General features: G+C 33.5%; 11 protein-coding genes and 1 long non-coding RNA gene across 16 annotated transcripts; 6 read left to right on the top strand and 6 right to left on the bottom strand.

The window, feature by feature from the left end:
* Positions 1-6,547: 6,547 nt before the first annotated feature.
* On the top strand, positions 6,548-20,042 carry LOC108197691 (endonuclease III homolog 1, chloroplastic). Of its 2 annotated transcripts, XM_017365381.2 has the most exons (11): positions 6,550-6,751; positions 6,834-6,937; positions 8,040-8,103; positions 11,773-11,838; positions 12,633-12,751; positions 16,104-16,170; positions 17,531-17,622; positions 17,699-17,836; positions 17,931-18,035; positions 18,817-18,900; positions 19,641-20,042. In XM_017365381.2, the coding sequence occupies exons 1-11, from the start codon at positions 6,640-6,642 to the stop codon at positions 19,785-19,787; spliced, it is 1,098 nt and encodes a 365-aa protein (XP_017220870.1). In that variant the 5' UTR covers positions 6,550-6,639; the 3' UTR covers positions 19,788-20,042. The 2 variants fall into 2 exon arrangements, 1 of the variants encoding a protein (XP_017220870.1); XR_001802061.2 differs by lacking the exon at positions 19,641-20,042 and having other exon boundaries at positions 6,548-6,751; positions 17,944-18,035.
* A 5,592-nt stretch (positions 20,043-25,634) lies between these two features.
* Positions 25,635-26,962, top strand: LOC108198210 (galactolipase DONGLE, chloroplastic). Its single transcript, XM_017365975.2, has one exon. The coding sequence runs from the start codon at positions 25,652-25,654 to the stop codon at positions 26,960-26,962; it is 1,311 nt and encodes a 436-aa protein (XP_017221464.1). The 5' UTR covers positions 25,635-25,651.
* A 2,972-nt stretch (positions 26,963-29,934) lies between these two features.
* Positions 29,935-43,098, top strand: LOC108199986 (putative PAP-specific phosphatase, mitochondrial). Of its 2 annotated transcripts, XR_010286370.1 has the most exons (10): positions 29,960-30,153; positions 30,602-30,704; positions 31,276-31,378; positions 32,459-32,670; positions 34,643-34,702; positions 35,144-35,532; positions 36,413-36,491; positions 36,603-36,653; positions 40,692-40,823; positions 42,658-42,741. XR_010286370.1 is itself a non-coding variant. In XM_017368021.2 (9 exons), the coding sequence occupies exons 1-9, from the start codon at positions 30,080-30,082 to the stop codon at positions 42,805-42,807; spliced, it is 1,221 nt and encodes a 406-aa protein (XP_017223510.1). In that variant the 5' UTR covers positions 29,935-30,079; the 3' UTR covers positions 42,808-43,098. The 2 variants fall into 2 exon arrangements, 1 of the variants encoding a protein (XP_017223510.1); XM_017368021.2 differs by lacking the exon at positions 40,692-40,823 and having other exon boundaries at positions 29,935-30,153; positions 42,658-43,098.
* Positions 43,099-52,788: 9,690 nt separating this feature from the next.
* On the bottom strand, positions 52,789-54,289 carry LOC108198729 (transcription factor MYB41). Its single transcript, XM_017366505.2, has 3 exons — positions 54,044-54,289; positions 53,680-53,809; positions 52,789-53,508 (listed from the first exon to the last, which is right to left on the bottom strand). The coding sequence occupies exons 1-3, from the start codon at positions 54,174-54,176 to the stop codon at positions 52,866-52,868; spliced, it is 906 nt and encodes a 301-aa protein (XP_017221994.1). The 5' UTR covers positions 54,177-54,289; the 3' UTR covers positions 52,789-52,865.
* A 7,486-nt stretch (positions 54,290-61,775) lies between these two features.
* Positions 61,776-69,279, top strand: LOC108200073 (uncharacterized). The gene is made up of 5 exons (XM_017368133.2): positions 61,776-62,154; positions 63,064-64,396; positions 66,922-67,191; positions 67,963-68,118; positions 68,961-69,279. The coding sequence occupies exons 1-5, from the start codon at positions 62,147-62,149 to the stop codon at positions 69,078-69,080; spliced, it is 1,887 nt and encodes a 628-aa protein (XP_017223622.1). The 5' UTR covers positions 61,776-62,146; the 3' UTR covers positions 69,081-69,279.
* A 5,918-nt stretch (positions 69,280-75,197) lies between these two features.
* LOC108199761 (lysine-specific demethylase JMJ28) lies at positions 75,198-84,820 on the bottom strand. 2 transcript variants are annotated; one of them, XM_017367724.2, is made up of 14 exons: positions 84,053-84,820; positions 83,812-83,957; positions 83,072-83,174; positions 82,851-82,983; positions 82,539-82,596; positions 81,713-82,454; positions 81,090-81,419; positions 78,468-79,079; positions 78,313-78,385; positions 78,153-78,238; positions 76,794-76,913; positions 76,637-76,704; positions 75,850-75,923; positions 75,198-75,739 (listed from the first exon to the last, which is right to left on the bottom strand). In XM_017367724.2, exons 1-13 carry the CDS (start codon positions 84,638-84,640, stop codon positions 75,896-75,898), a joined length of 3,087 nt encoding a protein of 1,028 aa, XP_017223213.1. In that variant the 5' UTR covers positions 84,641-84,820; the 3' UTR covers positions 75,198-75,739; positions 75,850-75,895. The 2 variants fall into 2 exon arrangements, with proteins under 2 accessions (XP_017223213.1, XP_017223214.1); XM_017367725.2 differs by having other exon boundaries at positions 75,325-75,565; positions 84,053-84,779.
* A 3,846-nt stretch (positions 84,821-88,666) lies between these two features.
* On the bottom strand, positions 88,667-90,152 carry LOC108199195 (uncharacterized). Its single transcript, XR_001802325.2, has 3 exons — positions 89,955-90,152; positions 89,486-89,690; positions 88,667-88,848 (listed from the first exon to the last, which is right to left on the bottom strand). It is a non-coding gene; the product is annotated as an uncharacterized LOC108199195 (long non-coding RNA).
* Positions 90,153-109,943: 19,791 nt separating this feature from the next.
* On the bottom strand, positions 109,944-112,741 carry LOC108198209 (equilibrative nucleotide transporter 3). Its single transcript, XM_064083329.1, has 9 exons — positions 112,641-112,741; positions 112,458-112,562; positions 112,100-112,255; positions 111,880-112,023; positions 111,663-111,768; positions 111,415-111,584; positions 110,871-111,031; positions 110,366-110,624; positions 109,944-110,274 (listed from the first exon to the last, which is right to left on the bottom strand). Exons 1-9 carry the CDS (start codon positions 112,683-112,685, stop codon positions 110,176-110,178), a joined length of 1,245 nt encoding a protein of 414 aa, XP_063939399.1. The 5' UTR covers positions 112,686-112,741; the 3' UTR covers positions 109,944-110,175.
* Positions 112,742-114,173: 1,432 nt separating this feature from the next.
* LOC108197484 (protein HEAT-STRESS-ASSOCIATED 32) lies at positions 114,174-118,440 on the top strand. 2 transcript variants are annotated; one of them, XM_017365119.2, is made up of 5 exons: positions 114,174-114,512; positions 116,094-116,285; positions 116,410-116,620; positions 117,820-118,043; positions 118,131-118,440. In XM_017365119.2, the coding sequence occupies exons 1-5, from the start codon at positions 114,393-114,395 to the stop codon at positions 118,239-118,241; spliced, it is 858 nt and encodes a 285-aa protein (XP_017220608.1). In that variant the 5' UTR covers positions 114,174-114,392; the 3' UTR covers positions 118,242-118,440. The 2 variants fall into 2 exon arrangements, with proteins under 2 accessions (XP_017220608.1, XP_063939611.1); XM_064083541.1 differs by having other exon boundaries at positions 114,246-114,512; positions 116,079-116,285.
* A 2,637-nt stretch (positions 118,441-121,077) lies between these two features.
* LOC108200074 (cytochrome P450 CYP736A12) lies at positions 121,078-123,699 on the top strand. The gene is made up of 2 exons (XM_017368134.2): positions 121,078-121,859; positions 122,733-123,699. The coding sequence occupies exons 1-2, from the start codon at positions 121,176-121,178 to the stop codon at positions 123,573-123,575; spliced, it is 1,527 nt and encodes a 508-aa protein (XP_017223623.1). The 5' UTR covers positions 121,078-121,175; the 3' UTR covers positions 123,576-123,699.
* Positions 123,700-123,882: 183 nt separating this feature from the next.
* Positions 123,883-125,423, bottom strand: LOC108200075 (oxygen-evolving enhancer protein 3-2, chloroplastic). The gene is made up of 3 exons (XM_017368135.2): positions 124,980-125,423; positions 124,264-124,559; positions 123,883-124,130 (listed from the first exon to the last, which is right to left on the bottom strand). The coding sequence occupies exons 1-3, from the start codon at positions 125,278-125,280 to the stop codon at positions 124,032-124,034; spliced, it is 696 nt and encodes a 231-aa protein (XP_017223624.1). The 5' UTR covers positions 125,281-125,423; the 3' UTR covers positions 123,883-124,031.
* Positions 125,424-127,004: 1,581 nt separating this feature from the next.
* LOC108198933 (NDR1/HIN1-like protein 26) lies at positions 127,005-128,601 on the bottom strand. Its single transcript, XM_017366706.2, has one exon. The coding sequence runs from the start codon at positions 128,484-128,486 to the stop codon at positions 127,803-127,805; it is 684 nt and encodes a 227-aa protein (XP_017222195.1). The 5' UTR covers positions 128,487-128,601; the 3' UTR covers positions 127,005-127,802.
* Between the last annotated feature and the right edge of the window lie 15,578 nt (positions 128,602-144,179).

Below are 144,179 nucleotides of genomic sequence, written 5' to 3'. Positions count from 1 at the left end.
AATATAAATATTAAAGAATAAGGAAAGTAAAATAAAACTAATTTAAAATAAATCTTTAAAAATTTACACCAAAAAGATAGTGAGATCTCTTTGGTTAGATACCTAATAAAATAATACATAATAGAATTTAAATCTCAACAGATAAAATCAAAAAATATTAAAATTTTAATAAGAAAGTATCATTGAAAACTGAAAACATATCAAACCATATCTATTTGGATATAAGACAAAATTTTGGCAAACAAATGTATCCTGATAAATCATATAAAATACTAACTAAAAATGGATAACAAAAAAGAAAGGAGGAATAAATTGAGATAAATCAGCATTAAAACCACGATTTGTTACCCAATACATCAAATAACAATCAATTTTTATAAAACTGAAGCATAAATCATGCACAATATAAGTCAAAAATATTTTTCGGTCAATCTTGAAAACAACATGCATTAATGAATAATTAAAATTAATAAAGCTAAAACGTAAATCAAGCCTAAATATTATACAAAGATATCATGAGTTACCACCATCGAGTTACCACCACCGCTGACCGCCGTGAACCATCGTGGACTAGGTTTTGGAGAAGAAAAATATAATTTGGTATTCACCAACATATAATTTGATATTCACCAATAGCCATAGAGGTACAAAACCACAAAGGGTACATCAAACCATATCAAGGGCCCTGACAGAAATAATGGTGCAGCGGAAATAAACAGATGAAAGTAGTAGAAGAAGGAGGGAGAGAGAGAGAGAGAGAACGAGAGAATGGTGCTAAATTGCTATCATTGGAATAACATGTTAACTTGTTGTTTACACAGAGAATGCATATCAATATAAATACATCAGAATGGATTGTTCTGGAATGCTTAGTCACAACAAATTCTGTTATGCACCAGACTGCCAACTTGCATGGTTGTGCTCTTATGTTGCAGGGTCGCAGCTGTGCTTCTGTGGTCATGCACCATGATGTCATGCTTAGGCAACTTAATATCTGTAACATCCTCCCGCAAGTTGGAAGGCTGAAAAAGATTGAGGACTCCCAACTTGGAGCACAGAAGCTGGAGTGAAGCTGATGATAAAGCCTTGGTAAAGATATCAGCTGGTTGAGATGCAGTAGGGATATAGGAAGGTTGAATCATGCCCAACTTGAGCTTCTCACGGACGTAGTGGCAGTCAAGCTCAATGTGCTTGGTGCGTTCGTGGAAGACAGAGTTGTGAGCAATGTGAAGAGCAGACTTGCTGTCACATAGGAGAGGAATAGGAGTAAGCGTGTGAATGCCAAAGGCTTTAAAGAGGCCTAATAACCATGTTAGCTCACAGCAGGTGTCGGCCATGCTCCGATATTCGGCTTCAGCTGAAGATCGAGAGATAGTGTGTTGCTTTTTACATTTCCAGGAAATTAAGGAAGGGTCAAGCATGATGCCATAGCCAGTTAAGGAGAGCCTAGATTCCTTATCACCAGCCCAGTCCAAGTCACAATATGCAGTGAGCTTGAGGGATTTTCCTGAAGACATGAGGAGGCCCTGACCTGGTGATGCTTTTAGATATCGAACAACCTTATAAGCTGCAAGCAAGTGATCTTGTCTGGGAGATGCCAGGAACTGAGAGAGGACTTGAACAGAGTATGATATGTCAGGTCGAGTGACAGTGAGGTATATAAGTCTCCCAACTAATCGACGGTAGGATGAAGCATCTGAGTCACCCAATTGAGCACTGTGATTGTCCTGCAACGTATGGTTTTGTTCCATAGGGATTTTGGAGGGTTTGGCACGATCAAGACCAGTGTCTTTTAGGATATCCAGAGTATATTTTCTCTGGTGCATATAGATGCCTTGAGATGAACGTGCCACTTCTATGCCAAGAAAGTATTTCAAAGGACCCAGATCTTTGATTTGGAATTGAGTGGCCAAGTATGCTTTAATCTGTGAGATTAATGAAGGACTGTTTCCTGTGATGAGAATGTCGTCAACGTAGACCAGGACAGCCACAAACTGATTTTGCTGATTAAATGTGAACAAGCTGTTGTCAGAATGTGATTGAACAAATCCATATTTCAGCAGAGCAGTGGAGAATTTATCGAACCAACATCTGGGGGCTTGTCGCAGCCCATACAGTGATTTTCTCAGTCGACAGACGTACTGAGTAGGATCACAAATGGAGGTAATGGAGATACCAGAGCTGAGTTGTAAGTAGCCAGGAGGCAATTTCATATAAATTTCCTCATTGATGTCACCGTGCAGGAATGCATTGGTCACATCAAGTTGAGGGATCCCCCAATCTTGAGTGGCAGCTACAGCAATGAATACTCTCACTGTTGTCATCTTGGCCACAGGGGCAAAGGTGTCAAAGAAATCGAGCCCATAGGTTTGTGTAAACCCTTTTGCAACGAGACGAGCTTTGTATTGCTCAACAGTACCATCGGGATTATACTTAACTTGGAACAACCATCTGCAATCCACAATATGTTTGCCAGGCGGTCGTGGTACAATGTCTCATGTGTGATTGTTCTCGAGTGCATTGATTTCGAGTTTCATAGCATTGAGCCAATTGGTGTTGGTGGATGCTTGTTTATATGTGTAAGGAATAGGTATGGAGGCAGTGGCAGCTAAATAGCATTGATAGGAAGGAGAAAATTTATTATAGGACATGTAAGATTCAAGAGGATATGTGGGTATAGAGGTAGAAGTACCTGTAACTATGTTTGTACAGATTGATACTGGTTGAGTGGTCAGAGTTGTGGGAACCCCTGTGAAGTCCTTAAAGTGAGCTGGAACCTTCTTTGTTCTAACAGGTCTGGTGGTGACTCCAGTAGATGTATCTGCAGGTGTTGTCAATGGTGGTTGTGGTGTGGGTGGTGTCAGGGTGGCAAAGTCATCTGAAGGCACATCAAGCAGGGTTGGAGGAAACATTGGTGTATGCTCAGGATCTTGAGATTGATGAAACGGTAAGATATCTTCAACAAAGTGTACATGCCTTGTGGTATAGCACTTTCTGCTGCCAAGTTCCACCACTTTGTAACCTTTTTGATTAAAAGGGTAACCAATAAAGGCGCATTTGAGAGCCCGAGGGCCAAATTTATCATTACCAGCATCATCATTCGAAATGTAACAGAGGCACCCAAACGCTCTGAGGTTCTGATACTTGGGAGGCTTTTTGAATAGTATTTCAAATGGAGATTTGAAGCCAAGCAGTTTGGAGGGTAACAGGTTGATTAGATGAGCAGCTGTAAGTATGCAATCACCCCAATAAGTGATTGGGAGTTTGGATTGGAATTTAAGAGCACGAGCTACTTTGAGTAGGTGCTGATGTTTCCTTTCCACCAAGCCATTCTGTTGTGGTGTTCTGGGACAGCTGGTTTGATGAACAATGCCTAATGTAAGGAGGTGATTCTGTAACTCCTTGTTGACAAACTCCGTGCCATTGTCTGATCGCAGTACCTTGACTGATGTTTTGAATTGGTTTTGTACATAAGCCAAGTAGTGTTTTAGTATGGGAGTCACTTGAGTTTTGTCAGTCAAAAGAAAAACCCAAGTGCATCGAGAGTAATCTTCTACAATTGTCAAGAAATGATGGCACTTACCATGTGTGGGGTACTTGTAAGGTCCCCACACATCACAGTGTATAAGCTCAAATGCAGAAATACTACAAGTTTCTCTTTTATCAAAAGGAAGTTTCTGTTGTTTGGCTTGATGACAAATTTCACAATCAGCATTCAACTTAGGGATATGCTGTAAGTTTGTAATACTACTAAGAACAGTATGTGAAGGGTGTCCTAGTCTATAATGCCAAACAAGAGATTGATCTTTGTCATTGGGAGCTACTGCAGTATGAATGGTAACAGATTCTTGAAGCTTTAGAGTATTAAGTCTGTATAATCCATCTTGAAGATCACCAATCTGCCTCTTCCTCTGTGTAGCATGGTCCTGCAGAAGGCACTTTGTAGCAGTAAAATGCAGAACACAGGCATTATCAATATTGAACTGAGCAACTGAGATCAGGTTGCACTGAAAGTTAGGTACATAAAGCACCTGTTTCAGAGTAAGATTACAGGGCAACAGAATATCTCCCACATGTGTGACATTTGTGGTATTACCATTTGGTAGTTGCAGTTGTGAGGTTAAAGGTTTGATGTTGCACAGCAAGGAAAAATGAGCTGTAATGTGGTGCGTAGCACCTGAATCAATGATCCAGGTGGTGCTGGTAGAAGTGAATTCTGTGAAATTTATTAAAACAGCAGAGTAAGTAGTAAGGGCAGGAGTGACAGTGATACCTGCCGTCTGATTAGAGGGAGTAACATTGACAGCATTTGCTTGGATCCATGGAGCATTGGCTTGTGACTGGTCAGCATTGAAGTCAGATTTAGAGCCTTGAAGTCTGACTTGGAGCATGTTGAGCAGGTGATCATACTGTTGTTCAGTAAAGTTCATAGTGTTGCCAGAATTGTTTGGTGCAGGGGACTGGACAGTTGCAGCAGCTGGCTTCTTGTTGCTGTTGTTTCGAGGTTTGGGCTTTGGTTGTCCATGGAGCCTATGCCACTCAGGATAACCATGGATACAAAAACATTTGTCCTTTGAGTGTCCAGGGAGCTTGCAGTACTCACAGGTCATTTGCACATCCGGGGGTTTTTTGTTGGTCTTTGGTTTAGCAGAACTGTTCTGCTGAAACTTCACATTCATAGCAAGATTTTCAGTGGTAACTGGAGAGATTTGGTTAGCACTATCTCTCTGATTTTCTTCTTGAAGCAACATTTCATATGCATTAGCAAGATCAGGTAAGGGTTTCATTAATAGGATTTGACCTCTAGTATTAGTGAACTGGTCGTTAAGACCCATGAGAAACTGACTTAACTTCATGATATGCTCATAATGGTCAAGTTTTGCAGAGTTATTGCAGTTACAGTTTGAATTAGCACAGACACAGCGAGGTATAGGAGATAGGCTATCAAGTTCATCAATAAGACCTCTGAACTGAGTAAAATAAGCTGTGACAGATTTGGTACCTTGTGTGAGCGATGCCAGATCCTTTCGAAAGTGAAAGAGGCGAGGCACATTTGACTGCAAATATCGAGCAACCAAATCATCCCAGATCTGCTTTGCTGTGGACATATAAACCACACTTTTCCTGAGATCTGAAGAAATGGAGTTGAGAAGCCATGAGACCACCAGATCGTTGCTCCTCATCCATAGTACCAACATAGGTGAATTATTTGCAGGTTTCACCTGTGACCCATCAATAAAACCCAATTTGAGTTTAGCAGAGAGAGCGATCTTAATTGATCGACTCCAGGTACCGTAGTTTTGTTCAGTAAGAACTTCATTAACAAGTGTTATGCCAGGGTTATCTGAGGAACTTATGTAGTAGGGATGGTTAATATCGATGGCTGGTGATGTTGCCATAGAATTAGATCCAGATGCTCTGTTGGTTACAGCAGCAGCATATGAATGCATATAGTGTTTTTACTGATGGTGAGCTAGTTGTAATTACAACCTGGCTCTGATACAATGACAGATATAATGGTGCAGCGGAAATAAACAGATGAAAGTAGTAGAAGAAGGAGGGAGAGAGAGAGAGAGAGAGAGAACGAGAGAATGGTGCTAAATTGCTATCATTGGAATAACATGTTAACTTGTTGTTTACAGAGAGAATGCATATCAATATAAATACATCAGAATGGATTGTTCTGGAATGCTTAGTCACAACAAATTCTGTAAAGCACCAGACTGCCAACTTGCATGGTTGTGCTCTTATGTTGCAGGGTCGCAGCTGTGCTTCTGTGGTCATGCACCATGATGTCATGCTTAGGCAACTTAATATCTGTAACAGGCCCCATGAATATAATTTAGGTACATAACATCGAAATTGATCAAGAAACTAACATAACAAATTGCATATAACTGTAATACTTGTTTAAGGACGGGAGAGCCAAAAGAAGTCTGAACAATGAAACGAAATTGAGATTTCCATCAACCTCTGTAATACCTGTTTAATCGGGTCAGAATAAAAATTAATTGACAAAGAAAAGAGAAGATCACCTGGTATAACTCCAAGGAATTGAATGATGATTCACCGGGTACATAACAGAGAAAAGGGTTTGTTATACCCACTCTTCTAATTGTACTTTTTTCCGACTAAATCATTCTGACGTTCTGATTACTAATCCTAACTTCTTTTAACTTTTTATACAAATGATATAAATTTAGGGGTTTATCTCAAACCCCATAATATTTCTCATTTTTTTTGATTGATTGATTTATATTTATTTTTATTTTAAAAATATGTATTGAAATAGAAATACATACACACACAATAGCGCGTATGATTTGATAATTATCATATAACAACTAAGTGTGATTATTATTTATTTTATGATTTGTTATTCGGATAATGACGTAGGGTAGAGATAAGTTAATGACGAGTTTACTTCATTGCTATCTTTATTTTATTTTTGCATATAATATTTTATAAAAGTCATTTTTAATAAGTTGGTAACAAATACTTCTCTTAAAAATAGATCAAAAATCATTTGTTTTTCCTTTCAAATTCTTTACTGATACTTTTTCCTTTTCGGCATTTTACATCAAAATAATGTGAAAAACCCTTTCAAGTTCTCCTCGATCCCTGTGTCAGACACACAAAATGAGCATAACCTGGAAGTTGATCCCATTTGGTCCCACCCTGATGAAGAAAATGTATCAAGAGACAACTACAAGACTCCTCTCCTCCTCTTCCTCCAATCACCATCCTCCAGGTTGTATCTACACCCCCTGTCTTACCTTAATTTTTGATATGCATACGTATGTTGTGTATTAAGACTGACCCAGTTGCAACAGAGCCCCGTGTTTATGTTAGAAAGAAAAGGGTCAAGAAAAATCTTGAAATCTCAGCAGAGGAAGAGGAGAAGCTTCAACCCCAGCAACCCATTCGTCATCAAAAAGTATGTTTATGTTATCTATATATACACATATACAAGTCTTTTTACCCATATATAGCTTTGTAAATGTACTTTTTATTAACCTTGTAATGGAGAACTTGGTAAAAAAATTGCCACGTCAATATAAAATTTTGTCGGTCATTGTATATTTAACCTCGATAAATATATAAAATTCTTTGGTATTCATTTATGGAGGTTGAGACTATTTGTTGTGTATATGTATATAATGAAATGTGCAAGACTGTAATTCTAAAATTCTGTTGTTATGAATAGATAATAATATAATAGTGCTACAACTTAGATGATGTTTATATATATTAGTTTGTGAAGATGAAATTTTATTTGTGATTTTTTAAATAAGAAATAAGCAAAGTATATGAGAGGGGATATATGCTAACATGCCCACTATTATGAACTTGGAATTAGGGTGTTGGGATGGTAGAATGTTAATTTGCTTCAAAGAGTAGAGGTTTCCGAGAAGGTCCCTTTATAATTTAATTCTTGAACGTTGAAATGATCATGTAAATGTAGTAAGTGCTCAATGTAACTTTTATTTTAGAAGCTGCAAAGGGTGATCACTATTCAAATGAGGGTGTTCTGCACTTCTGCTTTTGTGAAAATTATTTGTTTTAATCTTTGGCATAGTAGATATTTTTTAGCGTCGTTGTTGTTGGCTTGTGATTATTCTATATTAAATTATAATTGAAAAGTAGAGTTCCTATTCTAGCAAAACAGATTTACTATATACGCTTGACGAAATTGTTAGTATATATACATTTATGAAGAATCTTATATTTTCATTAATAGTAATTTGCTGATTCGCAACATTCTAACCTAAGTCCTGTCAAGGAAAGGACATAAATTAGTGAAATTAACGTTTTTAGAGAAACAACTAATGGCCCTTTAATATAATTATGATCTTTGATATTTATGAAATTTAGCTAGTGGTGGGCTTTTTCCCATGATACTCGAGTCCATTGAAGGTATATGCCAATGATGGCCTATGATATCTATGTACATGATTTGTTTTTCATAGTTCTTTAACCTACATGAACTGGTATACCTGTCAGAGTTATATACATAGTAACCCATTTTCCAAATGCAGATCTCTGGTCTACCTGATATTGAAGACTTTGAATACAAAAAGACCAGTAAAATTTCCGAATTACGTAAGTACTTTAATGTTTAAGTGCATAGTCTCTGCATGTTCGACAGTTGACACATGTATGCATTTGGTCCCTGTAAAACTTTAAGCTGTAATCATTTTGTTTGTGTTGTTGGATAAGGGACTTTTTTTTTTTCAAATTTACCTTGGTTGATATATGCATCCTTAGACACACAGAGGTATCCTCTGCCTTTGTCAAATTAATATACAAGGGACTAAGGGAGTGCTTCATGGTTGGGGACTAAGTTATATTTTTACAGTTTGTATAGAAGTACTGAATTGAAAGAACAATACTGCAAAATTCAACTTTGGGGACTTCTTTCATATCTATTATTTATTGTTAGGAGTACCAACATACATATAATAAGTAATCAAGAGAAGTGCTGCTCTTAAACAAAGTGGAATCTGCTAGAAACTGTGGAGCCAGTTTTAGAACCTATGTCAATATGTTGATATTATTATAAACTTTCTAAATTGTGTTGAGAAGAATTAGACAAGTGACTAAGTGAGAAGCATAGATAGAGTACATAGAGATTAACTTACCATTCAACTTGGCTCTGCATTCCGTAGTTGTTCTGTCATAACATCTTCTTATCATCTGCTGTATGATGTAATATGTGATGAAAGGAAAAGCTTAAAGGTCAACAAGATTTTATTCACTTGTCACCCGGTGTGCTCCCAAACTCTTTAAGAGTTTTCTTAATTTCATTTATTTACCCTTAAAGTGCTTGTATGCTGTAGGATTAATCGACTTCTGAGCCAAATAGCCAACATGTAACAAAGAGGGTTGTGAACTACTGACTATTTATGTTTAACACCACCTTGTTTGAGTAAATATATCATAACAATTTAGGAAGTTAGATATTGAAAGTATTTACCATTCGACGTGCTTCTTCAGTATTCTATTGTTCAGTCAACATGAACTGTCCTTGCATCAACTAGCATTACCGCAAGTCTGACTGTACTCTTCTTAATCAATTATAACTAAGGGTGAGAATATGGATTTGAAACCAAGAAACCAAAGCAAAGCAAAGTTTTGGATTAGGTTCAACCTTATATCTCTTCTTTGAAAATGAATTCATTTTGTTTCTAATCATGCAAATATGGATTTGCAACTGTGATTGTAACACCCCAGTTCCACATCGAGAGGAGTAGAGACATTAGTCCAATTTAGAAGCATACGTACTACTGCACCAACAAATTATGATTTTCTGGGGCTTGTGGATTACCCATGTTTTTGTAATGTACTTTGACCTATTTTGGGTTCGGAATTTGTGCCTTGACATAATTTTCAAAAGAGACTCGGGACTTGACTAGGGTCGTCACATAGTTTATAATGACCCAAGCCAACAACTCGATTCACACCAAACCCAACAACCCACCACAACCGGTGATCATTCCAAAAGAGTTAGCAACTTTGATATACATTAGTTGTTGACTTGTGTCTATAAAAGCCTTAAAACACCCTCATTCTGAACGATGTAGGATGTTACAAACACTCCGCGTTGTAGGTTCAATGCTCTAGTCGATGGAACCTGAGCAGTGCATCTGCAGTTCTGACTGGGTAACGCTGTGATACCATTATTAAAGATCCAGTCTCAAGATCCCACAACTCCATACATACCAGTCACAACAACCCATCATAGGTCAGTGAAAAGAGCTAGCAACTTTGGTATACTTTAGTCCTTGACGCCTTAAACACCTTCATATGAACGACTTGGGATGTTACAATGATAACCATATCTGTGTCTATTTTTTATTACTCTTTATTCTCCATCTTTATCCTCTTGATTCACTCAAGTCTGCCATCTATTGCCTGATCTTAAATCAAAAATATGTGGGGAGTGGAGACTTAATAGAGATAACTACGTGGCTCACTGGCAGCCGTCCATCCACCACGCTTAGCTTGTTTTATTCTATATTGGTCGAGTGACTCAGCGAGGAAATGGAAATTATATGTAACTGGGGGCAAACTTACACGCATTTATAAGATATAAATGAAAAATAATATACTTTACCAATTATATTTATATTTCAGTTGTAGCCTTTATTAGTTTTTACCGTGTGGATCTTAACTTTACATCTATTCTTATGTTTGACTAATTCAAAAATAAATCTGATTTAAGCCTATTTTTGCAGTTAGTTAAACATATAGTTAAAAGATATATTGTTAAATAAACACCGTACTGTTTGATAACTGACTTATTATTTCAATAAGAATTTGTATGACCAACATTTTTCGCAATTCATTAGGATACATATCTAGTTATCTTAATGCAATTAATTTAGTTATTTCATTGCATTCAAAATTAATGTAATATGAAAATGTAATATATATATATATGTGTGATGAAGATTAGTTTTTTCAAATAATTAAAACTTGATACAAAATTTGTTTCAATTTATTTTAATTTATCGATCCATATATATATATATATATATATATATATATATATATATATATATATTACCATAATTAAACCAAATCAAATCACAACCAAATCTCATGTAATTTGGTTGTTAAAGTGGATTTGGTTTATAAACTAAACCATAACCACATTATTGGATCCAAAACAAACTTACTCCACATTTTGCCTCCCTTAACTATGATTCTCTAGACTGCTAGTAATAATGCCATTAAAGTTCATCTTAACCTATTCAGTATAAAATTTTCTTTCCAGCAGACTGATTATAAATCCTTTTACATTTTACACTCCTTTATTATAATACTGATATAATATTTTATTATATCTACTTTTGAAGAAAATATATTAAATGCTCATGAGATTTCATAATTAATTATACTTTCTATCGGATCAATGTTGAAAATGTTAACTGACTGTGCTGTTTATTTTTTGTATCATTTTTGTAGTTATGTATCAGCTAAAGATGTATACACATCCTTATATGCCACATAGTTTATGATGAATGTTATGCTCTACTTGATGGATATAGACCCTTAGGTGAGCATCCAGTCATTGACGCTTTATGTTGTAAAGCCACCTTGATGACATTGGATCAGTTTACAAGCTTTCTTTACATATTCTCCAAGTCTGAGATTTTTCAGTTGGAAACTGCCTATAGCTATGAAGTGTTTCATATCAGTAGTAATGTACCTAGTGCCGGAGGCCCGGAGCCATGTTATAACTCAGGGTGGGTCAAAATATTCGGGGGTAATTTCAGTAATCTAATAGTGTATTTATATATAAATTTAATTAAATTACGAAAAAAATAAATAAAGTACATACGATAAAGGGAAATACTATATCCACATATACAAATAACTAATATTTGAGAAAAAAATAATTAATAATGAATTAATTTAACTTTAATAAACATAAAATAGATATCTATATAATATCATAATCCATAGTTAGAGAAATAAAATAACTGATTTGTTATTTTATGCTAGATACTTCCTTCTGAACAATTTGTTTTTACACTTGTGTTATTTTTTGGCTCAACACTTTTTCAATGTTGATTAAGAACAAGGAACCTATGAATACTTTTCCTTGATAAGGAAGTCAGCAACATCTATTCTATGTTTCAGTTGTACAATGAGTTACCTATCATATGTTAATCTCTGTCACATGAAGAATCAGTGCTGCTCGCTTGAATTCTTTTAGCTGGTAGAATAAGCAATCTGACTTTTAACTTCTTTTTGGCATCTTAGGTAATTGTGAATCTACGTCAGGCTCTGACGTGCCTAATGCAGGAGTCTTTCCCATTCTGAGAACAGGTATTCTGACGGAAATGGATAAGAAATTATCTTCCTAACAATGTATTGCTTGATTTTAAATTTACAAAATTGCAGTTTTATACTACTCAAGTATCAATGTCCATGATTCCTTTATCTTATCTTCAAATCTTTTGTATTAGTAGGTTAATTTGATGGCACAAAATTGGAAATGTAAATTTAAACTCAAGGCATTGGGTACGTTTATACTACCTTAAAAGAATGGGATTCTTGTCGTGCAATAGTTGAGAATATTACTCTAGTTAGGAGTGTCTTTTTTCTACGATTTTTTTTTCTGAAACTGTAAACAAGTAAACAACACATGATAAATCTCAATAGAAAACTATGAAGTTTCTTGCATTTAACAATTATGATGGCGGTATCGGGCATAGACTCGTAGAAGCCATTTTAGTTGTGTTACGTACTCTTAATGTTATATACTGATTAAGAAGAAATAAATGTTATGTTGCACATTCACTTTCAAACTGTTTAAACTAGAAGTATTCAAGTTTTTTCTTACCGGCTTGTGATTATTAACAAATAGATATACATTGACTACTTCCTAAATCAAGCTCTGAACCTGATTATTTTATTTGTATATATAATGACTGGAAGCTCTATATGGAAGGGTGTGATTAGTCATTACCTGAACGAATATGTAGTAGTCGATCTGTCCCTTTCAGATCCCTTATGAATTAGGGACTTCTGAATCTCCTTTTACCACTTTGGGTATTCTTTGGTTATTTATGTCCTAACTTCCAGACTTGAATAATTTGTTGATGTATTAACATGAGAAGCCAAACCACCTGGAAATTGGGCAAAGGTCCTTGAAGGGATACGCAAAATGAGGTCTTTTGAAGATGCACCTGTAGATTCGATGGGATGTGAGAAAGCTGGCAGCTCATTACCTCCTAAGGTGATTTCTTTTAGTAATTAGTGATATCTGTGTTTGATATATAATCTAGAAAAGCTAATCGTAGTATACTTCAGACCTGGCAATTCATGTCATGTATGTGGAACCAAACACGAACACGACACAAAATAGGTTCATGTATTTGAAACCCAAACACGAAAGCGACATGAAAAAAACGAAACGACACGAAATTACATAATACGATATACGAAATACACGACATGAAAGTGCACGAAAATTATACGAAATGACACTAAATTAGAAATATATATACATAATTAAATATTGATAATAAATTAATTTATACATATTAATTAATATTATATCTATTTCATTTACAATATTTTAATATCAAACTATCTATTATAAGTATTATTATTAAAATGTATTAACATATTTTTTTAAAAGAAATATATATCAACATATGTTATAAATTATTATTTTGTTTAGTTAATTATGTTTTGTATTTGTGTGGTGTTCAAAGGGTTAAACCAAAAAATGACACTAAATCACGATTATGTACTTTCGTGTCGTGCACTCAAAATGAAAACACAAATATTAAATTTTCGTATTATTTTCAGTCGTGCATAGAATTGTTGGGTCTGGGATACTTGATTAATACATTTGTTTTCTTGGTAAAGAGTGTACATTCATGACCCTTCAGACACACACACACGCACACAAATATATGGGTCATGATCCTCTTAGAACCCTTAGCCTAAGAATTCTTAGAATCCTTAGCCTTATTTCTTGGTAGATGAATAGATTATATTTTATTCAATTTTGTACTCCAATACTCCAATGTTTTTGTGCACACCATAGAACTTAACCCAATAGAGTCATACTCTAATACAAACCAAATTAGCCTACAAACTAAAAGCCAAATTTTAATCACTATTTATAACAGCATAATTCACTATTTTGTACATCACATATCAATATTTTATATATAACATATCTCCCAAATATAAATATATACATACATATATATGCAATGTATATGACCATCATCGTCACCCGAACCGTTACAATGGACCTATTACCACCATTACCAGACGTTTCTATGACTTGCCACCATTGCCTACCATCACCAATACTCACATACACTTTCCATCATAACTTACCAAAACTAGCGATTACTTAACACCATCATACAACTTCTGTGGCGGCTTCCTACCGCGAAGAACCTTCCTACTACTGAAATTGATCATCTATAATCGATTATCAATAGTTTAGGTAAGTAGATTTCCTGAATTTTGATAATAAAAATCGCTATTTATATACTGTATAAAAACAGTGATTAGTGTAGTATAAATTAGTGATACCCGTAGTTATAAATAGTGGTAACTAGTTTTTAGTTTGTATTTAAGAGTTGGTTTGTATTTGATCACTTGCCTATATATATGTAGGGATAGGATCAAATAAAAACTTTTTTAAGTTACAAACTTACAAACTTTTTTTTATTCTCCCATCGTGTTAATCCTTAGTTATATAAATTATCCATGTTGAAAATTCTTCAAAAAACATCACAATTTTTAAAAATAACGCATAAATAAATCGCGTTTTCAACATATTTATAATTGGGGTTCAACATCGGGTGTTGAACACTAATTATCATTGTGTTGAATATATCTAAAAAGATGTTTAAACTATACCTCTGGGGTTTGGGTAGGGTCTAGAAACATAAATATTAGTTATATAACATGTTTACCTTAGTTTTTACATTTAAAAATTGGTTTATGTACTTCTCCACCACTATTTTAATCCATGTTCAACAAAATATGTTAAAAAAATGTTGAACTCAAGTTATATATGTGTTGAACAAAAAAAGTTTGTAAGTTTGTAAGCTTGTACCAGAACCCTCCCCTATATATGTATGTATGTATGTATGTATGTATGTATGTATGTATGTATGTATGTATATGTATATGTGTGTGTGTGTGTGTGTGTGTGTGTGTGTGTGTGTATATGGGCCATTACTCCATAGAGAACCATTTGGTTCTACTTTAAAATCTCATTAATAATTTTAAAATTGATGATAGTTATGCAAAAAAAAAATTGTTGTAGTGTAGAATACTTAAACTACATAACATACACAAACAATCTAACACTTACAACTTAAGCAAAAATATTGATTTTTAAATTTGATTCTATTGCAGAACCATTTTGGACAAAAATGATTCTACTGCAGAACCAGTTTGGATATTATGATTAATTTTCAACAATTTTTGGACTCAAATGGTGAAACTTTATTTTTTGATTTACTAATTTATTATTTAATGAATAATAAGATTGATACATGTATTTCGTGTGTGTATATATGTGTTCTATATTAGACTCCATATAAGGTGGTCCTCTTTCTCTAAATATGTATATATTTATATATATATTACTACCTCTGTCCCTCCCATTTCTTATCAAATGGGTTGGGCACGGAGGTTAAAAAATATGTATAAAGTAGTGGAAAAGAGAAAGAAAAGTGAGTGAAGTGGCGGGACCCATTGATCTTTAATGTATAAAAAGAAGATAGTGGAGTAAAAGTAGCGTGAAAAGGAAGAAAAAGTGGAGAAGTGGTGGGACCCATTGACTATTTTTGGTAAGTTTTGAAATGTAAAGAATTGGATGGGACATCCCAAAAAGGAAAGTGTAAAGAAATGGTTGGGACGGAGGGAGTATATATATATGAAGAATTTTTTTCTTATGACGAGTGTTCAACACATATATAATTTGAAGTTTGACATCTGTTTTAATAGTTAACTTGTGTTGAACAAGTACATAATCTAATTTTTCAATGGTTTGAGAATGGTGAATGTGTTACTTAATCAATTGTTTATATTTCTACCCCCTATTTAGGTATTAGTGAATATAGCTTTTTTTAACACAAAAATAACAATTATTTTAACACACAATGTTGAACCCACTTATAAATGTGTTGAAAATACGAATATTTTTTTTACGGGTTTTTAATGTAAGGGTGATGTTTTTTCTATCATTTCCAACCCAAATACTTCATGTAAGTAATGAACTAATGATTAACATGTAGGAAAATGTTAGTAAGTTTGTAACTTAAAAAACCTATATTTACCTATATGTAAATATGTGTGTGTCAGCTCCTCTAGTACTAAGAGCTCTCTATGTTTTAAATTACTTAAAACATTATGTTTTTTGTGTTCTTAAATTACTTAAAACGTTATGTTTTTTTTAGTCTAAAAATCATTTTACCATCACCCATTAGTGCAGATCTCATGATTTTCTGGTGCTAGCAGCATGCACCTTTCACCTATAACTAAAAAAAGGCAAAAGTTTGCCACTGGTGATTGATTATAATTATATTTGTTTTTATGGTTTACATCAGGAAAGGAGATTTGCTGTGTTGATATCTGCACTTTTGTCAAGCCAAACCAAGGATCATGTCAATCATGGCAAGTTTCAATGTTAAAACTTACTATATTCTTGGTGATATATTTATGTGCTATTCATGTAGTTTGTTCTCCTAGGGGCCAACAGCTAACAAAATCAGTATCTGGTTGGAGCATAGCTATGTTTTTAAGTTGAAGGAGAATAGAGATAAGAGATGTGTAAATATGTGTTTGGAGTTACAAATATGATTATGTAGTATTTAAACTTATACGATATGTCATAAATTATGTCCACAGATTGTTGGGAGACAATCTGCAAGGGCCTAGCGAATGCCCTTCCCATCCTGGTTATAAGAGTGTTCAAACCCAGTGTGGGCAGGCTGCTTGTGGAATTAAAATTATGTTTTTCCTTTACCAAAAAAAGACTTTTGGGAGCCATACTATCCATCCAGATGGACTTAATGGTACTTGACGTTCATTAGAGCTACTATCAATGATTAGCGTAAGCCGGAAGTATATATCTTAGAATTTTATACATCAATGTGGTAGAAAATACTTGTTCCATAATTGCAATTAGAAGAAGAGAAAGATGGGTCATGGGTGAGCTTGTGTACTTATTAGGTACTCAATGAGGCGCACAGTACATGGTATGTCAATCCGTTGTCCCGGTCAAAGGCAATTGAATCATTAATGTTTTGTGTATTAGTGTTTGGCTAAGGATTTTAATGTGTTAGGTATTTTGGAGACCTATTCTATTAACTGGGAACTCACTCCCACAGCCCCCCTTAATAATTCCAATATTTCCAGTTTGCTACATTTCTCATTCCCGTTAAAAACTTCAATGACCCATTAACATTAGTGGTTTTAAGTATGTAATGCGCCATTGGAAAGACAAAAGACAGAGTTCTTATGAATATGAAATCTACAATGTATCGAGCTTGTAATGTTGAACACTCTGATATCTTGATATTTCGGGCTGACTATAGCTACAAATTACTAGTATTCATAATCTTTAGCTGATACATGATGTTTTTTTAGCATCCAGTTCTTATCTACTACTTGGTTATTTAGACATTGTGGCAGACGTTTTAGTAATTAACATTCCTTAGTCCTTACACTTGACATGTTCCAGTTTTGTTAATTTAACTTCCTTCGCTCACTAGTATGTCCCTTCTGCACACAATTACTTTTATCTTTTTGGATCTCTTTAAGTAATGAACTCACTACTCACTAGTATCTTTCAATTATTGTAATAAATAGGGGCAGAAGTGGAACTGTATTATCAATGTTAAGAGTTTCTTAAACTATGTGACTTTTTGAAATTGGACATGTAATTTGAAACGGAGGGAATACTTATGATATTATAGTAGCTATAATACGATTTAGTGCGTGTTCTAACTTCCACTAAGTCTCTTCATTGCAGGGGCCATTCAGCGTCTCCTTGAGAATAATCTCCTTACTGCAGATGCTCTTGAGAAGGCCAATGAAGATACTATCAAGAGCATGATATACCCTGTAATTTTCTCTCAAATTAATGCATCTTTTAACATGATGTTCCTGCCGTTGTGTAACACTTGTACCTCTTCTGTAGGTGGGTTTCTATACAAGAAAGGCTAGCAACATGAAGAAAGTTGCTAATATATGTCTTTCGAAGTACGATGGTGACATTCCTAGTACACTTGAAGATTTGCTCCAACTTCCTGGAATTGGTCCTAAAATGGCTCATTTGGTGCGGGTTTGTTTTATCTGTACAATTTTTACTAATTTATTGTTGCTATCATGAATCGCCAGTTGTGCAAGTCTGTTTTTAATGATTGTTGCAGGTTATGAATGTAGGGTGGAACAATGTTCAAGGGATCTGTGTAGACACTCATGTGCACCGTATCTGTAATAGACTTGGTTGGGTTTCACGGAAGGGCACAAATCAGGTTCATGCTTCTTACTGATAGTTTTGAAAATGTTTGAACTTAAATGTTGATGGTTTCAATATTTCACTGTAAACTTCAGATTGTCCCCAAGATAGTTTCTTCTTATCACCATAAATCATTATAACATGAAGATCTTCTGTTAAACTTTGATATGTTTTTTTCTTCAAAAAGAAGTTTGTCTTATAACCCAATATTTGTCAGCAGTAAACCTGTACTTTAGTGGTTTCATAATTTCTGGTCTTGAAGTGTTTTTAGAATTGAATGAAGTTTTAGTTTCACTATATGTTTTCCACAGGTTGTTCACTTGTTCCTTACAATTTTTCAGATTATTTACTTTCAAAGATTAAACTGCTCGTGTATAATCTGTTGTCTTCCTTTGAAGCATATATATTTAAAAGATTTCAAATATGTCATCTTGTTGGTCCCTAAATAAAATTCTATTCTTCTTTTCTTTCTTACCCTGTCAAAAAGCTGTGCCCGTATTCATCTTCATGACAAAATTTGAAAGAACGGACATTATATTGGTGATAATAATCATTCATCTTGTGTAGTTGAAGGACAGTCCCTTGTAAGCTATTTGATATGTACATAGTATACTATTAATGCAAGTTAGTGTCTTGTCGTTCATCTTGTACCTCAGTTTAATGCTTCATTATACTTCAAATTTGACGTGAATACCGTATGCATCACCTCCTCAGACCCAGTGATTTTTCTAAAGCATCACTTGGTATGGGGTAGAAAATTGCTCTACTCAGTATCTTATATTTACTTTATTTGTTAGAAAACTAAATCGCCTGAGGAGACCAGGGAGTCCCTGGAAAGATGGCTTCCGAAGGAAGAATGGGTTCCAATCAATCCTCTTTTGGTATGTCATCTTGATTTATTTGACAGACATCTGTTGTTTTACTGGAGATCTTCAGCAGATTTTCTTGAAAGTTGGGACCATCAAACATTATTGTAGGATGCTAGTACATAGAGTGCTTGGTTTTAACTTTTTAGTGCCACACTGTCTACTACATGCTATGCTGGGGTGCTTAATGATGCTTCTGTGTGCCACCTTCTCATGGTGGCATCAGTTATTTTGTATAAATTATCTGGTATATTCATGACTACAAATAGTATAATATGCCCTTAATATTATGATGGTTTTCAACGATCGATAGTGTGTATGGGGCTATGGGAAACACAATATTTCAGAGCAAACGTATTAGCATTTAACTAATCATAATTTCACGCTTTGTGTATCTTGCATGAGTTAAATTTTGTTTCACTCAAATCTAGTAACAAGCATCTTATATATGTTTTAGCGGCGTCTTGATTATTATTGCTCATTCAGTGGCTCTAATATAACTACTTGGTCAGCTCTTAGGCTGGCATTTGAAGAGCAAAATTTGTTATGCTTAGGACTTTAGGTGTCTCAAGTTTTAAAATGTTGGTCTTAAGGACCAAAAATATAGTCCTAGCAATATTTTAGGATTCGGTGACTTGGTAACACTCTGCGAGCTAAACTTTAGCAGCTGCAATTGTGCTTGTGATATCCGTGTGTTGTTTTGGTGGTTCTTGTACTTTGATTCTGCTTTGGACTAAAAAATGTAGAGTGAACAGGTGGGCTTTGGGCAGACTATATGTACACCGCTTAGACCTCAATGTGGAAGATGTAGCATAGTTGATTTATGCCCGTCGGCATATAAAGAAGCTGCAAGTCCAAAATCAACAGCCAAAAAATCTCAGAAGAGGAATAACCTTTCATGAAACTAGATGCGATTATCTTTTTGTCCCAGGCTGTATTTGATGTTATGATTAGTTAGCAAGATCCTATTACACCCTTGCAACTTACAAGTGTAATGTAAATTTCGTGTAATGGAGATGTATTAATGGACAGCTTGATCAAAAACATATTTTGAAATTTGATTTTTTGCTGTAAAGTGAAGAGATACTATTAAATTGTTTATGAAGTTGAATCCTAGAGAACTATGTACTGTATATCTGTTAAAGCTTATTACTCTCTCAGCCCCTTGTCCATGTTAGTTGTGATTATTCAGCGGTCAAACCAACCAAAAATTAACAAGATTTATGTATCTGGTTATTATAGGCGGAATAATAAACATTTACAATTATTATATTGTCATATCCCAAAGTTTGTCCAATGTTGTCATCTCCATAGGACACTGATGTGCCAACTTTCCTTAAAAATTTTGACGGGAAAGTTTTATTTCTTGTTATGTGTCCAGAACATCCACTATCTGAGACTAGAACGCTCTTCTTGTTACCTAGAAATGCCAACTAGCTAGGATTTTTAAGAACCCACACTTGTTGGGTCTTTTTGTATTTATCATATTTTTAGCAGCAGAATTCTTTTTCATAAGGTAAATTCTGTCAAGATTTGATCCATCAGAATTAACCTGATTTTTATCCACTTAGATGTTAGATCCTTTCTCAAAAGTAGATATAGAATCAACATTTGCATTACACACAAATTTAATAGGAGTGATCTTGGATCATAGGTTCTTTATAACCTTTTCATATGAATTAGATTCATTTTTACCAGTTCCATAATCTAGACCTTCCATCTAGTTCTTGTGAGTAAGAATTTATTGGACTTTCCTTCTAGAGGTAGTCTATGTTTTAATCTTTTCTTTCTTAGATTTTAACTAAAGTTCAAGATTGGCACATCTTTTTTCTATCCGAGTCTCATGAGTTAGCACCTTCACAATCCTTTTTGATCTAATATAAGTACTAACTCAACTTCTAAGAAATCATTTTTCTTGTTCAAATCTGATATCTCACTTAAAAGTCTAGTGTTTTTAAGGTCTTGACCCGTAAAGCTAACTTGCAAAGACTTTAGGAAAGACTTCAACTTAGATATATTGTTAATATCAAAATCAAAGAGAGTATTGTGTACCTTATTAGTAGGTGTAGCAGCAAGTGTGACATTGTCCTCAGTAATAGTCATGAAAGCATAATTTACCTCCTCATTTTTAGAATTAGATGAATCCATCTAGTTCTTACTAGAGAAAATGAGTGCCTTGCTCTTGTCTTTGTCATTATTGGCATTTATACAATCAGTTGCAAAGTGACCCATCTTGTCATATTTGTAGCACTTGATCTTGGACAAATCAGTGTTGCCCTTTTTACCATCGTTGTTGTCCTTCATCTTGTACCTATCTTTACCAATATCTGATGTCCTATTTTGGGAGTTGCCTTGCTTCTGTGCTCTTCTGAATTTCTTTCTTTTGAAACCCTCAACAAGCTAGCAACCATCTCCTGTATTTCAAAGTCATCAGTATTCAGTATCTGCATCGATATCTACATCAGTATCTGGTAGCGAGTCATCGATATCTGACTCACTCTCAAAGCTTTCCTCCTAGAGGTTTCCACATTCTTGATTTTGACATCTTGCTTTCAATATTCAAGGCAAAATATTTTTCCTTCCTACTTTTCTTATTTTTCCTCTATTGCACCTCAAGATCATAAGTTCTAAGCATTCCATATACTTCATCCAGTGAACAATATAAAGATCATACTAATTTCTAGTGATATAGGATTGAGTATCTTGGTATTATAATATCCAAGATCATATTCTTTACCAGCTAAACACAAGTTATTGAGTAAATGAGGAAACCTGCCATATACATTAAGTAAGGCTTTCATCAGTTTTAGCCTCAAACTGTTCATACTCTTGAATCAGGAGAGACCTTCTATTCTTCTTGATTGACTCTGTTCCGTGACATTGAGTCTACAGTGAATTCCATATCTCTTTTGTTATTTTGCAAGCAATCACTCTATTTGACATAATCGTGTCAAGACTATTATGAAGAATGTTTTTCACCTTTATATCTTTCAGTAGTTCATTCTTCTCCTCAAGTGTCATTTTTCCCTTGATTTTCCTGACATAGTGCTCATGAATGGTATCAGTCTGTGGTACCAACTTCTTACTTCCTTGGGACATATGGACCATCAAATATCATGTCAAGATAATTAGGATATGATGCTTCAAGATACATCAGTATCTTAACCTTCCATGTGGAATAATCTCCCTTCTTTAGGATGGGAATTTCGATGCTTTTATATTTGTTAGTCGACATCTATATGAATAATTCAGCCTGCTCTGATATGAATTGTTGCCCGCGTAATGATCAACTATAGAAGGGCGGTTGAATACATTTGTATAAGATTCTCAACTTTTTAATAAAAAAGAAAACAAATATGAATAACTAATAGCTTTTATATATTTTGTATAAAAACTGTTATAATAATCTCTCAAGAAATATTGATGTTCTTGAGAGCTGCTGGGTTACAAAATACTCGACTATGAAGATACATTATGTATACCTATAACTGTGTTTCTATACTATACAACTGCTTTATCAATTACACAAGATATGTTCTATCAATCATTATCACATTCTACATATATATAAATTGATACTTACGATCCTATAAGTCAGCAATTGACAAATCAATCTTCTCTACCTTTCAGGATTAAAAGATATCTCAAGATTATCTTTTATTACTAACAAGCTTCAGATATTGATCGAATAGGGAATCTTGACCATCTTTTAGATTCTGATGAGTGTTAAGTACTGATGACGTCACTTATCAGATCCTGATCAGCTTCTTAGTATGATCCTGAAGCTCATTGAATCAATATTTGTATTAGAGCCTGTGAGTGTTTCTGCTTCACTATCATAAGTTTAAAAAAACAAATCTATTCTTCAAGAAGATGAACATTTGGTTGCTTCCAAATTTCAAAATCCCTAGTCTACCTATCAAATCATGGCAACATAGAGCAACACAAAAGTAGAAGAAACTCTGGGACTCATTCATACATCAACTTTGAAAAGAGCACAAGATGAGCATGTTGCTATTCCCAAAGAAATGCTAAATACAACTTGAGGTCACATCTATGAAGATAGCGAGTCTGAAGAGAACAATAAAAATGAAAAAATTATCGCTCAAGTACCAGATTGGGTCTATAATCGGGAATATGCCTCCAGAAAATGCTCAAAAAGAGATCATATCTCAATACTAAAAGGCCATGACCAGAGAGAATGATGATGATCCCATCAAAATGCAGCTGGTGTCATTTTACAAGGACAGTCTAGGAATTCATAAGATGAACTAGCTGAGGCAAGAGATGAGGGACGTGCACCAGAAAGTTGAGTCCAACAAAGCTGATAAGAAGAAAAATCTAGAGGACATAGTTCAAATAACTTCTATTGGAGGCTAGTATGAATCAAAAGAAGAAAAAATATGCTTAAAAAGGGGAAGAAGGAAAAGACAAGAGTAAAGTTGAATGTGGATGTTGAAGAAGAATCCAAAGAATTTGAGCCAAAGAGCTGGTCCAGTATACCCAAGGAAGAGCTAATCGACTTATCTTAACTTAATATTCCAAAATTCTTTGTTCCCAAAGAAGATTAAAGAAGAAGCGAAGGCAAAATTTTAAAGAGAAAAGAGGAGCACATTGATAAGGAGAAGAGACATGACAATTGGAAGATGCATGAAATGCAAGGGTTAGTTCAAGTTTACGCACCATCTAGACTTGTAAAAATTGCCACAGTACTTGATATTGTTAAGAAGTCTTTTTCTGATCTTATCTATGAGGTTCACTTATCTGATCAACCACTACAAAAAAACAAGGCAAAAGCGATCGCCGAAAACAGTCGGTTAAGCCACGAAACGGTCGTTTTAAGGCTTAAAACCGACCATATACGCTGGTCGGTTTTAACATGGTCGGTTTAGACTATTTGGTCGGGTTTAAGCGGTAAAACCGACCATATATACGATCGGTTTTATGCTTACCAGAAAGTCGTCGATTTGGGCCCCTCATATTTATATTAATTAAATATGAACTATATAACCGACTGCCGCCGGTCGGTTATGATCTTTATTAAAAAACGGTGTCGTAACCCCTTCTCTGACGAGTTTATGTAATCCATTTTCCAAATAAATAAAAATATTTATATGTATATAATAGGTTTAAAACCGACCGCCGTCGGTCGGATTTGTTTTCGGAGATAAAATGCCGTCGTTCAAACTCATAATTTATTTAAAAATTAATTAAATTTTCAAAATGACGTAACCGACCAAATATCCGGTCGGTTAAGAGGCGTACACGTCAGCCTTAGAACCGACCGTCGTGCACGTGGTCGGTTAAAATATGTCTGGATCTTGCCAGCAAGACAAAACGACGTCGTGTTGGATCATAACCGACCGAACGACGCCGGTCGGTTTTAAGTCGACACTTTTTTTAGCCGGTCGGTTTTAGGTGGTCGGTTTTGCGATATTTTTTTTAAATGAACCTAAGATAAATCTATTCTTAGATGAACTAGAAAAGATAAAAGGATTGGCAGCTAAAGAAAGGCTACCATAAAAGGATATTCTATTCATGGTAGGAAATTTAATACAATGGCCCTTGAAAAGAATTCTTGAGCAGCACTGCAATGTCCTCAAATCTGTCCATACTAAAATGAAAAGGAGTGGTGGTTTCAGCACAACTAGAATTAAAATTTGAAACAAAATCTCAGAAATCAAAAGAAGTTAAAAATAGTTAAAAATATATATTAAAAAAAAGGTAGAACAACCATGATCAACACACATATCGAAAACTATAAAAATGTATATTATTCCAGCAACCCGTTTACAATATAAAAAATATTATCAATCAGTTAATAACATTTAACAAATTTCCATACATATCATAAAAATTTTCATGAAACAAAATTGCGGGCATACACCAATATTAAATCATTAGTTTATATTGAAATCTTAATTATGAATAATATATTTTAAATTATATAATTGTATGTGATTCACATAAATTTAAGACTGATAATATTAAAAATAAAATCAACGTAGTTTCTTATCTTAATAAAATAAAAGAGAAGTTAGTTATTGATCTTAACCTAGAATAATACGCTATTTTGTCCGGGACATAAATAATGTTTAAATTTACTGATATGAAAGAGCAATTGAAATTTAATTAATAAATTAAGAATTATATATATTTCACCTATGCAATTAATTTTCAACGGGAAAAATAGTAATTTGCACGTTTCACGTGTAAACTTGTCTTCCATGTATATTGTTGAAATTAAGAGAACAGGACAAATGTATGTATGATTTATTTGCTTAAGTTGAAATTAAGAGGACAATCTCCGATTAATTTGCGTGAAAATTACTGCTACCAATTCAACCAACAAACACTGGTTTTTCCCCATCTCTTGTCTCTAAAATGTGGTGAAGACAATATTCTGAATCACTCACTGTTTAGAAAGCGCTTGAACTTTAATATCAAGTCAACCACGTTGGGGCGCAAGATTTGGATATAATGGAATAAATATAGACATTCCCTTTCTTTTCATAACAGCCGCAAGGACTTAAACCCTACCGACCACATTTTATATTGAATGTGACCACTCGGAATTAATATCATGAGAATTTTGAAGAGCGAGTCAATACTCGCCAAACATGGCTCTTTTTCTTATTGCTCCCCTCACGCGTCACAACATCAAACAAATATACTCTTGTCACTTGTTTTATATATACTCATATTTGGCCTTTCTTAGTCTTAAGAATAAAATCGAATCTTCCCGATTCTCATTTTCATCTTTGCCATGGCGGTACGAGGCTTGAGTTTGACAAACGCGAGCAATTTTGTCGCGTTTTCTGGCGATGGGACGGTGAAAAAAATTAATGAGAATTCGTGCAAGATGAGTAGGAAATTCTCGGTGGATGCTGGTTTTGCAGCGAGGAAGTCGGCAGCGAGGAAGGTTGTGGAGAGAAGCTCGTGCTTGGCTCGTTTGTGGAAAGAAGTGAGAGGTGTACACAACGGGAAAGATGTTGTGGAGCCTCTGGATCCGCTTTTGCAGCATGAAATACTGCGGTACGGAGAGTTTGTGGCTGCTTGTTACCAGGTTTTCGACTTGGATCCCGGGAGTAGCCGATACTTAAACTGCAAGTACGGTAAAAATAGCATGTTAAGTGAAGTTGGCTTGCTTGATTCGGGGTATGAGGTGACAAAGTACATATACGCCACTCCGGATATCACCATTCCCACGCAGAATGATCGTTGTTGTGGGCGTTGGATAGGCTACATTGCAGTGTCCTCCGATGAGCAAGTGAAGAGGCATGGAAGGAGGGATGTGATGGTCGTGTTTCGAGGCACGGTGACACATCACGAATGGCTGGCTAATTTCATGAGCTCATTGACTCCAGCGCGTCTTGATCCGCATACATCAAGGCCTAATGTGAAAGTGGGAGCTGGAGTCCTGAGCTTGTACACTTCCAATGAAAGTGGCAACAAGTTCGGGCTAGGAAGCTGCCGAGAGCAGCTACTTTGTGAGGTTACAAGGCTACTCAACATGTACAAAGGAGAGGAAACAGTGATAACTTTAGCAGGTCATAGTATGGGAAGCTCATTGGCCTTATTACTAGCTTACGATATCGCTGAGCTTCAACTCAATGTAAATGATAACACAAAAAACAAAATTCCTATCACCGTTGTCTCCTTCGGAGGGCCTCGAGTTGGAAACCAAGGATTTAAAGAAAGATGCGATGAACTAGGCGTAAACGTCTTGAGAGTAGTGAATGTCAACGATCCAATCACGAAGATGCCTGGAGTGGTATTCAATGAGAATTTTAGGGTTTTAGGTATGAATATGGGTTTTCCTTTGTTGTGCTGCTCGTGTTATGTCCATGTGGGGGTTGAAATAGCCCTTGACTTTCTCAAGATGAGAAATCCGTCCCGTGTTCATGATATAGAGACATATCTCAGCTTGTTGAAGCTTCCCAATAAAGCGGAAATAAAACAGAAAGGGTTGGATATTGTGGATAAAGTTAATTGGTTTTTGTCCAGGGCACAAAACATTAAAAGTTTGGAAACTGCTATGGACATGGTGAGCATGACCCAGTCTCAGAGAACATAATTTCAACCGAATGTGTAGTTCAATTCCTTGTAAATATATATCATTTCCAACGTTTTGAGCTCGAACAAACGTATTTAGGTCCAAAGACAATCATTCAGATTTAAATTTACCCAGTTTTTCTTGTAGTGGTACAAATGTATATAGTTTCCAACTTTCTAATTTTTAAATAAACCAGAAGGTGATTGGGAGATTGTTCTAGGGTTTTGATTTGCGAAATCCATGCACTAATTAGTCTAGCCGTAACATATATCTACAGACATGTAACATGTGATTCGTTTTCACAGCCTTTGATTGAGTAGCAGAATCAACCCTCGTAAGTCCTTGGCCGTTTGAGTGAGTTTAAAATAAGTGATTACTTGCTTAAAATAAATAAGTAAAATAGAAATTAGAAGCAAGACTTATAAGTGATTAAAGTGTTCGAGAAAGAAGTAGAACTTATGAAACAAAATCTAGTATTCTCAGCTTTTTATAAGTAATTCCTCACTTTTTACACAAACGTTACGAACAAATGCTTCTAACTTATAAATCGTTTTTAAGCTCAGCCAAACACCCACATGATGACGACCTAAGAAATGCTTATTTACCTTTTCTAGAGTATGCTATCATCCCTACGCTCAATAATGTAGGTTATTTCGTGAAAAGAAGACGTTAAAACAGGAGATTTATGAGTTGCTCCCACAGAACTCTTATATTAAAACTCAGAAAAAGAAATGGTGGAGATTGATTTATACTGGTACATGTAACTCTTCAAGATGATAAATTTCTGATGATAAATTGACTTTTAATATATTTAATTCCAAAATTTTCACAAACATATTCTCTATATTCTCTTAAAGTAAATTATAAATATGCAATTGCTTAATGCATTTTCTACTTATTCCATGTTGCTTCAGAAAACTAATATATATTTTGGTAGCGTCTTTGTAAACATATCAACTAAGATTATCACTTGCTGGACATAATTCTAGTTTTACTACTCTATATCCGGTTACTTCTCTATTGAAATGGTCATTTGATTACAATGTATAAATGAAGTTATCGCATAGGCATAGCATACTGGTGTGTGATTTGGCTCCCACGAGGCTCATACTTGGTGGATGGACAATTGCTGACCTCCCATTTATTTTTTTAATTTATTTTTCAACTTTTTTTATTCATATGTCACGTGGGTACTGAACTACTTATGGTTATGGAAACATACTCCCTCTGTCCCATTTAATTCTATACACTTTTTTTTTGATGTCCCACTCAATTCTATACATTTCAAAACTTTCCCAAAATAGTCAAGTTTTATAATATAAAAATCCCACTCACCCACTATTTTCAACTACTTTTCCAAATCAATCAATTATTTTACCCACTTTTCTTTCTCTTTCTTCCTATTTTACATTATTTTATACACTTTTCTTAGTCTCCGTGTCCAATCCATATGTATACAATTCCGAGGGACGGAGGGAGTAATACATAATACATCTTGACATACAACACAGTGAGATAGCTTTTTCTTCCCTCCGTCGAATATCAGACTTCCTCATCGACTTATTTAATTTTTTCACTCTAAATCTTCAAATTCATGATATGATTTATCCCCAAAATTCTCCTCTATTATACTCATAGTTTCAGATTTTTTAGAAATTAATGCAATTTGAAAAAGAAAAAACAGAGACTGCAAGGTGTTCGATAAAATATCACAGTGAATTTTTGTTGGATATATATAGTTTGATATTATCAGTTTGTGTAGCGTTATTAATTCCTACTTGGGTTTGCTTTGTTGTTGACGGAATGAAAAAGTCAGAGTACTCGTGATATCTCAAGTTTCTTTATCAAAAACCCAAGTACTAAGAATGCTTCTCAAGGTCAAGAAAGCGAAGAAAATCACATCCCAGAGACAGAAATCAATGCCAGACAGGCACCTCAACCAAGCCACCAGAATTCTTCTCCATCAATCACTATACCTCAGCTTGATTTTGACATTGTTAATCTTGCACAAGATCTGGGCAAAAGAAAAAAGTTGAGTGATTTTCATCTCAATGAGAGAGATTCAGTGAGGAGAGATTCAGTGAGGAGAACATACATACAAGGAGGCTCTTGCCAACCAGAAGATTATGAATCTCCTCAAAAATTATTCAGGACTAAGGAGCATCGGTTCAATGTGAAATGGTTTGATACTTGGCGGTCTTGGCTTGAATATAGCGTCTCCAAAGATGCCGTTTTCTGTTTTGTTTGTTATTTATTTAAGGCCGTATATACGGCTGGAGGTGACACACCATAATCTGCACCCTGTATCCGTCACTGCTCATATTAGAAGTTCTGTCTTATTCTTAGATCTATCCTATATAGCACATCTAACTTCATCGGCTTATTTTAGAATTTGTAAAAAATTATTATAGATTATTATGACCTCGCTCTATCAATATTACTTATTGCGTCTACTAAGACTTATTATGATATTGCCCAGATAGACCGAACCACATGAATTTGTGATGGCATGTTAAGTCGACACTCATTTTCACAAAACACTAAACTCACATGAAACTTGTATTATTAGTAACATATTTACTAAATTTATGTATATAGGATTGTTTTATATGTTACAATAATAATGATAACGTGAGTCCACCTAACTATACTCTCGCCTTGTAATGCCTAACTATGCTCTCGCTTTGTAATATCATTTTAAACTGAAAATTTAACAAATATACTAATTTTTGAATATTTTTTGCAAACATACTATCTTGTTTAAAATCTTGTAAATTTATTATTTTTTAAACATACAAGCAATTAAATTACAAAAATACCTTTCTACTTATTGAATCTACCAGAGCCATTCTCCTACCATCCTCATTCTTTTTCTGATAAAACACATTATAATTATAAAAATAAAAATACATATTCATATAATTATTTATATTTATATTGTTCATTTTTAAAACACAGAAAATTTTAAATTAAAATTGACAAAAACTATGTGATCACATAACTCTCCCAGAGATAACAATATCACAAAAGAAATGGAAAGCGAAAAGAAAAGGAAATGACAAATCCTTTCCAAAATTAATTAATCTTTATCGAGTATCCGTATCTGGAGTCCGGCGAGGCAGTGTCCGGCTGTCCGCCATGACTGTTTTACACTCCTCTCTGCCACTTGGCTTCCCAACTAGTCGTCTCTCTTATCCACGCTTCACTGTCACGTATGTTTACATATTTATTTTTTCAATTATTTTTACACTTTCTGTTTCTTCACTTTTGTGCTCTGTGTATCATCATTTTCTTTATATCCACATAGACTGCTAGTGATGTATTGTATGTGCGTGTAGAGAGAGGGAGGGAGAGAAAGTGTGTCTGTTGTGATTAGAGAGAGAGAGAATGTGTGTGTGTGCAGTAATTAGATAGAGATTGTGTGTGGTGATTAGAGAGTGTGTGTGTGTGTGTGTTGTGAAGAGAGAGAGAGAGAGAGAGAGAGCGTGTGTTGTGATTATGAGAGAGAGAGGGAGAGAGGGGGAGAGAGAGAGAGAGAGAGAGGGATTGTCTGTATGTGTTGTGATTAGAGTGAGAGAGTGTTTTCTTTCTCATTGCAATTTGTAAGTCACTGATATTATTGTAGAGATTGATTTGATTTTGTTGTGAACTATGAATCAGGGGAAGCATTCCTCTTCCATTTACAAAACAGAAAGCAAAGTATCATAAAGAGCTTCAAGCTGCTGTTGATGTTGTTGAGCGAGCTTGTCGTCTTTGTGTTGAGGTAACTCTCCATATGTTGGTTTATTTGGCAACTTGACATTGCACACTTTATTGAAGAGATTCGATGTGTTTTAAGCTTAATATCGAGTGAGATTTGTACTTCCTAATATGATATTTGCTGTTGATGTTTCTGTTTTCAGTTTATGCTATATATATTAATATGAGTATATGTTTTTAACTTGATTTGAACTGGACATGTATTGTCGCTAGAGAGAGATAAGTTATTAATACTACTTGATTCTGGGGACATTTCTATTTGGTTTGTGTTCCTTGAATTGCAAAAATAGGATTGTCACCTTTGTGTTGATAATGCTATCTGACATCAGTCCACAGAAGCTTATGTAAGCAGAATCCGGTTAATAATGAAGTTGGTGATGAGTGACTTAGGATTAAATTGACGAACTCAGTGGCAGATTCTCAATATTGAATTTGAAGGCATTTCTCAGGCAAAGATGAATTATCAGCTGAATTTGCATATATTGGGAGCTGAAAACAAAATGCTCTTTTTATTATTTTTCTGATTATCAGCAACATGCGGTGTATCTCACGTTCAGTGTGTTGATGAATAATAGGTGAAGAAGTCCTTATTCTCGACTGAGGGGAAGATACTGGAAAAAACTGATCAGACTCCTGTGACAATTGCGGATTTTGGAGTCCAGGCACTAGTCAGCTTGGGTATATCTCTTTTTTCCTTAAATACAAATTTAAGATGCTTCTTAATCTCTTATATGCTTCTCGGAGGCCCTTTACTTATATAAATGTTTAGTTATGTTAATGCTAACTCGTTCAACTCATATTCTGTGTTCATTGTGAGTAACAGAAATTATCTTTCAGATGTTTTTTACTATACGTGAAGACAAGTAAATAAACAATAATGGGTATATGAGCAAGAGGCCAGCTTAAGACTGCTTTTTTTTTATTTTTACTTAAATGTTATTGCATTTTGTGCATATTTTGAGTCTATAAGAAGAACAAATATGTAGTTTATATAATCTGGAAATTTGAACTGCAAAATAATATCAAGTATATTTAGAACTAGATTGGATACTATATAGACTAGATTGCAAGCTATTTTTTTATAAAGTTGTAACTTTTTCCAAGCAGCAATCTGTTTATAACTAATATGACATTGAATAAAATTGTCAGACTTGTTTGGAGGATAGAATAGAAGAAAAGTCCTCCGAGCATCTCATCATACATAGTTTATTGCAGTCTCACCCTATACTTCCACATCATGTTATTATCATGTGCTTTATATCTAAAATTTGTAGGATGAATCTGGTTGATTGGAATTGAATGCAAATATGCAATTATGCAAGGCAATTTGGTTAATATGCTAAGGTTTTCACTTGATTTCCTTCACTTACTTTGTTCAATACAAACTAACTTCTTTCTTAGAAATGCATATTCATTCGTTATTCTCTGTGATGTTCTTCACTACTTTTAGCGCCCCTAATCTGGTTTTTGCACTTGTCTCCTTTCATGTCCTTCGGTATAACCCTCATGCTCTAACTGTCTTTACACTTACCATTGATTAGACTCTTGCGTCCCTTGCTTCCCATTAATTGCTCTCTAAAGGCTTTTCACTTTTGCTGAATATTATGAACTCCATTTGACTAATTTACGTATTAGAACTTTATATATCACACAAATTTGTCACGAGTTCATTTTGCATTATGTCCCAAGTCGTAATGATGATCTTTATAATAATAACTGTGGTAATCTGGCAAATTCTTTTCTACGATCAATTTGCAGAGCTTGAAAAATTATTTCCTTCCATTCCTCTGGTGGCTGAAGAGGACTCAGCTTTTCTACGATCAAATAATCTGGCAAATTCTGTACTTGATGTGGTAACTGAGAAAGCAAAAATCAGTGGCAAACCTTTGACGGAAGCTGATGTATTAGAAGCAATTGACAGAGGTGGGAAAGATGCCTTTGTCTTTGGATCTAGTCCAGCTACTTATTGGGTAATTTTATGCAGGCTCTTGACTTTCCTTCAAATTATGTTAAGAGTGGTTGAAAAGTATCTTAATTATTAATCTTCTATCACTTCATTCAGTTACCTCATCATCTATTCAGTTGTCAGAAGTTGAAGTTGAATTTAACTGCATTAAAAGTATGTATTGTATGCTTTATGTGCCTTTAGATTGTTCATTTTGTGCTAAAGTCCAATCTTTATTCAGCCGAGTGTTCTTTTGCTATTAATGACAAATATTACAGATGCATAATCAGTGTTTAACTCGGATATTTAAAGTAATGGTCATTGGCATTTATGTGAGTATAAAATTTTGTAATCCACTAAACATTTTATTTAGACGTGTAATATTCAACTACTGTGTAATAAAATCAACCGACAGCTTAAATGCTAGTATATCACATAAAATCCACATGCTCATATTTTCTCGAGATATCTATATGTGAATACACTTCAAATTTAATTTTGGTTCTGACAACATGATCTATTAATGAAAACACATGTAAAGAACTTTGGTTATGTTGCTTTATGATGGCTTTGGCAGCAGTTGTTATAAAGTGCTGCATGAGGCTAGAGGATCTATCCAATATGTTTGCTGGAATTCTAAATAATCCCAAAAAGCGTTTTCATTGGTATTCTAGCAAAAGCAAGAATTTGAGTGTCAAATAAGTCGCTCTCTCCCAAACAATGTCTTGTGAATTGGAAGCATAAGTCTGGCTAACCAGATAAGCTTGATCTAGTTTGTAAAATTTGTGTAATATATTTGAATATTTTTGTTTGAATATAGTTATAGTTAGTATGTGATATCAAAACAGAGAAACTCTTTTAGGCTCACAACCCTACAGGACGAGTTATCTAAAGCTCGGACTTGGCTCGACAATGTACTTGAATATCTCAAGCTTGAGTGGCTCAATTATTATAGAGTCAAATTCGACTATTTTACGCGCCGAGCTCAAATAGCTCAGGAAAGCCCTATTGCTCACACCCCTCTCCCCCTGTATGCAATATGATCACTGATTGAGTTATTGTCTGTGCAATATGTTTATCTTGTATTACTGCTTACTTTCTACTTTCAGTACCTGTATAGATGTTACAGAAGTTGACGTTTGAAATTTTCCTCTACCCCCTGCAAGAAAAAGAAAGACATGTTAATTATGTATCGCTCTTGGTTTTGTGCTTGCGTTTCTTTACAAGAAAATCAGACTTGGTAATTGTTTTGATTTTTCTTGTTTATTAATTAGGGCTGTCATTTCAGGTTACGAGTCCTGTTTGTGTCGGGTCGTATTTTAAATATTCAAAAATAGGAGGTCGACCCAAACCCGACCCGCTAAATAACTAACCCGCAAAACCTTGACACTAACCCGACACAGTAACCTGTTTATCTAATAAGTTGTGTGGTTCGATTCATTTGCCAACAACTAAATTTCAAAATAATTGGTTTACTTAATTGTATATTATATATTTACTAAAATAATATAATTAACTTTATTTGCATTATGTTGTGTGATGCATAAAATATATGTACATCTTTAAATATTTAATTCATGTAACAAAATACACACACTATATCTACCATCTGATTTGAAATAAATTCGTGAATCTGTAAAAACAATGTTAATTACTTGTTAGGTTGAAAAATTATGTTCTTCATGCTTAAATGATTTATTATATTAGGAGATATACGAGATGTGCATATAGGTAAATATTATATCAGAAAGAAAAGCATTTGAAAGGATTAAGCGGGTCATTATTGGGTTGCACGGGTTGAACTGTAACGCGTCATTTTCTTCATCAGTTTCGGGATTGACCCATTTTCAAACCGACCCATGTAATAACAACCCTAACCCATAAAATTTGTGTTGGTTCTTGTCGTGTTTGGTTTTCACAACTCCATATTAATTCAGGGGAATGCATACCTTTTTTTGGGTAAACTAGTTTATTTAATTATCAAGAATTTGTTTCAGGTACTAGATCCAATTGATGGCACTAAAGGGTTTCTAAAAGGCACTGAAGCCTTGTATGTGGTAGGCTATACTCTTCTTTTTCATCTAAAATTTGTTTCTAATTATTTATTCTATGAATTAGCTGTTTCATATTTTTTGATATATAAATTCGGCTTAGAAAAATTGATAAGAGTTATAAGCATCTTCTGATGTACTACTTCATTGGAGCTGGAATAGAAAAGGTGGAATAAGTGATATGTTTCGCCTGACACTGAGTTTTGCATTTAAGCATCTAGGGTCGCGCTCAAGAGAGAACTAGTCAGGTTCTAAGGATTCTTAGGCTAATGGTTTTAAGAGGAACACGACCCTAAGCATCTAATATATTTATCAACTAAAAAAATGCTATCAAGTTGGTTTGATAATTATTTCCAACGCCATTTTTTTTGTGTCAGAGCAGTTTATAGTTTTTTATGTTTAGATTTATTATAGCCCTAATTATGTGGACATTCTTGAAGTTTTTAGGTAGGTCTCTCTCTTGTGGTTGAAGGAGATGTTGTGCTAGGAGTTATGGGCTGCCCTAATTGGCAAGAGGAGGATTGCAGCAAACTCATTAATGAAATTCAGGAGTACAAAGACGTCATAGCTCAATTAGGAGTTGTTATGGTTGCTCATGTTGGATGTGGAACATGGAAAATGAGATTGAACGATATTTCCAGTAACACAACAAATTTGGCTGATAGCTGGATCAGATGCTTTGTTGACAAGTACTCCATGATTAATGAGGCAAGATTTTGTATTTCAGATAGTCAGCTTTGGGAGTCTCTTCCGCTGTCAAATTCATTTGATGCGACGATTGACATGGAAAATGTTTCTGAAAATGAAATTCTTCTTTTGCCTCTATGTTGTGGAAGGTTTACGTCTAATCTATTATTTTTTTCATTTGCTATTTATTTTCATTTACTCTGTGCTGCTAATGCTCTGGATTAATATACAATGAGTATTATTTTAAAATTTGTGTGAAACTTGTAATTTAGCGAATATATAGTAATGTTCATATTGGAATGTCTATCAAGCTACGAATTTTACTAGTCCAAGCTTTTATAATCTTATCCAGCATCCGGTAGGGCCTTTATCACTCATTTTTTTTAATGGCATCATGTATTTTGTCGCCTAAACAAAGCATGTACTGCTTTCATCTACCTACACAATGCTTTATAGGTAGTATCCACACTCCAATTTTTATGTCAATATTAGAAACAGTATAGTAATTATTTGCACTGTGGTGCGGGAGGGAATAATGCAGGAGAAGAGGGGAATATCATGAAAACTGGGGTTTAGCATATAAGATTGATATCTTGCCACAATTATTTCTTAGATACAGTAATAACCATTTTCACTTTCATAATGTTACAAACTATAGATTAATTATCATAAGCACCCTCCCAAAATATAAAAAAGGTTGACTTTCTGAAAAAATGAATTTGGATACTATAGCTAGGAAGGCGAAGCCAGGAAATGGGTGATCTTCATATTTCTCTAATGATTTCCAGCAGGCTAGCAAGTCAAACATTGTGAACTAAGCATACTTTGGACTTGGATTGCTGCTGTGCAACACTAATGTACACTGCCTGGGATGCTAAAAATTGTTTTTAATTCCAGTGGCATTCAATGAATAAGGCAGATTTATAGGTCAATTTACGTATTCCAAGTAGCTTTAAATGCAGATTAACAAGAGTCTTGCAATTTGTATCGGGTTATAGTTAATATTAATAATTTAAGGAAACTGTGCAGCTTGTGCAAGTATTTGATGGTGGCATCTGGCAGGGCATCTGTTTTCATTCTCCGTTCAAGGGTTGATAGAATTATCAAGGTATGAACTAGTAATTAATTGCTGTCTTTTACAAATAGAGTACCAGACATTAATTTGGTTATATATATATTGCACGGATCAAATAGAAAATGAAACTGATTTGAAATATAGGTCTGGGACCATGCTGTTGGAATCATATGTGTGCAAGAGGCAGGCGGAATGGTATGCTTCCATAACTAGCTTCCACATTTTCTATTTTGTTTCTGGTTGAATAATGAATCTAGTAAATACTTACCTTACTGCTTGATATATTATATTGACAAGCGTTAGCAGTAATTAATGTGAAATTGTAGTTTAGCAGAAGAGTTTTTCTGATCAAAGGTTACATGTGCTTGGTTGTAAGACTAATAAAGTAGAATAGGTCAATTTTGTGTAGGAAATCTTTTCTGGTACATAAATATATTGATTTAGATTAGAGATCACTAAATTCAGATTCATTGGTTAGATCTTAAGTGGAAGCATTAATATAAGACAAACTTAAGACCATAAATTCTCCTTCAAAGTTCGTGATAGAGAATTTTCATTGGTAAAGATGCCTGAGATCTTTTAAATCTTTCTTGTGTTGATTCTTGAAAGGGATGGAAGAAGAGAGACATGAAAAAAGTGAGAAGGGCTGAATAGTAAATCTTAGTATTTAGTATAGTCTGCAAGTATACAGTTTATTTTGATTGTATGTAAACATTTGAAAGTCTAAGCATCTCTACCTAAATATATGTACAAGGAAGTGTATGTGCCTCACACACTGCACGCACCTAACTTTGGTGCAGGTAACTAGTGTTCATTGCCTTGGAAAAAGATGCAGCTCTATGCATAAAAACATAAGACACTCCTAGTAGTTAAATTCTACTGTTCCAAAAGTTTGCGCCTGTTCCATTAGTAACTGATAGGATACCCATTAGAAAGTTACTCACCAGTTAAGTATAAGTAATGACCTGTCTTTATATGGATGAAATGCAAGTCACACACAATGTGTGAATTGTAATAAGTTATGCTTCTAACCCCAAAAGTTCTAGTTATATAATTTATTAATCCAACCAAACCGATCCAAACCGAAGTACTACAAATTGGTCTGGGTTACAAATTTATATGGCTCGGGTTGGGTTGAAATTTTGAAAACCTGAATCAATTGGGTTGAGTTGATAAATTCTGTTAACCCGCCCAACCCGAACCGTGTACACCCCTAAATACACTCAATGTATAAGAATGTTAAATATTTGTATGATTTCAGTCGAGTATTCTTCATTTTCATCATAAAACTGAAAAAAATGCTCTATAGATAGATGCCGTATATACGAATGGAAGTGGCGATGAAAGAAAGATGTTTTTCGCGTAGATGGAATCGTTTTAACTGAATCATTCTTCCACCGTGCTAAAATACTCTAGCTGGTAGTGGTGAGGTACTCACATAAGCACAGGTATACACAAGACATCAATACACATATGCGCTATGGTGTGCCAAGTATGATAATACTGATAAGAAATTAAAGCAATTTTGTAGCGAATAATCAGAGCAAATTGAGTCACGAGGAGTAAGACAACCGAAACATGTTGTGTAGACAGATTCAGTATATATGAATGGAAGTGGCAGTGGAAGAAAGATGCATCTTGCGTAGCTAAAATCCTAATAATCGAATCATCCTTCCACCGTGCTAAAATATTTTTGGTGTATAGTGAAGTACTGGCATAAGCACAGGTACGCACAATACATCAATACAAATGCACAATTGGTTTGCCTGATAATATTGATAAGAAATCAACCCAGTTTTGTAGTGCATAACCAACACAAATTAAGTCGCGAGAAGTTAACACATATGACATAACAAAGGCGTTATCGTGTTCATGAGGACCATGATAATGCTAATATTTCGATATTTAAGCCGATTGTGTGATCACGTGAGTAGCAATCAAGATACTGCACAAGATCATGCCATCACACTGATTTTATTAATTATTTGATTTCAATCAGAATTTATTTTTATTAGTTTTAGGCTTTTATAGCCCTATATGAATAATGTTATGATGTGAGAATCGATTATCTTTTTTTTTGTATTACAACCCGAAGCAGTCAATATGATGGATTCCAAAGTTTATCACTTGCATTCATGCTTGCAAATCTAATCTCGTTCTTAAAAGGGTTGACGTTTGTTAATCCTATGCTTTCGTGCTGTGTATTTGGCATCAAAGCAGACTTTATCCTGTCTTTTTGTTACGCAATTCGTTACAGGATAATCAGTTACAAAAGGTCTTGCAGGGCTTTTACCACGGCCCTCAAGACTTTGATAGATCGTTGACAAACTAGTTGACCAACAAAACAAATGAAATCAATGTTTCGTTATGTAGATGCTGAAAATTATTTGGAAGATTATGAGATAATTAACGAATGGTGTGAGATAGTGAGTTGCTTAGATTGTGTGTGGGCCAAATTTGACCAAATTGATATGGGTAAACAAGAAGGCGAGGACAAGGATGCAGAAAACACAATGAAGAGAAATTTAGGGATGTCTATGTAAAGGAGAAAGGGAGACGAAGAACCCATGTTACCAATACAAGTTTATGGAGCACCGCCTAAAGATGGAATAGGACGAGTTATTAAGCTACATAAAGGTACTCGAAAAATATGTAACTCGATTAGAGCTGTCAAACGGATAAAACGGATACAGATTTTCCCATATCCGTATCCGAATCCGCCTACTAAAAACCGTATCCGGATCCGTATCCGCAAATTTTAGACTAAAAAGATCCGTATCCGCCGGATATTATCCGGATACGGATAATATCCAAATCCGTTTTTCAAACATCCAAAAATCAAATCTACACCCGAGGTATGCGCTAGCGCCCTTGAGAGGAACTCCAAAACCTGCCGACGCTCGTGAAAACCCGGCTCTGCCGGCCCTCCATTCGGCCGACCGGAGGTGTGAATAACGAGTGACTCACACTGCACTTGTAACAACCTATTGAACTAGGCATAGTTCAAGACTCTTGAACTATGTTTCCCCAAAACACCAGGAAGAAGAAGAGTTTCTAAGAACAATTGCAAGAACTAATCGAAGAAATTAGATCTGAGAGTGGGATTTAGATTTTAGGGTTAGAAAGAGGTTGTGCGGCGGCATCTGTATTTTGTTTGGTGGGTGAATGGGTCGACCGTGTACTCCGTGTCTTGTAGTCTGTAATCTGTATAATGTCCCTTCTATTTTCTTTTTGTTTTTAAGTTAATATTTCTTTTTCATTTTAAAATATTAATTCTTGTTCAAAATTTACATGATAAAATATAAAATATAAATATATAATAAATTTATATAAGTACTATTATATATATATGATATATTATTATATATATATAATTTATTTATTTATATAATTTCGGATACGGATATTTCTGGACACGGATACGCCTATATCCATATCCGTATCCGCAATCCTCGGATTCGAATACGGATAATATCCGTTTTATTTCGGATACGGATTATATCCGCTTTTTCTCGGATACGGTAACAGATTTTTCGGACGGATATCAGATTTTTCGGATTTTTTCGACAGCCCTAAACTCGATTTACTGTCGAGAAGTATAAAGATAATCTATTTAATTTATAAGATTGATATTAATGCACATCAACTAAATTCTGATAAATCGCATCTATTTGATTTTGACACGTCACAAAAGTAGGGAGGAGGCACTTGAATTTATAGAAGATAATATATACTCCCTCCGTTCCAAAAAGAGTGAGCTGGTTTGACTTTCACGGAGATTAAGAAAAAGGTAGTAAAAGAAACTAAATTTGGTTGAAAAGTGGGTAAAGTGGTGGGACCCATTAAAATTTAATAATAGATTTGAGATATTGGAGGAAAGTAGTGGGTGTAATAGTGTTTATATTATTATAGAATGAAGATAGTGAAAGAAAGTAGTGGGTGTAATAGTGAAAAGTAGTGTTCAAAAATAGTAAGTATAATAGGTTCATTCTTTTTGGGACGTCCCAAAAAGGAATAAGGGTCAACTAAAATGGGACGGAGGGAGTATATGATTTTTATACGCATTGCTGGATAAGGGCATCTTGAAACCATTGTCGAAATTCCTGGTGTCTGTTTCTACAACCAATGTGTTTGAAAGGGTTGGAGTTGATTTAATTTATGTGTGGACAGTCGTTGATCAAGGTTGTGTTGAATTAGTTGACTGATTATCGCCATCATGTACATACATTTCAGAGGATTTGAAGTATAAAATTAATGTAAAGCATGTACCTATAAAAATATCATCATGGAGAGAAGCGAGATAAGCACCGGGCAATGAAGTTGATGAAAACTCGAGGTCAAGTTCTTCAGAGAAAACTGATGCAGGTCAAGTTCTTTATCTTGTGGATTAAAAGTCTAGTGGTTCGTGGAGTTTATCAATTGAATTGTGCTTGCGGATTCAATCTTGTTCTTTAGATTAACATTGGTTGATCATACGCTCTGGTAATGTATCACCAGTTACACACATATTGCACCTTGATGTTCATTGTGGTTTTATGCTAAGAAGAATGAATGAAGACATTAATAATAATATATGCTTTTAGTTATGTAATATTTGTGTGTTATGTAGATTAAAAATGAAAGCATGTAGAAGTGTGTAGCAAAGTGAGCAATAATTGTAAATGGAGAATCTTATCTTTTATAGTCGATAGTGGCTATATAAATTCTTGCTATCAGTTGCTTCAACAATCTGAAGCTGAACTTTGAGATTGTTATAGATAAGAGGGTCATCAAGCCTCAAATTGAAGTTCGGAAAGAGCGTTACAAAAATTGTACCGGTATTTAAATTGTTCTGAACAATAGCAATAGCAATGCATGCATGAGCATATTGTTGAACACGTATGTCCAAAAGTGTCATTCTTGCTACTCTCGTAATCATTTCCTTCCATGGAGGTTTGAGCAATTCTAACTGCTCCAAAATGAATATGGGAGAAACCTTGCATTCGCCATTGAGCTGGTAAAGAATCTCCCAACTGTATAGGGATAATCTGCTCAGCTAGAAGGAATAGAGACTTGTTCATGCCTTTGTTAGAAGAGAAAACTTGTTTGACAAACACGTGAGATTGGATTGTGTTTTTTGGTAAAAGTTCGATATGGATTCACCAGAGAAAGTTCAATTTTAGGAATTTTACTATCTTCACTCTAATAATATACAGAGTGAAAAAAAAAAATCATTTATCTATTTAGATTAGTGTTTCTAGAAGAAGAAAGAGAAGAGGATGGATAATGTTTATCTGGACTAGCCATTGATTGATAATCCTTAATCCCCAAGAATCATTGTAGGTATTGTAGGTGATAATGTGTTTCACAAACACTAAGCGTTTAAACACTCATGAAATCCATATGATAGTCCGAGCATATACCTTAGGGACGCATCATCATAGCAGTCTATAGGGCTACGATTCATTATTATAACAAACATGTCATAGTATGCTTCTAGTCGTCAGATTTATGATGCGAGAGGAATCGATGATAGGGCAACTCACACAGCCTGTAAGCTACCTTAGCATGCCAATTCATGAGGAGAAATAAGGTAAAGAGTTTTAAGCTAGCATAACTTTGATATGAAGTTTACAACTCACGAAGGGAGTTACAATCACACATAAGTATAAGTATTACAAGAATAAGAATAATATTACATAAGAAAATACTAAAAGGAAGACTCACACAATATTCATAAGAAAGCATATAAGTTTATTACTTAGAAAATATGTCGGCTAGGTTGCCTTACTGCTGTTGCCTTGATCACTTACAGTGGATTTTATAGTGGTCCTGGAGGGACAATTTGATAGGGAGCGATAAAATACCACAATAATGTAATGACAATAAGATTTTTCATTTACAATTATTGCTCACTTTACTACACACTTCCACACAATTTTATAAACTTTTATTTTTATGTTACATAAGAGTCCAACATTACATAATCACAAACATATATTATTATTTAAGTCTTCGTTCAATTTTCTACAGTACGAAGCATGTTTGGTGGATGAGTTTGTTTTTTCTAGTTTCCTTCTCTGGTAGCATCAATATGACAGGATTCTTCCCCTGTTTAAAATATTGTGTATTCTGATAATTACTAATCTGTATCTTATGCATAGAGTTTTACTACAAACAATTTTTGTTACATGTTAATAGAAGTGACTCATTGTATCAGGTTACTGATTGGGAAGGGAGTAAAATTGACCTTGCAGCAGATCAAGATGATCGGAGGGCCCTATTTCCTTCTGGCGGTGTTCTTGTAACAAATAGAAGTGTACATGACCAGATACTGGGGCTAATTTCTTCCAGCAAGTCACTTGCTTGATGGTATGCTGTCTCACAAATTAGCATCTGCTTCATGTACCCCAACTATAAGGAAGATATTGCATTATTGTTTACCACATAGGCTCCTGTGATTGCCTATATTTGGTCAGTGGTTATACTCACACCAGTATCATAGATCCAATATTCTTTGCATATATTCATTGCCCACAGTCAAATTCGAGATGAGGTTGATTCCTCATTTTTTTTCTTTTTGTTATTGTTATAAGACACAAGTCAAGCATATACGTTTATCTCAATAATACTACATCATACCTGTCCATTTTTGCCCTTACATTTATGAATATCAGGACTTTTTTGTTGTTTTATCAGGTGAAACTCAGGACCTTTCCTTCTAGAAGTGGCAATTTCTTGAAATAGTTCAAGAACTGCTAATTTGAAACCCAGCTTTAGCTAGGCTTTGCTGATGACAATACAATAGCCCTTGTTAATAAGAGAACTTTTTTCAGGCTGTTCTCAAAACATACAAGTCAAACCCAGTAACAGAATATATCACCAAAAAGCTTAAAATTATTACAATACTAAGAGCATTCACATTTGAACCCTCAAATCCAACCCCATCCTCATAATTTAAGAAAATCTACTAACTTCTGTAAAAATATAGTCTACATCCGGAACCCTAAAATAGGGTTTGGTTTTGGGGACTAGAAATAAATCCCCATATTTTGGGTTTCACTATTCATCCCCCATACACTATTCATCCTCCATTTCATTATCATTTCATTATTATTTTATTAAATATCAAGTCTTATCTTATAGTTTTATGGGGATAGGGATTGAATATGGGGAATGGGATGGAAGAAACTTTTAAAAATTTGTAAAACATTTTGAGGGATTACTATTTTTAGTAAGTTTTTGGGGATTGGGGATTGGGGGCCGGATGTACTCCCTCCGTCCCAGTCATTTGTATACAAATGGCTGGGACACGGAGACCAAGAAAAAATGTAAAAAATGAGTAAAGTTAGATGAAAAGTGAGTATAGTGGTGGGATCCATTTATATTTAATAATAGATTTGAGATAGTGGAGGAAAGTAGTGGGTGTAATAGTGTTTATATTATTATAGAATGGAGATAGTGGAGGAAAGTAGTGGGTGTAATAGTGTTTATATTATTATAGAATGGAGATAGTGGAAGAAAGTAGTTGGTTTAATGTTATTTTATATTATAAAAATTACTACTTTTGGTATGTATACAATTGGTGGGACGTCCCAAAAAGGAAACTGTATACAATTCATTGGGACGGAGGGAGTACTGTATTATAGTTCGAATGCTTATTTACAATATGCTTCAATTTAATGATTGTCATCCAAGCTGCTGTGGTCCTGACAACCCTACGCAGTGGCTGACGCCTTGTGTATATATAACAAAATATCTCAGTTTCACAACGATGGACAATTATTTTGACATATAAGTTGACAATTACACTGCTTTGATCATGCAATAAGTGACAATTATTATATTTTGGTATGATAAAATGTGATAAATAAAATATTTTTTATGTAGTGACTTGTATAAGGATCAAACCCGTGCAGTTGAATAAATAAATTAGGAGCAACTATTCTATAGACGCTGATTAGTGATTAGTTTAGAAGTTTCTGTTATATTTTGGAGAACATGCTTTTAAAAAATCGCTATTATGCGTAAAAAATTAGTGAGTGATGATTGAATAATTACTTCAAATAATAAAAAATATATCTATTAATAATCCTTTAAACAAATGCAAGCCCTTCATATATTTTCTAACCACAACCTTTCTATTTTATCACTGATCTCTGATTATCTTCGTTACATAAAATAAAACTCCCATAACGTATTATATTTTCAGTTCAGCAAAAAAAATGATATATTAAGAGAACTCCTAACAATAACTTTTTGATAAGTAATTATTTTTAGTAAATAAGTAAAACACCGGAGTCAAACCAAACACAAGAATTTGAGATAAGGTAAGATTTAGGTTCTTGCCTACCTTTACTCCCGCAGCCTCATCAAAACAAACAAATCTATCATTAAAATATTTATATCAATATTCAATACCACTATTATGCATGACGAGGAGCCATTCTTTCACTGTCTAAACAATTTGCTACATAAAAAATGAGAAAAATGTAGCTTCAAGTTCACACCAACGGATGGATGATATAGAGTCAATATTACATCTGTCGTGCAAAATTGTGACAAGCTGTTGTGGGCGAGGAGCCGAAATATGAGAAAGCATGCATGAAAGTAACAGCACAATATAAAAAGACATAAATTCACTTTTGTTGAGGATTGCCAAGAGCTTTTTTCTTTGGGCGGTCGATGGAGAAAGTCTGAAAGAAACTTTGTGGCTCTTGGAAGTCAGCTTTCTTGTAGTCAAATTCTTGCATTACAGTGAATATAAACACATGTATATATATATATATATATATATATATATATGGAAGGGCTATTTGATTGGGCTATTTGATTGCTTAATCAATCACACTACTTTGATCTCTTTAAGTTCATTTAGAAGAGAGCTTCTTTATCTTTAACTCATCGACATAATTCTATAATATTTTTCGCTTTGCAAGTGTAGTGCAAAATCAACGTTAGCACAATTCAGTAATATTATGAAGATTACTACAGTTTTCGGTCAAATATTCACTTAATGTAATTTTTAGGTTGTTATAATATTTATGGACATTTCAAATATACTCTTAATTTTATTAAAAAAAAGAAACTCATTTATATTATATTATATCTCAAGTATTTTTATTAAAGTTTAAGATGTAGCTATTGTTATAGAGAAAAAAGGTTATTTTCTATGTAATATGCACGGTAATCGGGCTGAGTTTGATTTTTCGAATGATGTAATTTTTAATGTATATAAAATAAAATTTTCTCTTAACTGAGCGATAAATAGAAAAGAAAAATATAAAATCACGGGGTAATTGCTCTACCACAGAAAGTAAAGAATTGGATGTAACACTCGAAAAAAGAATTTAGTGAGATGGAGAGAGTAACTTATTGTCCATTTTTTACGATCAGTTTTGTCAAAAAAAGCTATTACAGTAGTATTTAGTCTTTACAAATCTGTGAAAATAATGATTTCGCTGTCAATCATTTCATACAGAGAACTTTTTGAATTTCAAAATTCTGGACGGTACTATATGAAAGAACAAAAAATTATAAAATTATATTTTATAATAATTTTAAAATATGTATTAAACAGCGGAAAAAATTGAAAAAAAATGAGATTGAGGTTGATATATCAAGTAAATTATGTAATATTGCGCTGCAAGTCCGAAACTGCAGAAGATGAAAATATGACGCATGAGTGAGGAAATGCTGACTTGAACACGCAGGAGATATACAAGTGACAAAGTGGGAGGTTTGACTAGAAACAATAAATGAGTACACTCTAAAGATAGCGAGAGAAGCTTCCAACCGTACGAGAAGAAAATAATTGTATAGCTAAAAGCTGGCGATCTATATTATTCACGTACTACTTCACAAATTGCTTTATTTTGTGGTTGCCTCTTTCTTTTATTTTGCTAATTCGTGTGGTCTATGTTCGATCCTAGACGTGTGATTGCACTCCATATCTGTGGATAAATATATTAGTAGACACAACTGGCGGCTTAAGATATCCTAAGATTTCAGATAATGTAAAATGACACAATTAGCTAGACATTTGTTATGTTTATGTAAACTATATTTGATGAGAATATGATATTGATTGAATACATAAAGCCGGTGAGATTCGAATTGTCTTAAATTTTCTCTTGATAATCGATTATATAAAATTTCACATCACTCAAGTTAGTTCGTATTTAAGGGTCTGTTTGGGGGTGCTGTTAAAAATTGCTGTGCTGTCAGAAAAAGTGCTGGTAAAATAAGTGCTGTTGTAGAAATCAGATAACTGTTTGGTAATTTTTTGATATTTACTTATTTTGAGTTATAATATAAAAAATAATAATGATTTTGGTGAGGTTTTATAATGAAATCTATAACAGCATTCTGCAAAAGCTGAAAAGCAGCTTGAGGACCTGCTTTTTCTAACAGCAGCTTTTCAGCTAAAAACTGCTGTTCGGGAAAGCTGCTTTTAGATTTACCAAACAGTTTTTCACCTGCTTTTCAGCAAAAAGCTGCTGTTGCTGTCTGCAACAGCAACCCCAAACAGTACCTAAGTTGACATGCAAAATATGCATCAACCAAAATTATTTAACCATCATTTCTTAGACGCCCATAAAAAGTTGTTTCAGTATATTGCACATTCCATCTAATAATTTTGGAAAATACACTTTGCAATCACAGACTTTTAACCCGTAGACACTTTGCACATTTTCCGTTAATTTCTGCCGTTACCGTTAATTTTTGCAGAGACATTTTAGGAAATTTAATTATATTTAATTAAAATCAGACTTTTATTTAAATTTTTTGACCATCTAAACGATATTTTTCGAAAAAACTTAAAGAACGTAACTTGTAAAGAATAAAAAAATCTTCTTAAAACTATAAGGTTCAAAATTTCGTAATTCTTTTTATAATTATTCTAAAAAAATTCAAAAATTAGCAATCTTGTAAAAATGAACAATCATTTTTAAATAATTATTGAAATTTTAAACCTAATTGTTCTAAAAAGATCTTTTTATTCTCTATAACTTTAGTTCTTTAAGTTTTTCTAAAAAATATCGTTTAGATGGTTAGAAAATTTAAATAAAAGTCTAATTTTAATTAAATATAATTAAATTTCTCAAAATGCCCCTGCAAAAGTTAACGGTAACAGCAGAAATTAACGGAAAGGGTGCAAAGTGTATACAGGTTAAAAGTATGAGGCTGCAAGGTGTATTTTTCAAAACTATTAGGTGCAATGTGCAATATGCTGAAATCAAAAGGGTCCCAATTGCAATTAACTCTAAAAAATATTTGCAACTTAATTTTCACCCCTAACATCGCTCATATCAGATTTTCTTTTTACTCTGTCAGTGGAGCTGTAATTCGACTGGGTGGGTCGCTAGCTCACCCGGCTCAAATTCGTTCTCGGCTCGACTCGATTAGTTAAACGAGTCGAATTCGGACAAAGTTCTAAATGAGCCGGCTCGACTCGACTCATAAAATTAGACGAGTCGAGTTCAGATAAAGGTTTAGGCTCGATTAAGTGTAAAATTATATAAGCTGACTCGCTCGACTCGTTAAAACCTGCTCGTTTAACTAAATGAGCCAGTTCAACTCGTTAAAACTTGCTCGTTTAGGTAAACGAGCCAGCTCGACTGGACCCGTGAAATTTTACGAGTCGAGTTCAGGTTTTAATTAACTAAACGAGTCGGCTCGGCTCGGCTCGATCTAACTTTACTCGAATTCAACTTAGCTCGAAACTCGACTTACCAAGACTCGAATTACAGCCCTATCTGTAATCTTATTTATGATGGATTTGTAATCGTATTCTCTGTTATGTTTATCTTACAAAATTATTATTCATATTCATTAAGTATGATATATTAAATTTTAATTTTTCAATTTATTTATGAGTAATATTATATTCAATAATTATCAACTTATTTAATATAATCAAATAAAAAATTTAATTACAAATAAAATAAGTTAGAACAACTTCGAGGTACCATTCAAATTTGTGAAGGGTGCTCTCCTCAAAAATGGTTAGTCCCACTTTTTTACTACTGACTTATGTTTAACGTTATTTAATCTAATAAATTAGGATTGAAAATATACCGAATAATTTTGATTTATCAAAAATTTATGAATTACTAAAATTATAATAATAAAAATAAAATTGATTTATGGATAACTTATGACTGAAGGTTATTTATATATATATATATATATATATATATATATATATATATATCAACTTCTGATTTATTATACAAACAAAAAATTTTCAGGTTAAAATCAAAAATAATTTAAAACCCGAATTTTAAACCGAGATAAAAAGACTTAATGGAGTTTTCCTAGATTTCAAATAGAGTTCAAGTATAAGAAACATATATTTAACATACTATCCCCGCAACATTTTAGTGATTTCCTAAATTACCACAACATCTTCAAATATATTTTTTTCGGTATTCACTAATCATCCCTAATTTCTTCTTTTGAAATAACAATTTATTTCCCCCTTTTCGATACTCTTACTTCCCACTATTTTATATTTTTTTACAATTTTTGTCCCTATTATCTCTCATTTACTAGTTTACATATATTTTATTTTATATCAATGAAAGAAAACGAACATAAAAACTGTTGTTGGAACTGACAAACAAATTAGTGAACCTAAATCACTAGGATTTCATATTTTATAATATACAGGAAATATACTAGAATAATAATGTAAATATTTAGAATATCTCTGACAGCGACTCGAAAAGAGATTGTCAATTCTTATATATGGCATGGCACTCTTGATTGTAATCGTATTGAAATTCTATGATTGCACAAGACGTTGTCTCTTAAAGTTGTCAAAACTTGGCAACTTTCTTAATTTGCTAAAAATAAATTATTATCCAAAAATTATATTCACATAACTCATTTATGTAGTTGAAATAAGTACATAATATTTATGTAGGAGATCATATTGACAAATTTTTGTAGTTGTCAATTATTGAAGTGTATTTTGCAAAGAGATTTTCTAAAATGATACAGACAAGATGACTAAAAAGTTGATGTATATAGTGAGTTGGCCAGATTTGGCAACTATGATACTCTAAATTATAATTTTAAGAAATTTGTTATAAAATTTCAGCAATATAGGTATTTACTAAATTTTTAGAATTCACTTTTCATTACACATAAATACGTTATGACTATTTCGATTATTAATGATTAAATATTCACTTACTGCATTTTGTATATTCTTTTTCATATATTTTTCATTATCTTTTTGTTAATGAAATTACGATTTAATATTATAATACTAATAGTCAACACAAATAGAGATTATTGTTTTTTTAAAACACTATATAGAGATTATTGTTAGAGTTGTTATTTTAATATAGAGTATATATTCGTCTTTTAGAAATTGAATTACTTATTATATATCTGGGGAACATGGCTAGAAGTCTATTTCGCAGAGAAAAAAAATTATGACCTACTCCAATGATTTAACGTGACTTGATCTAATAAGTTTGGAGTATAAAATGTGATTTATATATAGTTAACTTATGACTTATGATAAATTTTATCAAGGAAAAAGTTTTGAAAAATTAAGTCATTCAGAAAAATATGCCAAACTAACTTCTAACTCTATATTAGTTTTCGATTTATTCTAATTTTGAACAAATTTATGATTTATTATATAAATATACTCCTTCCGTCCCAATAGATAGTATACACTTGGTGTGGACACGGAGACCAAGAAAAAATGTAAAAAATGAGTAAAGTTAGATGAAAAGTGAGTAAAGTGATGGGACCCATTTGTATTTAATTATAGATGTGTGATAGTGTGGGAAAGTAGTGGGTGTAATAGTGTGTATATTATTATAAAATGAAGATAGTGAAAGAAAGTAGTTGGTGTAATAGTATTTTACATTATTAAAAGTTGCTATTTTAAGAATGTATAGAAATGATGGGACGTCACTGGGACGGAGGGAGTATATACTTTTTAAATTTAAAGTCCAAAATAATTTAAATTCCGGTTTCAAGCAGAGGTGGCCAGAGGGTATCATATATCTGTTGGAGATGTTAGGGCTGTTCATGAACAGAGCGGAGCTGAGTTTTGATCGAGCCGAGTTTAGCTTTAAATTTTTTTTTATCAAACCGAGCCAAGCTGAGCTTTCTTATCGAACCAAAAAAGTGTGTTCGAGCTCGAGCTCGTTAACTAACGAGCCGAACACGAACTTGTTCACAAACAAATACGAGCCGAGCCAGAAAAAAAATAAGATCAAACCGCTACTTGACTCTTGAAATAACAAGTCAAATAAAATTTTTAGTGTGTTTTGATGGTACTATATTATAGTTAATACTTAATATTCTCCCGATCGATTTGATATATTAAATGTTGAATTCGGCGTTCAATAACATGTATATATTACGAAATTATCCTAAAAATATTGCATTTTTTCGAGTTTTAACGAGCCGAGCTCGAGCCGAACACACTAAAAGCTTGGCTCAATCTCATTTTCTTAACAAACACATTTATGTGTTCGAGCTCGAGCTCGAGTTCTTAACGAACCGAGCTTTTATCGAGCTGCGTTCAAACTTGTTCGCGAACAGCTCAGCTGAGTTATAATATGCTCGCTAGTCACCTGGAGCCCACAGGCCCACAATATTGAAACTTAGCTTGACATAATCCTCTCCTTTGACATTGCCTTTTATATATTCGCACAATCCCCTTGCTGTGTCTCTGTCTAAAGCTATCACCAATTACAATTATACACCTTATCTCAACACCTCATTTATGGAAACTGGTCCCCACTCAGTTATACTATCTCTCGACACGCATGTACCCATCTTCTCTAGGTCAAACCTGCTTAGCATCATGCCAGTAAGCCATGCAGATTAATATGATAAAACAAAGCATTAGCAACAGTTATCATCATTAAGATTCGGACACGTTTCAGCTTTCATGTCCTAATCTCCGGCCACTTTTCCGGCATCATCGCCGGAGTGTGACTGTTGGGATTTGCGAAACATTTCGTCTTCTCACAGTTGCTTTATATTTACTTGATTGTCTGAATAGAATAATGTATGTACCATTGTAGTACCAACTTTAGTGTCAATATTTTACAATTAAAGGTAGTTCAATTGGGTAAGTAGATTATTGAAATAAGCACTTTTTTAGTTGAAAGATTGCATTTGGCTGAAATTAGTACTCCCCTCCGTCCCATCCATTTCTTTACACTTTCCTTTTTGAGGTGTCCCACTCAATTCTTTACATTTCAAAACTTACCAAAAATAGTCAATGGATCCCACCATTTCTCCACTTTTTATTCCTTTTCACACTACTTTTACTCCATTATCTTCTTTTTATACATTAAAAATCAATGGGTCCCACCACTTTACCCACTTTTCTTCCTCTTTCCACTACTTTATACATATTTCTTAACCTCCGTGCCAAACCCATTCGATAAGAAATGGGTGGGACGGAGGGAGTAATATGTTGATTGGTTGGTAGCATTACTATATTACGTTGATTTTAAGCTTTAAAATATTAGGCGGTTTAGAAAATAAAGGCGTTCATCAATCATTCTAGAAAGTCTTTCTTATTCTTCCCATTATTTATCCATGGAGTCTCATGTTTCCACAACATAAGAATTGCCATGGCATATTATATGAACAATTTTTTTGTAGATAAATGATGTTAATCTTGAATTTGTGAGGGGAGGGTCAGAAATCTAGTGTATTTTCAAGCTAAGAATGATCGATTCTGGATGATTTCTAGTTCCATCCAATTTTTTGATAGAATCTTAATATTAAAATATGTAACAGGCTTGTCTTATAAGTAATTATATTGTTTGACAAAAATTATTAAGGCGGTCTTATATGTACTTTTGACCTTTTACATAAACGAGTTAAGAAAAATAGAAACCGATTTTTTATTCAAAAAATCGAAGTCCTCCTGCCCAAACAGGCACAATAATATTATATCCCGGAATTGATATCATCTAGCGTTTTTCTTCTTCAATGCATGCTACTGACATGCTTACAGCTTACATATGAACTCAGTTGTTAGCTTTTACAGCCTCTGATCTGATTTAACTGCTGAGAATTTGAATTTCTTTGTCGAAAATAAAAAAAAAATTATTGACCTTCTGTCACCATTTTTTTCGAAATTTTTAAATATTTAAGTTGAGCACTTAACATCTTCCCTCTGAAGATTTAGTTAAGGAAATCTGAGTTTTGAAATAATCAAATTCATTTTATGTACGAAGCTAAATATTATGATAAAAATCAGTTGAAGATAATTCCTCGTTCTTGGCCTAAAGCCATGAGTTTTAGAAAAATAAACAAATGCAAACATGAATTTAAACCTGAGATCATCACCAGATAAAAGAATTACAAGTGGTCCGATTAATTATTCCGAGCAAATAATACATACAATGATCACATAAATCTACAATTTAATCAATACCGAATAAACACATCCTGAAAATTAAACATGTTCATTTCCCTCTCATCTTCAGTAGAATTCAAATTCAATGGACTCGCAGACTGAGGTGTTGACATCACCGATGTGTAGCTCATATTGTTGTGGCTGCTGTTGGATCCGAAACCCGAGTTCTCCTGACCCGACCCGTAGTACCCATAATTCACATTAGACCCCATTTCACTGCATTGCCACTCATTAAGCCCTGTTGTGCTGAAACTCGTGAACTGATCAGCATTAGGCTCGATCAATTCATTCGAAAACTGGACAAGTTCTTGTGCGGGGCTGGGCTGTAGTGACGCATTATCAAGATTACTAATGCGGTCCTCTGTGGATACAAAATTATCGAGGTTTTGGTAGGTTGAAGGGAGAAAATTGTCGGTGGTGAGAGGATTAGGGTTGGGGCCTAATGACCGCGAGGCCGATAGGAAATTCATGAATTGAGGTGAGTTGTATAGATTTGAGGTGAAGAAAGTGGAAAGATCAAGAAGATCGAGGCGGGGATTATGAGTCACCGGATCAATGCCGTTTCGGAGAAGTTTTTTTCTGATGCTTGTGTTCCAGTAGTTCTTGATTTCGTTGTCAGTTCTTCCTGGCAAACGAGCTGCAATTGTCGACCATCTGTAGTACAAAACATAAACTTCATTAGAACATGCAAAACAACATAAGTGGCATGTATACAGAAGTGTACACGACTTGAATTCGTGTCCCACTAAGGACACGAAAATACACAGACACATTTATACACGACACGAACGATTTGTTAGGTCTAGTTATAGATAATGAACATACTTGTTTCCAAGAACACTGTGCAGTTGAATGATTGCTTCTTCCTCTTCCAAAGAAAATTTGCCCCTTTTGATGTCCGGACGTAGATAATTTGTCCACCTTAGACGGCAGCTCTTTCCACACCTTTGTAGCCCTACAACATGAAAACTTTATCAATATGTAGAAACTTAAACAATAAACATGTATTTACGAGTGACGGAACCAGAGGAGCTAACTTTTGAAATAGTAGAGAGGTTTTCTAAACGCTTTTTTTTAATTAAAAATTACCGAAATTTTATTTCAAGTCATCTTCAAAAATTAACGATATATAATTATTTTGGGTCTCGGCTCTCTACGACTATCAATATACACAAATCATAAAGCATACCAGCATTCTTGGGAAGAGTTCTCCAATTGCCATACCCATTCTTCTGAATATAATCCATAAGCTTCTGATCTTCTTCCGGGGTCCAAGGCCCCTTTTTCAACCCATTCTTGTCACAACAGGGTGATCTTCCCATGTCGTACTTATTATGTATACAAAGTATATTAATTATAACTTATAAGTAAGCTTGAATAAAAAGAGGAGACAGAAAGTTAAATTTTGGAAGAGAAGCTACAAATGACAGAGAAGCTTAAGTGGTACGTTGATGTATATATAGGCCAAAGTGAACAAAAACAAGTCAAATCAAATCGGTGCCGTCCCGCTTATCATTATGGCTACGTGTCCATTACTATTGTGTCTTGTTGTAGTATATAAATTGTAAATCGACTTGCAATAATTGACACGCTTTAACTTTTATTGTGTGTTCCCACATGCGAATTCTCATGGTCGACGTTGCAAATGTATACCCAAACTTTTGCACTTTTACGTGTTTATATATGCATGTGTGTAAAATCATTTTGTTCTTCACCAGAAATTTGTAGACTGTACACCGTCAAAACAAATTAATAATAAAACGATAATATTATCAAAAATTATTTGTTATGAAAATTAAAATACTCAACATCATTTGAATGATATATCTACCATTTGCTTGTACGACTTATTATAAGTTCGAAATTAATAATCTAATAAAAAATGTTATACATATCTATTAAAATGTACATGATATACATATTTGTAAAGTGAAAATTTTCAAAAATTAAATAAAACCATCATGGAATTTAAAGTTTCGAATTTTCCATATTTGAGCTACATTTTAGTTTATCAATTTATCGAATAAACAACCCAAATAAGCTGATTTTGACGTCTGAGATAATAGAAAAACTGATTTTAAAATCTTCACTAATCCTAACCAAATATGTAGCTAGTATTAAATTATGTACAGTCGAAAGTATACTGAGAAATTGCATCATTGCTGAACTGATATTTTAATTTTAGTGAGCGTTCTCCGCTGGGGAGAAGAGGCCAAAACTAAACTTTCTTGGAATCATAGTTGAATGATTTCCCATGCTCGTGGGCTCATGGCAGCCACTCATGGGCGCACGATGTAAAAGGCCGGTGCGTGTACATTAGACTGCTTTCAATTGTAAATTTATTTCCAGAATATAAACGAGTCCATGACCGTGATCCAGTAATGATTGAGTTGATTATCAAGTGATTCTAACCGGGTTGGATATATTAAATTGGTCACTCAAAACGGTATTAAAAAAATTAATAAAATTAGTTATTATTATACATAACTAATTATTTTTGTCATGTTATTTAAAAATCATACACGAATGAGTATCATTCAGTTTAAAATGAGTAAAGTGCAGGGGGCGTACCTGCAGTTACACACTTATGCAATTTGTGTACCTTTATTTTTGTATCTAGCAAAGTGTGTACCTCTAGTTAGGGGTGTTCGCGGTGCGGACGGTGCGGATTTTTCCTAAAATCGCGAACCAACCCGCGCATGCGCTTTGAGAAAATTTGCAAACCGCAACCGCATCGCGTAATATAAAAACCGCGTAAGCCACACCACAAAATTGGGGTGCGGTGTGGTACAGTTCGTGCGGTTTGTATGATTTATACATTCAAAAAATTTGTACTTTTAAATGACGACATAACCATATTTTTAAACTATATATAATTAAAAATAATTTTTATAATATATATATATATATATATATATATATATATATATTTACGAATTTAGAGTTATGATACTCATCAAAAGAAATATAAACCTAAATATAAGCATGATAATGACAAAGATGAAAAGATTTTCAAACACTAACAAATTATTTTATAAAAAACAAATATATTTATAATATTTATTTTGTCATCTTCGAACTAACCTTAATTTATATCATAAAATTATTAAAATTAAGTTGAGTAACTTGAATACATATACACACACATAGGATATAACATCATAATAAACGATCTATTTATATAATATAAATATTTGTAATTATATAAAATATATTTTTATATATTAGAGAACAGCGGTGCGGTGCGGTTTGAACCGCGCTTATATAATGTCAAACCGCAACCCGCACTGCATCGCGCGGTTTGTTAAAATTTCAACCCGCAACCGCACCACGAAAAAGAAAAATCGCATTTTGCGATATGGTGCGGGCGGTTTGTACGGTGTGGGCGGTTTGATGAACACCCCTACCTCTAGTTTTACAACTCTAGCACTATGTGTAATTTCGTTCAAAACCAGTTAACACTTAACAAAGTTAGTGATGCTCTTGTTGTTCTTGTTTCAAGCGGATCCAAACTCTCCTCCGGGCTCTTTTTTATTTTCTGTCATAGGCTTATAGCACTCTTGATTTCTTTACGATTTTTTCATACTATTTGACACAGATTATAATATGTATATAGAATGTAATTTATATAATTTTTATATAGATATTTAAACATTAACCTTTTGTTTGAAAAAAAATTAAATTTTTCCCAAAACTATATTTTGTTTGAGTATTAAAATGTGTGTTATGTCCCCGTCCTCGAAGTAAAATACTTAGAGACTCCCTCCGTCTTCTGAGTTGTATACATTGACAGACGAGTACGCGACATATACTTTAGTGCTACTAAAAAGTACTCCCTCTGTCCCAAAAAGATTGATATGCTTTGACTTTCACGGAGATTAAGAAAAAGATAGTAAAAGAAATTAAATTAGTTGAAAAGTTGGTAAAGTGATGGGACCCATCAAAATTTTAATAATAGATTTGAGATAGTGGAAGAAAGTAGTGGGTGTAATAGTGTTTATAATATTATAGAATAGAGATAGTGGAAGAAGTAGTGGGTGTAATAGTGAAAAGTAGTGTTCAAAAATAGTAAGTGTAATAGGTTCATTCTTTTTGGGACGTCCCAAAAAGGAATAAGTGTCAATTAAAATGGGACGGAGGGAGTATAGTTTTACAATTTATTTTTAATTTTTTTTCTAAACAAAAATTTAATATTGACATTTTTATTCAGAAAAAAAAATCAAAAAATAAATTGTATAATTATATTTTATAGGAGTATTAAAGTATGTACCGAGTAGTGAATAAAAAATGTATAAAAAGAGTGGAATAGAGTGAGTATATTATATTTAAACAATAAAACGATGTATATTTATTTTAAAGATTTTTTTGACAATTTTGATTTTTTAGAGTTTTAAAAATAAAAAATCCAACAAATAATAATATAAAATCTATTTACTTATATCTTCCGCCACCTAACTTGACAAATAAATTATAAGTTATATATATATATATATTTTTTTTTATTATATACTCCCTCTGTCCCTTTGATTTGTATACGTTTGGATTGGACACGGAGACTAAGAAAAGTGTATAAAGTAATATAAAGTGAGAGGAAAGAGAAAGAAAAGAGGGTAAAGTGGTGGGATCCATCAATATATAATTGATAAATTTGTAAAAGTGGATGAAAGTAGTGGGTGGTTGTGATTTTTATATTATAAAAGGTTATCATTTTGAGAAAGTTTTGAAATGTATAGAATTGAGTGGGACATCCAAAAAAGGAAAGTTTATAGAAATCAAAGGGACGGAGGGAGTATATTTAATTAATAAATTATTGTAAAAATGACTAGATTTCATTATATTCTATGAGACTTTTTTTGCAATTGTCTCATAAATATAATAGATATTTATACGCAGGGTCACGCTCGAGAGAGGAGCGGTCCTTAAATAGAACCTGAGAACCACCAAGGTTCTGTTGCAGAACCCTAAATTTTAAATAGATTTTTGGAATCTAAATCTTAATATTTGTTTTTTTCATGTTTTTCATCGTTGTGTTTGTTTAAAAATAATTTTAAAATATAATACATAGATATTGACTTTTTTGCATGTGAAGTTCTGCTAATTATACATTTTACCGAAAAATTAATATTTGTAAATTTTTTATGAAATAAATATCTGTAATTATAAATTAGGATTTTTAAATATAAAATATATAATTGATGTGGCAAAGGAAAATTACTATTCCCTATGTCCCCATAATTATTTATTTTGGGAGACGAAGATTTAACACATATTTTAAAATCCTACAAAGAGTAAGTTCACAAGTAAGTTCACATATTTATATCGGGAGACAGATTCAGCACGCATTTTAAAATCTTTATAAAAATAATTTAACAAACCATGTTTAAAAAAAATGGAATAAAGGTTTAGTTTTTAAATATTTATAAAAAGAAACTCAGAAAGCTTTGATTTTGCTTTTCTTGGTTGCTCTGACAGAGAGATCCGGTACATCAGTACATGAGATAGCCGTTAGTCAAATAATTACCGCCGACGCCCCTCCTCACTAACTATGTTAAATGATTTTTAACGGGAGTACACCCAATGCAAGAATCTTGAAACTAGAAGTACACACTTTGCTAGATTCGAAATATGAGATATACAAAGTGCACAAAGGTGTAACCACAGGTACACACCCTTCAATTTACTCTTTTAAAATTTAGTCTTACATATAATCAAAATGTCGAAACAATTAGCGAAAAAAAACATTTTAACAAATCTGCTTTTCTCTCCCTTAAATGTTTAAGATAATTATCGCTGTGAATCTGTAGTTGACTTTAATGACTTCTTTGATATCATTTCAAATTAGTGATCAACTTGATACATCAGGCCCGGTTAAATGACTCGTTTGATAATTAACCCGATAATGATTGAATTACACTAAAGACTACGCAAAACTAGATTGATAATTTTTTATACGACACGAGTTTAGTTTGAGTTTTGAGTATACAAACATGAATACACGACCGAGATGTAATGTCGGTTTTATGTTTACTTCTCAGATATAATTATAATAAATATACACAAAAAGTACACGAACAAATTGCCTAAAAACTAATTCATTTGTTAGATTTATACGGAATTCGTACATATATAATGTTATTTTACACTAACTAGCTAAGATTGATTGTAGGTGCGTTGAATACAGTCTATAAATTTTCAAAACTTCTTTTGAAACAAAATCATAGCAACTTTTAAACTATCAAGTAAAACACAAGATATTTTAAAATTTCAGGTGGATTGTTTTTCCACCCGAGATAATTATATTCAGAAGAAATAATTTATGATATTCTTACAAATACACAGTTGCAGATTTTTCAGCACTTGAGCTCAGGAACAACTCTATTTTGCTAGTGTTTTCTCACACATCTAAAGTACGTGCTGGTACTACTTGGTTATATATCTGAATATTACAAAGCTGACTAGAATTCAAAACTTACACTCTATACTATGCCTTGTTTCTTCACTCTTTGTCTTATGCGAGTCTTCTGGATCATCTTCATTTTTGATTGAATTTCTTGTTTTAATCCAATTTGCTTGCATAGATTTAGAATGATTCTGCTTCTTTTTTATTTTTCTAAATAGGCTTCCATGTCAAGTCCAAGTTTGTGTAATCAATCAATATGATCAGTCAGAATACAAGACAAGTCATTTTCAAGATATGTTAATTTATCCGTCAAAGTATCTTTCATCCTTGAAATCTTTGTTATCCGTTGATTAAATTACAGCCTTTATTAGTTGTCACTTCATTCGTTGACATCTGCTAGCTTTTCATCCGATGATCATGCATCCATCACTTAAATAGAATTACATGACATACACACATAGTATATTTAAAATTGGACACCTTATTTTATATATCCGTTGATGAATAATAATAATAATAATAATAATAATAATAATAATAATAATAATAATAATAACAATAATTTATTAATAAGTTAGTAATTTGTGATTGTTTTTATTGATAATATTTTGATTTACTTAAAATCTAAAGAGGAGCATGCTGATCATTTAAGAATTTTTCTAGAGATTTTGTGGAAGGAGAAGTTATATGCTATGTTTTCGAGATGAACACAATTTACTATAAGCATATGAGATATCGACAATTAACTTTGCAGTAGAAGAATAACTAATTCTAAACGAATACGAAAGAAATTGTATCTCTTCAATTCTTTTTTCACTTTCTCTCAAATTTTACTAAGTGCAAAAATAGTTGTCTCCCCCTTTCAAAACCCTCAAACTTTCTCGAATTCACTTTCTCAAACTTTTTTACTAGCAAAAATGGCACCGGCTACAAGCAAATGTCTAGCGAAAATTTAGTTTATGAACTTTATCTCTTTGTAGCATTTATGGACACTACACAAATTCCTTCTTATCTCCACAACATAATGAAATTCATCGAGGACTGCAAGTTGTCATATGCTGTGCTTGAAGCTCCTTTGATCTACTATGAGGTAATAGAGGAGATGTGGTCCCCTACTAGGTATAATTCTGAGATTATAACTCTTGTTATTACTATTAAAGGTGTCATATGACATGCTTGGAACTCTTTTAATCTACTATGAGGTAATAGAGGAGATGTATTTTCCTCCTGGGTATAATTATGAGATTAGAACTCTTGTTGTTTACTATTACATTGGTCTCATATAGTATAATTAGTGAAGTAGTTAGAGAAGCACCACATATGCTTGTAAATAGTATAGATAAGGAGCCCAACGTAGCTAATAGTATCACAGATTTTGTGCCGGTATTTTCTCAAATTCCGCTTAATGTGAGTCCTGTGAATTTGGAGTTACAACACTCATGATCTTCCAATTGAAACACATATCCTACCCTCCCAAAATCAAGTTGAGGACATTGATTTGTGAATTTGGAGTTACAGCACTCCCGATCTTCCTATTGAAGTATTTATCCTACCCTTCCAAAATAAAGTTGGAGAATTGATTTAATGTTAATGATCCGTTGTCAAATTCTCCATCTCTTTAACTTATGAAAGAACTCCCCTCTTAAACTGGTAATAAGCTTTTATAAGATTTATTGGATCATCGGCCTTCATTTTCATGTTGTGGCTGAACTTGTGATCAAGATTATTAAAATTGAAATATATTAATGATTAATTAAAAATGATATCAAAGATTGTTTCTAAATGATAAACTATATATAAATATTTGTAATCAACCATATTATTTAAAAATTATGACTGATATTGCTAGATTTCGACTTAAATGTGGACTTTATAAAATCTAATTTTTATATAATATACATAATAATAATAAAAAAATAATATAAGAAATCAAGTTTGAAAAGTATTCGTGTCTCCATAATTAATAAATTAGAAATGATCTAATAAAATTTTATATATACAGGCGAGTCAATATTATCAGGTGCAGAAAACCCAGTCAAACCTAATTTCTAAATATTAAGACAAAACAAGCCCAGAAACATAACAAAATACTCCAGGATTATGAATTTTGGGCAGTGTTACAGAAATCGGGAATCGGACCTAATGCTACCGATTCAAGGATTAATCAGAAATCGGGGATTAATCGGAGTTAAAATCGGGTTTATTTTAATATTAAAATATTATTTAATATTTAGTTATTATTATATTAGCTATTTAGTAACTAATATATTTACTATATTCATAAACTCTATAATTATTCATATTTAAAGTAATATAATATTTTAATTTTAATAATTTATCACATATACTTCGATTATAAGATATATATAAGGATTAATCGGATTTCAAAAATCGGATCGGTGGCCGACCTTGCAGGAGATTAATCGGGGATTTATCGGTTAAATCGGGGATTTTTAGAACACTGATTTTGGGTAAGAATTAAGAAAAATAGACACGGGCTTTGTTGTTTTGTTAACTTTTTGAGCAAGATATTTATTTTTCTTACACTTTACAAAATATACAGCAGCTCCCCCAAACAAAGCCTCCACACCTCATCGCCGGCAAGATCCACCGCACCACCACCGTCTCTGTTTACGTTATTCTTCGACAACCCTTTTTTTATCTCTCTGAAACACGCCGACCCTTTTGGTCATTTTTTGTTTAGTTAGCTTTTTAGCCTTCTACATACACACACAGTAGAACACAGCTTTTGGGGCTGAATCTGAACAACCCATATTGTAAATTCGTTGAATTGGTGCTCTTAATGTGAAATTTGTGGAAAATGCGAGTTATTTATCTTCTGGGAGCTTTAATTCTACCAACCCATTTCACTAATTCAACACAATCTTCACTATGTCAAGGTATATATATACAAATTATAGGATTTGTTTTTGTATATGAAATTTGTTCGTTTGGTGTTTATTTTGTATGGGTTTTGTGTTTCTTGCATTTTTGTTTTGATGATTTGAATTAAGGGTTTAGTGTAAATGGTTTTGTTTTGTAGGGTATAATTTTAGGAGTTTTATTTTTTATACTTATAATATTAGGCTTTGGTTTTTATGTTCTGGAAAGTATGTTCTTTTGGTTGTTTGCTTGGTCTAAATGGAAAGAAGTAAGTAGTGAAGAGCAGGTGTTATCATGATGCTTAAACTCCAGTTTCTGTTTTCCTGAGCATATCCAACTACAGTCTACGGCTATTCTGCCTCATTCATATCACTTCCGTCTATGTATATAATGTAATAGACATCATTAGACGGTCCTAATTATAAAAGGGTTGCAACTTGCAAGTGTTGTTGTTTGTAGGAAAATTAAGCCGTACATTAGTAATGATGATAAATTTTCACAAAGTTATATCCCTTTGGAGTTATGAGGACTCTGTGTGATAATAACAAAGATTTTAATGTAGTATGTCATCGTAGGTAATAATGGCCAATTCATGTGGCTGGTGCATTGTACAGTTGACAGTTGTGGTCAAGTAAAATTTCTACCAAGTTGGATATCTATCGTGAAACTATTTAGATGATAAATCTGCCTGGATCAATGTTGATTCTGAACTTAGAACTTATGAACAACTTGTTTAACAGATAATGAAGATTAAACCTTTTACGAGCTTGTAGAGATAGCTTCCAAGGAAACAAATGTATTGAGTTGGTATTGTGATAGATTTTTCTGTGCTTTGCTCTAAGCGGTGTTTGCTGCATGAAAATTGAGCTGTAGAAATGTTTGACCGCAACCAGTCAGTTATAATTTGTTTTCGTACTAAATTGCAGATTCCTTATGATAAAAAATATTAGAAGAGTTGCAGAATCCATTTGCACTAGTCAAAGGAGTCTTCATTTGGAGGGAAGTACATATGGAGCAGTTGTTACATCTGGGCTACACTCCTCTCACTACAGATATTACTCAAAGTACATTTCCTCTAGTAGCAGATACTCATATTTGGCATACAAGCCGATATATGGATTTTGCAAAAGTAGTTGTCCCAAGAATTATCATGTAATATCAGCAAGTAACAGAATTACACACCGTGCCCAGGTTGCTTGGAAGAGGCTTTCGCAGGGACCATTTTGCAATGCACAAAATTGGACCCCTATTAGTAGACTTGCTCAAGCAACTAGCTTGGCTTTGAGTCGTTCATATCTGGTTGTTCCTGGTATTTTCGCCCTGACATGTGGGAATGTTACATGGGCTCAAGCATCGGCAAACTCTGAGAGCTTTCAGCAAAGTAATGCGCTTTATATGCATGCTCAAGATAGTCATGCTTTCTTGATCTCATTACTCCTTTCAGCATTTGAAGGTGTCGTCTTGTTGCTGAGAGCTATTTACTTGACGATTTTGTTCTCACCCAGCATAATGTTGGCTCCATTTGCGGATACTTTTGGACCGAGATATAGGAAAGTATGGCTTCAGGTGGTTCATCGTACTCTGGAAAAAGCAGGGCCAGCTTTTATAAAGTGGGGACAGTGGGCAGCTACTCGGCCTGATCTCTTCCCTAAAGATCTTTGTACCGAACTTTCGAAGCTTCACACAAAAGCTCCTGAACATAGTTTTGCCTACACTAAAAAGACCATTGAGAAAGCTTTTGGCCGTAAGCTTTCTGAAATTTTTGAAAATTTTGAGGAGGCACCTGTAGCGTCTGGAAGTATTGCCCAAATACATCGAGCATCTTTGAGGTATCGGTACCGCGGGCGTGTGAACAAACCTATTGTTGTTGCAGTTAAAGTTAGACATCCTGGAGTTGGTAATTCAATTAGAAGAGACTTTCAGATAATCAATCTAGTAGCAAAAACTTCAACTTTCATTCCTGCATTAAAATGGTTAAGATTGGACGAAAGTGTGCAGCAGTTTGCGGTTTTTATGATGTCTCAGGTAGACCTTGCAAGGGAAGCTGCCCAGTTGAGCCGTTTCAATTATAATTTTCGTAGGTGGAAGGATGTTTCTTTTCCGAAGCCTGTTTATCCACTTGTACATCCAGCTGTTTTGGTGGAAACATTCGAGCCAGGGGATAGCGTTGCTTACTACGTAGATGAACTTGACGGACATGAACGACTCAAAAGATCCCTTGCACACATTGGAACTCATGCACTTCTCAAAATGCTTCTGGTAAGTAGTATTTGTAGTTTGTTGTGTTTCTAATGGCTTAATTATTGTTCAGCATGTCGAGAATCCCCGTCTTTTGAATGCACAAACATTAGCATAGCCCTATGATATACTGTTTTGTTCAGCAACCTGCTACTACGCTAGCAATGGCTAGTGCTGCAGAAAGTGGCATAAACCTCTGTCCTGAATTTTGTTCTTTCCACCCCCTAAAATTTTGAATCATTACTTCTGTCCTCAAATGTTTTTCTTATAAGGTTGATCACCATAAGTTTGTAAACTTCTGTAAGTGTTTATTAAATTTTGGGTAGTACTCAAAGGGATATGTTTTAAAATCTCCATATTGATATTCTTAAATGTCATAGGGCTTACTAATCATTAAAATTAGTGTTACTTTTTATAGCCGTGATGAATAATATGCAAGTTAGAACAATTAAACATAGTTTTTTTTTTTCAATTTTTTAATTTTTAATGCGGCTTCTAACTTCCACAGTGGTCTTTCACGAGGATCTCCACTTGTAGCACTACTGATTCCTGCCATGTATTTTGCTAGATGGTTTCAAATTTATCGGGTAAACAAGATATTTAAACATAACCTGGCACAAACCATGCATTCAGTAGTTGTTACCACTCCTCTGATTCTTTTAAAGGGAAGAGAATGAAAAGAAACCATTATACTTGCACTAGCTGGTGAGATTAGTATGATTTGATTAGGTTGACATTTGTTAAAATTTGTTGGCTGAATGATTTTCCATAAGATATGTATGTATTTAAGATATAGGAGCATGTAAGAACAGGTTAATAGCTGTACATTCTAAGAACCTGAAGAGCTGATTTACCTGGCAAGATAAAAAAAAATCAGCAATTTTATCGTTCGGAGTTGTTTCCTGATAGAAGGTACCCAAATCATATGTTCAGTATAGATATATACAGACCAAGATATTTAAACTGTGTAGTTTTAGTTGTATGTATATCACAAAAAGAAATAAGAATTGCACATTGTTGCTGCAATGGCCAATTTCGAACAGATTGCACGTAAGTGCATTCTGGTGATTATTTTCAACCATTATGATAGAATGCAGCATTGGCGTTCTTTTATACTAAGCGCAAAGATATTAACTCACGTGAGGGAATTGGATTCCTGCTTTTTATTTTATGGTGAAATTATCTTGCCCATCAAAGTTAGTTACATTAAATATCCTCTGTTTTTCCTGAATTGCATTAAATTTCCTTGTCAAAAGATTTACGACCGTTACTTTGTTAGGCCGATAGTGTTAGGGTTACAATTTCATTTAGATGTTTCTTTTTCATGCTTCAGTTACAACTCACAACCACCTTCTGACCTGTCTATGTGTGAGAACTTAAGCATTCATGTTGTAATTTATTTCAGAGATGCATAATGATGTTTGGTCTGCCCACACCAGTTAAATAAATTAATAATTGTGGGATAAGTATAGTATTTATGTCTTATAAAATTCCGTAAGCGCGAGTAGACTATACAGTAACATCTTTACAGTTGGTTTGCTTGAGTTTGTTTCAAGCTGTTCCAAAATCTTCTTCGGGGCTGACTGAACTGAGGACCACAAATTAGCAATATAACAAAAAATACTGACTCTAGTTACAACTGCTAATTCTGTTTTTGAATTAAATTTAATTTTAAAAGTCGGTGCAGTTGCTGATGATAATATGGTAATCTCCGACTGTCGAATGATATGTTTGAGTACAGTTTTAGCAAGTAATATATATTAGACTATCTAGTAATCCAGAATTACTAAAATTGTTTACAAGCATTAATTTTACTAGGTAAGACTCATCTCATATATGGATTGATTTTTTCTCTATTAGAAGCTAACTTCTTCCCTACGCATACCTTGGCTGAAGGTGTTTTTTTTTTTTTTTTTTAAATTTAGAAATAATGTGAAGAATGAGTTGCACAATTTACAGCACAACATACTGAAAAGCAAGCTTGGTTCTTTTCGTTGCACACTAAATTTTTATTGATACAGCTGATATGAACTGGAACAGCCATGATTCAGTTACTAATTCAATGTCAATAATTTGAATTAAAAAAGAGAACTTTGAAATAAGGAAGCTTGTTCTATCACTTGGAAATTAATTTTGTAAATATGCTTTCAATAATGTAATTAGCAGTAGAGAGGATCAACAAGGAGATTATCTAAACTCACACTGCTATAGGGATTATAGTCAATGGCATGCATTTACTAAACATTGTGCATATAGCTAACTTGAGACCCTGGTACGATTTGGCAATTAGTGGCGTTAGCATGTATATAAACAATATACATGAAACACTGTGCACATAGCTAATTTGATGACCATGTTTCCATTTGGCGAGCCTGGCGTATACATGTATCAAGTTGAATTTAGTGGTGTAAACTTTTGTGTACTTCATTTCTCATATTAACTTAAATGGAAACTTTAGTGGAATAAGTAGTTTCGATCTCTTAGTTTGTCATCCAAAGTTGGTAATGATCAGTTGAGCTTAATGATAAGATTTATCGTTTTCTTAGGTGGACAACTTTATTCATGCGGACATGCATCCTGGAAATATCCTTGTCCGGGTAGCTCGAAGCAAATCTTCTCGGAAGAGGCTCTTTAAATCAAAGCCTCATGTCATTTTCCTTGATGTAGGCATGACTGCAGAACTGTCTGGAAGTGATAGGGTTAATTTGGTGGATTTTTTTAAGGCTGTTGCTCGCCGAGATGGTCGTACAGCAGCAGAGTGTACACTTCGATTGTCTAAGCAACAGAACTGCCCTAAGCCAGAGGCCTTCATAAAGGTATGATATTAACTATTAAGTACTTGAGCTTTATATATTATGAAGCACATTTTGGCCTTTTTTCGCTTTTACATGTGTATCGAACAATTTGATTATGGTTTATTGTACAAGCTAAGCTTTCTATATTGAGCATAAGGTGCAAAAAAAAAATTCATAGTATATTTCCTTTACTAAGTTGAAAATGTGTCCATTCATGCACCAAGTTGAAATTGTTTCCATCCTAAAAGCCTGAAGTTTAAGGGAGAGAATTGTAATTCATTCCCGCCTGCTGGGACTCTGCAACTTTTAGATTATGAAATATTAGTATGCAGCATTGTTATCAAGTCGACGACTAGTCATCTAGAGTGTAATACAAGATGTCCTCAACAATTTAAAGGGATAGTAATGGTCCTAGGACTACTATTCATTATTTCCTTTACATTGCTATCTTTGTAGTCTTTTGCATGTTTTTGTTAAAGAACTCACACTTTGGGAGTAGTTTTCTGCGGCACTAAAATTAACCGGTAACTGTAAAGGATTCAAAAATGACATCTTAGGTTGAGAGTCTAGACCATGTTTTTTGAATCAATCAACCATATAATTGCTTTTGGGGTCTGTCGGCGTTAATCCTGATGTCACCATGCTTTTTTTTCCCCCTAGTTTTTGATTGTGCTTTCAGCATGTTGTTTAGTGCAAGGTGTGATCCATCTTGGTATCATAGATGAGTTTAATTACTTGGAACTCCATCTGTCAATAAATTTCCTAGCTCAAATTGTAAAATGTTTTGTACAGGAAGTGACAGAGTCATTTGACTTCTGGGGTACTCCAGAAGGTGATGTAGTCCATCCTGCAGAGTGCATGGAGCAATTGCTTGAGAAAGTTCGCCGTCATAAAGTTAATATTGATGGGAATGTATGCACTGTGATGGTTACCTTTTTGGTTCTTGAGGTAATTCTATCATCACTTTGTTATTTAAAGTTTGAGCAACTACTTTTAATTAAAGAGAGGAATCTTTGTGACATTGCCTTCATGAACACAAAGTGTTCTAGTTGTTATTTTTATCATTCATTTATCTCTTTAAAATTGGTCTTCACTTTAGCCATTGTCATATCATATATATACTGCATTTCACACTCTGCGACATTCATTTGGGGAGATATAACTGCATGGTTATGGTTTTTGATATGAATGGGAGAATGAAGTTGCCTGGAACAATAGGTGTCTCTTTTGTTCCACCAGAATGTGAACTCCTGAAGTCAGTTTGTCTCTCAATGTTTTAAATAGACGCGGTTCATGAGTTTCGGATTATATTTTTATGGTGGGTGGTATTAAAAAGAAGATCAAATGTAATTCTTTTTAGTTTATAACTTCTAATTTGTTGAATTCATATTGAACTTCAAAACTGTAGCTGTGTGGGATAAAGGAACATAATAACTTTTGGTTTAGTCAGCAACTTGATGAATCTCAGAATCCTGCTGGTACTAGGTACTTAGGACTTGTTCTTAGAAATGTTTATGGACCATCCCTTCATCTGCATTTTTGTTGATAGGGAAAGTTTTCCCTTTATACTGAGGGTACAAACACCCTCAGACTCGACAGAAATTTGTGATATGCAATTACGTAGTAAACATGTTTAGTCTGCTTTTCCAGATGCATTATTAGCATGATTCCTAAATCATGTTGCAAAGAGATATCAACCTTGGATATTGTATTTGTGAGGGACTTGAAACATGTACTGTGAATCGCAGAAATCAAGATCCATTTATACTTTTCATATTGCATATTTGCAGGGTTGGCAGCGGAAGCTTGACCCAGACTATGATGTGATGCATACTCTACAGACTCTTCTACTTAAAGCTGATTGGGCCAAGTCACTTACCTACACCATTGAAGGACTCATGGCTCCATAGCAATATTCCGTCACAAATTTTTGAAAGCTAAACAAATAAATATACGTAAATCTCTGCAACTTAAGTAAAACAATTATGAGCTGTTAGTTCTTTACTTTCCCTCAGTTAGAAGAACCTGTGCGGGAATTTTTTATTTTTTATATTTTGGTGTTATATATAATGTTAAACAATTTTGTAATGCAAGTAACAAATTCTAGCATCTTTGCTTGGTCTTGCAAAGTTTCGATTACCATCACAAAAGATGTGATATAATTTACCTGTAAATAGACATGATTAGAGGAAACTGCAATTTCAAAAGGTTTGGGTTAATAAATCGTTTTTTGAGAATTCTTTATGTACTCCAGTAATACTATTTGCCAAATTAAATGAAGAGTTTGGGTTTTATGGACATCTAATTCAATCAAGAAGAAAACTCGTTCTGACAACCTAAAAAGAGGAAAGAAGAAAATTCTTCAATACATCTATGGTACTTTTAAATTATAATTTTAAGAAATATGTTATATCATGCTATCTTAAGAGTCATAATAATATGATATAAAATGTCATTTTTTTTAAATAAGCACGGATTTTATTATAACTTCAAACTCCAACAAGAGAATGAAGGGAAAGCAAGTAGAAGATAGTAATACATTTGAGTTTTTTTTGTCAGGACAGTATACATTGAGTTGTCATAATAATATGATATAAAATGTCATTTAAAATACAATTCTCTTATAATATTAAGAATTATGATATAACATGCCATATTAAGAGATTCATAATAATATGATACTCCTATAAAATATCATTTTTAAGAGGATCGTAATCAATCCCTGAAAAGTTAATATCTTTTTTTTATTCATCATTTTCTCAATTCATTTTCATCATTAAAGTATTTACAACTTATTTTTTTACGCTAGTTCCCGCTAATTGCTGATGATATTATGAAAATATTTGTAACAGGAAGAGAATGGTTGAAAAGATGGATTACCCAAAATAATGGGCTGTGGATAGTTTTAAAAAAGTTGCAGTTTTTAGAGTAATATTTAAATGGGATCTTTTTAAAAATACCCATCTGTAAAATTATTTTTTTAAAAATACTACCATCTTTTTCATTGTTTTTAAAAATACCTTTTCATAAATTTTTTTTCTTCAAAAATACGATTTGCAACTTTTGCAACCTCATTTGCAACCTTGGGCGGCGCAGCCGTAAAAGTTGCAGATGAGGTTGCAAAAGTTGCAAATGAGGTTGCAAAAGTTACAAATAAAAATGGAAAATTGCAACAGTTGCAACTGCAATTGCAACTAGTTCAACTGAAAACTGTAAGTTGCAAAAGTTGCAAATGAGGTTGCAAAAGTTGCAAATGAGGTTGCAAATGAAGTTGCAACTTTTGCAACTTCATTTGCAACCTCAGTTGCAACTTCATTTGCAACCTCAGTTGCAACTAAATGCAACTGAAAATTATATATAGTTGTAAATGAGGTTGCAAAAGTTGCAAATGAGGTTGCAATTGCAGTTGCAACTTTTGCAACTTCATTTGCAACCTCAGTTGCAACTAAATGCAACTGAAAACTGTAAGTAACAACAGATGTATGGTGTGCCCCTGGCGGGGCCATTAGATTACAATAGAATCAACTGAATGCAACCATATGCAACTGAATACAACCATATGCAACCATATATGCAATTACAAATCCTGATTTCAAGTTCCAGTTTTCAAATGTCATTTTCGACCTCATTTTCGGAATCGATATATATATATCGATTCCGAAAATGAGGTCGAAAATGACATTTGAAAACTAGAACTTGAAATCAGGAATTCAGCTGCATATGAAGTTGCAAAAGAGGTTGCAACACGGCTGGCGCCGCCTGTAGTTGCAAATGAGGTTGCAAAAGTTGCAAACAGTATTTTTTAAAAAAAGATTTTATGAAAAGGTATTTTTAAAAATAATTCTGGAAGGTAGTATTTTTGAAAATAATAAAAGAAAAGATAGGTAGTTTTGTAGATTTCCCTATTTAAAAATTGATAATAATATAAATGAGATAAAATGGAGTTATGAATGTAATCTAAAATTGAATTGGAAATAATTGGTAAATTATCTAAATAATTATTATGTTCTCCTCATTCTTATATATTCTTTTGTGAGCCTTCAGAATTTCTTAAGATGCTTATTCTTTTTCACTCGACATCCTTTTTGTTAAAATCAGTAGGATTTTATTTGCAAAAATAACCTTTCTTCTAAAATTCGTAATAAATTCAATTCTTGTCGAAATTTAATGATTCTTGATGTTTTGGAATACACTTTAAGTTCCATGCAACTTTCATTCATTTTTTTAGATTATGTCTTAAATTATTCTCAAAATTAAAAAACTTATTGAGATTACATTTTTATTTTGAATTTGGTGTCATTGGAGATTTTATTGAATTCCTGGTTCGTTATAACGTCGTTTTTGATGTCCTATATTTTTTTGAAAAGATTTTTTTATTTTCTACAACTTTAATTATGAAGTTTTGCTCAAAAACGTAATTTAGAAGTTTAAGCAGTGAATTACTGGTATGAGCGGAAATGAAATAATGGAGATGGTCAAACTTTAAGATGAGAATTTTTTTAGTTCTTTATTAATGATTGAATATATGATCTGGGATGAGGTGTATTATTGGATTTCAGTATTGATACAAATTTCCTATTGATCTTTCGAGTATTTTAAAATTTAAGTGTTATATGTTTATATTTAAATATTTGATCATATAGATTGGGTTGGTTGATTATATTCTGAATTGATATACATTCTCGTATATGTGCATATGGTGCGGGTAAACATTAGTTTTGGAACTCTGATTAATCTAATGGTTTTGTGAAAATAAGAATAAGGATCGAGTTATCGGGTTGTGACAATTTTCAGAGAAAATTTAGGACTGTTATCACTTATCACAGTATATTAGTGATCGTGGTATAAATTGTGAATTTTAGGTTATTTTTTTTTTGAAAGCAATGAATTTTAGGTTATTGTTTGTTGTATCATTTTGTACGAAATAAGAATCTGTAAAATATTTTAGAAGTATTTGTTTCATATATTATTAATTGTATTAAAAAGTATATTTCATCGTATAGGTATACATGTTATTTGTCATGACTCGTTGAATCGATGTGTTGCTTGATAGGTCTCACTATTTATAATTTTCGCATCCTCAACAGTTGTACACTACTCTTTCACATAATTTTATATAAAACGATCGATCGATCTTTCTTTATCACTCTATGTCGGCACATTTATATAATCTCATATTACACATTTTAATTTAAGTAAGCAACTTTTTTCCATAAAAAAAAATACGCAACTTCTCTTTTCTATACAAAGAGATAGATCTTTCTTTATCATTTCTATGTTGGACACACTTATATAATCTCATTTTATACATTTTAGGCAACTTCTCTATAGATTATACTGAAACAAAGTCTCGGATCCAAATATGAGAGTCTGGATCCTCAGAGAACAACCTCCGCTTAATAGTTTCCGAAAATTCCATCATACATATATAAAATTAATGTGTCTTAAACTTCCGATTTTCATACATTTAATTATCATCTTATTCGATTCATACTTCTTGATGATTAATTTCAAATCTGAAAAGGTGATTTATTCCTCTAATTGTATCTAAAGAGATTTGGTTTATTTCAAATAAAATTTAATATATTATTCATAAAATTTGTTACAGTGAATTGTTTAGGTAAATAATGATAACGTGATTTTCGCTTCTTATATGTGACTCGCTTCTTATATGTGACCTTATCTGCGTATAATTTTTGGCGTCTTGTTTCTCATTTTATTACTCTTTTGTTTCAGTAAAATTCATACAAGGACAATGATTCTCAAGATTTTAGCATTTTATCAACATTAAAACATGATTTAGCACATTAAAACATGATTTAGCGCTTTCGTCAAAAAAAAAAAAAACATGATTCAGCGCTTGTCGTTACTAAAACTTGCCAACTCACATAATTCTTGTGAAGTAGTTCATGTAGAACTTTTGACAATAATTTGGCAAGAGGAGCGCAACTTAATCACTGTGGAGGCTAATTTCAAAATGTTGTTTCATTGTTCAAAAACTACTGAAATACATGCATTGATTGGATTGTGTTTTGCTCTTTATTAATAGTAGGTTATATGCATGAGTCAAGTTTATCAAGAAAGCTAAATTAACTGGAATATTTTTAGCAAAGTTAAGAGTTAAGACTAGTGTTGCACGGAAAAGGAGGAAGTTCCCTTTAGTGCACAGCCAGCAGTTTCAGATTCTAGATCAGGATTTTGGCTCTGGATCAGGTCCGGTTTGGGTTGACAGACTTCCGGTGTGATGTGACTAAATACGCTGTGGCAATATTTGTACACGACAGGAAGTACACAACTGAGATATCGTGTCGGTTTTGTGTTTATCTTTCGGGTACACGACACGAAACGAGGTACACGAAATAAATATAATTTAATAGTTTAATATTAATGTTTAATTATAAATGGGAAAATAGATTTTTTTGTCACCCAACTTATTATGTTTTTAGAAACTTGCCACTGAACTAATTTTTTTTTTCCTTTTAGTCACTGATGTTAGGTTCGGAATTTTTTTTGCCACTAAAATTAGGTTCGGATTTGATTATTACCATTATATTAATTCTTTGTAGTATTATTAAAATATAGTGATAACCTGTAATATTTTGATGATTTGATATATGTCTATCTTTATATATAATATTTTTATGTACCTGAGATCGTTTATCTTCGGTGATAAGAGTTAAACACGCATTTTATGGTTTCTAAAAGTGTACTCTCATAAATTATTTTATTTTTTCTTCCGAATAAAAATTTAGTGTTTGATTTTTTATACGCAAAAAGAAAATCTCATAAATCATCGAAGATTAAATTTTCCTCTCTATTTATTTATCTTTATCTTGAAAATTATAATAAGATAAAGTTATTAAAAATTATGAGGATACATTTAAGAGAGATCTTAGGCTGAACTAGGTGATTGAAACTTTAATAGTGAAAGATGATGCATCATATCACTCAATTAGACTTTATTTTATCATGGAGAGCATAAATTATTTGAAGTCATTGATTCCATACTGATAATTTAATGAATTTCTAGAATTCTAATTACGATTTTTCCTGATTTTAATATTATATCACCTCATTTTATGTTATTATTGCTATATACAAAGATATAAACATACATCATATTATCAAAAAATTATATACTATCACTATGTATTAATGATGCTACAAAAAATTATCACAATGCTAATAATTATATCCGAACCTAAGTTAGTGACTAAAAACAAATCCAAACCTAACATCAGTGACTAAAAGGAAAAAAAATTTAATTGAGTGGCAAGTTTCTAAAAACATAATAAGTTCGGTGACAAAAAAATCTATTTTCCCATTATAAATATGTACATTTATAATAAATATATGTATATTTTCTTTTAAAATAATACATAGTTTATAATATTGTAAGTGTAAATGATTTAAATATATATATATATTTCATACTATTTTGTAAATTTTTTGTCTAGAATTCTAATATTTACATTAATTTATATATTTATTTAAATTTATATTTAAATTCGATTTTACACGAAACACGACACGAAAACGGAGGTACACGACACGAAAATACACGAACGCTAAACGGGTCGGTTTTGTGTTTGGTCTTTGAGTACACGACACGAAAGTACATGATCTACACGAATTGCCAGGTCTAAATGCAGGTTATGCTTACAATATCAAGAAAAACTCTTTTAATGTTGATCAAAGAAAAAAAGGAAGCTGAAAACAAAAATATGCCAACGCCTTTGTAAAATCAACACTTTATTGAATAATCAATGCAGTCTTATGAATGATAAGAGAAAGGTCTGTTGCCAAAGTCATATCCCTGCCCCGTCACATGACAAGGTCATGGCTATGAATTCAAGCGAACAGTCGACTGTTCTACCAATCATAAACTTCAGGAACCCTACTTAAAAAAGAGTACATGCTGACATACATATACACTACCCAAGGAAAAAATACCCAACATAGAACATATATACTGATGTGCCCACAAAACAAGAGTGCCAAGAGTCGAGAGAGAATGAGACCAGACATTGTCTAAACAAGGTGCTACTATAGAACATATGTGAAATCCGAGATGTATAGCATTGCTTTAACAAAGAACAGAGGCGCTACTTTCAAGCTTAACCTCTTTCATCCTTTGTCCAACACAGCAAAAAGTAAAAAATCCTATGAAAATAAACCAACAGACACATGTATCCAAACACATGTATCATATAAAATTAATTGAAACTGATAACCTCTGACCAACTGGCTAATCTCTGGTATCTATGTAACTATTCCATCATCGGTTTAGCCGTTATCTGTTATCTGATCATATACAATACATACATTGCTATAACTGACCCGCTGCTGATAGCTTGTAGCTTTCTGAGGACCATTGAACACCAACATCCTTAGCCTGTCAAGTACAGCAATGTAGCATCGATTAAATTTGGATCCAAGACGAGAGTTAAGGTGATTTTCTCTACAGCAAATACATGTGCCTAGTGTGGCTGATGTGGATATGATCTGATCCAAGTTTGTATGAATGCTTCATTGCATCAACTTGATGGAACAGTCAAATATTAACATTCTGCAGTCAATGATGCCATTTGTTACATGTATTCAAAATGAACTCCACAACACTGCTATTAATCTAAGTTCGTTAATTATAGAGAACTTTAGAAATGGAAAATAACTCACCACAGCAAAAATTGAAGGTAATTTGAAGCAGATGTTGGTTACACACTCAGTTATCCTTTCCACTTGATGCCATGCTGCAACAAGCATAGGAGATTTCAATATTTTCTATCATATGAAAAGAATATATTCATACCCCAAGGGCAGGATACATTAATAAAGAAAACTATCTAGTTAAGTAAGGTGACTGCAGGAAAAAGATGGACTCTATGTGTATACAACCCTAATCCTTCCCTACATGGAAAAGAAAAGGTAAAACCAAGAAGTAAAGAGTTGTCTTACTAAATTACATACAGAAGCACACTATTTTTTTAAATTTATGAATAAATGAGGCTCCACACAATACATATCTGTAAAAATGGCAGATACATGTATGGGTGCAAAAATATTACCTGTAGACAACATTATATTCAGTGCAGTACTGCACGGTGTATTTCTTGCTAAATTAACGATACATTTAGATCAATAAAAAATAGATCAATACAGTATAAAGTGCCAGAAGATTTGGAAACACGGAAAAATATTGGTCTTTTCTCCATTTTACCAAGTGACTAAATATCTCATACTGGACAGCATAGGAAGACAGAATCCATTCACACCAATCATATATAACCCAGATATATCAGTACAGCAGAACCTAATGAGATATCATAATATAATACCGCCACACAATCCCTAAACACTTGAGGGATTCTTCTTTTCCATTATTCTTTTTTTATTATTTCTGTATGATGACTCATTTAACCGAAGACGAAATAAGCCAAAGCATATAAGCAAAAGAACTACTAACCCCACAGTTGTAAGGTTCCGAACTTCACAAATAGCAGAACTTATCCCATGAAGTGTCATTTTTTCCACCTGCAGAAACCACTTTCATACTGGTTTAGATGCAATGCATTGACATGTAAACACGAGAAGAGATCAACTGCACGTAACTATGTAAGTACCTCTCGGAATTTCTGTCTGGCTTTGTGTTCAAGAGGTAATGAACGGATTTCATCAGCCAACCTTGTGCACTCGAGGGCATTTTCAGGAGATATAAATTCCATGATTACATTAACACTGGACTGCATGTTTATGGTAGAGCACATTGTCAGCTACCAACCAGAATATAACAATTATAGGAATTATCCCAAGACCACCAATACTCTAACAGCATATGCTCACTGGTCTGCAAGTCTGAATTGATGTACATAAATGTATGTAATGCAACACAAAGTTGACTGACAACCAGAGAACTCAGATAATATTCTACTTCAGAATGCCCCTACTACTAAGGATTTAAGATGTAAAATACATATCGTTTTTATCAGAGGACGATTGTGAACATGCATTCTGCTTTTACATAAACAAGTTTAACAGTTTGCATGATATTTTAAATGAAACTTATCAAGTGCTGATCAATCTAACATCAATGTGAAGAGAACATAGCTGATTATGGACATTTAGAGAATACTTGAAGCCTAGTGGTCTTAAAGAATAACCACACCATGCTGTATTAAGAAAGCAAACAAAATATGTGGTCTACGACGACATCCTGGATACCAATAGTTTATATGCTTCTAAAGAGCAAAGTCATCAAAACATGATTCTAAAATGTATCTGATTACATTTTATAAATCTCCTACTTGTAATAATTATTAACAAAATATGTATGATATTTCGAAGTATAAAAAACTATGATATTGACTCCTCAGGTATTATGCAAATGAGATTTCAAATAATCTAAATAAATAAATGCAGAGTCATAGAAGAAGAAAAATCTAGGTAAAGTAAAAAGATATGGGCATCAATAAGAGTCACTGACTCCAGACGTCCCTGTACTGTTTGTTATGTGTTTGGCAGAGCAGACAGAAATAGGAAAATTAACAGCATTAATAATAAATTTTATTAATCTGTTTAAAATTCTTGCAGACTTCAATTGGAAAAATATAATTTCAAAGCCTAATTATACACTGAACTGTGAAGTATCCACATACATACATATCAATAGAGTAGAAATTCATGCTGTCTCATAACTACTGTATTTTCATTTATTGGAATTATTGCAAGAAAGAAACAGGGATCGTACCAAGCCAGAAAAAGATTCAACGATTTGTTAAGTTTTCTAGTCTTATACACATTTATTATTCTGTTAAGTATTATTTACTTTTCATTTTTTAACTTTTGTACCACCAGGACTAAAATGGGGACATATAAAAAATAAAATTTATTTCATAATTTACTAAGATAGAGATATTCAAGAGTAAAATATATTTCTTGATTTGGGAAGATGTTTGCCCATAAATAGTATTAAAACAATCTACCTTCAATTTTCTAAATTGATATGGACACCCTGCAGGAATAATGACAGCTTCTCCAGTCTTTTGCTCAAAGGTCCAAGGTTCAATATCTGAAATCAACAAACAGGAGTTTCACATAACTAAACTAGTTGTAATGAGAGTTTTACCCAAATCTTAAGCTTACTGAATTCTTTCTTTAGCCGCATCTTCTGGAATGCATCAAAGTAGAAACTGTTATCGAAAATTGGATGTACCACCTGAACAAGAAAAACAAGTAAATCAAGTACTTGTATATTAAACTGGACAGTCATAACCTGCAGATGTCTCTATAAATCTTACATGCATTGGATTGTAGAATGCTGGTATAGACTCATCACAGTGCCTTCTGAGGTACTCTAAAAGTTGTGGAACATCTTGCCTGCGGAAAATATCCCACTGGGCACCACAAGAATCAGCCACCGGTTTTGCTTTGCTACAACTAGAGCCTTCTGTATTATTGTGAGCTAAACACTCATTTTCCAAGTCTTTAATTCTATAAGTGGTCCCAGAGCAAAATATTGTTAAATCAGAGTCAAGATCATAGTCTTTATCACTCGTGTCTGACTTTTTATTTGGTCGGGTACTCCGTGCATCACCTCTACTTGACACTTTAGAGAATGTAGATGCCTTAGCGATTTTATCAGGCTTATTCAAGTTTTTCACAGCCCTATCCTGCAGGATTGATTCTTCAGTAATTTCACTACGCAGTGATGACTTTCCAGTCACATCTTTAATATGTTCACTATGAAATGCTGAAGTTCTTTCTAACACTTTATTTACTGATGGCTGATCAGCAGCCTTGCTTGTAGATCTGCTATGATCTTGATCAGCATACAACTTCAGCAATCTTTTAAGTCTATTCAGTTCCTTTTTGGAAATCAGAATATCTGTTGCATGTACGAGAATATTTACCTGAGGGAACAAAACCAATATTGGAATAAATAATAATGCCAACAAAACCAATAATATAAGTAAGATTCTTTCCGCAAAAGATATTTTTATAAAACTCGGAGAAAATATGAACTTCCACATCACGTGTTTACTAATTACAGGAAATTAACGGTTAGCATGCACTAGTTTTGATGGATATTGGAGAACATGTTTAAAATGGGTCATGCAACACGCACCGAAAAAGAAAAAATAACTTACCATGCGCAATGCGCACAAAAAAGAATAGTAATTTACCTTGCGCAATGCGCTGAATAGTCATACAAGAAGAAAGGCGTGCATTAGGCACTCGCCTAACACACACAATTAACAATTACTGCTAATAAAGCTAAATTTAAAATAATATCGGACATCAAATATTTCTTACTATGCTTGCAAGCAGAATTTGATTATCCTGACAATTTTGACAAGACGCACCGAAAAAGAAAAAATAACTTACCATGCGCAATGCGCACAAAAAAGAATAGTAATTTACCTTGCGCCATGCGCTGAATAGTCATACAAGAAGAAAGGCATGCATTAGGCACTCGCCTAACACACACAATTATCAATGACTGCTAATAAAGCTAAATTTAAAATAATATCGGACATCAAATATTTCTTACTATGCTTGCAAGCAGAATTTGATCTATCCTGACAATTTTGACAAGGATCAAGGAGCTGTAAATTTATTAAATCCATATTTTGCATAAATATTGTGATACAATACTTTGCAAATAATTATTTGTTCAATCATATTACTACTAAAAATATCACAAGTGCAACTATCTATTAGTATCATATAATATATGTGGCATTTTGATACTTATATAGAGAATAAGAAATAACCAACTTGAAAAGAATAAAGCATACTCCCTCCGTCCCTCTGAATTGTATACATTGGGGGACGGGGACGCGGCACGGACTTTAATGCTCCTGTAAAATGTAGTTGTGTAATTTATTTTTAAAATTTTCTTTTTCTGAATTAAAGTTTGGATGTTATATTTTTATTCAGAAAAAGAAAATCTCAAAAATAAGTTACGGAACTATGTTTTATAAGAGTATTAAAATGCGTGTCGAACAGTTGAAAAGAAACGTATACAATTAAATGGGACAGAGGGAGTATTACTTTTATCCTATGTTATACTAGAAACCTAAATCTGTCTAAATTTTTTAAATTCCCACAACTGTCTAAATTTAAGTTTTTGCTTAATAAAATTTAAAAAATTGATATAATTGCGTCCTTGGAATAGCTAAAAATTTCACTCTAAAAGCTGATTCTTTCCAAAAATTTAGGCTACGGTCCCAATTTGATGCTGGATCAGAATATAATACAACTTTCATGTAACAAACAGTAAAACAGTTAGCTTGGGTGGTATAACCAAATTAAAAAACTACTTCAAGGATTTCTCAACCACACTAAAAGGAATTTGCATATTTCAAGTGACGAAGGAGAGAAAATAACAATATTCAATAATCAGATTTATCAGCATATTAATGTGGGAGCATTTGATACTTGTATGGGAAATAAAACATAACCCAGCCTGCGAATAAAAAAGTTATATACTTTACAATGTCCTATATCCTATATAATACAAATGATACTTTTCTAGATTCTCACAAATGTCCAGTATGAAGTCTTGCTTACAAGAATAATCCTAACCCATAAGTTTGAACTTCACTCTTAAAAGTGTTATCAGATACCTTCCCAGACTTTATCGATGTAGCCCCAAATATTTATTGATTACTTCACACAAATCATATCCAAAACAATTTTTATAGTACATATATGTGTATCTTCCTATGTTGTAATTATATACTAAATACATATATAACAGATACTGTAATATGTAGAAAAATAAGGGCTGCATGCACGAGTTGTAAGAAACATGAGTTGTTTTTTCAGAACTGCAGAATAAATAGAACATGTAGGAAACTAACTTAAACAAAGGACTCTAAAAGAAAATATCTTTATGTATAGATATGAAAATCTACCACATCATGGGAGTCGTAGCTTAGTCTTGTAACAAACTGGCCCTGCATAGATTCCTCAGGTTCCCCATATGCAATATGTACAGATGGACCAGCATTGGCCTTCGGCATGTTTTCCGGAAACTTGGCAGCTAGGTTTAAGAGACCAGACATCGGGTCCATGTACTCTTTCAGTGGCATTAACTGCATGACCTGAGCATAATGTTCCGGGAAATATTCTTGAAATATATTAGGAAGAAGGCAACCATTGATTTTCACTTTCTCCAGGTCCATAAATGCATTTGTTTGGCCCTCAAGAGAGCCCATAAAAATCTGACTTTCACTGAGTTCTACCTGCAAATTTTTTTTAGACAACAATATAAGACTACGTGGCAATGACATTTTGAGGAAACAAGGATACTTTTAGCAACATGCGAGTATAGTAGACAAATAGTATGAATGACACAAAGCTGAACTATGACTCCTGGAATTGGTGAACCTGCTCTTCAGTTCTCAAAGTATATTTCTTATCCTTGTAGCTAAGTAAAATGTGAAAACTACTTCAATTGTTCTCACAATTTTCTAGCTGCAGTATACATACATGAGTAGAACCACATACAAATAGATGCAAGGTATATATCACTAACCTCGAAGCAATCCAAGTAATTTCTCTCCGTACTAGCTACAGAGTCAACTTTTTTAGCAAGAACCTTTCCAAGATAAGTGCAGAACATGGTAACTGGATCCCAATTCCTATTTGCAGAAACTTGAATCACACTCTGAACTATAACTGGCTGACCTTTGCCCCAATGAGTCTGAAAGTGTCCAAGCCTTTCAACATGAAAGTCCTGAACATTTGGGTGATACAGAAAGTTTTCATTTGAATCATCTCTCTTAGCTGTTTCAAGCAATAGCTTGCTTCTGTTACCTTGATTAGATGTCTTCCTGCAAAGTGAGCAGCATGAACCAAAATTTGAAGCATTTCGACTGTCATGTTTGCTAATTATGTCTTTTACACTTGCTTCTAGCTCTTTGTCCCATCCAAATGGATACAGACATCTTAAATCAAGGCTGATATTACCACCACAGCCACCTAAATCCTTTGGTGGGCAACTTATTCTACCATCTTTATAAACATTCCAGTTTTGGGATAATGTTGAAGCAGCAACTGACTTGCTATCTTGCTTTACAGAGCTATTTTTCTTCCTATCTGATGGTAGCTTGTCATTAGAAGTACAGGCTCTCTTCCTGTATGGATACATGATTTTGTTTTCTTTGAGATCTCCACTTATCTTTCCTTGACGAAACTTATGACAACAACTTATACATAGTTTATATGAACACCTTGTACAGCTTCTGTGGTAATCTACTATGGAAGTATTACAGTTACTGCAGAATGTTAAACCACATACGATCAGAAACAGTAAGGCTATAAAACACCCACCCACATAACAACACTTTTTTTATACATACCAACAAATTAAGTTATCGCCGCCTAATATGACCTGCGGAATTTCATAGTTTCTTGCTCCTGTCATGTAGATGCAGATAAGATATAATGTGAGGAAATGGTGAGGAGAATATCAAATATATGACACATTGTTTGAGTAACTTTTTCTGGGAACGAAGTTTAACATTGATCCGAAGAATGCAACTTTGACTCTATGCAAGCAATAACTTAATAAAAACATATCTGACAGTTCCAAGTACATATACACAACAACCTTCAAAGATAGTTAAAAATTAGGGTTAAAACTCATTGCTTGGAAACTCAAGTCATACTACCTTTTATTTTAGCTTCTATTTCAAGCTCGATACTGTGGTCCAAGTTCATCTTTTTTAGTACAGGAAGTAGCATTTGTATTAGATACTTTAGCTGTTGGAGTTTCTCAATCTGTTCTGTATCCTTCATTGATTCCTGCAAGATAGTATATGAGTAAATATCGAAGCAGAAGAATCAATTTAAAGAAATCCCTGCCATGAATTCTATGCAACTATAGTACCACCTTGTGCTCTACGTCTTTAGGTTTGGAGCTTGAGCAGGCCTTGCACTTGCATGTTCCGCGACAAACTGGACAAGCAATCCTGACTTCCTCCTTGACAAAAGACCTGTTATAAAGCAGTTGGATGTGTATCAGTAAACTGTATGTCCTAAAGGTGACAAAGATCAAAGCTTACATTAAAGCTGGTGACACAAGTTATATATTACAGATAACAGCTAACAAGTTGCATCATGAACTTTGGCGTAAAAACCCAAATTCAAAATGCAGCATATAGCATATAGTTATATAATTAAAACTAAATGTAAAATGCTAATGATTAATTAAAACCTGCAAACGGAAACCCCGACTTTAAAAAAACACACACTTTACTGAGTATACTTTGTTCACTAATTTGACCATACTCTTTCATATAAATCCATGAATCATGAAGGTCTCCTGTACACAGCCATACCCTTTTTTCTTATAAAATGACTGTTTCGATGGACTCAAACCTTTGACCTTAACCAATAGCATGTAGACACTTGATCATTGCACCACGTAGATAGAATAATGTATTACAAAAAAATTAAACAAAACTAATGAAGTCTTTCAAAACTAGTACATACAAAAGTAACCAAACAAGTCCACATCACTTCAGATGCTAAAACTCGAAATTCAGGGCAATAAATCAACTTTTAAAGAAAAGCAATAAACAGCATACCAATTTCATGTAAACCAGTACTAAAAGGTAAATTCGAACAAACCTTTCTCCTATACAATCTTCACAAAACGATTCCTTCTGACAACCTTTACACCTTACAAGAATGCGATAACTACTCTTCCGACACCAATGGCATTTCCTCCTCTTCCCTTTTTTAAATTTCAAAGCCTCTTTAACACTAGGTAATATCTGCATAAAAACAACACAATCATCAAAATTAATCCAAAACAAAACAAATTCACATTATTAACACAGAAATGCACAATTCGAATAACTAAAACAACCTGCATTGTACAAACAGGAACCGGCTCCACATTCTTCGACCTGAAATGCCTTCGTTGGATAATCTTACAATTTGTCCCTATTTTAACATTATACGGACCTACATTATCGAATTCTCCCGGAGTTTCCGATGGAGGAGGAATTTCCATCCGTCCATTCGGAAAATCTTTAATTATATTCCGAACTCCACTCTCACTCTCTTCCTTCTTTTTTTCGACTTTCCGAATCAAATACTCCCTGATCAATTCCAGCTGGATATCTCCCCTCTTCAACTTCATGTTTCGTATCGTCTCGTCCAGCGCCTCGCTCGCCGATCGCTTCCTACTGCTCTCCCCTTTCGACACCTCTTTCGCCACATCCTTGCCTTTATCCTTCGATTTCTCCACAATTCTACTCCGATTCCGCGAGCTTTTCGACACCTTTGCCTCCAATTTGACTCTCTGCTTCTTCCTCTGAGCTTTCTCCTGGAACTGAACCAAGTGATCCTCACAGTACTTTTTCCCGGCCAACACGCCGCGCTTACACCGCCATCGCTTCCCGTCCGTCCTCGTGCAGCGGAGATTATCCGCTAAATCGGCGCCCTCCGCCATTGAATTCGAACTATCCGCGACAATTTCGGGAGATTTGGTCGAGAAATTGAGAGAGACCGCGAGAGAGAAAGAGAGAGAGAGAGAGAGAGGGTTTTATGATGTGGAGAGAGGGGGAGGGGGTTGTGTGTGTGTTTTTACACGTTTGGGAGCGTGTGCAAAAACACGTTTCGAAGTGTGTGTACAGGTGGCTTGTTCTAAGCAGATTTAGATAGATATAGAGAGTCGTGAGAGAGCTCTACTTTTCCACCAAAATTGAAATTCGACTCTTTTTTCACAACTCTACTAGGATTCGTATTTTCTGCAGAAGCTCTCAGGATCTTTTATAATGTGGTCACATTTCACGAATTTTACTTATAAGCTTCTCGTGATTTCTTGCCAAGTTAAGCGGCTTGCTCTGCATTAAAAATTCTGGTTGAATATGTAAGTGGTTAACGGCTTATACTCTGAGACGTATATCAGGTCCCGAGTTCGACTCTGGCTCACCCCGAGAGTTTCTTAGAATAAATACTCATTTGTAGGTATAAGCCATATTTGTCCAAAAAAAATAAAAAATTCTGGTTGAATTTGGGCCCAGAAAGAAAAAGGCCAGGGATCTGAAATTCACGAGAATATATGCTACTGCTCCGGTTGCATTTACCAGAGGCTTGGAATATGAATATTTTTACCTCTAATACAAAGTTTAATACTGAAATTTATATTGTCTATGAACATCGGAGAATCTAATTATTTTCTTTTTCTATGATCAGAAAATACAAAGTTTAATCCAGAAAGTTGTCACTATTTGAAGTATATCAGTAAGACTGTTAAAATGGATTCATAATAGATGTGTATATTTTGTATTAGTGTTTTAAGGTTCTATCTAAGATTCATGTCAAAAACTATACATGTTACACAAATTACAAAAAATGTTATTATAAAATGGAGTAAACCTCAAACTTGTGGTCAAAATTTATACCGTTTTTCAAAATGTTGGCCAGAGTTTCAAATCGTAGAAAGGTGGTCAAACTTTCACACCGTTTTTTAAAAATGTGGCTTCCGTTAAATGTTATTAATGGAGTGACGAACGTAAAGGTAAAAATGAGTTCCAAATTTTCAAAAAGGTGGACAAACTTTGGCTCTCTTTCTAAAAATGTGGCTCCTGTTAAGTGATATTTAAAGAGAGCCACAATTTTAAAAAACGGAGACAAAGTTTGACCATTTTTTTGAGAATTTGAAACTCAAGTCAACTTTTTGAAAATCGGTGTAAACTTTGATTACGACTCTCTCTTATAAAATGATAATTGTTTGGCTTTTTTTAATATTTATACATTATGAATTTAGTATAAAAATTAATGAGACCTGATAATAAAATATGTGATATAAAAATTCAAACATAATTTTTTTCTGAAGTTTTTATTAAAATCAGTTTTTGAATTAAAAACGGCTATTCTTCATGATCATATTCTTTCCAGCAAAAAGATTATCGTAGTAGCTGCAACAACAATGAGAAAAGGTACCAACCAGTAACAATTTTGCATTTGATTACTGAAACCATTCTGCCATTACAGCAAAATCAAAGCCCAATCAACTTCTATGTTGGTTTGTGTGTCTGCAATAAAAAATCAGTAGTTGCAGTGCAAAATATGTATTTTCAGAAGTGTTAATTATGATGTCAACCAATAGCTTCATAAAGTTAAAGTTTGTGTGACAAAAATTTACGAAAGTAATAATTTTCTGATTTTAAAGTTAATAATTTTATGAAAATAATAATTTTTGGGTGTCATAGTTATTTCTAAAAATTATATTACATAAAAATTAGAAAACTAAATTCGCATAATACAGAAAATTATAGAACATATTTGTGAAAATTCATTTAATAATTTAACGGTAGAAAATTGGGCAAAAATCACTACAAGAAATTCATTTTTAATGAAAGAAATTCCATTGGCATGATAAGGATTTCCTTTGATAAATGACCTTGCTAATTGGTTGGAATATAACCCGTCGGGAAGTTCATGCTAACGGAACGAATTCGTTGCTAAATTTACCGATGGAATACTGACAAACTAATAACAGATTTCTGACTTTTTACAACAATAATATTACAACGAGCATGCTAACAGATTATTTAATTGGTATTGTTAGCGATGTTTTCTCAACAAAATTATGTTGGTACATTTAATAACAAAATTTTGTTGGTACATTTGGTAAAAAAAGTGCTAACGAAATTCTATTGGTACATTTAATAAAATAAGTGATAACAGGCATTGTTACTAACATTTAGTACTAAATTCCAAATAGTACTTTACCAACACAATTCGAATTATTTCTAGTATAAACATCATAGATAGATTTTTTCCAAGAGCTGTGCATTTAAAGAGATTTACATAAAAAATATAAAGAAATAGCAACAACAAATTTATAAAAATCTCTGTCTAGATTGAACGGGTAGCCTCTGTTTAGATATATATTTCCAGCATTGTTCCTCAACCTTCTCATTATTGAAATACAAAAGATAATGGATTATCAGCATTTAGTTAAGAGAACACTAAAAATCAAAAAATTATCACGATACACTTAAATCAAATTTATTAGGACAATGTTTATCTTAATAAAAAAAATCACAATAGTTGCCGACTAATATGGTTAGAATAGTTGAATAAACACAGTGCAAATTAGTGTTACATATATAGATCAAAGAGAATTACTTGATATTAAAAATACATATCTAAGTCTATCATATTATTGGAATTTTTCTAAAACCCAAATCAATTTAATCAATTAAAGTTCATTGAGTTTTACACACATGTCAACTAAGAATAAGAGATTAGCATAGTACCGCGTATGTGCTCATGCTTAACATTTTCAACCCAGGTTTTAACAAAGTCTTCCCTCTTAATAACATTGGCTTCTCCATCCAACAGTTTATTAACAGCCATATTTTTATTCAGTTTGTTCCCAGATATTTAAATGATCAAGCTGATGAGTTGGCCAAGATGGGTATTGGCAGGTCTCAGATGAGGGAAGAGTGTCTGGGTCATGGCCTGCTACATTAATTTCTCATCATTTGATTTCAAGGAGCAAAGCCCAATTCATTTATGTCTCATCATTTGGCTTATTCTAAGGAGGGTTATTGTCCAGAGAGTTAATCAGAAGGTTATTGTCCAGAGTGGCGAGTAAGCTATGTTCAGAAGTCTGCAAAATTGGGATCTGTAGCGGAGGTGCTACCTAATCTGGGGTCTGCTAGGCCGGAGGTGTCTCGTTCCATTGATGAGGAGGTAGGAGATTTGTAGTAAGTGGATCAGGTTCTTTAGCTTGTGGGATATGATGAACCTGATTTCACGCAAAATCTGCATCTGAAGAAGGTGGTCCTGTATAATTTGTGTTCGTTAGTTGGTAGTTTAAGTTTCAGCTTTTGCCCTAGAATTATTATGGGTTTAGGAGGCAGGGTTTCTGATCTCAGTTCATTTTGCATGGTACTGGTAGTTTGCATGTGTGTGCTCTTGCCGTAGTGGTTTAGGTGCACTAGTACAAAAATGGATAAAGAGACCACCTAAAATTTTATTTAGAGACCACCTTATAAAGTGGTTTCTAGGTCACTGGTCTCTTATGATAAGAGACCTCTTAATTGAAGTGATTCCTAAAATTAGAAAAAGAGATCATCTATGTAAGATCAGTGGTGCCTTAAGTAGAATGAGAACTAATCACCTATCTAAATTAAGTGGTCTCTTTGATTTTATTAGAAAATCATATATTTGAAAAAGGTGATCTCTTAAGCTCTATTTGTAAAACCACATATATTTCATAAATGGTCTCCTTGATTCCATTTAACAAACCACTTGTATCTAAAAATTGATGTCTCTTCTAATTTTTAAAAGAAATCATTTATCTCTAAAATGTGATCTCTTTTCCTTTATTTATTATTATACATTATATGATTATTTTTGTTCACATACCAAACACAAACAGTATCATATGACTTTGACAAACTAATTTCATTCAATAAAACAAATCAATTACAAAATAATATCTTTGTTCTAAATGTGCACAAATATTTGAACATACATGCTTCCTAATATATTAAAGTTCCAAATAATTGAAATAAAAAGACGTTGACTACTAGCCTCCTTATCCGCTAACTTATATTCTTCCACAAATTTGATCCATGTGTCCTTCATCAACTCGTCAAACTTTATAAGAAACTAGGCCGTTGGAGCTCCACCAAAGTGCTACACATAAAAAATGCAAAAATTTACATGAATTACAATATGAAAAATTGATAACAAAAGACAAGTTAGCAAAGTTGTACAAACTAGAAATAATAAAAGGAGGAAACAATTAAAAAACTAAATTACAATTTCCGGCAAAAAAAAACTAAATTACAATTATTTTTAAATTTATTTTAGAAATATATTCTTACTACAAAATCTTGTAAAATTTTGCACTCAATATGTGCAGAATCTTGATATAATCTACAAACATTCTGCAAAATATTATAAATCAGTTTTCTCCTATTAAATCTAAATAAAATTATATATAAAATATCTGAATTTAAACAAACAATAGACCAACCAAAATCATTCTTGTAATTTCTTATTACATACCCTACTAGTAAACTCTCTTTCTCCTGCATTATATAAAAATTAGTAATAAACAAAGACAGGCACTACTATAATCAGAAACTAAAAAAAATGTCTGATTTATGCAAGAAGAATCATGTATATGCAATGACATATAAAACAAAATAACAACAGATATTAATATGCAGGATTTTCCTAACATATTTGATTCCACTCAATACAAAACAACATACATATAATAATTACACAATCACACAAACTACAGAGGCAGAGTTTCAAGCAATACCCTTAAGCTCCGTAAAGTGATTTTGCATAGACCCCCCAATCCTTTGGGGCATCCCCCATTGTCACCACTCACACCTCCTCCACCAACTCATCACTAATAAATAACACGTGAATACTACGAAAAATATGCAGAATAAATGTCACAAGTTTCATAAATTTACTTCCGGTGACTGTGAAGTAAGCATCTCGAGAAAAACAACTCCAATCTGCAACACATGAAGACACCATAATCAAAACACATCCTCAAAATCTCTCTACATACACATGACACAAACATGCCATCAATAGACTTGATATCATAAACAAATAAAACAACACCCAAATTAAAAACATATTGATCACTCATTGAGGATAGTATCAAACAATTGGGTTACATATATAAAAAAACACAAAATATTAAACCTGAAAGAATGAAGCACAAATTTCAATTGATTTTTCAGAAGCACAAAGAGAGAGGCAGAAATACAAACCCATTGATCTTTGAAGCTTTCAATTGAAAAAACACAAATTTACATTAAAATCCTAATTAATCTTTGAAAGCTTTGTTCCAATTAGAACAAGGGTATACTGAAATCCACCCTCTCTTTTGATGAGAGGGAAGAGGGAGGAGGGAGCAGGCGTTTTGAGCGGTGTTTGAGTGGGTGTAAAAGTGGGGATGTTAGTGGATTGTAAATATTTGGAACCCGCGTCTACTTTTGCTTAAAATTTCCAGTCCCGCCTTGCTTTGTATCCACGATTTACTTGAATTTGTAATTTTTTCAAACCTAGTTATTATAAATTCCAATAAAATATTTATTATTATTTTTAAAAATAAAAATGTCACTTATTTGATATATTCAATATTTTTAATGATGTTATCTAATTCAATAAAAATTAATTAATATTAAAATATATGACATATAACTATTAAGTTTAATCTTTTCATGTTAAAAATTAGAATTTGTCTATAAAGAATTTTTTTTATCTATAAAGAATTTTTAATAACTATATTTATGAAGTATATATATATATATATATATATATACACACACACACATAACATTATTTATTTATTTGACCATCATTATATTTATTTAAAATATGATACTCTTGTGTTGAAAACTAAAATTTGTATATTAAACTTTTTGCGAATATATTAATACTAAAAATCTTTGTATTATTCATTTATTTGATTTACTTCACATATTTACATTTTTTAAAATATATTTAATCAAAATAATTTATTGAAACTCAAATTATTATTAGAATTTAATGTTTGTGTCAAAAAAATACTTATTAAGTACAGTTTATATACTTTTAATTAATATTTCTAATTTTATGAAAATTGATTGTTTTTAATATGATATGTCTTAATTATTTAATATTTTGTGTTGTAAACATAAATTTGTATATTAGATCACTCACAATTACTTTAATATATATATTATTCATTTATTTGTTCGATCTTAAGTTTTACATAATTTTAAAATATTAATATCAAAATAATCAATTTCATAATCAAGTAATAATTGATACTTAATTGTAACATATCTTGACACTTATTGTGTTGACAAACACCTTTTTTTTACAAAGATCAACATATTAGTCTAACCGTAATAATTTAAAAAACAAATTCAACTATATATCTGAAAATATATGTTTATTCAATAAAATATTCATTTAAAATACTACTAATATTTTGAAAAAAAAATACATAAAAGATATAATAATAAAAATATATTCTTCAAACTTCTATTAAAATTTTTTTTTACTACAGATAGAAAATAAATTTATTTGAATAGTAAATATATAAAATAAAGTATATTTTTTATGTAGAATTAATTATTTGATATAAAATATTTTTACATGTAAATATAATTTAAAAATATTGTTTCTCAATTATATATTTGAAAATATATGTTTATCAATAAATATTAATTTACAATACTGTACTGATTAATTAACACCTCCCCCAAATTCTATTGATACAACCTATTCTTGTTATAAAATAAAATGAAATCATATAAGATATAATAAAAATATTTTCTTCAAACTCGGTATAATAAAATTGTTAACTCCAGATATAAAATAAATTTATTTGAATAGTAGATATATAAAATATAATTTTCTTATGTAGATCTTAATTGTTCAATAAAAAATAATATTATATGTAAAATATAAATTAAAATTTAATTCCCAAAATATATTTGAAAATATATGTTTATTCAATAAAATATTGATTTACTATACTTCAATGATTTATGAACATTTGCGCCACAATTCTATGAACATTTTCCCCACAATTGTAATGAAGCATAAAGACTGTTACTATTTTAAAATAATAAAAAACACAAAGATATAATAAAATTTGTTTTATACGAAATCAGTATAATAAAATTGTTAACTCAAGATTTAAAATCTATTTGGATAGTGTGTGGGTATATATATAATTTATTTTTTATTTCTATTTTATTATGTTTGATAGAAAATAATATTAAATGTAAAATATAATTTATAAATATTATTCTCATCCATATATATGAAAATATATGTTTATTCAATATAATATTAATATCCTACACTTCAATGATTGACTCAAATTAATATTTTCATAATTTTTAGTTGATAATTAAGATTTATATTAATGTAATAAAAACACTCATGCTAACTCTATTTTAAAATTTTAGAAATCACCAAGAAAAATTTATGAGTGACGGATTAATTTCTTACTTATAATTAAAGTTATCAAAATAATTATTATTTTATTTTAGATACTTTATATACATATTATATATATATATATATGTATATATATATATATGTGTGTGTGTGTGTGTGTGTGTGTGTATATCATATCCTTTTTATATTTAATACAATATACCTTAATATTTTATAATTTAGATTTGAATCTTAATTAATAATACTTTTGTCAAAATTTCAATATAAACAATTCTATTTAAATTATTTTATAGGTTTATACCCACATTTCGATCAACAAAGTACTAATAAATAAAAGAATTTTTTTTTAATAAAAGAGATTTTTTCTAGAATTTTTTTTTTTTTGAGAAGTGAAGCTAGTTTGAATAACTAATCTTATTATAAGAGATCTCTTTTGAACGAAAAGAGATACTGTTGAGAAAATAATCATTTATTCAGAAAAAGAGGTTTCTTTCTCTTACATAATAAGAGACCTTCTCTGAAGGAAAAGAGGTACGCTATGAAAAGGAATCATCTGTGTAAAAGAAGAAGTTTCTTACTCTTCTATTATAAGAGACCTCTTATGAACGAAAAGGGATAGCTTATGAAAAAGAATCATCTATCCAAAAAAAGAGGTTTCTTTTCTTCCATTATAAGAGACCATTCTTTAAAAAAATGAGCTTTCTTTGATTAAGAAACCACTTATTAAAATTAGAAGATTTCTTATTAGTGGTTTCTTTTCCTATATTTGTACTAGTGGTGCAGAGTCACCTATGTTGATTGTTGTAAGATCACCTGAGACTTATGAAATGAAATTTCTAGCTTTTCAAAAAAAATAAAAAATTTCCATCTAAAACTAATAACCAATTACTAACGTAACTATTAGTATTTACCAACGGAATATCAACGAATGTAACAACATATGCTTATGTTGCTAGTCTGTTGCTCATTTCTTGATCTTTTGTTATTATTCCATTGTGTGACTATATTCGTTGGTAAATAAGTGTGGGTATTTGACTGCGAATTGGTTGGCAGACTAGTCAAATCGTTACAAATCCGTTGGGAACTACCAGCAGACTAATTTTCTTTAACAATTTCTATTGGTAAAAGCGTTTTCTCTTGTAGTGAATTAAGCTAAAGAAATGACATTTATGATATGTACAAAAATTAAACTTATCTTGTTCCTGTGGGAACAATGAGAACAATTATTCTGCATCTTTCAAAAGTGCAAAACAATTATTTTGCAGTTATTTTATTTTTTAATGTTATATATATTGTTAAAAAACAATAGTGTTCTCGGGCTAAAATATGTTCTTCTCAACTAGAATATTGCACATTCCCTCATTTGGCCAAACTTAAAAAATGTGACTTCTTACTTAAAGTAAAAAATTAAATTACGAAAAGTAAAACAGTTTATAAAGTGTTTGTTTGAAAAAAAATAGAAGCTATGAGACAAACTATCATTTTCAAATTGTATTTACACGGGTCAACAAAAGTATAAGCCAAGCAGCTTCCGCTTTGTTCTCTAACATATATGTATGTACAAGCTACAACATGAAAAACTATAAGAAGTTCGTATGTACACTAGATTGGCATTGCAGACAAATTTCAGTGCATAGAGCATCAGCGTTGACTCATCTTCTGCGAAGAAAAGTTTTACCTTCTGCATCTTCATCAACAATCCGCAAAACCTCTCTAGGCGGAATGTTGTGCCACACTTGAGGGCTTTTCATATGATGCCCCATTTGAGCCAATTTGTCAGCAGCTCGATTTCCTTCCCGATAAACATGTGTGAGCACACAATTATTCAGCAGCGACATGACCAAATTTATGTCAGTGACAAGTTTTTGCACTTGTGCACATCGGACTGTTCGATTTTTCGCAATAATCTCAACCAGTGACTTGGAATCTCCCTCGAGCCATACATGGTGATCACTCCATCCATTTTCCAGAAGCAACTCAAGCCCTCTTTCGAGTGCTCTGAGTTCTGCAGTGCTGCTATCTGTTTTGCCAATGGATTCCGAGTATCCTAGCATGAATTCAGCCTTGTCATTCCTTAATATGCCTCCGATGCTTGCTTTACCTGTCTTACATTTGCAAGAGCCATCAAAATTCAGTTTAGTCCATCCGCTTTGAGGTTTTTCCCACGCGATTTTAATTGGTTCCTTGTGCCAATTTCTAGCTATGATCCGAACCGGAGTTTGTCTCAATGTCGAACATCTCACTAGTCCTTTAATACTCGTCGTCAACAACATTTCAAAGCGACGAATATATCTTATACGATAGACGATTCGACAGATACGAGAAAATCATTCGACAGATACGAGAAAATAACACACATTCGACAGACACGAGACGATGAAGAAAGAAAATTAAGAATGTCAAAATATCAACTTAGAATAATCATTGTGGAAGTGCAGAAATGTGGATAACTGTAGATAGAAGAGATGTATCTAATGGTGATCATGCTAATAACATCTTTATGTATTGTAAAATTCAAAACTGGAGTGGAATAAAAGCAAGGAGGTTTCGTAGTGCAATTCCACAAGGCAACAATATTTAAGTTAAGTTACTCATAAGTCTCGACCATATAGGAATTAAGAATGTTTTGCACGCATGCAAAGAGCTAGTGGACTTGTATACACATAATTTTGACCACCAGATATATTTTGCCGTTCTTATTCATGGGTTCTAGTTTCTGGCTAAAAATAACCTCTTTTATGCATGCAAGTAGCCACGTTGTTTTAGTACCAAAAATTAAAGGATATAAGAAGATCTACCGAAAACCAAGGAAGTCCACTCCAGCTGCGTTAAATTTAATTCTGCAGGTGAGAAATTTGGTAATTTTACAGTACAGCTTAATATGTACGGAGTATTATCCGACGGGATGTCTGCTTCTTTCTTAAAGTAAAGAAGTGAAGTAGAAGTTAGAATTAAGTTAAGAAGAATAAGTGATTAAAATGTTTGGGAAAAAAGTAGAAGCTATGAAACAAAAGCTAGTTTTCTCAACTTCTTTTTATAAGTACTTTTTGACATTTTACACATACAGTCTTCTAATTTAGAAAACCAGAAGCCAGGCTTTTAAGCCCGGCCAAACATCCACATCTTGTGCTCTTCAGTGATCAATAGGTCCTTCCGTTATCCGATCAATCTCCGGTTGCCGTTTATGTCCTTTAGTCTGATACTATGAAGACCTGTCATTGCCTTTTGGAAAAGAACAAGTTTATGAAAAATATTATCACACCAAAATTCATCAACAAGTTTACAAAGCGACATGAATTTTAGCACATAACAATGAAAATGTTTCTCAAGGTATCCGTTGTAGATATATATTTATTCAAACTGAGCCCGTAAATATTTCTAAATATCATTTTTCTGTCCTTTTAATTTATCACAAACTGATTATTTGTCCTAAGCCGGCCTAGTAAAGGAATCATGGTTATATGATAGATGATCCGGTTTCGGGTTCTGGTTAAAGGGAGGACGAGAACCAAATCATATAAACCTGGTTCTTAAAAATTTTAATCCACTCATCATAGGCCAACCAACATAGACCAAGCAGTCCGGTTTAATTTGATTTAGCAAATTTATCCATTTGTGACTACGACATACAAACATGATTTAGTTAATAAAATTTGAGGTGCACAACTTCACATCGCTAAATCTAATAACAAATTTTAGTCATCAAGAAAAAAGTTCAACAATAAGTTCCAAAACTTACTTCAAAAATTCTGAGGATCATCAGATTATTACAAAGTACTTTTTCTTTGACAAGAGTACCATTCCAAGAATCCGAGAGAAGGCCGTGGTAGACAGCTCAAGGCAGAAGTTGGCATCAAGGGTGCAATCGGTGGTAGGAATATTGGCGAAAGCAATTATCAATTTACATGTTGCAAACCCCATAAGCCCAAGAGAATTCTTGTTTGCTCAAACACCAAATTTGAGGGACAAAACAAATCCCCCACTGCGAAAAAATCAATGTGGAAACCTGTACCTGATTACCTCTGCTCAAATATCTGTCTCAGACGAAAGAGGGGTGGAATTTCAGAGTCTTGTTACTATGCTTTCCGCTTCTGTGAAAAAGGGCATAGAGAAATGCCAGAAGGTGCTGTCAAATGGAGAAGAGGGGCAAATGATTATAGCTAATAATCTGCATGATTTGAAAAACAATCTCACGAAGCCTGGGAAATTCTGTTATTGTTCTTTTAGTGACTTGTCCAAATTCCATTTTATGAAGCTGATTTTGGTTGGGGAAAGCCCATATGGGTCAGTATGGCCAATGTCCCAATCAGTAACACTTGTTTTTTAACAGCTGATGCATCAGGTGAAGGACTCGAAGCATGGCTAAGTATGACTGTGAAGGACATGTCTAAAGTTGAAAAGGAGGGCAACATTATGGAATTAACTACTGATCAAGGATAACGACTGAACTCATGAATTGTCCAATATGGCGCATGACAATTACTAGTAATTTGCAATATTATTAGAATAAACTAGCAATGTAGCGCGTGCGAGACACGGGCATGTTCTCGTATGCGTGGATAAATATTGCTATTCTTGTTATTATCCGACAATATCAATAATTAATAGAGGGTTTAAATTTTGGATCCTTGTTATTACAATACGGTGTAAATATATCTTGTATCTTTTGAGTATGCACTAACCGTTAATGTGAGATATAAACAATTGTTTTTAAAACAATATAAGCAAAATATCACAATGATATTCCTATACCAGTGAAGTATAACCTTCATATTCAACTATTTGTGATGTATCTTCCTGATACACGTTCGATACTGGAGTATTCTGTGGGTAGTTATGGCTCATTCTTACTGAATAGTCATATTTCGATTAAATGTTATTTAAAATTAGCTATTTCGGCTAGTAATTCCGCCAATATTTAATTTAATTAAACTTAAAAATATGTTGTTCCAATTTCAATAGAGTATCAAACTGATACTCCTCTACTCATGGAGTATCACCATGATACGTAACTGATTGTAATGTATCATCATGATAATCCTCTAAGAGTAAAAGTTTTATAGATATTTAGGGCCCTTCTTAAGAAAGCATCACAATGATATTCCTCTACGAGTGAAGTATCACCTTGATATTCAACTGGTTGTGGCGTCTCATCCTGATACTCCTCTGATATTGCAGTATCTTGTGGGTAGTATTTAAAGCCAGTGTTACAAAAATCGGGAATCAGATATAATCGGTTGATGTACCGATTTAGGATTAATTAAAATTGGGGATTAATCGAATTTATTTTAATATTTAAATATTATTTGCTTTTACACGGCCGTCGAGAAACCACCCCTTTTAAGAACTTTTTTTGGTAAGAATAAGAAAAATTAGATTATTATTAGATAGGCATGGTTGTTTACAAGAGCTAGCTTCTAGATGTTCTTCGCCTAAACATACATATAGAAGCCTCAAAAAGCGAAGGCCGAACTGCAGGTCACGTGACATGCACTTCTAGTTGAACTATTTTCCCCTCTTTATGGATATTTGGTTATTATTGTATTGGTAATTTATAATAAATATATCTTTGCTATATCATAAATTCTATAATTCCTCATATTTAAGTGATATAGTATTTTAATTTTAATAAATTATTATATATATTTTGACTAAAAATATTTATAATGATTAAATCAGATATCAAAAATCGAATCGGTCGGCAACATTGCAAGGGATTAATCGGGGATTAATCGGTTAAATAGGGGATTTTTAGAACACTGCTTAAAGCCTGTTCTAATTGAATATTCATATTTGATTAAATATTGTTGAAGATTGACTATTTCGACTGGGAATTTGCCCAATAATTTAATTAAGTTTATAAAATATGTTGCTCCACTTCCGGTGGGGAATACACTAATACTCCTCTACCTGTGGAGTATCACCTTGATACTCAACTGGTACGTATGACTCATTATTATAATCATGTTATAGTCAAAAATTTTGTGGGCATTATATTGTTGAGGTACATGCATGCTGGGTATTTATGGCACATCTTACTAAATATTCATATTTTGGTCAAATATTATTGTGAATTGGGTATTTTTGTCGGGCATTCACCCAAAACTTTAATTAAGCTTTAATAAATATATAGGCTTCTCCACTCCGAATGGAATATCACACTGATATTCCTCTACCATTGGAGTATCACCCTGATACTCAATTAGTTGGACATATCACCATGATAATCCTCTTAGTCAAATATTTTGTGAATATTTAAGACCATCCTTACTAAATATTCATATTTTGGTCAAATATTATTGAGATACAGGCATGTTCTCATACACGCGGATGGATGTTGCTATTCTTATTGTTATCCAACAATGTAGTCGATAGAAATATATTATCATATATACTAGAAGTCATAACCTTTTAGTTGGTTGTGGCAACATTTAAAAATGATGTGTAAAACTCTATATATAATGTTTTTATTGGTTGAACTCATATTTCAAGGTACTTGTTTGATATTTATGGTGACTTTAGTGACCATCTTGATACCATTTTAAGTTCAGTGACCAACTTGATACATAAGGCCCACTTCAGTGACCAACTAGATAGTTAACCCTTAATATGAATTAGAAAGAGATGTCCTTAAAACAATGCGAGCAAATTATCACACAAATTTCTGAGAGCTTTACTTGTGGAATGGGTCACTCAATTCATTTAGAAAATCAAATTTGATTTGTCAAAAGTCAAATGCTACAACTGTGATAAGATGAGGCACGTTGCTATTAATTGTAGAAATTAAGTTCAAGAATGATAAAGGTAATAGCAAGAAAATGTCACCCTTGATGCTACACCTATTGATGGATTCTTGTGTTTCTAAAAATGAAGAGGTGAACTATGCTCTCATGGCAAATATTAATGACAATGTCACCCTTGCTGCTACACCTACTGATAAAAAACAAAATACTGTCTTTGATTTTTCGATACCAAAAATATATCTGAGTTGAAGTCATTCCTAAAGTCTTTACATATTAGCTTTAGAAGTCAATCTATTGAAAATGATAGACTTTTAACTGAGATGTCTTAATTGAAAAATATTTTTTTCTTTTAATTCTATTGATTTAATCTTTACAATAGTATTTGTTTCTACGACTTTTAATGTTGATACCTTTTCAAAGGTAGAATTGGATACAAAAGCTCTGTTGTAAGTAAAAAATTAATAGGAGTGATCTTGGATCTAATATTCTTAATAACCTTTTCATAAGAACTAGATTCAGTTTTATCATTCTTATATCCTAGACCCCCCCTCCTTCCAATTCTTCTTAGTAAAAATCTCTTGAATTTTTCTTCTAGAGTTAGACCATATTCTAATCATTTCTTTTTAAGCTTCTAACTCAAGTTCAAGGTTGGCATATCTTGTTCTTATATGAGTTTCATTATACTTAGCCTTTTCACAGTTCTTCTTAAGTTCAAGCATAAGTATTAACTTATATTTTAAATAATCATTCTTTCTTTAAGTCAGATTTTTCAGTTAATATTCTAGGAAGGGATTGTCTTCTAAATCTAACATGCAAAGACTTTACAGAAGACTTTAACTCAGAGATATTATCTGTATCAAAATCAACATAGTGTTGGGTACCTTATCAGTAGTGGATGCAGCAAGTGTGACATGATCATTAGTAGTAGCCATAAGAGCATAATTCACTTCTTCATACTCAGAATAGATGAATCCATCAAGTCCTTGCTTGAGGAAATAAGTGCCTTGCTCTTGCATTTATCATTGTTGGCCTTCCTACAGTCTATTACAAAGTTACACACTTTTCACATTTTTAACATTTGACCTTTGACAAATCAATCTTTCCCTTCTCCCCATTATTGTTGTCTTTTCTCTTGTACCTTCCCTTTTTAATATCTGAAGACCTCTTTTGGAAATTTCTTTGCCATGCGGCTCTTCTGAACTTCATCTTTTTGAAGCTTGTAACCGGCATAACAACCATCTCCTGGATGTCAGAATTATCACTTTCACCATCAAAAAAAATTTCATTAATATCTTATGATGAGTCATCGGTATCTAACTCAATTTTCACAGTCTTCCTCCTAGAGGTATCCACAGTCCTTGATTTTGATTGTTTATTGTCAACATTTAAGGCAATTGATTTTGCCTTGCTACTCCTCTTATTATTTCTCTGTTGAGCCTCAAGATCATAGGTTCTTAGCATTTCATAAACTTCATCAAATGACACAGTATCAAGATCATATGGATGTCTGATGATTAAGGAGTGTCTATCACATTCCTCAGGTAAGGCTCTCAAAAACTTGATGTTAGAATCTTTAACATCATATTCTTTACCAACTAAAGATAAGTTATTGAGTAAAGTAAGAAACTTGTCATATATATCAGTCAGGATTTCATCATTTTTAGCCTCAAACTATTCATACTCTTGAATCAAGAGAGCCCTTCTGTTTTTCTTGATTGACGACTCTATACCTTGACATTGAGTCTCCAGCGAATCCCATATTTCTTTTGCTATTTTGCAAGAAATTACTCTGTTGGGCATGACTGTGTCTATATTGTTATGATGGATATATTTCACATTGGGTTCCTTGAGTAATTCATTCTTTTCCTCAGGTTTCATCTCTCCTTTGATTTCCAGACATAGTGTTAAGGAATAGTATCAGTTCGTGGAACCAACTTTTTTGGAATATATGGGCCATATAAAATGCTTCAAGATACATTAGCATCTTCACCTTCTATCTGAAGTACTCAGCCTTCTTCGGAAGTGGGATCTTAATATTTTCATATTTGTTTGTCGACATCTTAGTGATCTTTTTGGTAAAATATTAACTTGGCTCTGATAACAATTGTTGCCCAAGTAACTTTCAACTGTAGAAGAGGGGTTGAATACAGTTGATATAAGATCTTCGACTTCCTACTTTCCAGAGACAGAAGATATTTGATAAGATGCTGATGATAATCCTGATATCTTCCAATACTGATCAGATTCAGATCCTGATGAGTGTTGAATACTGATGATGTCACCTCATCAAATCCTTCAGCTTCTTTGTTAGATCCTGACGCTCAATGAATCAGTATTTGTAACATGCATGTAGCTTATTCGGATAAGGAAAAACAGGAATTTATGGTTGTACCAAGAGAGGTGTATTAATAAAATTTTGAAGCGGTACAACATTACCAATGCATAGCCAATTGAATCTCCGCTTGCAAGTCATTTCAAGTTGAGGGGACAAAAAAACTAGAGATGAAGAGAGTCTCATATACCTCTGCGATTGGCAGCCTCATATGCTATGGTTTGCACCAGGCCTATTTAGCTCATGATGTTAGAGTAGTTAATAGATTGCTTTCTAATATAGGAAGAAAACATTGGGATGCAGTAAAATGGATCTTTAGATATCTTGATGATACCTCAAAATTATGTCTATGTTATGGAAATGATGAATATGTAATTGATAACTTCACTAGTGTAGATATGGCTGGTGAAATTGATTCTCGAAAGTCTACCTCACTAATTTACATCATCACTGACGGAGGGGGAGTAGTGTCGTGGCAATAAAAATTATAGAGATGGGTTGTATTATCTACGACGGAAGCTGAATACATTGCAATTACAGAAGCTTGTAAGGAAGCTTTGTGGATGAAAAAGTTTTCAAGGAAGACTGGTCAAAAGTAGAAGATGTTTATTGTCTACTTTAACAGCCAAGGTACAATACATAATTCATCTTTTCATTGTCGCTCTAAAAATATCGATGTTAGATACCATTGGATTTGAGATGTGTTAACTGAAGTTGCTGCATATTTAGAATATTCATACTAATGATAATAGGTTAGACATGATGACAAAGAGTCTCACAAGAGAAAAACTTGTAATTTGTAGAAAATTAGATGTACGAGGGAGGCATATCCCACGTGAAGTGGAAGAGGTGATTTGTTGGGCCTAGTCCACTTATGTGGGCTATGATTTTATTAAACCCAAAACAAAAAGATAAAAAAATAAATAAACCCACAAGTATAAAAAGAAAAATAAAGGGAGACAAAACGTCTTCTCACTGTTTTATTTTAGAATACATAGTAGCAGCTGCGGTGCTTCCGTGTTTGATTCTTTTCGTGCTTCAATCCGGTGAGCATATCCAAACTTAAGTTTATTGTATCATTAAAGAGTGAAATCCATATATCTCTGAAGATCATGATTTTGTATGTACTTCTAGTATAATCTAGAGAGAAATTTGTGTATCCTATTATTCATAGCGGAAGTTTTTAGTGTGGGTGGGTTACTGTCATCCCGTGGTTTTTCCCTTCACCATGGATGGTTTCCACATCAAAAATCTGTGTCACTTTTCATCTTTGTCTGTTGCTGCTACTTTCATGTTGTTTTTGCAATTAGTGAATGTTGTTGTTCTTAAATTTATTTTGGTGTCTTTGGTAGAAGACTGGGTATAATTTAACTCAATTTGAACAAAGTGAAATCGGGTGAAGTGCGGGTCTACATATACATGCCTCACCTTCTTTCAGTCCTATATTGGTGGAATCGGGAAATATTGAATTGTCCAAATGTAATTTTTCATGGAAGAACAATTAGTTTAAAGTACTAAAGTTGCACTTAACTTCTCATGCCATCACCATTTAAGGAGATGCCAAAAATGCACTTAATACGATGATTTAGAACTCTCATAAGTAAAGTTTGGGATACGTCGAAAGTGCACTTGATATGATGATTTTAGTACTCTGGTAAGGAGAGTAGCAGCAACGTTTGAAGGTGAGAGTAAGAATATTAATTTTGCAATACAATTTACACAATAATTATATAAACAATAACTTTGTTCTTGCTGATCTGATAGCCAATTGTCTAACACTTAATGTTGTTATGTGCACACTCTTTTATCTCTGTTGCAATATAAGTCATGAGCTTGAATCCACCATAACAAAAGTTGTTTGAATCAAGGAGCCATAGCCAATCGAGCGACACACCTGCAAATATTCCTCCTAAAAGGTATAAGACCAGTATATTTCCTAGTGCATTTTGCTGCGGACCCTGAAAAAATATGAATCGGTACGTTTGATTGATCTAACTATGCATTACAAAAATCAATATATATATAGTGATAAAATATATTCTCAACCTAACGCACCTTGTAACCTCTAGGAGCTATATATAGTATTTAATTTGTGATGTTTGCCAGTGTTTTCATAGAGGAATCCTGGGAAAATTGACAAACAGACTAAAAATATAAGAAATACTTCGACTGCATAATCAATATTCTAAAAGAGCATTTCCTTTTTACACAATGTTTCCCTCGGTTTCAGAATATCCTGTTCCTGCATATTCCAACGTTTGTGCTAGTTGTAATTTTTTTAACCCTGATGGAATAACTGATGAAATACATTTATGAGTCAACATAACATGCCGGATTCACCTCGTCATGTGCTAGGTAAAGGGAAATGCCTATAATTGATTAATTAACTCTTTCTCTCAAATGCAAGCCACATTGTCATTAGCCGATTCTATTAGAAGGTAAAGCATCCACGGATGCATGTCTCTATTCAGTTAAGAAGCAATAAGTGGCTTTCAAATTCTTTCTAATTGTTTATTCTCTGTGTATAAAATTCATAAATTAAATAAAACACAATTGCCCATTTCTGAATTGTTGTTATTATTTTATCTTGAAAGATGTTTGACGTATGTACTAGAGTAAAAATTAATTCACTCATCCAATTCACATGGTTCACCATCAAGTTTGCATCATTTGATGTTACTTTAAATTACTTTTACATGTCCCAAATTTCAGGATTCTTCATTCTTTCTTTGACTCAAAATTTTTCTTGATGGATCTTTTTATGACTTGTTGGTTTGACTTCTGATTCCAAGCTACTACTTGTTGTCTTTTTTAATTTTTTTTTTAATTCTACTTCCTCATTTGTTTAAATTTTCTATATCATAAATTAGCTCAACAATTAAATAACTGGAATTTGAAAGCAAGCCATTCATATATATTAAATTATGCAAAAATATGCAATTATTAGTCCAACATCTAACCTTATTTAAATATACAACCACTAATCACTATACAACAAATCAATATCAGTTGAACTTGAAAGGCCCTGTAACATCAACTACCATACGAGTAGGATTATTAGTAGTATCTGCAATACCAAAATAAAATTTGGGTATGCAAATATCATCATCACCGAGGAGAAGGTCGGAAGTACATTCATCAGCAATCTCGAATAGTATTTCTTCATCGTATTTGCATTTTGGGGGACCCACACACTTAACTTTCATAAACTGACGGCACATTTCTTTCTTGAAGATCTTCTTGTTCAAAGCTACCCCCTTGTATGGTCCTTGTGAATCATCAGGACCGTTATCACCGAAGCATTTAGTTTCTATACAAACCGATCCGATTCATAACATGTAAACAATTATGTGATAAAAAAAAATACATACTATAATAAAGGATAAAAATACATTATAAACGTAAAGTTATATGCATGCCTGCATGTAATTGATAATAAATAGGAACCAAATATGAACAAGAAAGTATCATCATAAAGGAATTTGTTTACAACAATACTCACTTTTAAAATCTTCCCTAAAAGTTGCAATGGCAAGTTTTGCACAAGACATAGAGAAGAGGCTGCAAACAACAACCAAGGTTATTATAGTCTTTATTCCAATATGCATTTTTCCAGAATCATATAAATGATAATATGATTGAGAGATGTTTTTTTGCTTTTTTATTAGCTTTTTAAGACTATATATATATACAAACAAACACACACACACACACACACAGATATATATATCAATGGGTTTGCCATAGATTTACCTATAAATTGGATGCCGGAATGCATGGATGAACACTAAAAAGAGTGGATTTATTCATGAACAAGTATTAACACATGTTTGTAGGTGGACGCTCATTGAAAATATAAATTTGTTGATGTGACGCCTATTTATAGAAATGGACTCGGTAAATAGCTAAACATGGCATACTTATCAAGGACCTTTATTTGAAAGATCGTGTATAAAAATGTTTACTATATACATAAACAGTTGAGGACATTCATACATATAAATGGGATGCCTATTCATATATAATATTAATGGATGCATAATTTAACATCGGAATGACTAAATTGAGAGAGAATATATCTACTATATAAGTTCTTTATCTTTATTAAACTCTTTCCTGGAGCAACATGACCAAAGAATATTTTCACAATACCACTGGAAAAGGATGTCACATATTTTCTAGGAAATCATGCATGTCATGTTACTACTCAACCTGGAGGTATCGACTAGCTAAAATCTGGAATATTTTTTATTTTCCTTTTCAAGTAAATAAAAGAAGAAGAAGCTCGAATCAGTTCAAAAAATGATGGAGATTGATCTAGCTGAATATGTCTAGAGAAAAACGTAAGTTACTAACACTTAACAAGGTAAATCGGGTTTGTAAGCATTTGAAAAATAACAACAAAATGTTTGCAATGTTAGGCCTAGAACCACTATGGAAGTCGGAAGAGGGTTGAATATAGCGGATACAATCAAATGGAATTAAGAACTCAATATATAAACCAAAAGTCGGTTTTTATTAACTTATAAGAAGTTAAGAACTATTATAATAGGGATAAACTACTCTCTTAGAGATGTATGAATATCAATGAGAGAGTCTAGGTTACAAGGACGATATTCTTAATATTATATCGACACCTATAATGTAAACCTATAAACCTATATGTGTTTATATATTGTACAATTACAAGATAATCATCTAATTGATATGCTATTAATTAGCCAAATAAAATATATTAACTAGTGATTCCAAATTAATCTACTAAATTTATGAGCGTACAATCTCGATAGTGTATATCTTCTATATTTAAATCAGATCCACTCCTGAAAATAGTTATGACAAACTCTGAAGAAAATCCTCTGTCGACAAACTCTGATATCTTCATTGTATAACAAACTCTGATTTCCTTGAAAACTCTGACAATACATCCTGACTCTAAATACTAATAGGAAAATGTGATATCATCAAATGCATTTAACAATCTCCCTTTACTTGTGCATTAATAAAATATGGACAAGTACTTATATCTGATGATGTCAAAAATATAAATACAAATGCAACTATGAAATTTCAATCATGACAATTATATCCTACTTATAGAACTTTAGCTTGTAACTACCAATCAATCTTTTTGTGTCCATGGACTCTATCGATGAAGTTTGTGAGTAAACTTTTTTCAGAAACAATTAGAGTTTGAACCATTTGAGTCTTGATCATCTTAAGCACTAGATCATCTTCCCCTGTTTGATACATGGAAGCCCTTAAATCATTGATTTTATTTCTACCGATACTATCTCTCAGTCTTATGAGTCCTGGCCTTCTTGCTTCTTCTTAAACACTAGTTGTTGTGTACCCAAGATGGTTTTTAGCCTATTACTATTCCTCTTCATCTTAACTTCTAGATCATCTAATGTATATGTACTTTGAAATGAACACACCATCGCTCTTTATTCTGTAGGATCTTTTTTATTAAGCAGAGTCTTCTTGACAAACTCTGACCATTTATAATTAGCTTCAATCTTCACCTTCGAAAGATACAGGATGTACTCCAGCTCCTTCCATGTCTTATTAATAACATCACATCAGTATTTTCTAGCTTGCACACAATTATATTCTTTAAGAAATATGTAAGCTTCTATTTATCTTTGTTACCATCAAATGAGTCTATCAAGATATGGACATATTCAACTTTCTCCAAGTGCTTCTGAGTTATCTTTTCATTGGGTCTGTCAGTCATAGGAAATGGATCTCTGATGACAACCTGTTGTCAAGTATAAACTCTAGATTTCCTTAAGCCAATTTCTTCTTTGTCAGCGGCTTTCTTTCCTTTAGATTGAGAAATTATAAAATCTTGCAAGACTGTATTTTCTCTAACAAGAGCTGGTTTCCTGAAAAAAAGTTTTCTCTTATGTTCCAGAGTTAGAGTGTCAAGTCAACTTGAGCTATTTTAGAGGTTGCAGGAGCTTTAACAACTCGAGTAGTATCAGAGGTTATTATATTGAAATCTTCAGAGTTTACAATTTTTAAAACTTTAAGTCTTTTGAACTTTGTTAACTTGAAGAATGTCAGAGGTTAACTTATCAGCATTCATCTTCTTAGCATCAGAATATTCAAGTCTCTTTCTCTTCTTTGTAATCTCCACCAACTCTTCTTTTTGTAACAAAATATCATCAAAATCGTGTATAACTTGCATAGAAGAGTCAATTGTTACTTTTGGAAATGAAGGCACAACCTTGACTTGAAGAGTTAGGGGTTCATCTAGCTTTTCTTTTCCTTTGTCTTTCAGAGCGGCTTCAGATATTATCTCTTGTCTTTGGCTTGTTGATCTCTGAGCTGTTTGTTTCTCTAATGACTATGCCCTTCTCCTTGGGCCCAGGAGGCTTCTTGCTCTTCTTAGACTTTGACTTGTTCTTCTCAGCAGCAAGCATTTCTTCCTCTTTCTTTATCAAAGGCTTGGATTTTTGGATCTTTGTTGTAATTAAACAGTTTCTTGTCTTCCCTTTTGCTTTAAAGTCTGCATATATTTAATTATATCATCTCGAGCTTCCAAAAGCTTGTTAGCTTGGTTGTCAGATTTTACATCAGAGATTGATAACAACTTCTCCTTTTCAGCTTCAGGTAAGATAAGAGCTTTTTCATCCGTGTTTGCTTTCTTTTATTTTCCACCCTTATTATACTCCTTATTTCTTGACTAGATAGTAAGCTTATTAGAAGCTTCGCCATCATACTTTGTCAAGTTCCTATCCTTTTATTTCCTTGTGAAGTTCAACCTTTGTTACCTCCATTACCAGCATCATCTTTATTTTGCAGAGACTTTAGTTGTGAGCATTTGTACATAGCAATATTCTTCCCCTTTTTGGAATCATCATCACCAATTAGGATGAGGACTGTCAGCTCCGTCTTCCATAGAAGTCATTTGACTCCTCTTGTCCTAGTTCTTCTTCAATCCAGCAACCCTTTCAACTGAAAGAGCTACTGGTGATTTTAGATTTGTCTATCCTTTGGATGGTTTTTAAATTAAAGAGATCATCCTTAATTTTCTCCACCCTAACATGAGTCTACATATGCTGATGTTTCAGGCTCTTCATGAAAATGATATAGGCCTTCTTATGAGAAAGGATATGAGGAACAGAGATAGAAGGTTCAATTGTTTGTAAGTGCTGAGAGGAAGTAATTGGACAAAAGTCAAAGTCATGCTCCTTCCATTTAAGAGTCCATTCATGACCTCTCTTAGACTTTAGCCATTCCCCCCTTTCTTCATTCTTCCTTATAATCCTATCATGAGAAGTCTCTTCTTCAGGACCATTTCCATGTGTAGGAATAGTCTCAAAAGACTCAGAGCAACTGGAAGCAACTTCATCATCAACATTTCTGGTGCGAGCCTCCTTGCCCAGCTTCAGTTACTTGCTTATTGTCTGAATCACCTCTTCTTCATGTGTAGATAGAGGTTTGTTCTTGGAGGCCACCGAAATTTGAGTCCGAGATGCCACTTCTTCTTCAACATCCTCAAAAATTGTTTTCTAAGCAATCTTAGCCCCAACAGTCTCATGGACTATGGCTGCAGCTAGAATAAAAAAAAGTGTAATTGCAACTTATTGTCTCTACTAAGCTTCTAGGATTACATTTTTCTAGGAAGACAGAGTTTGTCCTTACTTAGCAATAGGAGTTGGTTTTTCAATTAAAGTATCTTTAACAACAGGAGTTTCTTCTGTTATTAGAGTTTCTTCAGCAACCAAATCAAGTTGAGCAGTCATAGGCTAAACAAATAGAATGTTGCCATGGAGATAGTAAGTGTGTACTCGATAGCTTCATTGGTGCATATATGGTTGGTGACATTGATTCTCGAAAGTCTACTCAGGTTACTTTATTACTTATATATGCGGGGGGAGTAGTGTCGTGGCAATCAAAATTATAGAGATGGGTTGTATTATCTACAACGGAAGCCGAAACATTGCAATTATAGAAGCATATCGATGTTAGATATCATTGGATTCGAGATATGTTAGAATTGAAGTGCTACATATTCAGAAGATTCATACTAATGATAATAGGTTAGACATGACGACATAGTCTCACTTGAGAAAAACTTTTCACCTATAGAGAAATTACATGTATAAGTGAAATCCACATATATGTGAAGATTATGTTTTTGTATGTACCTCTAGTATTGTCTAGAGAGAAATTTGTGTATCTCATTATTTATAGCGGAAGTTTTTAGTGCAGGTGGTTTGGTGTCACCTTGTGGTTTTTCCCTTCACCCTAGAGGGTTTTCAACGTTAAAAATTTGTGCGGCACTTTTCAAGTTTGTTTGTTGCTGCTACTTTTATATTGTTGCTGCAATTAGTGAATGTCGTTGTTCTTAAGGTTATTTTGGTGTCTTTGGTAGCAAACTCTGTATAATTTATTTTCATCAAATTGTTCTTCAACTCAATCCGAACAAAGTGAAATCAGGTGAAGTGCGGGTCTGCATATATATGCCCAGCCTTCTTTCTGTCCCAGATGGCTGGAATCGGGAAAATTTGAAGTGTCCAAATGTCATTTTTCTGGAAGAATAATTAGTGTAAAGTATTAAAGTTGCACGTAACTTCTCATGCCCTCACCATTTAGAGAGATATTCTGAAATTACACTTAATATGATGATTTAGAACTCTCGTAACTAAAATCAGAGATATGTCGAAAGTGCACTTAATATGATGATTTTAGTACTCTAGTAACGAGGGTGGCAGCAATGTTTGAAGGTGAGAGTAAGTATATTGATTTTGAAATACAATTTATACAACGGATTTTTGAAGGCACACACTAGAAAAATCCTTATAGAATAATGATGGAAACAATAACAGTGTTCTTGCTGATCAGATAGCCAATTGTCTAACACTTAATGTTCTTATCATGTGCACAGTCTTTTATCTCTATTGCAATATAATTCATGAGTTTTAATCCGCCATAACAAAAGTTGTTTCAATCAAGAAGCCATAGCCAATCGAGTGACACGCCTGCAAATATTCCTCCTAAAAGGCATAACACTAGTAAATTTCCTAATGCATTTTGCTCTGGACCCTGAAAAATTATGAATCAGTATATATGATTAATCGAACTATGCATTACAAAAATCAATATAGTTATAAAATGAAATCTCAATTTAACGAACCTTGTAACCTCTAGGAGCTACTGTCATGACACATACAGTTAGATAACCATTACTTAATCCCAAGAACAAAACGAGAAACAACATCAACCCAGGATTCCCATATTTTCCAGTAAAATGAAATGCAGGGACAAGTAAAAATCGAGATAGTGTTGCAAGCAGAAGGCCTTTTCGACTCTCCATTTTGATGGAATTTTTCAGAGGGATGTATCGTCCAATTAGATCCCACAAATTAAATACTGCAATGAGAACTAGCGGATACCTACAACCAATTAGTCAAATCTGGTAAGATTTTGCCATTATGGTTATTTGTAATAAGACCGATTAACATTTTCAAGTATTTTAAGTTTGAGCATGGAAAATGAATTAATTTTATAGTACATGTTTATGCCCAGAAGTAATGTAGTATACAGAGTAAGTCTGCAAAGTTAAAGGATGCAATTTTTGAATTACTCGTTAAATCAAAACTTCTCATCAATGTTAAGTGTGACACAATGCTCAGACTTACCATGATCCCCAATGATGTTTACCAGTGTTTTCATAGAGGAATCCTGGGAAAATTGACAAACTGAGTAAAAATATAAGAAATATTTCAACTGCATAATCAATATTCTGAAAGAGCAATTCCTTTTTACACAGGCTCTCCCTCGGTTTCAGAACATCCTGTTCCTGCATATTCCAACGTTTGTGCTAGTTGTAATTTTCTGCATTTAGCTAATTACTATAGTATGTAATCTTCAACAATTTCTGAACCAAATATCTAATCCATACCAGCAAGATCAGCACAGTGCTATAATTAGGCTTAGAGCTAGGAAAATAAAAATTGATTGGTACTGAGTCCGGGTACGTTCTTTGCACTATATTATAGTGTGTAAATTACCTAAAAATGAGAATGGATTTTGGAGGGACATGAAGATTAAAGAAGTAGGAAGTTGGAATTATAGTTGAGTATGAAACTAAGATGGCCAAACTCTAATTCTAATGTCAATTGACAGAATAGCAGAAGCAGAGTAATTAAAGTAACACAAATTATTTGATACACGAACACTTACACTTGCGTTTGTTTGGATGCCAGCAGCCACAAGATCGGATGAAACAGTCTTGGATCCTTCTAATGCAGCTTTTGTGCGGTAATATTTAACAACTGGTAGATTAGGGAAGACGTATGCATAAAGATATATGCAAACTAGTTCCAACAAAGTAGATATGGCAAGAAACATGACTGCAAATTAAGACAGTCTATGAATATCATTTCAATCGGATTAATTTTTTCTATAAGCAAAAATAATTTCACACGTACTGGCTCCTTTCCGCAGACCACTGTCTGATTTTTCGAATGCTGCTTTTGTGATTAACCTGAGAGCAGATGTAAGGGCCCCTGATGCAGCCATTCCACCAAAGAAGGACTGAACATGCAGTAAAGTTATCCGAATTTAGTTGTCGTAGAAAATACATTTTGAATTTGAAGACTTTCGTATTGTATTGTGAATTGTGATTAGCCTATGTTTTTTATTCACCTGGACAAACTCGGGGCACATCAAAGATAGGTCTCCTACCATGCCTCCTTGAACATGAGCATCTGCTACTCCAAAAGCAGCCACAAAAACACAAATGACAATATAATTTCGGGTACCCCCTTTCCCTGATGTAATTAGATCCAACTGTACAGTAAAGTATTATAGTCATGCAATGAATTTTTGAAAATTTAAAAAATATGTGAAAAGTTAACATAGTTACCAGAACAAGTGCCAGAGTAGTTAGAAAGAATAGGATGTAACCAGACATGTTGCGACGCCTTGTGTTTATCTTTGATTCTTTGTAAGTGAAAAGTATCATTGCTGATAGTGCTAATGTCTGGTATACGAGTGTCAGTACTCGGTCTGGATGGTAATCCTTCAAGACCACAAACAATTAGTCCATTTGTCTCACAGTATAAGTGAACTTTAAGTTTTTAAGAACATTGCATAATATTTCAGTTTTTATTCAAAGAATTATTGTTTTTTAATTATAGTTCAGTGTAACAACTCAGAACGACGGACCCTTAGTACTACAGTCTTAGAAATTTCCTTGTCAGGTAACCGAATTAAGAGCTTACTGGAAACAATTTGTAGTAGTAATCTCCTATTGTGAAAATACTATTTCGCGAGGCTAGTGCTCCAACACCGAGAACCCATGACACTGCCATTGCACTACCCTTCCCCTGTATCATAGTCAATGCAAAGCATTTTAAACAAATCAGAAATTAAATACATTACCGTCGAAAAATGAAAATACTAACCTGAAGCCTAACTTGAGTTTCATCAGCTGGAAGTCCAGTTTCCATGGTCTCGAGTATGATTATGATTGTATGGAATATGAGAAATTTGCATGTAGGTGGGCTATTATATTACTGAAGTGGATAAGAATAATCTATCTTGTAAGGTTCATCACTGGTTTAGATTATATCAACTGCCGAAAGGATTTAAATTAAAATTTCAAAAAGGACAGAAAATGCCTATATACTTTGTCTAGCATTTGAAGTTTAGGAACTTCTATCAAGTGAATAGGCGTCGTTATCTTCCCTGTTTCGAATTTGTGTTTCGGTAATGAATCCAAGTTGAGCACTTGAGTGTTCATTCATTTCTAAATCACATAACAGAGAGGTATGTTTTATGTTGTTCTTGTACATTGCCAGTGGTGCTGGTACAAACAATAATTTTCTAGGAAAAAATGTAGTAATTAAATACTTAAACATTATCCATTCTTTAAGCCAAACCAAACCAATATCACACTCACAATATTTATTTTGTCAAACACTAAACTGGGGACTAATTTATAGATATCTGGCAAAAAAAATTATATAAGTTACATAAAGATGATAAAGATATCTATGAAAATATGACCAGTTCCTAGAATATAAGACTTTTTCCATGGACGTGTTGTCAAAGAGATCGAGGAAGAGACTTAACTGGAGTGACAAATTGCAGGAGGCAGAAAGTAACTTTTGACGAAGACGATTACCATGTATGCATAATGCAATCTGTGTAATGTTGAGCTTGTTTAATGTAGGTGGTGGTAGTACTGCTGTTCAAGAAATTTGGAGTTCTCAACCAAATTCCATGTGAGGTTTAATATTAAAAAGAAGAAATATTAAAGTTATAGAATATTTAAATTTATAGGGTAGAGACGGGTTTAGAATTTAAACAACAGGGAGATGAAAAAAGAGACGGGTTTAGAGTTTAAACAACAGGTAGATGAAAAATACGTCCTTGACAATCATTTTACATATCATACATATATATATTTTGACACAATTTTAGAAAAAAAATATTTTAATTTCTAATTTTTATGTTAAATTTTTTTGTATTGGAGTAAGATCACGCACGCACATAATAAAATTATATAAAACAAAATATTTAAATCTAAGAAGATAAAATTCCTATTTTGAGTCATTTCAATAATTTTCAATTTTTTGTCGACAAATTAAATTATAAATCAAGTCGGGTTCCTGTATTCGGCTATTTATAGAGTTGTAATTCGAGTCGGGCGGCTCGCGAGCTTGTCCGGCTCGCCTCGGCTCGTGAAATAAAACAAGCCGAGTTTGGGTAGAGGTTTGAGCTCGATTAAGTGTAAAATTATATTAGTTGGCTCGCTCGACTCATTAAAATCGGCTGGTTTAGCTAAACGAACCAGCTCGACTCGACTCGTGACATTAACCTAGTCGACTTCGGGCAAAGATTTAGCGACTCAATTAAACTTGGCACGAATTAGACTCGGTTCGAATCCTATTTACATTTAAAACTGTGCCAAAACTCGGAAAAGAAAAACGTAGAAACAGATAAAAGTAAACGTGTCAAAGGCTATAAGAAAAGTGACAATAACATTAGAAGTGCAGCAACCCGCAGTTTCTAGAATAAACTCCATTCATCTTGAGATACTAATAATAATAAAAATCACACATCATCTCCTTTCATCATCATCATCTTCATCTTCTTGAAACTTGTATATCTAAGAGTTGAAGCAAGATTACATCTCAAACTGTTGAAGGAAGATGTATAGGTGGAAGACCAGATTTCACGAAGAAGAAGACAGGCCAGAGAAGCCAAGAAGATACGGCGTTACTGAAATGAGAGCTCCCAATTATACTATATTCACTCGCGATCTCCTTCAAGTAAGATTCTATTCTCATTTATGTCTCTATATAAATTTAATTGTGCATATTAAGTTGAAATGTATGCGTTTATTTCAGATGTTGTAATTTATTTTTTGTTTATCCTATTATCAGTCGTGAACCGATTAAATTTTGTGTTCTTTGGGAGGGTACTTTCTAATTACTTGTTTATACTATGCTTGTGATGGATAATTGAGGACTTGGGAAGAAGTATTGCAGTTATCTGCATTTGGTACGTGTTCGTGTCGCGCCTATATATTTGGTGGCTCGTATGATTTTACCGATTATCAAAAGGTTACTTGCAGCCTGAAACGGTTGTTTCGGGCATGGACCGAGTATCTTAGATTTGCTTCCTTTAGCCTCGAGCTGCAGATCGGTGTACTCTTTCATTTTGTAAAAGAAATTTTAGTAAACCATACAGGCTATTATGTGTCTGAGTGAGCTCGTTTAACTTGTGCTCTTATGCTTATTGAAATTTTATACATTACTATTTACACTTTGAAAGAATTTATCGTCAAGGGGTGTGACGGAACTAACGAGTTGAAGTAACCAAAAGTTAAAAAGAAATTGTTAGTATCTTGTTTAGAGCCACTCTGAGCCTCCTCTGTCCCAAAACATACTAACTAGTAAGATTACTCGATTTTGGGGTTGGGAAGTTCAAGATGTCAGGTGCAAAAGCACTTTTAGTGTTCGAATGTCCCAGGTTTCTACTGGCTTTCAATGTAACTCTGGATGTTTGATGGATGAGATGTAATATCTTTTCCTTGTTATTACGTGTAAGTGCTTTAATTATGACATGTGGCACTTACCATAACTTATTGGTTACCGGAAACTATCACGGGAAAAATTCTAGCACATATCTTTCTCATTATAGCATCTCCAAGGGTAATCCCTATATTGGTTACCTAAAATATAATAAAATAATGGTTACCTAAAATATAGGTAAGCAAAAAGTTGTTTTACTCCAATGGTATTACCTATACCTGTTACCTATAATTTAAAAATTAGTTTTTATTCAATATTTAAGGTAATATATGTGAGAAGAGGTAGAGTTGGAGTAAATATATGTTATATTATAGGTAATATTGATGATGTGGCATTATAGGGGTTGGCTTTTTGCTCCCTTAAATAAGGGGATGAGTTTTCTCTCCCCTAAAATTTTTAGGGGATAGGGAGTTGCGTTGGAGGACTGATTTTTGATCCTAACCCCTAAATCTTGTCCACCTAGACCAAATATGAGTAAGGAAAGCTTGCATTGGGGTTGCTCTATAGTTTAAAATTCTACTAAATTTGTTATCTAGGAACTAAAACAGTACGCAAAACAGAGAAACCTACTAATTTTAATTGTAAATAGGTCACATCATTAACCAAAATACGAACCTCTTTAAGTTAGTGCCGCATTATACAAAAAAAGCAAACAGGTGCATGCTTCATGGCAACTAGACAGGCAAAAGCATTCACAGGAATATGCGTTAATTTTTCGTACTTTAGGTTTGTTACACTGTTCGTGTTGTGTTTGGACAAAAGTTTTATTTTCAGATGCTTTGATCCTTCATCTGACGTTAGTTCCATTATATCCAGGAAACTTTCGAATCAATGGGAGAATTTGTTGATGGACTGAAATTTACTGGAGGCTCTAACAGCATGATGCCAAAAAGTTTCATCAAGGATGTGACTGACATGGCTCGCAAACACAATGTATATGTTAGCACTGGTGACTGGGCTGAACACTTGCTCCGTAAAGGTCCATCTGGTTTTAAAGAATACTTGGAGGTGAGCTAGCAATTACTGGAAATTTTGGATATAGAGAACTCTGCAGTTTTGCAATTGTTTCTTTGAGATCTTGCAAGAGTTATATATTTCTCTTTCATTTTTACTTTCAAAACTGTTTTTTCAGGAGTGCAAGCAGTTGGGATTTGATACAGTTGAACTAAATATGGGATCATTTGGATTTCCGGAAGAAACTCTCTTGAGATTCGTAAGGTTGATTAAGAATGCTGGATTAAAAGCAAAGCCCCAATTCTCTGTGAAGTTTGAGAAATCTGATATTCCTAAAGCTGGTAATAGAGCATATGGGTCCTATGTGGTTCCTACACCACAAAATTCTGGTATGCCATTGTAAACTACTTCATCTTATATCTTTACCAGAAAGTCTTGTACTTTTTTAGAAATCTCTGTTTTACATAATTTGAGATTCTCTATTCGTGATATACTTTAGGCATTTTTACAGTCCAAACATTTCAATGTCCATAAGTTACTTGGACTCGGGTATGGCTGGTTGACTTGGGTGCGGATCCAAGCATTCCTTATGTTTTTGGAAATTAGGATTCTTGGATGTGAGTCCTGAATCGGACACGGGTGCAGGGATTCAGCATATAACCTGGGGAAATTTATATGTTCTTAATCCATTTCACATCTTAAAAATTATGTATGACTAATGTCTTCTACCAAGTACCAATTAAGTTTATACACATGATTATATGTGTTTATACGTGTCATATGCGTCGTAAAGTCAAAGGATGACATAAAAAAAGTCATATATGGACCTTGCGAACAAGTTGTTGTAAGGCCTTTTATGTCGCTTTGCACTTGAGTTGTTATAAGAGGAAGTGTCCGGTTTCAATATGAAAAATACGACTCAGATCCTACAACCACACACGTCATGTTCGGTCGACACGGGTACATGGCCAAAATTGAAAAGTCCGGGTAACAATTCTGCACTTAAAAAGTTGCATTTTTAAATAGATTGAGCAAGTCATAGCTTCTAGCCAAAGATATTGAGGTACCAGGTGAGGGGTGATTTAGAAGATTAAAATGTCGAAATATTGACTTAGTTCTTAAAAGAGTGATCCTGGAAAAAAGAGTATATTATTCTTTACCCTATTTTGTTTGAAGATTGTAGCTAGAAGCTGGTAGTTTTAAGTTAACTTCTAGATGAGCTAGGAGTGTCTATCGGTACTATGGCAACGATATTATATAAGAAAGTGTAACAAAATACATTTTGGTAATACCATTAGATAGAATGATCTAGTTTAAATTTGTGATCATAAAAAAACTTCAAAAAACTGAAACCTCAAGTATTATTCTTTTTGACCCCTGATGCACAGTGGCAGTCGGGCAATCTTCCCTATCATTGAATTACTTGTTTCTCACTAAAAAATCTTTACTTTGCACCAGGAAAACCCCTGGGGCTTCTTATAAAGAAATCATCATCCTTAATATACAACAAATATAAAATAATGAATTATGAAGTAATGGCTATATATTTATTTAAATTTTTGGAATGACTTGTTTAATGGAATTCCAGAAATGATCGAGGATATGGATCTAATGATCACGAGGGCGGAGAGATGCTTGGATGCTGGAGCGGACATGATAATGATTGATGCTGATGATGTCTGCAAGTATGTAGACACCATACGGAGTGACATAATTGCAAAGGTTATCGGTCGTCTGGGACTAGAGAAAATTATGTTTGAAACATCCAATGCTAAAGCTTCGGAGTGGTTTATAAATCAATACGGACCTAGGGTAATATTTTTGATGTTCTTAATGTTTATTGTCTTCAGCCCTTGTGTATGTTTCTGACAATAGTATCTTCTAATTTATTTTTTACAGGTCAACCTTTTTGTGGATCAAGGGCAGGTGCTGAACCTGGAGTGCCTCCGGGGACAAAATATAGGTAATATTAGTAGGTCTGTTTTTGGTCGGTCTAGTTTCCTGTTCTAAGAAGGCACCTTATGCAGAAATAAATCCTGTGACTTCTTATTGTCACTTGCAGCAAGTTGAAATATTGCTAGTTTCAATGTTGTATTTTACTACTTTGGTAAGCAGGATTATGTAAGTGCAGAGAAAGTCTAATTACCCATCTCCTCAAGTCATACTCTGTGACAGCCTTGGTGTGCTATGTTAATCATCTTTGACTAAACGTGTTTTTCATTGTTCAGTAGGTAATATAGTCTACTGTATTTAGAAGCAAGTTCACTGAGCACACATGGCTCCCCTGGGTGTAGTTTGTCACTTCTTTTCCTTTTACAGTGCTAGGATCATATTCTTCAAACCGTTCCAGGGTGGCATTGGAGTTTTAACTTATATATTAACTCTATTTAAAAAAAAAATGTGGGATTAAGGGTAGAAATAATGGAGCATGGAACAATTATTTAATTTTTTATGCCCCTAAACATCGGTTTCAACAGAATGAATTATCAAGTGGGGGTCATTCTTTAAAAAAAAAAAAAAGTGGGGGTCATTAGGACAAATTTTTTTGATTAATAGTTAAAATTTCTGAATAAGGCGAATTTATGACCTCTCATTCCAGTGTTGTGACCGCTTTAAACCATATTTTCTGAATAAATTAAAAAATTTAAATATAAATGAACATATAATATTTAAATTTAAAAAAGTTTAACAAACTAGGATTACTTATCGGTGTGTTTTAACATTATAATTTTAGCAATATAAATATTTCACAATATCTAAACAATATAAATATTTCACAATATCTAAGTAATTAGTAATTTAAAAAGACTTCGTTCTACTAAGCTGATTATAAAATTTATAATTACTATTAATTATGTAATCAAATTACTAATTATCATAATCATAAAATATAATCGTTTTTCGATGAGTTGAATACCTCATTCAAGAATTGTTTTTGATCCAATCCGTAGGAATCAATAGAAAAGGCAAATCCCTTAGAGCCAGCATAATGATTAAATAATACAAATTTGGTTTAATGATTAATTAAATCTATATTTCTTATTTATTAGTTAACATTTATATAAAATATTTCAAACTTTTCTCCACTAAAAAACTAGCTATCCTCAAAGTGTTATAAATATTTTTTTCAAAACTAAGTCATAACTCATAAAATGTGTTATCAAATATTTTGTCAAATCAGCACAATCTATTACTGATTCTACTCACACCCACAATATAATGTACTATAAATCACAGAAATCATCTAATATAGTCCATCTTTGCACCGCCCTTTACCAATAGTGACTAGTGGACTATTGAATAGTCCAATATAGTTAACGGCTGTACCTACCTATCTTCACGGAGGATGTGATTCACGGAGGATTTTATTCAACTGTTCAGACAGGAATTTGCGGTCCCCTATGTTCAGGAAGCATGTGATTCACGGAGGATGTGATTCAAGTGTCCAGACAGGAATTTGCGGTCCATTAGTCCAGCCAAAATGTTGGTAAAATAAGTTGGGTTCAGAATAGAATAATTTTATATCTAATATGATGTTGATTAAAGTAAATGTTTATAGTTTCATCATAAGAAATTAAACTCATTCATATTTAATCACTATTATCTCGCACTTTCATCATTCTCTATCAAATTTTTATATAATTTTTCATTCAATTATCTTATCATTTCATTCCATCAAAGTAAACACAGTCTAAAAATTTCAGTCGCAATGAATTATATACATTGTGTGAGAAAACGGAGACTAAGAAAAGATGTACTAAAAATAAAAAAAATGAATTAGAAGTGAAGTGAAAATTAAATAAGTTAGTGTTTGGAAAAAAAAAACACAAAGTTGGGCATTCTCAATTCGGCTTCTCTTAAACAAACAGAGGCTAAAATCGTCGCATAGAACAAGTATCTTACACAATTACCGATTGAAAATGTATATTTGATATTGTTTAAGGTGACCTATCAAAATCAATAATTTTTATATATTGTAAATTATATGAGTTAGTTTTTCGTTAATATTATTTGAAAGATCAACAAACTTGTCATGACTTGACAAAGCTGGATTGTCAACAGGATTTTTGGGTCGCCGCCGGCCGGCAGTATAGTTGACTCCTCTTTTTTAAACTGGAATGAACTCCAATCAACGGAGGTAAAGTAAAATCTGAATAAATTTGTGCAGCAGTAATAAAATACTCAATCTGTCTATAGAATGTTACTATCTCCTTTGCTTGCATATCTTATGACGTTACTATCTTTCGCGCTCGTACTCAGACATGATTATAATTAGATTAGTGGTCCCAGATCGTGAGAGGGGCACTAAATTAGAATATAAACAGCCTGAACAACTCTAATCAAACGAGGTTTTCAGGAAAGTGTATAAAAACAAAGCCGTGAGGCCTCGGCTTAAAGCAGACAATATCGTATTATTGTCGAGTAGATTTACTTAACAGGCCCAACAAATTCGACAAGATGGCAAGTCCAATAGAGTTGTCCTCACATTGGTTGGTTGTGAGAGGGGCATAAAATATCATTCTACGTTAAAATCTCTTAAATAATTTTAAAATTTTTCATATTTATGTATAAAATTTGATTATAATACAAAATATAAATTGTACATGACATGCACAAACACTTAAAAATTAAGTAAAAAATTTGATTATTAAATTTGTTTTTATTGTAGAACTCTTTTGAACAAATATGATTATGCATCAGAACAGTTGAGATATTATGATTCATTTTGAATGATTTTTTGAAGATTACTGTTTGACTCTGGTTAGTCGTGGAAAATTGACACATTTGTAGTTTATAGTTTAATTTTGATTAGTATTTGAACACTTGCCTTAGTTGCCTATATATACAACACATAAGTTGTCACTACATGCAAAACAGATCGACCTCGGTTGCCACGGCAAAGAAACCAGCTATTTCGACTGAACTACCCGCGTACAAAAAAAAATGTACGAATCAACCATGTTTGTCATATTGCTTATCCTCGTACCCATCTTGTTGCTCGTCTATCGCCGGTGGACCACCTCAAATCCCCACCACAAACTCCCACCGGGACCCCGCGGGCTCCCGATCATCGGGAACCTCCACATGCTAGGCACCCTGCCTCACCGAGCCATCACCGAGCTCGCCAAACACTACGGCCCCATCATGTCCCTGAGCCTCGGGTCCGTGCCAGCCATCGTGGTCTCATCCCCTCAAGCAGCCGAGCTCTTTCTCAAGACTCACGACACAGTTTTCGCCAGCAGGCCTAAAATACAAGTTGCAGAGCTCTACTCTTATGGAGTAAAGGGCATAGCATTTACGCCCTACGGTCCGTATTGGCGAAACATGAGAAAATTTTGTACGCGGGAGCTACTCACCACGAAAGTCATCGATTCGTTTGCGTGGATGAGGAAGGAGGAGCTGGGATTTTTCGTGGAAAGTATCAGAGAAGCGGCTAGCTCGCGAGTGGCGTTGGATGTTACTAAGATTGTGGGAGAGTTGATCCAGGACATGATTTGCAGGATGTTGTTTGGGAAAAGCAGAGATGTGAGATTTGATCTCAGTGGAATTCTCGAGGAAATGACAGAGACAGGGGGAGCTTTCAATATTGCAGACTACTTTCCTTTCCTAAGAGCTCTGGACTTGCAGGTTTCAATTTTTTTTGATAATGACTTATTAGTTCTCCTAAAATCTCGAAATACTAGAGAACTGGCTTAGTTTGGATCATATTATTTGTTTGACATCCCATGTGACTTAATTTGGATCGTAACACCCCTCTTACTTTGAAAGTCATATATGGATCGAACAGACAATCAGTGTAGATTTATACTCCTTCGGTCCCATTTCTTTTGTCTTGTTTCATTTTTTGTGGTCAAATTGACCAAACTTTGACCGGTAATAACTAATTATTCTTACATGATTTTTAAAATCCGAAACATACAACATCTTAAAGTAGAATAAATGCAAATTTTAGTAATATATTTTTTATAATCTTTTTCAATTATTAAATAAATATAAATTTTCAGTCAAAGTTTGGTCAATTTGATCATAGAAAGTCAAACAAGCCAAAAGAATTGGGACGTAGGGAGTAATATTCAATATTTCGGTAAATGAGAATCTTGGGGTCAAGGTACTCAAACTATATTATTTTTTGGAGTTCAGATTGAGGTATATATGCAAGTACATAGCAGCTATTTACTTGAGTTTCTGTGTTTTCTGGTGCTTGCGCTGATTTTAGGGACCAGCTCTGATATCCTTCTTATTGGCGATTACAATTGTTAGTGGTAATATGCTTACATGATAATTGACCCCATATATATGTGTGAGAAAATGAATTGTTTTTGCTGGAAAGGATAAGATCTTTTTAGACATATTGAGAGTTCGAATCTGGTATATGGTACATGGATAAGTGAATGCTATGTGGCTATGAATATCGTGTTTGACCTTTACATCATCATGTCCATTGTCTTTATCTTGCATCTGCCAAAGCATATTTTCATAGCATATTACATTAAATTTCAGGGACTTGCCCGACGAGCCAGGAGAACCAGCAAAGATTTTGATGAGATGTTAGAACTGATCATTGATGAGCATGAAGTTATTGGTAACCTTGAAGAAAAAAATGGGAAGGAAGATTTTGTTGACATGCTTTTATCCTTAAAGAATAGGACCACTGGTACAAATGACCAACTTGGTTTTACATTTGATAGAGCAAATGTGAAAGCAATTATACTCGATATGATATTTGGAGCAGTTGATACCTCACACACTGCAGTCATATGGGTAATGTCAGAACTTACAAGGCATCCGAGGGTGATGAGTCGAGTTCAAAAAGAACTTGAAATGGTTGTTGGGGATAATGATATAGTCGAAGAAGCTCATTTGTCTAAGTTGGATTACCTATATATGGTTGTTAAAGAAAGTTTAAGGCTACATCCTGTTGCGCCCCTATCTGTTCCTCATGAGTCTACTGAAGACATTTTGGTAAATGGATATCACATTCCAAAGAAGTCAAGAATCATTATTAACAACTGGGGATTAGGACGAGATTCTAATGTATGGTCTGAGAATGCACTAGAATTTATCCCAGAGAGGTTCAGTGGAAGCAAAATTGATCTTCAAGGACAAGATTTCCAATTTATACCATTTGGTTCAGGACGAAGAGGATGTCCTGGGTTGCACTTAGGCTTGATTAACATTCAATTGTTGGTTGCTCAGATGGTACATTGCTTTGATTGGGACTTATCAACTGGTACGTCGCCTACTGAGTTGGAAATGGATGAAAAGTTTGGTCTAACAATGTCAAGACTGGACCATCTGGTGGCCACACCAACTGTTCGTGTTAGAGAGAAACATTTAACTTAAGAACTTTCTTGCACTTTGATATATAAATTTTTCAGTCAAGGTTATTTTTATGCACATGCTTAGTATCAGAAAATCATGTGTCTGTAATAACCTGTAAGACTTCTAAATAATGATGTTTGTGTTATGTTGGTGTGTGAAATAAAGGATGCTAGTTGGTCATTCTATTTCAAGTATACTTTTATGGCTAGAATGTAAATAACCAGGTTGTTCCACATGATCTGGGTTTCACAAGGATGTTTGTATCATGAGGAAATAATGAGTTAATGAGCAAGTAATAATGACTAGGAATCAAAAAAGAGAGTACTCGTGACACAGAGATATGGAGTCTTTTTTTTTTAATCACATTCCAAAAACAACACATGTTAATGATCTTCCGTTTGATTCTCTCAAAAGCAAAACGAAGAACGCTTTGAACAATTAACACATAAATCTTGTATCATGATACATGAAGGTTTTCTAACCAAGCTTTGCAAGAACATCATTGAGTGCGGTCACAGTTTCAGCATAGGCCTTCTCTGCTTTAGGAGTGCTCTTAGTCTTGGCTGCATAGTCCAACTACAAGAGGAAAAAGAAAAGAGAGTAAAATTCTATTAGTGGCCAGAAAACTGTATTTTTAGCGTATGTTTGATGTTATGTAATTCACACTGAAAGAAAATACTTTACTAGGGAGCTTATGGTTTCAACTCACATCATTAATAACTTGGAAGAGCTTTCCTGTGAGTTCTTTGAGTGATGTCTTCTCGTCTTTTGGCTTTGCAGAAATGATAGTGTTTAGATCATAACGCAGATAAGAAGCCTTGGAACGAAGATCATTTTGAACATATGGCCACGCCTTCTTGTCGATAAGCTCCTTGACATTTAAAATATCCTTGGCTGAATCCTTTGCCCTCGCGGCTGCCTCAGTTGGTGGCAATGGTTGCAGGTAAAAACGCTTTTTCAGTGGTATGTCAAGGTCTCTGGCCTCATCTGAGTTGTCAGTTCCAGCTGCAGTTTCACACAATCGGAGGAAAAATATGTGAAAAGTAATCAGACATGTCTGTTACCGATATATCAGCACAATGTTCAAATATCTGGTATCTGGACTTAGTATAACTGAAAGGAACATTGCTCTATATACGAGTATTATAGCTTGAATTGTGATTAAGCCATATAACTATTATGATTATTCATCCTGAAAAAAAGAGTCATAGAGTAAGTTTTTGTCATTTTCTTAATGTTCTTGATTCATATGTACAATGCCTTGTATCATGATGCAATGTACCTTGGTCCTTGTAATTTAAAATAATTCATTCTCATAACAATTCTACAACTGATTCATATGTAATTTTAACTTCCATGTACCACCAAATATTCGACAAATAAGCAACAAAAATAACTACCATTGTACTAGTAATAGGGACTTACGCAAACCGCCCGAGGGAGGAGGAGGTGGTCCAACTTTGATTGAACTTGCAGCAGCTAGCCCATCCTTGGCAAAAGAACCAACACCCAAACCAAGAGCCACAAGACCCAGGACAGCGCGACGGCTAGCCTCGGACTCAAACGACACTTGCTGTGCTCTGACACTGAACCCTGGTCGAGCCACATTCGCCCTGTTGTTGCTAGCCACACTTAAGGTTCTTGAGCCACTGAGCTGAAGGCTACCTTCCAAGACAGCTTGAGAGGAACCAAGTAGACCAGCCATTGATGCCATTGCTTGAGCCATCTGTTCACTATCTTTTTCAGCTTGTAAAGATTTTGTAGCAAATAATAGATATGGTATATGTGGAATATAACGATGTGTTATATTTGGTTGTATTATGAGTTTTTTTCTGTGATGCAGAGTAAATTAGTCAGCATCTTATCTGAGTTTTGCTTTCTGGGATTATTTGGATATGGTTATAGCCAATGGCTAGCCCAGCTCTTCACAGCTTGGATTTTCTCCAATATCATTTCGACACCTGTTATTTTTAGTTATAGAATTTGCTACACTGTTCTCATTTTACAGGGGAACAAAAGATTGTTTCTTATAATTAACGGACTTAAAAAATAAAAATAAATACACAACAACATATAGGCATATCGTTGATATTAAAGTCCCAGGACGGTGAATAGCATACAAACAACCGGTCCATCTTATGATAGGGCTTCAAAATTTGAAGGGCTCCCAATCTTCAAATTAGCTGGCTACTTCCTCTTTGTATCAGTGATGATTTATTTTAAATTTACTTATTTTATATTAAAATATTTTTTTGTGTTAATTTACTAAATACAATTAATGGATAATTAATGTATAATTTTTATTTTTTGTTCAAAATTATATATTATAATTGTTACTATATTTTCATGTTATATGTATTAATATATTTAAGATTAATTAATTAATTTCACACCGGGCCTACCAAGTTATTGAGACAGGCCTGGACGCATGAGTTACCAAATATGAAAGGCCAAATGTCCGTTTTAACTCTCTAAGTGTGTACTGATAAATGTTTTGAATTATTTAAACTCAAGGAGTCGTTTAAATCTACAATCCCTGAGAAGCAAATATATGTTATAAGGACCATCTTGATAAAAAAAAAGGAGACAAGATGTTGTTTCCGGTGAAGAATCTTCAGTAAAAGAAGAACTTTTTATTCAAACTGAAGGAGACTCATCCTATACAGTACATCAAGAACTTTGGCTGTCAAGGTAAGTTACTTTTTTTTTTTTATGAAGATGTGCTCTGTCATTAAATTTCCTGAAAACAGAGTTTTCAGAACACTCTGTCTCTGTCATGTCTATCTGCACTCAAAGATGTAGTTGATCTGAATAAAATAGGTCCCTTCCAGCAGCATAGTGTCTTCTGGTTTGAGCTAGTGAGATTGTGGCTCATAAGCCATATTGATATATCTTCTAGGTGGCAGATGCACTACCTTCTGTCTTCTTGCTTTAGACGATGAACTGAAACGTCTGCATCTAGCAGTGAGTTGTGCATCAGGCATATGTTTATGATGACTGGTATATGATTCTTTATAATGTTGCAGGCTAGCAGTTACATCTTTACCTGTAATGACACTCGGAGTCCTGGAAGTCTGGAACAAAATGTGTCTCCGTTGAAATCTGCCTAGAATTTCCCAGCATTGTATCACCAAGGCCTGAAAACTTGTTCTTTGTATACTGAAGCCTTTCGCGTTGAAGGACTAGGGGCTGATTTCAAAACTGTAAATTGTGATAATATGGGAGAAGTTGTCACAATACTGTCAAATACCCAAGTCAACAACCAATTTTTTTTCCTAAGATAGACTATTTGTGTTAAATATTAATGACTCGTTGACCATGATTTTATTTTGGAAAATGCTTAATGCACAAAAATGTATACAAAATTTTGTACATAATAACATGTTGTGGATTTTAATTGGAATGAACCTCATGTATTTAAATCAACCACACAAATTAAAACCCATCACATCAATTGTCACATTAGTATGTACAATTTTTCTGTACACAATTTCGTGCACCTAGCACTACTCTTCTATTATTATTATTTTTTTTTTTTTTTGACAGAAATGCACTTGCTCGTATCGAGAATACGCCAATACTCCGAGGAGTTTCTTTCATTCAAAAAGTTTATTATCTAACCGAAAGACAAGAAAATGTCTCCGGAAGTTTAGACAATAAAACTTAATGTCTGAAATAAAACGTCCCAAGCTCCAAATCCACGCTACTTCCACCTCATACCTGAAATAATACAATTCATTAATAACAAGAAAATTATAAATTTAATTATTATAATAAAATATAAAATAGTTTATCAAAAGATGGTAAAGTCAATGAAAGATAAATAAAATAATTTGTGAAAAAAAGGTGATAAATAAAATAAATACTAAAGCAGAAAAAATATATATCTAACCAAAGGGAGACCCTTTGGCTAGATATATAACAAACTAAATAAATACTAAAAATATAAATAGTAATATAAGAATTAAAATATAAAAGCTAAAATATAAAACTATAATTTTCAAAAATATATCTAAAATTTTAAAACTTAAATATAAAGAACGAGCCAACAAAATGGCACCAAATTGCCGTATACCAACAGTGCGTCGATTTGAAACAGGTACCTCATCACGCGGTTGTATAGATGGGTATATCAACAGATCAAAATAACTTTCACTATAATCAAATAAAAATATACAAGATCAAACAACACATAATAAATTTAAAAGAACTTTAATAAAAAACAATAGTACAACAGGAAAAGCCGATTTAGGTGAAATAAGTAGGGCATCTATGTCCAACATAACTAGCCATCATCATGCCATCAGCCCCAACTTCTACTTGACAATTTGCATGCATTTTATGCCGTTTGCTATCCCAAGTCGAAATCTTGAACCGAATCGTCGACACCAACTCAAGCCGAAACATTACTTTCCCTCTTGCCCGATCCGTCAAGAACTGCATCCAACGGCGATTATCCACAGTTAACCTAGTCCCACTCAACGTACCGAATATAATTGTCGAATTTTTAGGCTCCTGGTAAAATGGAAACAAAACTGGCCGCCCACCAATGCTCTGATCATCGTAATATGCAGTTACCGCCATGTCATCATAATAAACTCCAATCTTGTGGTTGGAGTTTCGCGCTGTTACATTGAAGGTGAGTTCAGCATTCTCGAATCCATTAGGCTGCGCCAAGGCCGGGAGAGAGAACTGCTGGATGAAGAACCGTGGCCGGTGTGGACGCAAGCTTAGATAAACTATAAATGCTACAATGCCTGCAAAAAAGAGAATGCCAAGACATATTGCACAAATGAACTTGGAAACCCTAGTAGTCAGACTCTCTTGCACCCTGTGCATGTAGTATCGGGCCGTGTGGCGCCGTTTAAGCTGTCGATTATCGGGGGTGGGAGTGGTTCCAATCTGAATGGGGACATGATCTTGAGGATACATTGCAGACAGAGATGATGGAAGCTGAGAGAATGGACTAAATTTGGGTAACAGTATGGTAAATAAAGAGGGTTTGAGGAAGATACATATAAAAACATGCAATTTGATTGTACTCAAAGAATGTACTTTTGCCTGGGGGACGAAAAGAATAACAGCTTATATTGCATTACAGGCACTACTTTCCAGTTCAAGATTTAAAGTGCATAGAAAAAGGAAACCACTGAAGGTGAAGAAAGCATGTGATGCTAATCTTGTAATGTACTTTATTTTGTGGATATTTAAAATTAAAGCTTCTAATCACATGAACAGAAATGGATATCAACCAACTAGGCCTAACCATGAATCGTAAAGTTTTCAAAACTAACCAGCCTACGTTCAATTTTTCAAAACTAACCAGCCTAAATCATTAATACTCGGGCGACCCAAACTGTATTTTCCCGTGTACAGGTCGCCCTCGTCAGGGGCGACCCCCACATTTTTTTTCACCTGTTCAGGTCGCCCTACACACGGGCGACCCAAACTGACCATTTTTTTTCAAAAATTGTATGTACGCAATTAATTTTTTATTGTATTATATATTTAATATTTTATTTAAAATCAAATTTTATTTGTTTTGTGAAATAAATATAATTAATAACATGAAATAATATATATCTTAGCACCAGTGTTCTAAAAGTCGGCGATTAATCGGGATTAATCGCCGATTAATCGCTGTTCGGTCGCCGATTAATCGGGAAAATTTTAAAAATTTAAAATTAAAAAGTAAATTATTTTTTTTTAAATTTTAAATATAATTTGAAATAAAACAAAAAGGCACGGAAATGACAAAACACAGAAATTAAAGTAGTTTTTATTACCTTTCACTCTTTCAATATTAGCTCCTAAACTCCAATTACATAATTTTACAATATCTTCTTTCACAGATTCAATCAAATTCAAGTTTATATATGAGATGCATGAATTTGTATATGTATATAAAGGCATGTTTTGTGTTATAAAAAATCATCAATCTTTTGATTTTATATGACTATAAATTTATACTATATATAATTATATTAATATATATATATATATATATATATATATATATATATATATATATATATATTTAAAAAAATAATATTAAATTGATTACGATTAATGATCCGATTAATCACTCTGATTAATCTCCGATTATCCGATTAATCGCTGGACGGTGCGTTCACCGACTAAGTCCGATTTCCGCTTTTTACAACACTGCTTAGCACTAAACATTACAAATTATGTACTCATTAATTTAAAAATAAAATAAAAAAAATTAATTTGACCAATTTTTGACGAAACATTACAAATTATCTTCTCATAATTTTTAAAATCTGAAAGTTGCATATAAATCTGATAAATTTAAAATCTGAAAGTTGCATATAAAATCTGATAAATTTTATATTATTTTTTTCAGTTATTTGATATATGTAAAGTTTAGTCAAAATAAAGTCAATTTTACTGGTTTCGAGAAAGATCAACATGTGTATGTGTTTTAGTGTTCTGTCGTTTATTATGTTATGTTAGGTTTCCTTTATTGTCCTTATGAATTTCAATGCTTGAATCATTATACAACATTATGACATAAGAATGAAGAAAAGCACAAGAACTGCATAATAACGTAACAACCGATCTACTAGACTAAAAGTACATAATCAGATCAAGAAATAAAAACGTACGAGTACATGGTCAGGTACATAACCATAAACAAACTACATACGAGGGAAATCCTACTTCTTCTTATGCCCGAAGATGTGGCTTCCAGTGTGACATCTTCGACCCTTTCCCTTCGCAGCTCTAGGTGGCTGCTGTTGATGCTCATCCTCAGGTTGCTCCTCGGCCTCAGAGTGCCCTGGTACTGCTGTGCTGGGGGGCGCCCATGGACTACTCTCACCAGTGTACGAAGCAAAAGTGGACATCTGTATAGGAGTAGGAGTGGACCTCACTGGTGGCGGTGCGAATGGAAACGCAGGTGCCCCGAAGATGTAGGACTGGCTAGCAAATGACGGCACCGGGACCTGTGGCGGAGGTGTGGTGTACTGATCCCTCAGGAAAGACATGTCAGGACGATAAGCATCTGCATCCTGGAACTGGTATGACTCCTGCGACTGACCCTCAGCAGACATGTCCTGGTCATCCTCTAATCTGACCGTAAAGCCACATGGACCACCCTCGTAGTCATCCCCTGCATATGTAGATGGCCGGACCGTCGACTCGGGCCAGGAGCCCCATCCATCCGCCCTAGAAGTACCCGCTACATCCCCAACCGGCGAAGAAGAAGTGCCAACCAGGTGTGACCAACCTCCCCTATCTGAGCTACTACTGCCCACATGAGTGTAGTACGTGCCTGGCTCCGGCTCAACTGGTGTAACTGGTGGCCGTCCTCTGTGTCTGCTAGGGTTTCTTGAACCCCTAAAACGTCCTAACAACCCCTGTACAATCCTCTGTGCCCGACCAATATCCAGGGTAGCAGGGTCAATGGCACTCTCCATATCTCGAAGCTGATCCTCCTGTAAACAGCCATGTGAAGACATAATCAGATGAAGAATAGTTATAACAGAACATATAGAAATAAGCTAGCATAATAATGGAAGGAAGTTAGAAGAACAGTTACAAGGGAGTTTACCAGTGCCTGTGTGGCGCCCTGTGTGCCCTGGAAAGCCTCTGCAGTCCCCCAAAAGACGGGGTTTACCATGTATCTACGTGTCACTGCAAGAAACCAAGGCATGTATGCCGCAGTGCAACCCTCGCCAAACATGAGTGGGGGAGATGTAAGAGCTCGGTCAAGGGACCTATCCCATAGACGAGTGTGAGACTCCCTGGCGTCCTCCCAGTTAATGGACTCGTTGACAATGTCGTGCAGGTTACTATGATTCGCACGTGGAGAGGATGTGGGTATGTCCTGCACGAACCCGAACTGCCTCGTCACCCTATCAGTATAACACCACTCGACATAGGCCATGTACATCAAAGGCGTAGTAGCAGTCCAACGCAGGTACAAATCATACTCAGGCTGATGCTCGTCATCTAACTCTGCATACGGCCTCCACCGAAAATTTGCCTCAATCATGTTATCCAGCTCGTACCGGGTGATACGACGCTGACCGTGCGGCACCTCAGTACGGGTAAACGGCCCTGTCCACCTACAACAAAATGTTTATATTATACGTGTGAACTAGTACATGTGCACAAACTGGAGGATATACAAACTTATTGCGATTACGAGAAGAGTAGCATATTACAAACCTTAGCGCAAGTGGGTAGGTAATCAGGGGTGTGGCCATGTGTCGGGGAGCTAATGTAGTGAACCGCTCGTATATCCACACCTAGTGTGAAGGTACATACATATATGTGCACATCAAAATATATATGAAGAAAAACTTGATAAATAAAATGATAGTAAATGCGTACCTGTACTAACGTGGCGTAGCCAACGAAGCCGGTTGCGACTTTATGGGTGGAATCGCACATCTTCCAATAAAGGTATGCAAGAACAGCACTCCCCCAGCTATAACCATCCACGCTCTGCAAGTCACGTAGTATCCAAAGGAGGTTGAGATTCACATAGTTCCCGCTGCTATCAGGAAACAACGATCCAATAACACACAGTAGGTGTGCCCTGATGTGAAAGATAGTCTGCGCATCAAAATCCTCCGCAGATGAGTCCAACCGGGCACAGTTGCCAAAGTTACTAATCAACCAACCGATCCTCAAGCAGTTTTTCCTCACATCACCCTGCTCGGGAGTCAGTCCAAGAAGATCGCGTATCATGTCCTTCCTCTGGCGAGCTGTGGTGGTGAAGCCGTGTAGAATAAATGGCCGGCCAGTGGTTCGTAACCCGAGAATGTGATGGACATCCTCCAGTGTAATGGTGGCCTCCCCGAAAGGTAGATGAAAAGTGTGCGTCTCTGGACGCCACCTCTCGATAAAAGCAGTGATCAAGCCCCTATCATGCTTGACTTGCCCCAACTTGAAAACCCACTCAAAACCCGCATCATTAATAGCATCCATTATCGCCTGAGGCGGCCTGTTTTCATGAACTGCATTCCAGTACTCACCGAAGTTCGTCCTGACTCTAAGATCAGGAAGTTCCTGCCACAATTAAAAATACAGGTACTTGTCAGCAGTTTATAGTGAAGCAAACATTAACTTTAAGAAATAGCAGTCCATCAAGTCATTACCTCACTACTGTTCCACACAAAACTGGTACTATGCGAGTCCTGCAATGTCAACAAATAGCCGTTGACCGGGCCGGGATGATAAGCTGCAGGATCCATCTGTGCCAACAAATTTCAGATATATTTATAATTTGAATTCAAAGCTTTTGTATATATACAAAATCTCATTCCAACATAATATTATTAAATTTCAAATTTCATTACCTTCATTTCAAATTAAATTTCTACCTATAAAATCTAAAATTCCAACATATTTCAAATGATTCGAATATTTGAATATTATATTATAATTTTTGTTTCTAACTAAATTAAATTACTACCTACAAAATCTAACATGCACAAAATCTAAAATTCCAACATATCAAATCTATAAATTAGCCTTAATTTCAATTATAAACCTTAAAAATATTTAACAAATTTAAAAATCCAAAATGTAATAACAAATCTCAAGCCACAATCATTAAACTAACCGATCTTATAACATGCAACTCAAGCTAATCAAACAACAAATTAATCCAAATCAAGTCATTATATATATATATATATATATATATATATATATATATATATATATAGGGGCTTACTCCACTAGAAACTAAATTAGCCTAGAAACTAATCACTGGCCAGTTTTTCATCACTGTGCTTAACTACAAAATTCACTCATTTGTATATCAGAAATCACTAATTTATATATGCAAAATCTAACAAATATAGATATATAAATACACATATATACAACGTATATCATCATCATCTTCAATCATACTACATTGATGAAACTCCCGGCATCATTATCAACCCCTTCCACTACTGCCGCCTTCACTTACAACCATGATTTACCTATCATCGTTTGTCATCATAACTTGCCACTACTGATGACTATCCACCATCACCACACACCTCATCCCGTCATTTGCTACCATCATAGACCTTCTACAACTATAATCGACCATCAATAATCGACCACCAATGTCAATCATAAGTAAATTTTCTCAATTATTAAAAATAAAAACTGATAAATATACTGTATAAAATAGTGATTAACAACATAGAAACTAGTGATGTATGTGGTTATAAACAGTGATTCAAGGAATGGTTTCTAGTTTCTAGAATAAAATTGGTTTCTATTTGATCACTTGCCTATATATATATATACACACACACACTAATTTAGAGAGAATCGAGATAGTACCTTAAATTAATTTTTGTTCGAATTTCCGATTTATTTTAATTCTCTTAATTTCATAAATATTTTAATTCTCGGAATTTCATATATATCTTATTTTATAGAAAAATTAATATATTCGAATTATTTATTAATATAATTCAAATTTTTATTAATATAAATCGAATTTAATATTATTTTGTTTTATGCTAATAATATTTTCATTAATATAATTCGATTGTTTTATTTTAATTCAAATAATTTCATAAAAAATTTAATTCTCTTCATTTCAAATATATTTTATTTTATGCTATTAATATATTTATTTTAATTCGAATATTTTAAGTTTAAATTATATTATATTTTAATTCGAAATAAATTATGCTTAAATTATATTATGTTTTGCTCAATTTTATTAATTTCGATTATTGCTACTAATCATATTTCTAAATCTAAAAAGCGCATTACCCTTATATTAAAATATATTTTTTTTCCAACTAAATTAAATTACAACCTACAAAATCTAAAATTCCAACATATTTTAAATATATTTTATTTCGAATTTTACATATAATTCGAATAATTTTTTTATGCTCTTCATATTTTGATTTTATTTCGAATATTATATTATATTTTTTCTCTCCAACTAAATTTAATTACTACCTACAAAATCTAAGAAGCACAAAATCTTAAATTCCAACGTATCAAATCTATAAATTACCCTTAATTTCTATTATAAATCTTTAAATTTTTTTAACAAATTTAAAAATCATAATGTACTACCAAATCTCAATCCGGTAATTATAACACTAATCTCAAGCCGGTAATTATAACACTAATCTATAAATTAGCCATACTCATGAACATAACCGGTAATTATAACATGCAAGACAAACTAATCAAGTAATAAATTACAAATCAAAGCTTTATACACTAATGTTTAGGGGAGGAATAAGGTAGTACCTTCAAATTTTTTGCTAGGGTGGGCGACCTTGATGCTAGCTCGGGCGATCCTCTCCCACTTTTCTTCCTTCTTTTTCCTTTTCTCCCCTTTCCCTTTGCTCCTTGGCTGCTGCAGTGGTTTTTTTGAAACTGATTGTGTGTAATTATGTGTGTAAATGTGCGTGTTTGTGCGGCTGAGAGGGGTTAAAAAGGGGAGGAGGGTCACACGTGGTCGCCCGTGATAGGGCCGACCACGTCACACAACCTTGGTAGGGGTCGCCCGTGTGTAGGGCGACCTGCACATGGAGAAAATCAATGGGGGTCGCCCGTGTGTAGGGCGACCTGCACGGGGTACAATTTTCAGCTCGGGTCGCCCGAGTTTAATCGAATTAAGCTGGTTAGTTTTGAAAAGTTGATGGTTAGTTTTGAAAACTTTACGTTCAAACCGGTTACTTTTGTAAGAGAGCCAACCAACTAGTGTACTCATGCAGTTAAAAATGGATGTTTAGGCGCTTTGTCAGCCACCACTAGCTTACACAGTTATACTCGCCCATCTCCGTGGTTGTTTACGTTCTCACACGCATTTTGAGACTCCTAAAAAATATAGTTTCATAATGTTTTTCTAAGATTTTCTTTTTTAATAAAAATTTAAACATCAAATTTTTATTCAGGGAAAAAAAATTTAAAAATATATTATGAAACTATACTTTTGAGTATTAAAAAGCGTGTCAAAAAGTAACGTAAGGAAATGAGAGGGAAAGAGGGAGTACATAAATGTACATAGGGTTTTGTTCCATCTTATGACCACTCCTAAATAAATTTTTAAATTTTATTATTTATTGGAAGTATAATATCATTTTATTTGATTACATTATCATCTTCTGAATATATGATTATTAAATAAGTATTATTATTCAAATATTAAATTTTTATGTATTGACATTTGATCTTGATATAAATGTTGATTTTAATAAAAAACTATTTTCAAAACGTACATGTCATGATATATATTTATTACGTAATGATATATTTTAATTTTGTAAAATCATAATGTTGTTTGATGATATTTAAAATGATGAAAAATTATTCAATACCTAGATATATAAGTTGGCTTGTAGTCTCTTTAATTTTAATAAAATTTAAATTTTTTAGTTCGTAATTGTTTTATAGGTAAACTTATATATAATGTTAGTTAGAATTTTTGTAGGTTTAATAGTGGTGTGGTAGTTGTTTAACAAATTAATATAGAAGTCTAATGGAGTTAAATAACTTTAATTAAAAACTAATTTGTTATACACACACACACATATACATACATACATACATACATACATATATATATATATATATATATATATATATATATATATATATATATATACATACATACACACACACACATACATATATAGACTAGTGATCACATACAAACCAACTCTTAAATAAAAACTAAAACCAGTACAATTTAGTGATATTCACCTTAGAAATTTGTGATTTGTGTTGCAAAAATCGGTAAACACCTCCAGAAAATTGGTGGAAACCTCCAGATTTGTTCTTGTTATCGATCCTGGCAGTGATGGCGGTGGTGGAGATAGTGGATGCAAGTGAAAGTGGAGATGGAGGTATGGTGGAAATGAAAGGTGCAGGAGCTTGGAGGAGGGGAGGTTGTGGAGATGGTTGCCTAAATTTCTAAAGCAAATAAAGCTTCTGCAATTCATTACTCTTCAGGGACTTTGGAGATGGTGGGAGTGAGGACGGCGAAGGTGACGAAGGTGGTGGCTGCTCAGATTTCCGAAGCATATAAAGCTGCCGCAATTCATTATTCTATAGGGATTTTGGAGACGATGAATATAAAGCTTTGAGAAATCCTGTACCCTAGACTACAATTAGGAAACTACAAGAAAGATTCAAAACTTATCTCCAAAAGACATATATAACTATAAACGATTACTAGACTCCATCTTTGAGACTTAAGATATCTATATAAAGAACTCAAATTCTTAAAACTAGAACAACGTTTTTAACTTGGTATTTCACAAAAATGAGGGTACGTAGACAGCTCGTAAGGATCGTTTCATTTCCTAATACACATGAGAGCACCCATTAAAGTACGAAACTCACCCCTAATTTTGATCTATTACATTAGATGTCATGTGTGGGAAGAAGACGACAACCATTAGGAGACATACGATCTAAAATCCACGATCCATCATCCATTCAAAGAACTTCTGGAACGGATGTATTGACCACCACTATGGGGGGCAAATCCCCATATCGTCAGCCAAGGAGCCGGTACCCTAGTCATTTGGGCAATGACAACTGGTCCATTAATCACCCTAACTCTCGTCGCCCGTACAGGAAATCGGCAAAGCTCAGGCGCCTCTTCAACCTAATTGATCCTGGACGCTGAAATTTCACCTAGGCAAAACATCAATAGATTAGTAATTGCAAACGCTCCTGTTGAAGTTCAATATTCGACGATCATCATATCTCATCCGCTTCAAAATCAAGAAGAACATCTTGGAATATCACATATTGTTAGTTGTCACAGAAAAGCTTCAAAACTCCATTATTGAACACTGTATTACAGAAGAATCTACATACAAACACAAGAAGAATAGCTACACACAGAAGAATTTAGAGAAAAGGAGATACTATAGCTACAAGTACTGTGTGCATAATTAACTAACTAAGCAAGAAGTACAGAGTCCATCTATATTTATACTACTACTGTTGTGATTGTTGGATGAAAGAGTTTCTTATAACTGCTATGATGATGTGGAAAACTGTAACAGAAAGAAATCACTCCTCACACTTGTTTTTGTCAAGTGGCTAAATATATTTAGCAATATTGCAAGAGGAGCGGACTCCGAACAATACACATACTACAAGTTCTCATATGTGACTGACATAGAAATTGACATTTCATCATGTAGGAGGAGGGTGAGTAAAAAGCCCGTGACCAACTAGACTCAAATAACCCCAACCCACGAGAGACCACAATATAATGGCAGCATAATGATACTTACAGTTACTTGGATCAAATTTGAGCTTGACGCATTGCTCATCTTAACAGAGACATGTTGTGACACAATGGTATTATAAATTAGCTCAATAATTAACTAATTAGAATTTGAAAGCAAGCCACCCATATGTATTTTCTTTTTTTTTGCCAAAATTTGAGGCGGATTTCATTAATACGAAAGAGACTCAATCCCACAAACCCCCGACTGATCATGCAACCAGGTTGAAAAACAAATAAACGAGCTAAGCAATTAGTCGCTTTGTTTCCAAATTGCTTAACTAACTGAATACAAATATTCTGAAAATTAAAAATGAAGATGATGGTTTCTTGAGCAATCCAACCTGCATCTCCCCCGAAAACAGTAGCTTCACAATTGACTTTCACAGTAATTCCATGGATAGTGGAATGTTCAGAGTACTCAGTTGCAAAAAATGAGTTTAAAAGGCCTCATGTTATGAACAAATATATTTTATGAGAGGTGAGCACATGCGATTTTCACTACCGTTCCAAACGCATCTAGACTATCTACCTGCCGGACACCAGCTATAAACCTGCCAAAAGTGTTGTAGATGCGAGTTCTTCGGATCTCCCAATACACCGTAAAATTCATTTTTAACACAAACACATCGCATAAAGCGAGTCACATCGCACAAAGCGAGACACTCAAACACACAAATAATAACTCAAACAGAAGACAACGAAAAAAGTCAAATGGGTTTCCCGAATTTTATGGAACAAAACTCGATTTTATTGAAGAAGAAACAATCAAAGAGGATTATTGAAAGAAAATTGAAAAGAAGAGAAGAGGCGTTGTGTGGATGGAGAAGGGGCGGCTAGAGAATTGAGACTGGGATGGAAGTAGATAGGGATAGAGATGGTAGAAGAGGTGGAGAAGGAGATGGAGGCGGCTAGGGTTAGAGGAAGATGGAGCGGCTGACTCTGATCATGAGAGAGCCATTCATATGTATTAAATTATGAAAAAATAAGCAATTATTAGTCCTAAATCTAACCTTATTTGAATATACAACCACTAATCACTATACAACAATCAAACTATGTTGTGCCTCATAGGCCCTGTAACATCAACTATCGTACGAGTAGGATTATTAGTAGTATCTGCAATACCAAAATAAAATTTGGATATGCAAATATCATCGTCTTGGGGGCAAAGGTCGGGAGGACATTCATCAGCAATATGAAAATATAGTTCTAAATCGACGTCGTCGCATTTTGGGGGACCCACACACTTAACTTTCATATGTTGACCACACGGCTCTTTCTTAAAGATCTTTTTGCTCACCGCTACCCCCTTGTATGGTCCATCTGAACTCTCGTCAGGATATTGATTACCGAAGCATTTAGTTTCTATACATACCGATCCAATTCATAACATGTAAGAAATTATGTGATAAACAATGTTACATACACATAATAAAAGATAAATGTACATTATTAACGTATAGTTGTATGCATTTGTAGAAATATGATTATCTCGTAAAATTGCATGCCTGCATGTAATTGACAATAAATATGAACCAAATATGAACAAGAAGCTATACATCATATAAAATTTGTTTACAACAATACTCACTTTTAAAATCTTCCAATTGAGAAAGAATATATCTACTAAGTTCTTTATCATTACTAAACTCTTTCCAGGAACAACATGACCAAAGAAGCTGAGCTATAAAATCAGCTCAAACCGAGTCCTTTTTCTAGATTCAGATTATTGTTCGTAAAATCATAGAAGGCAACTAAATCAAGTAAAGTAAATTCATGCCAAGTGTGCTTCTAATACTGCTATAAGTGGTCTAAATCTCAATACTCACTTCCTTTGACTTTATAATTAATTAAAATATATCGACGACTATATATTCAAAATAAATTGTTGAACCTAATTATTAATGAACTGAATGAGACCATGTAGATATAACAAGGTGCACTAACATATTTGTTACAAACTAAAACTAACAAGTCATGACACACATAAACATGATATAAATCTTTTGGTAGAAAGACATCTACTTTTTGATGGCTTTCACCAACATATTTCACCGTAAAAGGATGTCGCATATGTTGCAGGAAATCATGCATGTCGCATATGTTGCAGGAAATCATGCATGTCGCTTATGTTGCAGGAAATCATGCATTTCATGTTACTATTCAATCGTGGAGGCATCAAGTAACGACTCAGAAATTTCTATAATTAATTATTAGTTTGTTATTATTTTTCTAAAGGATGTGGATTAAAATTTATATTTCATTCCAATTTATTGGATTTTCGAAAAACAATTTTGGGAGTGGCTGCAATTATGTGAATATTTGATTTAATTGTATTACGTGTTACATGTTCAGTTTTAATTATTTATTTCCGTTTGAGTGGTTAAACTAAATTTTAGTTCTTTTATTGTTTTTGATAAGTCAAAATTATATTTTAATTTCAAAAATCAATAATTATAAATATTTGAACCCAAAAGATTTTGTCCGATTTCAATTGTCCAAAATATTCAAATTTTAGTATTTTTATCATTCTGTCGGATTTAAATATATTTGAAAGGTTGTAAATGATTATATTAATTATTTGTGTTTTAAAATGATTTTGAGCAGTATTTGTGAAAATAAAGAAAAGATTCTAAAATATTATTTTTATAAATATTGTGTATCCGAGATATTTAGTTTTTTTTTTAAATTTTTTAATTAAATTTTGGAAAATATTTTAAAACCCCAAGTTGCTAAATAGCTTTAAATAAATATGTGTGCATGATTTTAGTATAATATATAGTTTTGTTAATTAGAAATAGAAAGGTGTATACGTGATGTACTACACGGCTCGTGCGTGTTTTTAGTTTTTATACTTGCTGGTCTATAAGGCCTATAACCAGTGCGAAACACGGATGGATATATAATTCGTAATTTATTATATCAATTTTAATATCATTTTATTAATATTATAGTATTAGTGAGTTGAATTTTAATAAAATTATATTAACGAACTGATTATACGTTCTCACAAAAATTTAGATTTTACAATTTATCATCTATTTTTAAATATTTTTCTGTCATTAATATGTGATAATTATTATTTAATTAATTTTAAATCAGATTTTCATATTTTGTATATCTTCATGTGTATGAAAAAGATATTTATTTAACATCGTTATAATTTCTTATAAAATATTATATGATAATGTATTGTTATGATTGTTATTTAGTATTTAAAACTATTTAATAATGTATGAGTAATAGACCTCCACATGTTGTAGACTTATAGTTTTTGAGGAATAGTACCAAACAAAGAAATTTAAATAAAAAGTTGGACTACAAATTATACCTTATTAGAGCATCTCCAACGGCGTTGGCTATAATCGTTAGCTAAATGGGACCTGTAAGACATTATGTAAAATTTGCTGAACCTGTAACACATTTTGCTTCAATGGTATTCGCTATATTGGTTGGCTATAATTTAAAAATATCATGTTATTAATATTTTCGATTGTTAAAATAGAATATATCAGTTCAATATAGTAATAAATGATGTGCAATCTTCCTACAGATCTCCTTACAGACCTGTTGAGGTTCGACAAATTTAGCCATCCATAGGAGGTTGGCTAAATTTATAGACAACAGCTGAGCATGGTTGGAGTTGAGTTTTTCAAGCTGTTGACTAAATTTTTTTTATTTTAAGTATGTCAACTCATCTTTTAGCCAATGGATTCCAATGGTTGGAGATGCTCTTAAAGCATCTCCAACGGTGTTGGTTATAATTGTTGGCTAAATTGGACCTGTAAGACATTATGTAAAATTTGCTGAACCTGTAAGACATTTTGCTTCAATGGTATTGGCTATATTGGTTGGCTATAATTTAAAAATAGTATGTTATTAATATTTTAAATTGTTAAAATAGAATATATCAGTTTAATATGGTGATAAATGATGTACAATTTTCCTAAAGATTTTCTTACAGACCTGTAGAGGTTCGACAAATTTAGCCATCCATAGGAGGTTGGCTAAACTTATAGATAACAGCTGAGCATGGTTGGAGTTGAGTTTTTGGAGCTGTTGGCTAAATTTTTTTTATTTTAAGTATGCCAACTCACCTATTAGCCAAGGACTTTAGATGGTTGGAAATGCTAGTATAGATAGTTGGAGTATAAATTATACCCATGTTGGACTATTATAGTAAAGTGCAGATAGTATAGATAACAGATTAATCTTGTAACAAAACCCAGAGCAGTGTGTATAGGAATTTGGGGGCGGCGATTTAGGGTTTTTGGGAAATCAATTAGGGGAGTATTCAATTACAGGTAATTGATTTGTAAACTTGAGGGTGTATGTTTGAATCGTGAACATACAAAGGTGTGTAGTATCGACTGCTGGTTGTTCTGATTGTGGGTTGTAACTCGGGTGGTGGCGATAGCTTGTTTCGCCGTGCAGATGGGTGTTTGCAACGTGGTGGTTACTCCGGCAAGGAAGGAGGGAAAACAGAGGAGATTAAGCCGGGGCTGATTTGTTGTGGCTGTGGGTGTAGTAATTCATTTAGAGGGCAAGGCCCTGCTGTGGCATCAGAATTTCATGAAAAAGTGCAACAACATCTTACCAACCTGGGCAAAGTATACAGAGGAGATACACTTGAGATTTGGTGGATTATATGATGATCCTATGGCTGAGTTGAAGGCTCTTAAACAGCAAGGATCTGTCCAGGAGTATCATGATATGTTTGACGCCTTGGCGAGCTGTTTGCAGTTATTGGAGGAGTATCTACTTAGTTGCTATTTGGGTGGTTTAGAAGAAGAAACTCAGTTGGCCGTAAGAATGTTCTGTCCAAAATCTGTTCAGCAGGCCTTGTGTCTGGCAAAACTTCAAGAGGCAGCTCAAAAAGCTAAGCAAAGTAAGCTGGCTCCCAGACCTCCGCTTCTACCCAATCCCTCACCCAAACCTGTTCATACAACCTTCCCTCGACTTCCTCCTAAACCAACTAATTTCGCAACCAACAACCCCAGAACAAATAGAAGAACTCTCACTCCCGAGGAGTTTAATGAAAAAAGGGCAAATAACATTTGTTTTTCGTGTGAGGAGAAATACACTCCGGGCCATAAATGCAAGGGTAAAACTCCCCAGTTGTACCACATAGAAATGGAGGTTGATGATGATGAAGTAGTGGGAGACTGTGAGGAAGAGGAAGTCCAGACTCTTAACACCGAATGTGTTCAGATTTCTGTCCACGCCATGGACGGTGTCACCTCCTTTCAAACCATGAGGGTCACTGGTTATCACGGGAAGAAAGATATACATATTTTACTTGATAGTGGCAGCACACATAATTTTCTTGATGTTAGTAAGGCCTTACGGTTGGACTGCAAGATAGACAAGATTCCGCAAATGTTGGTTAAGGTAGCAGATGGAGGCCAACTCAAATGTGATAGAATGATCAAAAATTGTAAATGGAAGATGCATGGGGTGGAATTCGAAGCTGATGTACTACTACTTCCCCTTAGCGGAAGTGACATGGTATTGGGCATTCACTGGTTCTCCCAATTGGGACCAATTGTATGGGATTTTTTGCAACTAACGATGCAATTTAATTACAAAGGGCACAAGGTGAAATTGAGGGGACTTCAGAATAAGAAGTTGAAGGAAATACAAGCCAAGAAGCTAGAGAAGTGGGTCAACAATACAGGGGAATTGTCAATGTTGCAGCTGATTCCATGCGAAGTGGGTAATGCGCCTCACCTTTCATCAATTTCTACTGACCAGAAGCTGGATGATCCAGCCTTGCAGTCACTACTAAAGGAGTTTGAGACTTTTTTCAAGGAACATCAAGGGTTACCACCTCAACGAGCAGACTTTGATCATCGAATTGATCCTCTCAAAGAAGGCACGGATGCAGTCAACCTACGACCATATCGGTACCCAACACTGCAGAAAAACATCATTGAAGACATGGTACATGAATTACTTGAGCAAGGTGTAATTAGACCTAGCAACAGCCCTTTTGCTGTGCCTATTGTGTTGGTGAAAAAGAAAGACGGAGGTTGGCGAATGTGTGTGGATTATAGGAGCCTCAATAAGGCGACTATCAAGGACAAGTTTCCTATACCAATAATTGAAGAACTCCTTGATGAGCTACGAGGTACACAATTCTTCTCTAAACTAGACTTGAAATATGGGTATCATCAAGTTCAGATGCATGCTAATGATATTTATAAGACGGCTTTTAAAACGCATTTTGGTCATTTTGAATATATGGTGATGCCGTTTGGTTTGACTAATGCACCGTTGACTTTTCAGTCAGTTATGAATTTCATTTTCAGACCTCTTTTGCGAAAAGGAGTTTTGGTGTTCTTCGATGACATTTTAGTTTATAG

This window comes from Daucus carota, chromosome 8 (genome assembly GCF_001625215.2).
Source record: "Daucus carota subsp. sativus chromosome 8, DH1 v3.0, whole genome shotgun sequence".
In the NCBI taxonomy this organism is placed as follows: domain Eukaryota; kingdom Viridiplantae; phylum Streptophyta; class Magnoliopsida; order Apiales; family Apiaceae; genus Daucus; species Daucus carota.
The sequence above is the reverse complement of the archived record's forward strand: the minus strand, read 5'-3'. Positions and strand labels throughout refer to the sequence as shown.

Bases quoted from the DNA above. Each gene is read 5' to 3' on its own strand.
- LOC108197691 (XM_017365381.2), top strand. From the start codon at position 6,640: ATGAGCATAACCTGGAAGTTGATCCCATTTGGTCCCACCCTGATGAAG. The intron at 12,752-16,103 runs GTGATTTCTTTT...GGTTTACATCAG, and splicing joins GCAGCTCATTACCTCCTAAG to GAAAGGAGATTTGCTGTGTT. The intron at 18,036-18,816 runs GTTCATGCTTCT...TTTATTTGTTAG, and splicing joins CACGGAAGGGCACAAATCAG to AAAACTAAATCGCCTGAGGA.
- LOC108198210 (XM_017365975.2), top strand. From the start codon at position 25,652: ATGGCGGTACGAGGCTTGAGTTTGACAAACGCGAGCAATTTTGTCGCG.
- LOC108199986 (XM_017368021.2), top strand. From the start codon at position 30,080: ATGACTGTTTTACACTCCTCTCTGCCACTTGGCTTCCCAACTAGTCGT. The intron at 30,705-31,275 runs GTAACTCTCCAT...GATGAATAATAG, and splicing joins CTTGTCGTCTTTGTGTTGAG to GTGAAGAAGTCCTTATTCTC. The intron at 34,703-35,143 runs GTAGGCTATACT...TGAAGTTTTTAG, and splicing joins GCACTGAAGCCTTGTATGTG to GTAGGTCTCTCTCTTGTGGT.
- LOC108198729 (XM_017366505.2), bottom strand. From the start codon at position 54,176: ATGGGAAGATCACCCTGTTGTGACAAGAATGGGTTGAAAAAGGGGCCT. The intron at 53,810-54,043 runs GTATGCTTTATG...TTCATGTTGTAG, and splicing joins AACTCTTCCCAAGAATGCTG to GGCTACAAAGGTGTGGAAAG. The intron at 53,509-53,679 runs GTATGTTCATTA...TTTGTACTACAG, and splicing joins CACAGTGTTCTTGGAAACAA to ATGGTCGACAATTGCAGCTC.
- LOC108200073 (XM_017368133.2), top strand. The intron at 64,397-66,921 runs GTAAGTAGTATT...TCGTTTTCTTAG, and splicing joins CACTTCTCAAAATGCTTCTG to GTGGACAACTTTATTCATGC. The intron at 68,119-68,960 runs GTAATTCTATCA...GCATATTTGCAG, and splicing joins TTACCTTTTTGGTTCTTGAG to GGTTGGCAGCGGAAGCTTGA.
- LOC108199761 (XM_017367724.2), bottom strand. From the start codon at position 84,640: ATGGCGGAGGGCGCCGATTTAGCGGATAATCTCCGCTGCACGAGGACG. The intron at 78,239-78,312 runs GTAAGCTTAAGA...TGTTGATTTCAG, and splicing joins GCGGCTAAAGAAAGAATTCA to ATATTGAACCTTGGACCTTT. The intron at 76,914-78,152 runs GTAGATTGTTTT...ATAAACATGCAG, and splicing joins ATCAATTTAGAAAATTGAAG to TCCAGTGTTAATGTAATCAT.
- LOC108198209 (XM_064083329.1), bottom strand. From the start codon at position 112,685: ATGGAAACTGGACTTCCAGCTGATGAAACTCAAGTTAGGCTTCAG. The intron at 112,024-112,099 runs GTAACTATGTTA...TTTACTGTACAG, and splicing joins CTACTCTGGCACTTGTTCTG to TTGGATCTAATTACATCAGG. The intron at 111,769-111,879 runs GTGAATAAAAAA...CTGCATGTTCAG, and splicing joins TGTGCCCCGAGTTTGTCCAG to TCCTTCTTTGGTGGAATGGC.
- LOC108197484 (XM_064083541.1), top strand. From the start codon at position 114,393: ATGTATAGGTGGAAGACCAGATTTCACGAAGAAGAAGACAGGCCAGAG. The intron at 114,513-116,078 runs GTAAGATTCTAT...ATCTGACGTTAG, and splicing joins TCACTCGCGATCTCCTTCAA to TTCCATTATATCCAGGAAAC. The intron at 118,044-118,130 runs GTAATATTTTTG...TATTTTTTACAG, and splicing joins TAAATCAATACGGACCTAGG to GTCAACCTTTTTGTGGATCA.
- LOC108200074 (XM_017368134.2), top strand. From the start codon at position 121,176: ATGTACGAATCAACCATGTTTGTCATATTGCTTATCCTCGTACCCATC. The intron at 121,860-122,732 runs GTTTCAATTTTT...ATTAAATTTCAG, and splicing joins TAAGAGCTCTGGACTTGCAG to GGACTTGCCCGACGAGCCAG.
- LOC108200075 (XM_017368135.2), bottom strand. From the start codon at position 125,280: ATGGCTCAAGCAATGGCATCAATGGCTGGTCTACTTGGTTCCTCTCAA. The intron at 124,560-124,979 runs GTAAGTCCCTAT...GTGAAACTGCAG, and splicing joins TCCTCCCTCGGGCGGTTTGC to CTGGAACTGACAACTCAGAT. The intron at 124,131-124,263 runs GTGAGTTGAAAC...TTCCTCTTGTAG, and splicing joins TCTTCCAAGTTATTAATGAT to TTGGACTATGCAGCCAAGAC.
- LOC108198933 (XM_017366706.2), bottom strand. From the start codon at position 128,486: ATGTATCCTCAAGATCATGTCCCCATTCAGATTGGAACCACTCCCACC.